The sequence below is a fragment of the Haemorhous mexicanus genome, chromosome 28 (genome assembly GCF_027477595.1).
Source record: "Haemorhous mexicanus isolate bHaeMex1 chromosome 28, bHaeMex1.pri, whole genome shotgun sequence".
Taxonomy (NCBI): Eukaryota; Metazoa; Chordata; class Aves; order Passeriformes; family Fringillidae; genus Haemorhous; species Haemorhous mexicanus.
In genome coordinates, this window is record NC_082368.1 from 4,018,725 (window position 1) to 4,133,501 (window position 114,777).

Consider the following 114,777-nt stretch of genomic DNA (forward strand, 5'->3'; position numbering starts at 1 on the left):
GGGAAGCACTCCCCAGTCTTATTCATCACCAGTATTTGTTCCTCTGAAAATGTTCTCTCACTTTGGGTCCCTTGTTGGGGACTGGGGGTTTACTTTGCTCAAATCCCAGAAACAAGGAACCACACATTTGCAGCCCTGCAGGAGGGAACTCTGTGGCTCTCTGCCTCTCTTGTTCTTCCCCCAGCCTGTCCTGTGGCTTCTCCAGTTTTCCTTGGCCATGTCCACTGTGAGCAGAGTGCTGTCCCCCTGTCAGTCTCTCACTCCTCCCCATTTCCCTCTGCTTCCTCCTGGGAACAGGAAAGTGGCATTAACTTGCTGCTGACCACCCTATCCCATCCATGCTCTTGCCCATTTTCACACCTATATCACATTAATAAATGTGTCAATAATGTTTAGGGCCGTCAGGGTGGGAAAATCCAGGATGAGGCAGAGGCTTGTTCCTGTGGGATTTTCACTGCAGGGTAAGTTCACCTGCACAGGTGAACTGACTGGCATTGCTGCTTCAATCCAAAACCTCTGCAGTAAATTCAGTCTAACCTGGGCTCTAATTGGGGTAACAGAGCCTTGTGTAATATTTTTACACCTGTGTGACACAGATTCAGGGCAGGACACCCTGCTGTGTGGACAACCCTCCCTGAACCCCATTAATTTTTCCCCCTGTGGATACAGAGAGCACAAAGAGAATGTAACAGCTTGGCCAAAGAGCCACTGAACTCCTTGGCCTCACTGCAGAACCAGCAATGTCAAAGCCAAGAGGTAAATGATGGTTTTTTCTGAGGGGTCTTGTGATATCTCTGCATTTGCTTCACACTGGGGAGCAGTTTGACAGCCCTGCTACAAACAAACCTTTTTCTACAGCAGCTGCTCCCCCAGGCCATCTCCTCATGCCTTGCACAACACAGAAAAGCAGAGAGAAAAACAGAAAAACGACGTTAGGGCAGAACAAGAATTGCAATTTGGCTTCCTAAGTGCCAATGGCAGCAACATCCCACTGCCTGACAGAGAATTGCATCACTCCAGGACACAGAGACCTCCTCAGCCTGGGCCAGCACTGGATGTGACACACAGCAAACAGCTTTGCACTGATTTCTGGGTTGCTGAGCATGTTGATGTCTGCAGGAGATGTCAGTGGAGGGTGACAGTGGAAGGTGGCAGTGGAGGTGTCAGTGCCTTCCTTGGGGAGGCCCCAGGTGAGTCCCACCCCACCTAGGAGAGCCAAGTGCTGGCTGGAGCTGGGCACTGGCACAGCTCAGGGTCACTTTGGGGTGATTTTTCCAGAGAAGGTGCCTAGCCCTGAACACATTTTATCCTTCTGAGCTTCCCAGGGCTGTGAACAGAGCCAAAGCCTGTGTGTGCTCAGAGCTGGCTGCAAATGGGACCAGAGCATGGAGTCACCTTGTTCTACAGCCAAAACCTTCCTCTTTCCCAGCCTTGGTGCTTCCCTGTCCTTTAAAACCACCCAAGCACCCCAGGACAGAGAAGATGCTCAGCTTGAGGGACCCAACCCAGCATTTTTCCCCTTTGGCCCCCTCCAGCTGGAGTCAGGCTGATGTGTGTGTGATACTGAATGTCCTCAGGTTAGAAATTCCACCTGGCAAGGATGTCCTCCAGGTGAATTTTACCAGCCAGGAAAAGGAAGGCTGCCAGGAAATCTCTCCCACTGCAATCCCACAGCAATCACAGATGGGAAGGGGCTGTGCTGGCCATGTCAAACTGTTTGCCCAGGGATGTAAGGACAGGAAAAAACAATGGCTGGTAATAAATGAAAGGTTGGAAAGATTGTAAAGTGAGATGAAGGAATTTAAGGCAGGGAGTTTATATGGCCTATTTCCTGATAAAATCAGACCTTTCAAAGTGTCCCTTCACAGTGTGGCAACACTGCAGCAAGCCCAAGGCATTTATGGGCAGCAGAATAGGCAGTTTCCTTGAAAAAGGATATTGCAGAGATGTGGTTTTAAAGGTTGCTCCACGGCTCTGTGCCCACTGACACTGGAAGAAACCCTTGAGCCAAAATGTACAGCAATCCAGAAGGATGCTGGGGAGTTATTTATCATCCCCTGCTCCCAGTGTGGGAATGCTGAGTGCAGCAGTCAGGCCTGTCTGCTCTGGGCTGGACACTGCAAACACATGTTTGAGACTGGGTTACCTTCCACTAATGTTTTTCAATCTTCTCCCTGTCATTAGCAGGGATAACAGTGCAGTGATGACGGCGTGGCAGACCCTTGGATGGCGACAGATGCCCTTTAACCAGACTGATAATGCCTTTCCCTTTGAACCAATCTCCCTCCTCAAGGCAGCACCTTTGCCACGAGGCAGTAACCCAGGACAGGCTGTCCCCAAGTCTGCTGCTCCTCCCAGAAATGTGTCTGTGCTGCTTGGTACCCCTGGAAAGAAGCAGGAGGAACTCAGCTCCAATGCTCCAGCTGGAAAGGAGCACAAACTTGTCTCTCCCTCTTCATTTATTGTCACAGCTGACAGCCGAGGGGGGGACAGGCTGAAGCACCGTCCCCCCCATGGCTGAGGGCTGGGCTGGGGCTGCTGCTGCTGCCCGGGGGATGCAGGGGCAGGCACAGTCCTCGCCAGCTGTAGCACCGACTCCTCACCTGCCCCAGGGTTACCTTGCTCTGCTCCAGCTGCCAGCAGCTGGCCGGCAGCTCCCTGCCCGTGCCGGGTGCCCCGGGGGCAGCCTGGCCCCTCTCCAGCCCCGCTCTGCCCCGGCTCCCACCCCAAACCCCGCGTCTGGGTCTTCCCTCTTGCACCACACCTGCGGGCCACGGAGGGGAGGCGAAGCTCGGCCCAGGTGGGAGGGACCGGGCTCCCGTTAAATCCGGTCCTTGCCCAGACCCACCCTCGTGCTGTACGAGCTCCAGGTGCTGGAGGTGCTGCAGCGGAGCCGCGCAGGAGTGGGGACGAGCCCAGGTACCTCCGAGTGCTGATTCCCAGGGCCAGCTCTGCCTTTGCCATGCCTCTTCCAAGTCCTTTTTTTTTTTTTTTTTTTTTTTTTCCTTTCCGTTCTCACGCTAATGTTGCGTGCAGCTCCTATCAGTTCTTCCCTTCCATCGCTCTTCTTGCTGCTGCTTTGCATTTAGCTGGGGGTAATTCTCCTGCCTCGGGAGGAGTCTGCCTCAGGGGTCTTACATAAGACACGATGTGGTTGTTCCTGCCCCAGCAGTGCTGCCAGGGGGTAGAAACTGAGCCGTGGTGATCCAGGGTGGGGAAGGCTGCTGGATAGTGCTAGGAGCAGTGGTGTGGAATTATGCATGTTTCTCTAGCTGAGGTTCTGAGGTTTTCTCAGTAGTCCATGGGGTTTATGACATGAGCAATTACCTTTCTTACCCTTTTGAAGCCTATTTAAGATTTCCAGTGGTGTTTGTTGTCTGTGCATGTGTCCAAGTGCATGTTTCCTCCTCTGCCTCAAGTGAGCTCAGCTGAGGTGAAGTGGCTGGGATTGTGTGCTCCAGTGTCTCCTTCCTCCCCGTGGGAGGCTGTGGTGTGGGAATTGTGGAGAGTTCAAGGCAATAAAAGTGCCATGTGGGGGCAGAGGTTAGTGTGGGGCTCTGAGTTACTCAGGGCGTTGTGGTACCATTGAACCACAGCCAGCCAGGAAGGTCAAAGCACAGGGAATGGGGTCAGTAACCCCGTGCTGTGAAACCAAAAATGCTGTGAAACCAAAACCAGGTTCTGGGCCTCCATGCTTGTGTCAGAGGAGAGGGGATTATCTGCAGGATGGCATAGAAACTGTGCAGCCAGGGCTGCAGGTGGGAGTGCTTGGATCTGCTGCTGGTGTAGGTGGGTGTATTGGGAGGAAAATGGAGTCTGGGGAGGGGAGGAAATTAATCTAGTCCCACCTCTACTGCTTGGACCCAAGGGAAGAGCCTGAAGCATGTTCTGGTGCTTCATGAGGTTTCCAGGCCTGGCTGCAGCTCTGTGCACTGCAGGGGATGTGCCCAGGCCAGCACAGATGTTCAGGGCCCTTCTGAAACACCTGCAGTGTGCAGAGCCCCCCCGTCCAGGAGCTGCCACCCTCTCCCTCCCCCCTGACCCCTGAAATGCAGGGAAAGAGCCTCTTGCACTGCAGATTGCTCTGATGCTGCCCACTGAGTCCCACAAGGGCTGGAGGGAGATGTTCCCATGGTCTCAGAGAAGAAACATCCTGGCTTGGGCTCCGAGGAGCTCGTTAGAATCTGTTCCTGTAACTCATCTCAAACATTCTTAGGATTTGCTAATTTAGCCTATTTTTAGACAGACACCCTGCTCTAAAGACGCTGCTGTCCCTGAGCCTCCCATGTCAACTGCTCACCCACAAAGAGGGGAGGGGAAGCTTCTGCTGCTGTGCTGGGACCTCTCTTGGAAAGGAGAACCAGGCTCTGTGCTGCTCTTGTACCCGGAGCAGCTCTGCCAGAGGGGAAAGAGCTGTCCCGGGAGAGGAAAAGGCTGTAATGCAGTGGGAGGGGGAGCTGCTGGAGCAACGATTTCAACATTCCTAACAACCCGCCTCCTCCAAAAGCCTGGAGACCCTCCCAGAAGTCTCAAGTGTTGCTAAACAAGCAGCACTCTGGGAGGGGGGCAGGGGGGTCACTGGGGGTGGGTGGCTCCTGCTGGGGATGCTCTCGGGTTGCACTGGAGGGTTTCTCACTGCCCCACCAAACATCCTGCTCTGGCGCTGCTCATGCCCCATCGTGCAGCTCCGGGGGCTGGGCAGATCCCAAGATGCTGTCTGGGATTTCACAAACGCTCCTTTTTCTTGCTGCTGAGGCTCCTGAGCGAGGGAGGAGGCTCCGACAAGACTCCCCCTCGGGCAGCCCCTCCTCGGGCACCAGGTGCTGGAACCCCCCGGAGCTGGGCTGTATTAATATCTGCCATGTGATACCGTGGCTCTCCCTGCTCTGCAGGGAAAACACAGCATAACCATGGGAACTTTCTTCCTCAGCCCCCTCAGCACGCCCCTCTAATCCAGGCAAGTCGCCCGCAGCCCTCGCAGAGATTAAACCGCGTGTAATGAGCTCTGGAAATCCTGGGTGTCCCAGCAGTTCCCTCTGCCCTTCCTGGCCAGGGGATGTGTAACAGCCTTGTCATCGGGAGGCTCCCAGGGCTCACGTTGCAAGGAAAAACAACCAGCCTTGGCAGCTGGCTGAGCTGTTTTGGGGTCTGCACAGGCAGGGAGCGAGGCTGTGTCCCGGCTCGTATGTCTGAGCTCCAAATAACCGCGCTGGGACACCCAGCCCGCAGCTGCCAGCGATGCTGCCGGGCAGCGCTGCCAGCTCTGCCCTTTCTCTGGTGCCAGAGCGGGGCCGGGGGGGTCCCACCGAGCTCCTGCGGAGGAAACAGGAGGGACTTTGCTCTGTGTGCATCCCCGGGCTCGGCCCGTGCGGCGTGGCGGGGCTGAGCCGTGCCCGGCGGCTTTGGGAAGGGCGGGCGGTTATCGGGGTGTGCCCGCCCAGCCCTGGCCCCGGGGCACCCGGCTCCTGGCAGCCGCACCCAGCAGCGCCCTGCAGCCCTCCAAACACAGCACCCCACCTCCTGCCCCACGGGGGTGATCCAGTCCCCGTCTGACACCCCCAGTCCGGCTCGTTTTCCTACCTCAGGGGTGGCTGCCAAGAGCTGGGGTTACCGGGCTGAGGACATTTCTAAGATTGTCCATCTGCATGTGAAACCTGTGACTTGTCCCCTTCAGCTCAGAGAGAGTTGTGTTCCACAGTCTGCTTCCAGTAGCAGAAACTCTGCCATTTCCAGTCTGGTTGTGCTTGTGCCAGCTTATTTCCATCTTTCTGTGCTAGCCTTGAGTTAGCTGAGACAACAGAGCTCCTTCCCTGGAATTTCCATACAGCCAGTGGATCTCCCAGGCCTGGCTGAACCAGCCTGTCTGGGCATGGCTGCAGTGCTGGGGTTCCCTCTGCCAGGGCTGCTCTGATTCTGTCCCAGAATCAGGGCACAGAGCCCCGGGCATGGCTCACGGCACAGGCTCCTACCTGTGCCCATGCCTGGCCTCTCTTCCCTGCCCAGGGGGCACAGCCAGACCCTGCCCAGCCCTTGCCATGGGTGTGCCATTCCCTGTGCCTCCCCTGTGGGGGGGTCCTGATATCTGTAGGTGGCATTTGCCCACAGCTGGTGGCCAGCAGCCACCCTGTGATTCCTCCTTTACCTCAGCCCCTCTTCTTTGCTCCTCCAAGCACAAGAGCCGAGGCTCCAAATTCCTCTGAGCAGCTTGGGAGAGCTCTCACTTCAACCCAGAGAAGGGAAGGGAGGAGAAATGAGGTTTGGAGGCTAATTCTGGCAGCATCACACTTGAGAAAGATCAAAAACTCAGGGCAGGAGTACAAGAAAGGAGGGAAGCTGTTGCGTGCATGCTCCTGGAGGCCCCGACAGCCCTGGTTCATGCATCCTGCACGTTATTTCTGTACCTACTTAAATTAAAACCAGCCTTGTCTTGTGGATGCTGACTGGAGCCAGGCAGTTCTTCTCCCCAGGGGAGAATCCAATTTTCACTCCATCTCGCTTGTGTTTTTGACCTGGAATGACTCTGCTTTTTATATTTAACAAAGGCTCCCTCCGAGCCTGGTACCACGCTGCACTTCTCACGCAGAGCTGGCACTGCTGTGCCACACGGTGCCCCATGGGCGGCTTCCCAAGGTGGGCATCTGCTTACCTGGGCTCTGACCTGCATCCCCTGGCAGAGCTGTGCTGCCACTCCTGAGGTGGCAAAAACTTTGTGGGCAGAGCCCTGGCATGGCCAGCCAGGAAAGGGAGAAGGGGGTCTGGGTGCCAGCCTGCTCCTGCATCCACTGTGCCCTGGGGCTGGGCTCTGGAAATGCCAAGGATGAGGCAGGTGCTGGTGCTGGCCATGGCACAGCCAGCAGGGAGGGCACTGTGGGCTGTGGCACTGCTGCAGTCAGAGGAGGGACCCCACTACCTGCAGCCCCCCACCCAGCTGCCCCCCAGTTTCTCACAGATCCCTTCCCAGCTGGTTCTCCACGGGGATAACCAGCTCCAGACTCAGTCCATCCCCTCTGGGAACTGGGGCAGACCTGGCTCCAACAGCACAGCCCCAAATTCCCAGAGGTTCCCACCTCTAGCAATAATTAACAACAATTCAGAGCTGCCTAATTCAGACTGCAGAGCTGCTTCCCTTCCTGCAGCACAGCCCTGCTCCCACTCCTGGAACTGAAAGCTCTCAGAGGCTCAGGAGACACGGCGGGGGCCGGGCTGACAGCAAGGTGAATGGGTTGAGGTATTTATTCACTCCCGCAGCTCTCGGAAGCCCTGGAGAGGGCTTTGCGTGCCCTGACCGGCCCGGGGCCGGGGGCTGACAGCGGCAGCAGACAGCAGCGATGTTTGGCTTCCAATTCCCTACGCCTGATGAGCTCGGGGTGTCCCGAGTGTCTCTCTAGCAAGAGCTGGGGCTTCTCCAGGGTTATATAGCTCACCCAGGGCAGAGCTGCCCCGCTTGGAGCCACCCTCCGCTCCTGCTCTCGACACCTGGCAGGGTAATTAGTCACTGATTACGGGCGGTGACACTGGGCACCGGCCCAGCTCCTGCCCGCGCCCACGGCGCTGAGGGACTGCCTCGGAGCAACGTGTCTGCTTCCTAATCCTGTGACTCCATCGTTAATCAGCCCGGATAAGAGAGTAAATAAGTCTGTCATTGGAGGCTGGTGCAGGACAGGACAAATATTTTACTAAGTGTAGCCCTCTGTGATCCGCACAGGATGTGGAGAGGGAGCCCTGAGCTGGGGCAGTAACTCCTGCCAGCAGAGCTTGGGCTCTGATAGCCCGTGGTCCCCAGCAGTGCTGCCCTCCCCAGGGGGCAGAGAGGACAGTGGGGTGCTGGCACAGGGACTCTGCTGGGCCTGGATGTCCCCAACATGGAGATGCTGGGCTGCCACCGTGGGTACAGAGGGGTGCAGGGTTATTGTCCTCATCCCAAGGCAAGGGGGTGAAGGTGGCAGCGTGTTGCTGAGGGACAGCTCCTGCCCAGCAGCAGGGGAGCAGCAGCTGGGGGAACCCCATTTGATTGTTGATGTAGCAGGACAACTTCCCCACCTCCAAACAGCATCCCAAGACCCTTTTTCCCAGACCTCTGAGGAAAGCCAATCTCATTCCATAGGGGTTTATAATGGGGAATAAAAAAACCATTTTCTGCCTAAAGCAAAGTATTCAAAGCCTATCTGCAGTCAGATTCCTCGAGCAGCAGCACCACTGAGGCAGCAGCCACGTCCACAGGCTTCCAGACTTGTGTTGTACCAGGAAAATAAAATCCTGGATTAGCTGTACACCCCCTTGCAGGACACTGCCCTGGCAGGCAGCTCCAGCTCTGCCCCACGGGGCTCCAGCCTTGCTGGCTGTCCTTGGCTGCCTCCCGGGGGTCAGGGTCCCATGGGGAGGCTGCTAGAACCTTCATTTCATTCTTAATCCAGAAAAATAAGCAAATAAAAGCAGGATTCCATTTTAGGCCTTTGAATCTTGAAAAGCTGTTGCCAACGAGCCTTTCATGTGCTTGCCTGGCTACGCTGTGGCACTGGGAGCAGAGGCTGGAGGGGCTGGAAAAGCAGGACAGGGGGACTTGATTTCATATGAGCTGAATTCCAGCTTTCACTCCAGTGGAAAAGTCCATAAAAAGGGGATTTGGAGTCTGCTCCTGCCCGGGGCATGCCTGTGTAACCACTCCTCTCTGCATTCCTCAGATTCTTATTCCACTGGAGACTGGATTGAAGACGGGGTCTGAGCTCCCTGCTGGAGGAAGGAGGCAAGGAGGTGGAGAAGGAGGAGGTTTCCTTTGGCCTCTAAGCTGTGAAACCGGAAAACCAAAGCATGTCACAGGTCATAGAATCCCACGTGCTGCGTGTTGGGCAGACTGTGTGCATTTCCTCACCCGAGGAAAGCAAGAGCCTGCACCCAGCAGGGTACCCCAGGCTGCCGGGCAAGTACGTCTACTACTCCACAGAGAGCTGGACTGACCCCCCCTCCATGGTGCACCCCAAAGCTCACCTGCTCCCCAGGTATGGAGCCCAGCCCGTGCAGCAGCATGTGGCTGCTCACACGCAGGGGAAGGACCAGCAGAATTCCTCCTTGGAGAGACCTCCTGCCCCGTGCCAGCTAAAGGAGGAGGAGAGCACCAGCACGGACCCTGAGGATCAGCCAGTGTCTCCCTCCCTGGATATAACCATAGAGACTCTCAACCAGATGATCCTAGAGATTGATCCCTCCTTCCAGCCCCTGCCGTGCAGGCCAGTGAGGGCTGCAGGCCAGCCTGCTGCTCAGGGTGACACTGCGGCCACCAAGAAGCAGGAGCAGGAGGCAATAGGTGAGGCAAAGAGGATCAGAGTGGGGGACTGTGTCCTGACATCAGGGTCTCATAATGAGCCAGAGTTGTGTATCCAAGCTCTGCCTGACTCCAGGGCTTCCACAGTGAGGGCTGCAGGCCAGCCTGCTGCTCAGGGTGACACTGCAGCCACCAAGGAGCAGGAGCAGGAGGCAATAGGTGAGGCAAAGGCAGCACTGAGGCCACCAAAGCTCCCACCTGGTGAAAATCAGAGCCTGGTTGGGCACACACCGGTCCCCTGGACCCACACAAGGTCCTGTGCTCCTGGGGAGGCTGGAAATGGGCACCAGGGACATTCCCTGCTGTCCCCAGGGAGATCAGTGAGGGGGACTGTGTCCTGACATCAGGGTTCCATACTGAGGAGCAGGAGTTGTGTGTCTGCCTGACTCCAGTGCTTCCACAGCCCTGCTCTGGTCACTGTTGGCATGTCTCATGTCCAGGCAGCTCAAAGGGGTCCAGAAAGGAGCAGGGAAAACAGCTTTTAGTTCTACCTGATGTTCATTTCCCTGCGCTTGAAGAAAACAATTCTCATTACAAATGGGACTTGCAGCTGTTGGAAAACTTCTGATCCCAGTTGTCACCACCAGTGACAGGCTCTGGGTGCCCAGTGAGGACCCTGCTCCCCTCAAGGGCAGCAGAACCTTTCCCAGGGTCACACTTGACCTGTGGGAGCACACAGATTTGCAGCCAGATTTCCAGGGCCCTGGGCTAAGGTATCGAGTGTTGCACAACCATCCCATTTAAGTGTTCCCAACCCTTTTGCCAGGGAAATTCTTTTTCCAGAGCTTGTGCACTCCCTGGGCAGCATACCTGGCATAGGCAAGGCACCAGCAGCACATACCAGCCCTGTCTCTGCTCACAGTGCCTTATGTGACCCCTTGTGCAACTCTTCCCTGTCACCCCTGCAGCCCAAACTCGGATTTGTGATCCAACTGTTCCTGCCTGGCCTCTCCTGCTCATTTGGGGTGTTCAACACCCTGTGCATGGGACAGCCCCAGCACATGGGGAGCTGACACTGCTGACAGGACAGGTCTAGGGCGGTTCAGGGGCCTCAAGCCTCACTGCTTCCCAAAAGATTTATTGCCCATCCTTGTCTTTACACATGGAAATACCTCAGTCCCCTGTCTTCTTTCAGTCCCCAGGCTTCTTTCCACAGTAAGGTCAAATGTGAGGATGTTAAAGACAAGAAAAAAATATTAAATTCTCCCTGAGCCCTCATGCAAACACAGGGAGAAGGATGAGGTGGGTGTGAGGCTCCTGGGCACTGCAGGAGCCAGGCAATTCCAGAGCAGACAGTGTCCCTGCTTCCTGCTGGGATGGACAGGGTGGCCTTGCAGATAAAATACTGTGACAGAGTGCAGATCCAGCTCTGGCTGCTCAGTGCCTGACCCATTCCACTGCCCCCTCCATGCTCTGCTCGGGGGCTGGAGCCCCAAGCAGCTCCTCAGGTAACGTGCTAGTGGTCTGGAGAATCTGGCTGCAAGCGTGGAACTGAACATCTGGAAAGCTGGCCACAAATTCAGTGGGGAAAGCCTCACTCCAGCTTTCATTTTCTTTGAACAGCTCTTGGTTTTTTACCCAAACTTCCTCCCATAGTGCAGCATTCACTCACCTGCTCCTGCTCCAGCCCTGCAGCCTGTGCCCAGGTGTGAGGGTGGCAGGGACAGATGCCCAAGACAGGTGAGAGGGGCTCGTTCTTGTCTCGTCTAGTGGAGACCAGGAGGAAGCCTTAAACATGGTACTCCATCCTGATGGGTCCCTTCCAGCTCAGCACAGTCTGTGAAATGCTGCAGCAACAGGAGGCACCTTCATGAGAGGCACAATTCCTTCTGGATCCTTCTAGTTCCTAGAGGAGAAAGGAGATCTCAGATCTCGGCTTGCGTGATCTGGGCTCTGTGCTTGTGGCACTTTTGCCACTCCTTGATGCTGAAAAACTTGCCAAGGTCTTGTGCAAATATTTGAGGTTTAACCACAGGTGATAAGAGGAGCAAAGGCAGAGAAGTAGGAGGTAAAAGGCCTCACGAGCCTGGTGCACAGACACTTGTCAGTTCTTTGAACAATTAAAATCCCCATTTCCTTCTCCTTTGGGGGAGATATTGACAAAAAGCATCTGGCCAGCTCGCTGCAAGGGTTTGTGCACTGGTGCCAGGACATGTGGCCACAGAGCTGCCCCCAGGCTGGGCACTGGAGGAGCTGCTGCTGGCAACAGGGCTGTGGAGGGGCTGGCTCTGGCTCTGTCCTGCTGTGATCCAGCTGTGTCCCCACTGGGGACCAGCCCTCCTGGCACACCCAGCGCCTCCTTGGCTGTGTTTATCCAATCTCCTGCTGGGATTGGCACAAAGGGGCTCAGGGAGTCACTTCTGTACAGCCCTGTGCTTTTCCTGCTCATCCAGCTCCCTGCCCCGGAGCTCAGGTTGCTGCTGGAGCCAGCAGCTCCCACCAGCAGGTCCATCAGGACCTGTCACACCGTGGGCAGGGAGCTCAGGGCTGTCAGAGCACTTTGTCTTTGCTGCAGCAAAAAGGATTTTCCCTTTCTGAGGAACACCTTTGAGAAGGGGAACTTTCCTGAACTCCATGGCAGGGCAAGAACCAGGAGCTGAAAGCAAAGCTGGGCACGTCTAGACTGGAAGGGAGGTGCACACCTCTGGCTCTGGAGTGATTAAGTGATTAACCACAGGAGCAGCTTCCCTGGGATGTGATGAATCTGCCACGGCTGCAAGCACTCAGATCAAGTCAGAGTTGCTCAAAGGCCTCTTCCAGCTCAGCCAGAAATGCTGGCTTTGTCCAAGGAAGCCTGGACCTGAGGTGCACCAGGCACCCCTGGTGCTGGCTGTGAGGTCCCACTGAGGGTGTTGGACAGGAGATGCTGTGAGCTGTGTTCCCTTGTCACTCAGGGCAAGAGGAGGGGCTGGCTCTGAGCACAAAGAGAAGGAAGAATCCCACAGCAGGACACAGGCACAGAGACTGCCTGGGAAGTTACTGCTCCAGAGAGATCTGTGCAGGGTGGGAGAAAGGAGGGAGCAGCCAGCTCCTGCCTGGGTCTGTGCTTGCTGCCAGCATGGCTGGTCCTGTACACCAAGAATGTTCTATCTGCCCCTGTCCCACGTGGATTTTCCACTGCCTCACTGCCCCAGCTGTACCTGGGGCCAGGTGACATCCCCTGCTCCTCTGCCCGGGGTGTGCAGGGCCACCCTCCGAACCTGACGTCACCCCGGGGGGAGCAGCCAGGTGTTTTTCTCTTGAGTCAGGTACAAACAGAGCAGCTGCTGGAGGGAACACCCTCCTCTGGCTGCAGGTCTCAGCAGGTCCTGGCTGGGTAATGCTGGCGAGGGGGGTCTGAGCAGCCAGACGTGACCGCACGTAACCCCTTCCCTGGGAGCCTGCCAGCACGGGGGGGTCACTTCACCTTGGGGTCTGTGAGGAATCTGCCCTCACAGGGTCTCAACAAAGGGCACTGCTGGGCCCCCAGCCCTGCAGAGGGGGAGCCAAAATTCCCAGCAGGAAGAACAGACACATGTTCCTCACAGAGCTTTGCTAAGGAACCCAACTTGCACACCAGATCCTTCATGACCTCCTCTCTCTCTCTCTCTCTCTCTGCAGACATCAAGTACATAGAGCTGACACCAGGCAGAGCCACGGGGCCTGACCTGCCACAGGGCTCCCCCAGCCCTTCGGGCACCCCCTTCTCCAGGTCCCCTCAGACCAACAGCTTCCTGCCCCAAAAAGGGGCACTGGGAGGCAAATACAGCTCCAGTGACAGCGTGGTTTTCTCCAGCCCACCCGGACCCCCGAGCCCCCAGCCGGCCGCCCTGAGCTGCAGCAAAGCATCCGAGAGCACCAGCGCTCCCTGGCAGTGCCTGGCAGGACACACGGACACGGTGTCCTGCAGCCCAGGGGCCCTCAGCACCTCCCCAGGTGTTGACAACCTGCTGAAGCCCGTGCAGGTGCTGAGGGCCCGGCAGAGGGGGAGCTGGGTGTCCCAGCTCTCCACCAGCCCTGGCTCTGACACCAGCTACATCCTGGGCAGGTAAATGTCACCTGTGCCTGCTGGAGGGGGCACAGGGCAGTCCCTCATTCCTCGGGCTGGCAGATGATGCCCTGCAGGGTTGGTGCAGTGGCTGGCATGATCTCTGTGTGGGAATAACCCCCTGATCTCTGCTCTGTCTCCCTCCTGCAGCAGCACCCACTCGCTCCACAACGACGACTCGGATCCTTCGGCCGCTGCCTCCCTGTCCCCTGCCAGCTCCCTGAGCAGCCCCTGCTCCCCTTCCTCTGCCGTCGTGCCTCAGCCCAGGGAGGCTTTTGGCCAGAGCTCCCCCCAGCCCCGGGCAGGGAGCTCCCCCAGCACCTCCCTGGCCCAGAAGGGCCAGGCCAGCAGCTGCCCCCCCTCCATCCTCACCTCGGCTGCCGACATCCCGGTGCTGCTGGTGAACGGGTGCCTGGAACAAGGAGATGGACCCCCCCAGCTGGCCAGAGCCCCCCCCAGCTGTGCCACACAGCCCCCCCTGGCCGGCTGCAGCCTGGCCTCGAGGCCTGGGGGCCTGAACAACGCTCAGTCAGCACCCACCCTCAGCTGCCTCTCAGACAGTGAGTCACGGGCAGGGTGGGGAGCAGTGCACAGCCCAAAACTGCTGGGAAACGGGGGGCAAACCCCATTTTCCCTCTGCTTTAGCTGCTTATATTCCCTCTGCTGATAGACACAAAGGATGAGAGGTGCTTGCTGTGTTTCCCCATGGTCCAGGTGGTCTCCAGCCTGAGGGTGGTGACCCAGGATTAGGCACGGCTTTCTGCCCACCACTGTCCTGGGACATGGGCTCAGCAGCCAGGAATGCTCTGCTCCCTCCAGGAGATGCAGATGCACCTATTTATAGTACCTGAGAATGAGAAGCATCATTCTTTGCTGTCCTGTCCTGTTTGCAAACCCAGAGCGGGCTGGGAGGAGGGGTTGGGGTTCCCGTTTGCTCTGAGGACACCAAAAGGTACCAGGGTTCACAAGGTCCCTCATTCAAGGGCAGACACTGGGGCTATTGTTCTCTGGAGGAGATGAGCAGAGGCAGCTCTTGGGGCAGAGGGTTTTAATTGGGATCCTTGTGGGAATAGCAAGAGGGTGTGTGGGTCAGATCCTGGTGTAAATCCCATGGGCCAGTGGAATGTGCAGGGCTGGGCAGGCTGGCACTGCCAGGGGATTCCATGTGACCCTCTCTGCACTACATCACAGCCTGCCAAGAGAGATAATTACATGGAGAATGAGCTATTCTGAGGAGTGGGGGGAGAAAGGATTCAAAAGGATTGAAAAACCTTCAGCCCTGGCCACCCTGAGAGAGAAAGGTCTTTGCTGGGCTCTGCCATCTGTGCAGGTCCTTCAGGTTCCTGCAGGCCTTGACATCCTGTGGTCTCTTGCAGGTCCCCTGAAGGCTGGGCAGCCCACCATGAAGTTTGTGATGGACACATCAAAATTCTGGTTCAAGCCAAGCATCAGCAGGGACCGAGGTGAGGCAGGGAAGGCTCTATGGGTGTGACCCCACCTCGGGCTCTGGCCTGTCCCCAGAGCTCTCTGGTGTCCCTGTGGGGACTCAGTGGGGGCAAATCACTGGGGGCTGATGGGTGTGGAGGAACCCTCTCAAGGGTCGTGTCATGGCCCCTCTGTGTCCTCCAAGCCCAGCAAAGCTTCTCCTGCCCGTCACACAGCATGGCCTGGGCAGGAGCTGAGTGTCCTGGGGACTGCAGGGACCTGTGGGACCAAGCCAGGGCCCTGCAGGGACGCTGCAGTTGGTGCCACACCAGGGATGTGCGAGTCCTTGGCACATGCTCCAGAGCTTTTGCTGCTGCTGCCAAGGAGGGACTCCCTGCAGAGCAGCAGGGCACAGGGCAGGGAGTTTCCACCTGTTGTGTTTGGCTGAGCCCCTGCCTGTGCTCTTACAGCAATCCAGCTGCTGAGGGACAAGGAGCCGGGCACGTTCCTGGTGAGGGACAGCACCTCCTTCCGGGGCTCCTTCGGGCTGGCCATGAAGGTTCCTGGCTCTCCCTCTGGCAGCCAGACAGGTATGGGGGTGCACAGGGGGGTTGCTTCAAGGGTTTAAGTGAAACTACTCAAAATAAAGCCACAGAGAAGCCACAGCACTCTGCTGTGTGGGACGTGCTGGTGGAGAGTCTCTGGGTGCCCTCTTCTCACAGGGGCTGGCACCATGATGGTGGCACAAAGCAGCTCCAGTGATGCCCTGGGACAGGACTCTGGGGTGGCCAGGGGTGACACAGTGGCACTGGGGCTGGTGCTGACGCTGATTGTGGTTCCTCTTGCAGGTGAGGAGAGCAGTGACCTCGTCCGGCACTTCCTCATCGAGTCCTCCACCAAAGGGGTTCACCTGAAGGGTGCCAGCGAGGAGCTGTATTTTGGTAAGGACAGTGCTGTGCCCACAGCAGCCCTGGCAGCCCCAGGAGCTGTTCCCAAAGCCCCTGGAAGCACCAGCCAGGACCAGGTGAATGTGCTGCACAGCTGCCAGCACAGGAACCCCCCAGGTCCCGCCTGCTCCTCCCTGACAGTGAGACCGTGGCTCCAAAGCAGGAACGTGAGCTCGCTGTTGGGACACTGCTGCAGGGTGCAGGTGTGTGGGTGGGGGGTTCCAGGCAGCAGCCCCCCCAGACTCACAATTCTGGTTGCAGGGAGCCTCTCTGCCTTCGTCTACCAGCACTCCATCACCCCTCTGGCGCTGCCCTGCAAGCTCAGCATCCCCACCCGAGGTAGGAGATGCAGCAGGAGGGAGGATCCAGGCGGCCCCTCCCGCTGCTCCGGGGAGGTGGGCGAGGTCCTGCTGTGGGGAGGGGTCTGAGCCCCCCTCCAGGTGCCTGCCAGGGGCTGCTCCCCTGGCTGCAGGTGGAGCAGGGACCTGCAGAGCTGACCTGGGGACGGGAGGGTGGTGACTCCTTTCCGCTGGGGGCAAGGGAAGTAGGAGTGGGAGATCAGAGGTGAATGGAGAGGGAAATGAAGGACAATTAAGTTAATTGCTGCTCTAAACCCCTGCAATTAGAGTGGTCCTGGGCCTTTGAGCCTCTTGTGAGATAAGGAACGGCCAAAGAGGTGAGCAGCTCAGCCTGGCCTGTGGCATCACTGCTCCTGCTTGTCCCTTGTGCAGATCTCGCTGATGGAGGGGACAGCCCTGACTGCAGCCCTGAACCTGCCCTGTCCCTGGCCAGGAAAACTGCAGGTGAGGACAGGAGCCAGCTGCTGGCCCTGGGGACAGCCTTGGGCACTCTGTGACAGCAGCAGGTCACCCCTGTGCAGGGGTGGGCACTGGTGTGACATTCCCCTCAGCTTCCCCCATGGGGCTGGAGATAGCTGCAGGATTTCTGTAGATTTTTCCCTGGGCTGAAAGGGAGCCTGATATTTTTAAGGAAAGGAGACTTTGGGTCCTCAGGTTGCTTGAAAATGCAGTTCTTGAGGTCATGAGGCTGAGAAAAGACCCCCAGGTTCCACAGTTTTAAAGAGTTCCTGATTTTTAAACCTCTCTCCTGAGGGCTTCAATGGGGGCGGAACAGCTGGAGCTTTAGGAGAGGGATGGGCAGTCAGGGGCTGGTGAAATTCCCTTATAGGGCACATGTGGGAATGACAGAGCAGGATGGGGAAGGGTCTGTGCACCTCAGCCTGGGTGGGCTCCAGGTGAGAGCAAAGAATGAAGGGCAGGAGACCACATGGATGGGTCACAGTGCAGGCTGGGGAGCTGGGGACTGCTTTGTTTTGCTGGAAATTCTGAAAAATCAGTTGGCAGGCTGGAAAGTTTAGTTTGACCCAGAACAGCCCTTTAAACAGCTCAATCAGCCTGAAATGTCATGTTTTAGGTTGGCCGTCAGCCCTTCGTTAGCTTGGGGTATTTCTGCTTTTCATTAAAGGAAATATGTAATAAACAGAAAAAAGAAAAACCCAGCAAATGTGACATTTAGAAACGGGAAATTAAATACTTTGACTTTTACAACAATTAGTGCAAAGAATTAAAGCAAACCAAACTAAATTAGTGAAGAATTTCTGAGTCACCAAATCTTTTAATTTTCGTCAAAACAAACCTGACCCGGGCCCATGTGAGGGATCTGCAGGATGACCCCGGGGACCCAGCCCTGGCTCTGGCCCGGGTCACGTCCGTGCTGAGCTGTGCTGTCCTTGCAGTGTGCAACGTCCTGTACCTCAGCTCGGTGAATGTGGAGACGCTGACAGGAGCCCCAGCCATCCTGAAGGGCATCTCCTGCACCTTGGAGCTGGAGACGCTGCCCACCCCTACCCTGGTGCACTTCAGGGTGATGGAGCAGGGCGTCACGCTGACCGACGTCCAGAGGAAGTAAGAGCTTGGATGGCCCAAGGGGGGTTCATGGAGAGGCAGCTCCCTCCTCACCTCCCAGCCTCAGGAAAACCTGTCCTGGTTGGACAAACTCACTTCACCATCCAGGGATGGATTTGACACCTTAGCAAGGGGTGCTGTGGTTGGAACCAGCTGCACTCAGGGCTGGGGTTTTGGGATGAGACCCTCAGTCTCCCACAAGCACAACAGGATTTGCAAATTCCTGTCCTTTCCCAGGCCCTTCCCTTTCCTAATGATTCCCTCTCCTCTTCCAGGGTGTTTTTCAGGCGACACTACCCCTTGGCTGCCATCAGGTTCTGTGGGATGGACCCTGAGAACAGAAAGTGAGTTTTGGGCAGCTGTGCCCGTCGGGGCCACCCGCTGTGCTCCCTTCCCTGTGGTTCCCAGTGCCTCTGCACCACTTCAAATCCCAAATCCCATAAAACTGCCCTGGGCACACCGTGTTGGGGTGGATCTAAACATAACCCTTGGCTTTGCAGCTGATGGAATGAGTTAAACATCAGCCTCTGAGCAACTCCAATTCTGTTCTTCCCCCAGGTGGCAGAAGTACTGCAAGTCCTCCAGGTAAGAGCAGGGACCTCCCTCATGGAGTGGGGGCCTGGAATCCAGGGGAATGCTGCTGCTTTGGGAAGTGGCTGCATTGCAGAGCAGCAAAGAATGAGCTCAAAAATGAGGAGGGGATGTGATAGAAGTTACCATGGTGGCAGGATGAGGCGTGGGACTGATGGGTGAAGCTTTTGGGAAGGGTTGCTCTGTAAGTTTGGATGAGAGGCTTGGCTGAGCCCAGTTCTCCACATCCCTTCATGCAGAACCCCCCTTCCAAATCCCACAGCCTTCCCAGGGACTTGTGCTGGGTTCAGGAAGTGAGTTTATATCTGGCTCTACCTTGTGATCAAGAATCTTTTCACAGCTGGGGAAGCCTTGCCAAAAATGCTCCTCCCGGCTGCTTGGCTTCCAAGGAAACGTGATTGGGGAGCGGGCCAAGGTGGAATTGCTGGAACTGGGATTTGGCTTTGTGGCTGGGCTGGTTTCAGCCTATTTCCTTCAGATTCCTGGATGCAAACTGAATAAGCCTCTTTTCCTTCTCAAAGAATCTTTGGGTTCGTGGCCAAAAGCCAGACAGACTCGGAGAACCTCTGTCACCTGTTTGCAGAGTACGACACCGTGCAGCCAGTGTCCCTTGTCATCGACCTGCTCCGCCAGCTCCTGCCCAGCCCATAGGGACACAACCCTGGGACACTCAGGGCCAGCAGCTGCCCACACACTGCTGAGCTTCTGCTCCCCTTCTCCTGCTTCTGAGTTGCATTTTGGCAACAGCACATATTTCAAATTTTTTGTTATGCACCGTCACATCAGGAGCCTCAGCTAAAGACTTTCAGCTCTGGTGGGATGAGATGCTCCTGCGAGCCTCTCCATAGGGCACTGGCTGCCCCAGGGAAGGGATGGGAGCTGTGCTCTCTATGGAACCACTATCCCTCAACTGGACTATCTGCTTTGAAGGACCACAGTGCTCTGGCTGGGGTTTCCACCAGCCAAGAGGTCCCCTGTTCGTGGGGTGTCTGGGCTGGGGGAGGTCACGGAGCTGAACTGAGCTGAGCTCCCACCATTGGGGACTCAGCCCTGACACCCCAGTGCTGCAGGAGGGAAAGCCTGGGGGAGGAATCACCCCCTGAGCAGCACAAAGAGGCAGCTTTGCAAATCAAAGTGAATAAAATGACTAAGTCCTGCTGGAAACCTGCTTCCCTCAAGGAGCAAGCAGCATCCCCAGGCAGGAATGACAGAGCAGCTCATTTTTCCTGGTGCTGGGAAATTCTCCTGCCCTTTTACGCAGTGCGGGGTTGCGGGCGGGGCTCGACCTCCCAGCATTGCAGAGAGCTGGGAAATAAATGGTGACATTTCCATGACAGTGAAACATCATCGGGTTTTTGGAAATGACTTGCCAAAATTTGGGCTGGATTCTCAGATGACGTAAATTGGCAGGGCCTCGAGGAAGACACTGCTGCCACGATCTGCAGCAGCTGAAGGGTCAGCTCGTGCTGTAGCTCGGAGCAGAAAGCAGCTCTGAGGCCACCATGGTCTTCTCTACCTTATTTCTCATTTGGTGCCTCTGCTTTGGTTTAACTTTGGCCCCCATGTTAACAAACCCTCGCAGGGGTATTTTCAATAAAGCAGTAGAATATTTTTCAACCACACCACGAGGATGGCAGCAATGGAGACACTTGTTCTGCTCCAGAGCAGCTGAACAAATGCATCCAGGGCAGAGTCCCTGTGCTCCAGCCAGGCTGTAGAAGGGGTCCAGCTGTGGCCATTCTTGGCAATGACCAGAACAGATATTGGGGTCACTGCAGGGGGAGCATGTGGGGCACCAGGAGACAGCAGCAGCTTTGTCCCCTCAGTCCCTCTGCCCTGAGCTCTGCTCAGCCAAAATCCAGCACTGCACACTGCAGGGTAGGCTCAGGAGCTGATGCCCAAGGGACCCAGGTGCCTCTGCTGTCACCATCATGCTGCAGTGACCAGGGGGCTGCAGCTCCCCAAGGTCACAGGCAGCTTGGGCTGTGGGACCTCAGCCCTGAGACCCTGGGGCAGCCCTGGGACCCCCAGAGCTGGACTCTGTTGTTATCATGTTGCTGGTCAGGATCAGCAGCTGCGAATGGGGACAGGCAAAGGTTTTGGCTCCACACGGTGCTTTGGGGGTTGTGCTGCCCCCTGAGCCTGGCCAGCCCTGGTAGCCATCAGCACAGGGCCAGGGCACAGGGCTGGGCTCCAGGAGGCCCGTCTGTCGTGCCAGCAGATTTCTGGGCTGTCTGTATTGGCTGCAGCCCCATCCTGGTGCTGTTTGCACAACGCCAGCACCGCCCACGGCCCGGCTCCGGTAACCGGAGCATCAGGGTGGCGCCAGCCCGGATGGCACTGCCGGCCCCGGGAGCCACCAAACACAGACTCAGCGACCTCCTGGGCCATGACCCCGGGCAGAACTGGCTGTAGACACTGGGACAGAGCCGAGCTGTGACCGGGAAGTGTGCGCCTGTCGCAATTCCCGTGCCTGGGCATCTCCTGTCTGCATCCTGACACCCTCCCCAAACACCGAGCGGGGCTGGAGATGCCCGGTGCGCCCTGGCACCAGCAGGCACCTGCACATGTGCCTGGGGCTGCGGCTCGCCAAGGCCAGCAGCGCTGCCTGGCCACGAGCCCGCATCCCTGGAGCAGCTGGTGCCTGTCCCAGTGTGCCCCTGAACTTTGAAGCCAGTCCAGGGTCCCCTCCCCAGGCTGGCGCCGTCGCCGCTGCTCGGTGGCGCTGTGTAGGGCGACAGTGACAACCCTCCCGGTGGCACCGGTGGAGACGCTGAGCCGGGAGTCATGAGGAAGCAAGAAATAGTTTCCCACCCCATCCCTGCTTAGGGAAGTTCTTCCAGAGGCTTGTAGGCTCCTGGTTTTCCAGGGCTGCTGAAGCCCAAACCCAGAGCAGGTCCTTGGGCAGAGGTGGTGACCAGAGCCTGTCTCCACACCAGTGGGACCCCACAGCCCCCTCGTTCCTGCTCTGCCTCCCTCCCCTCCCATAATTTAAAGCCATAAAAGATAAAACACACTCGATAGAAACACATCAAATAACGGGAAATTAAATACAGTAATTACCTTTTTTGAGGATACAAAGGTTCAAGTGTACTGTAAAAGGTCGGTGCTACACGGGAATCTGATGGGACGGGCTTGGCCCGGGAGGGACGGACAGGGACCCCTTGGGCTCCAGGGGACACGCTGTGGGTGGGGGACACTGGTACATGGTGGTGTGTAAATACAGCCCTAAACTACAGGAGAGACGCTACGAGTCGCTGGAGCCCTCGGAGCGGGACACAGAATGTGCCCTGGGGCATCGGCATTGTCAGGAGCCCCCAGACCAGGAAAGGCCCTGCTGGACACGCCCTGCTGTAGACGGGGAGCGGCCGAGGCCGCCAGGCTGGCGCTGCCGCCGCTCTGTGTCCTGCTGTGGTGCTGCCCCAGGGGACTGGCACCGGGACTGGCACCGGGACTGGCACCGGGAATCCCTTCCTTGGTGCAGGGGCTCTGAGGGGTGGCAGGGACAGGGACCCCCCTCCCCCCCGAGGACTGTCCTGGTAAATGGACTCAGTTTAGAATTTGTGTGTGAGCAGGGCCACGGGCAGCCAGGGCAGGCAGGGATCTGGCAGGGCCCAGGGCAGGCAGGGATCAGGAGGGCAGAGGGTGTTTCACTAAAACTGAAATGCTTCGTTCCCATTGGGGGGCCTTGGAAAGGACAAATCCACATGGAAAACCAAAACCTACCACTGAGGCCATGGAGCCAGAGGGTGGGTCAGGAGGGGATTGGGGAAGTCCCCTCTGTCTTTGGCACACTTTCCATGGCATTTTTATGTGAAAAATTTCCATCCTAGCTTGAAGAAAAACCAGGTACAAAACCAGTGACAATTTCTCAGCTGAGAACATTGTGCTGGTGAAATCTGCAGATCCCATCATGGAGACATTCCAGAATCCATCCCAGTTTTGTCACATTGGCCAAGAAGAGAAGACAGGAGCCATCACCACAGGGGATGAAGAATTCCAGCCTTGGGGCCACACAGTCACTTATTAGATCCCACCAACAACATTTTTTAAATACTAAATTTTGGGTAAGGAAGAAAAAACTCAAACCAAAAGAAGCTCTTCCCCCTGGGATGCATTTCCTGGGCATCCCTCACCCCTCCTCCTTCCCCTAATGCTGCTTGCCTGGGGATCCTGACCCCCTCACCCCAGGAGGGAGGAAGGGGAGACAGGATGGGTGGGAGGCTTTGCCCCTGCACAGGGAGTGGGATGGGGCTGGGCCGTGGGGAGAAGGTCCTGGGCTGTGGGGCTGGGGGGCTGCAGCAGGGAGAGGGAAGGTCTCTTATTGCTCTGAGCAGCCACACTGCCCTTCACACACACACACTCAGGGTGGGATGCAGGCAGGGGGGTCTCTCCAGGTCCCCCAGTCCTTGCCTGGGCAGCCTCCCGCCACCAGGGAGGGCAGGACGAGGCACTTCTGCTGCTGCCCGTGCAGAGGTATGGCATGGAGGGCACTGAGCTGCAAATGCGATGCTGCCACCGCACCCCGCGAGCTGCCAGGTGTCCAAGGTTACCTGCGGGGCCAGGCTGAAAACCGGGGGTACCACGGGGCAGCAGCAGCAGCAGCAGCATCAAGGGTGCCCCCCACCCACTCCACCCAGGCAGCCCGACCCCATGCCCGGGGCAGCATCATCCAAGCCGTGTCCGTGCGGGGTGGAGGCGCGGCCGGTGCTCGCCGCGGTCCCTGGCGGTGGCTGATAGTGGTCATGGCGGTGCCGCGGGCACGGAGCGCGGCGCGATCCCAGGCGCATCCCGGGCTCCCCCGGCACTGCTCAGCAGTCACGTCCCCTCTCCTTCTCTCCCAGGCAGCCCCGGCGGGGGTCCTGGCCCTGCATGGCGCGGGGCCACCGCGGTCACGCTCACATGCTGTCGGCCAGCTGGTGACAGTCCAAGTCCCCCTTCAGCTCCAGGAAGCCCGGCAGCTTCACCCCCGTCTTGCGGTCCACACACCAGCACTTGCCCCGCTGCCCGTCCAGCGCCGGGTGACACTGTGGGGATGGCTTCGGTCAAGGACACCCAGCTTGGACCCCAGGAGCTCTCTTTGGGGCTTTACCATCCCACCTGGGGTTTTTTAAAGGGCCCCCAGCACCCGAAGGGCGATTCCCACCAAAGCCGGGAGCCAGGCAGGCTCTGCCATGCCTTGTCACTGTCCCCTCCATCCACGCCTCCCTCCCAGTCTCACCTTGGCTCTACAGAATGCCCCTCCCAGTCCCCTGTGACAGGTCAGAGCCCATCCTACCTGCTTGGGGTGGAAGTTGCCGTTGCGGTCGCAGTTGGGGATGGGGATGACATAGAGGTCCTCGTGCGTCCGGGTCTGCGAGGCCGCCAGCCTCTCCAGCGCCCGGTGCAGCTCGCTCTGGCACGAGCCCTGTGCCTGGGGAAAGGGAAGGCTGAGCTGCTCGCAGGGCTGGCACATGCTCCTGGCCCTCAGCCCCAGGAGCCCGACCCTGGAGCACCCTCCCTGCCCTGCCCAGCCCTCCTGGTGCTCACCATGACGCGCGTGTCCTCGCGGTGGTGAGGGCTCCCGCTGCTGCGCATCTTGTTGCCGTTGTTGACCCTCTTGGCCTGCTGCTTCTGCAGGCACTTGCGGTCATGGATGCTGCAGGGGCTGAAGCTGTTGTTGGGGTGGTCAATCTCCTCCTTCTCTGCAGAGACACAGACCAAGGGGGCTCAGTGCCACAGGGCACAGGGCAACCCTGGGGGTGGCAGAGCGCCCACGGTGCCCCAGTGTCCACAGTGCCACTTGCAACCCAAGGAACAACATGCAGTTGTTTCTGGAAGGTGCCACGTCACCGTCTCTGGTGACAAGTGTCACTCTGGGTCCATCCTGCCGCTGCACTGGGCAGAGCTCCCTGCAGCGCTGGAAATGACTCCTGGGAGTTTTTCCTACTCATTAGCCACAACTAACAGCTTGTTGCCATGTGTCTGTTATTGTAGGGTCACAAATGCCTGCTGCGAGTGCTGGGCAGGGGCTCCAGTGTGCTGGGTCTGGCTGTGCCCTTGCCAGCCACATGTCACCAGGTGCTCACCCACAGCACTGGAGCTACAGGCCTGGAAGGTGACACACTGACAGCAAGCTCCAGGACGCCCCCGGTGCCTCCCAAAATCTGCCTCTAGGAGCTGCAGTGGCAGTGCAGGCACCGGGGCGGAGCTGAGCCCCCGCCAGGCCCGGGGCAGCACCGGGCGCCACGGCCGGGAGTGGAGCCGCGCTCTGCTGCGGGGAACGGCCCTCGCCAAGACATGAAAGAAGAAATTCCTGGAATAAGAAAGTTAATCTCCCGCGGGGCCGATCCCAAAAGACGGCACTTGGCATCCCTGCCTGTGCCAGGAGCGCAGCCAAGCTGCCGGCCCAGATGTTGGCAGCTGGACAGAGTGTCATGAGACGAGTGCTCGGCGTGACTTTAACTTTTTAAAAAGCTGCCGGTTCCTCTGGTTTGGGGCCTGTGAAGACTCTGTGGAGGGGGGACACCCCAGGAGCCAGGGTCCCTCCTGTGCTCAGAGCTGCATCAGGCACAGCCCAAGCATTCTTTTGCCCCCCAGTTCACCTGGGCTGTGCAGGGAAGTGGCTGTGCAGGGAGATTATCGTGGGGTTGGGTTTAAATGAATCAATATTGGAGCTGGCAACAGGGAAAACTTTCCCAAACCAGGCAGGGGGTGGTCACTGTAGAGGGTCACACCCAGGGGCTCACAGTGCCAGTACAGGGACTGTTGGGGGACACCTGGCACTGGTCTTTCCCACAGGCAGGCAGAGGGATTAAAGCCACAACTTCCTGCCCACTGTATCCTCACGGCATCCTGGTCCTGATCTCCCACCAGCACCTTTTGCCACGGTCCCTGCAGTGCAGGGCTCCTGGCCCAGCTCCTGGGGGCCCGGTTAAAGTCCAGAGCGAAGCCCCAATCAAAGCCCCCTCCCTCGTGGGTGTTATTTGCTTTTTGCTTAATCTGTCCATTTTTTTCCAGGAAATAGCTCATGCCCTTGAAATTTGAAACACGAACCCAAAGTCTCCAGGACCCTGCACAGAGCGGTGCCAGCGCCAGCCCCCGGCAGCACCAGCCACGAGGCTGTGGCGCAATGGGGGCGCTGGTGGCAGAGCCCCGCCGGGGTCTCGGGGGTTCTGGCAAGGATGCTCCTTCCCTCTCCTGTATCCCTGTGGGGAGACACACAGGAAGAGCTGAGCAGATTTGGCACCCGTGAGGACCACCGTGCCAAAGTTCCTGCACCTCCATGCGCTGCTCCCACGCCGTGGAAAGGCAGGACCGGGAGGCAGCGGCGCTGCCCCCGCAGGGGAAGCCCTCACCGATCGCCGGCACGGCCAAACCCCTCTCCTCCCCCCGCCAGCCGCCTCCAGAGCATCAAATCTCCCGGCTTAAATAAAACCAGATGCCAATAACATTTTCATAAGGTCACATGAAACGCCGGTGCCTCCGGGCAGCGAGGCGGCTCCTGACAGCGCTCGGGACCCGCGGTCCCCGGCTCTCACGGCAGCTCCAGCATCCCTCCCTCCCTGCCGCGCGGGTCGCCGCTGCCCTCGGGGTTACTGTCCCCCTGCTAAGTGACACACAGCAGCTCAGGGAGCCTCTCGCCACCCTGGAAATCCGACTGGACCAGAAAACTCGGGACCCTCAGCACAAAGCCTCGGGAAAAGCAACGTGTGCAGAGCCCAGAGCTGCCACGCCCCACACTGCCCTGATGCCACCCAGTTTGCCACTTATGCATGGGCACCAGCACCCTGGAGAGATGGAGGGAAGGGGGGGTCCCGATTTGGCCAAGGAAAGCCTCTCTGCTCGGTTTGGAAAGGAAGTGAGTGCCAAGGGGATGGGAGGGGGGGGCTGACCTCGCTGGACACAAAAAACAGCCGCCTGTCCCGGGAGGAGGAGGAGGATTCCTGCCGGCCTGTGGACAGGGCACACAAACGAGTCATTCAGCATCGCCTTCAATTAACGGGAGCTGCAAATGAGGTTGGTCACGTGCCGAATCTGTGATTCACAGCGCTGAGCCCGAGGGAGCGGGGAAGGGCTCCGGCTCCACCGCGCGGATCCCGTGGGAGCAGAGCCGGCGGCAGCCAGCAAAGCCCTGCGACCTCGTGTGTGTGCCCATGGGGACAGACAAGTGCCACTGACCCCCACAGCTCCAGGCCGGCTCCCCCCTGTGCCACCAGCCCCAGCATCAAGGACCTCAAATGCCTCAAAGGGCAGAAGGGACATCCACTCCACATGTGTGTGGCTAGCATGGCACAAGCCACAGCGAGCCCCAGCACTCTCCATGTCCCTTTCCAGAGCTCCCAGTGTCACCTGTGGGTGGTCCTGGCAGGACCGTGGCAGTGCTGGCTCTTGGTTTCCTGGGCTCTCAACTTGGCAGGCGCCAGCACTGGGAGGGCCGTGCTCTTTGTGCCAAGTGCTGGCAGAACGTGGGGAGCCAGGGATGGGGGTGGCAGGGGTGCAGGCCCAGGCACCTACTGCCCCTTGGCCTGGGATGCCAGCTGGGAGCTTGGCCCGTCCCCATGCCGTGCTCAAACACGGCTGAGCACCTCCCACCTCAGTGCCCAATGTGGGACCGAGGGAGGGGAGGTCAGGATGCAGCAGAGAGAGTAAGGAATGCAGGTGCAGGTGATTCCCCAGAAGGACCAGAACCTTGCCAGGAGCAGCACCCAGCCTGGAGAAACCCAAGTGTTGGTGAGCCCCCACCCTAGGGGACAGATGGGACATGGCTGAGCCTTGCCTGGCAGAACGCAGCCTTTCCTCTCTGCCTGTGCACTGTCCAGCCACGGCTCAGCCACCACCATTCCTCCCAGTCACTGCACACAGAAAGGAAACAGGATCTGTCCCAGCTTACAGAGACCACACGGGATGAATGCAGCTCCCATGGGTCAGGTTTTCCCAGACATAATCATTTACCCAACACTAAATCACTCATCATGTGTGCTGGGGAATATGTCCTCACCTCCTCCTGGCTGCCACACATGGGCTCAGCCACCACCACCCACCGGCTGTGATGGAAAGCCATGGCTGGGACCTTCTAGAGCCGGCCCCTGCAGAGGGTTCTGGCTGAGGAGTGGGATCCCACAGCCAGCCAGGAGCTGGCAGGGCCAGGAGTGGGTGGCAGGAACAGGGTCCAGCACAAGGTGCCCAGACCCGCTCGAGTAAGGTGAGCAGTCACTGCTCCCTCACCTCCTAAGAGTCACATCCCGTGGGTGCCACAGATCCCGGGTGAGCAGAGAGGCTCTTCCTGGCTCTGGAGCCGGGAACCATGTCCGACTGCTCACAAAGCCCAGCCCCCTGATCCCAGCCTCTTCCCTGGAATGCGGAGCCCCCCGGCCAGAGCCCCCAGACAAAATGTTTACTGTGCGAGCTGCGCGTTAACCGCTTCCCAGCCGCCGGCACCGCTCGGCCCCGGGGCCGCGGGCGCAGCCAGGGGCACCTGCTCCTTACGGCCCTGCCCCTCAACAGGCATTTAATTCCCTTCTGCTGGATCCGAGGGGACACATCAGAGGCACTGCCCACACCAGGATGCCCTCATTGTGCCAGGCAGGGCTGTGTGGGGGCGAGGGAGCCTGCAGCCCCCAGCCCCACACTCCCACCGGGGGGATGTACCACTGGGACGGCATCCAGCAGTTTGCTGTGTCCGGGACACAGGGGCTCCTGCTGCCCTCTCGCCCATCCTGCTGCCGGTGAAGCTGCTGGCTAGCACAGTGCCCGGCGGGCGACCCGGCTCCCATAGCCACCCACCCATCCCCAGCCAAGCCAAAACACCGCGGGAAGGAAGGGAAAAAATGCAAGTCTGTTTCCTAAAGGCTCTGGGAAAAAATGTTGCATTACACAGGGCACGGCCAAAACCAACAGGGCTTGGCAGCACGGAGCAGCCCCGGGCCAGGGAGCCCAGACAGCTCCTGCAGGATGTGGGATGAGGACAGACAGGCAGGACAGGGGGGCTCCAAGCATTCCCAGCCAGCTCCTGTCCCGGCAGGGGGATGGCTAGAGGGGCCACGAATGGCACTCATCACAGCAGGGATGCCAGAGGAGCTGCCATGGATCAGACATGCAAGGAGGGAGTGGAAGTGGGATCTAGCCCCCCGGATGGGCAGGGACAAGCATTGCTCCAGTGCCTTCTGCCCCTCGGGGAGCTCCAAGTGACCCCAAGTGGGGACCCAGGGTCAGGTCAGATGTAGATTGTTCTGGGCTGATGCTCCCCAGCTTCAGGGGACACAGTCCTGGTCACAGCCTGCAGGATGGGAAAGGGGGACCACCAATGGACCAGGTCCCCACACTCATTCCCTGGGAGCAGCTTCATCGCCATGGTGTGACCTGCACAGCTCTGGGGTGGGTTCCCACTGCTGGCTCCACTCTCAGACCCCAAATCCTGCCTGAGCACCAGGGGCGTGGCAGAGGGGCACCACCACCACCTGCAAGGCAGACAGAGCACATGGGCAGCAGCTCCTCCAGCCTGGCCCTGTCTGGCAGGGCAGACACAGCTCCCACACAGCTCCCAGCTGGACCTGCCTGGAGGGAAGCAGGCACCCCATGCCCTCTTTCCTGTTTCCCCCCAGGAAACAGGGGGGAAACAGATCTGGTGCAGCCAGACCCGCCAGCAGCATCCCAGGGGTCACTGGGCAATGGGAGCTGCCCTGGCAGCTGGGATGTGTCCCCAAGGGCTGCAGGTGCTCACGGGACACTGTCCCGCTGTCCCACGGTCCAGGGCCATTGCAGCCAGGGCACGGCAGGTGAAGGTTCACCTCTCCAGCACATGTGGTGCCAGTGGCTGTGACACCGCTGTGCCCACGGTGGGTAAGGATGGCACAAATGTGAGCCACTTGTGCCAGGTCTCCTGCAGCCTGTCTCTGCTCCTTCCCTGGAACATTCTTCCTGCATTCCCATCCTGTGCTGTCCCATCCCATCCTGCCTCTCAGAGTCATGGAATTGTTTGGGCTGGAAGGGACCTTAAAGACCACCCAGTTCCACCCTCCTGCCATGGGCAGGGACACCTTCCACCAGATGAAGTTGATCCAAACCTCATCCCATCTGGCCTTGAACACTTCCAGGGATGGGGCATCCAGAAATATTCTGGGCAACCTGTGCCAGAGCCTCACCGCCCTCACAGGGAGGAATCTCCTCCTAACAACTAATCTAAATCTTCCCTTTTTAGTTTAAAATCCTTCCCCTTGCCCTGCCACAATCTATCCGTGTAAAAGTCACTCTTCATCATTTTTATCAGCTCCTTCTAAGTAAGGGAAGGTCCCTGATGAGTCCAATCCTGTGGCCACAGCTCTTGCCGAGTGAGCAGGGAGTGGGTTGATGCCAACAGGGGTCATGCCACTGCCCCTGTGAGGGACAAGGACCTCCAGGCACCCACCCAGGGTACCCACCCTGGGCACCCACCCTCTGCCGCCCCTCCGCCGCCTCACCTGGGGGCTGGAGGCTCTCCTGGATGGCCTCGACGTCGGCCAGGTCTGTGCAGATGCCCTGGCCGTGCATGAGGGTGCGGAGGGGCCGGGGCTCGCCGCGGGGGGGGTAGCAGCGCAGCCCCGCACCGCAGCGCGCGGTGTAGACGCCGCAGGCGGTGCCGCGGGGCAGCGCGCAGGTCGCGCAGCACCCGCAGCCCGGCTCCCGCACCAGCTCCGCGCAGCCCTGCGGAGCCTTGCACCGCGCCAGCCGCTCCTCCGAGCACGGCGGGCACTGGATCGCCTCCTCGCAGCTGCCCGGCCGCGCCGCCGCCGCCAGAAGCGCCAGCACCACCGGCAGCACCGGCAGCCCCGGCAGCCCCGGCCCCGGGCGCATGGCGGCCCCGCTCCGGCCCCGCTCCGCGGCGCTCGGCTGGCGGCGGGCGCGGGGCGGCGGCGGCGGCTTTATGCGGCTTTATGCGGCCCCTGGCCACACCTCCCGCCGCCGCCACCGGGGCCACCGGCGGGGCCGCCCCCGTCGCCACCGGGAACCCACCGGGCAGCGACGCTCCCCCCGGCGGCGGCCACACCGGCACCGGCACCGCCGGTGGCTTCAGCGGCGAGGCCACCGGCGGGGCAGCCCCGGCGCCGGGCAGCGCGGAGAGCCGGCCGGGAGCCCCCGGCCCCGCGGCACCCACCCGAATCACCCGCCTCCTCCACCCCTGCTCAGTCCCGAGAGCAACCGGGACGAACGGGGGTCACACCGTGCGGGGCTGCAGAGCCGGGAACGCGGCCAAGACCCCTGGGGTGGGCTCCGGGCTCCGGGTGTGGGGGGTCCCGGCGGGAGGAAATGTGCTGCTGACATGGGAGCACCCCGCACGGCTCGGCCCCGGTGTGTCCGGGACGGCCCAGGGCGGCCCCCCGGCCCCCCGAGCCCACCTGCCCCCGGTTCCGCAGCCCCCCGCGCCCCCCGCCCCGCACAGCCCGGGATAGGTTGAAGGCTGCCGGCACCTAGTGGCTACTCGGGAAAAGCGGGAGCGGGCGGAAGCCCCGGCTGCCTCCTGGGACCCCGGCCCCGCCAGTCCCCCTTCCCGCCAGTCCCGGCGGGAGCCCGGAGACGGCGGGGAGCAGCCCGTATGCCCGGGGGACAGTGCCCGAGCATCGCCCGGGGCTAGTGACCCCCGAGCTGCGCCCTGGGGCATCGCAGTCAACATCGGGCTTGGGGCAACTGGAGGGACCTGTCTGGATGTGGCGAGGGGGGCGTGGGCACAGCACGGGGGTCTTGGATGTGGCAGGGGGTCCCTGGTGGGGGGGTCAGTGCAGTGGGTGGGACAAGAGGAGCAGAGCTGCCTGTCATGCAGGCTGAGAAGCCCAAACTCATCTCATGGGTGAGTACATCAAGTGCTCAAACTGGCATTTTGAGGCTTGAGTGACAGCGCTGGTGGCACTGCCACCAGGGCTCTCAAGACCATCTTCTCTCTCCCGTGCAGGTGAGTTGGGCATCAGCAAGTGCAGGCAAGACAGGGGCAAACAGGGTCTGTGTCCCCCACACCTCCCAGCCCCAGGCCCCACAAGGTATCCTCACACAGCACCACTCTGAGCCCCTGCCCTGCCTGGCACTGCTGCACAGTGGCCCTGACTCGGGGCAGAGGCACCAGCCTTGACTCAGTGTCCCAGCAGAGACCAAACCCAAACAGGTGCCCAGTCCTGCTCAGGCTGTGGCACCTTATCAGGCCCTGGCAGCACTGAGTGCCCGCCAGGGAGATTGTTGTGTCTGCAGGCAGTGGGGGCACGCAGGGGAGGACAGTGTTCCCTCACCTCTGCCCAGACACTGCTCCTCCAGGTCCCTGCCCCAGCACCATCCTGTAAAACTGAGTGGGGCTGGGCTGCTGCCCCCCACAGTTGTGCTGCTCCCACCCCAACACAGCTCTGAGGATGGGCAGGGGCTCAGTGCTGGTGTTTGGTGCTCAGGTCCTTGCCTGGGACAGCCCCATGCCCCCAGTCCTTGATGGGATCCTTTGGGATTTCTGAGGCTGTGGGGGCCCAAACTGGCTGCTGCTCCTCAGTCACACACCCAGCAGGGTCTGGAGCTGCCACAGCCCTGGGGAGAGGTTGCAGGCCAGCAGGAGCAGGAGGGGGCTGGGGGTCAGAGAGGGCTGTAGCCCCCACCTGAGGGTGGCTCTGATGAAACCAGTGAGACTCCAGGCCCTTTGAATGTACTTTGGGACACCGTGCCTGCACAGCTACTGCAGGACTCCAACACCCCCTGCCTCCAGACACCAGCAGCAGGACAGACCTCAGGGAGGACCTGCAGCCAATGCCCTCTGTTCTCAGCCAGCCCCCTCCTCCACTGCATTTACTCCCCATTTCCAGGCATCTTCTCCTCCCCAGCCCTCCCTCGCATCCATTCTGGCATCTCCTCCTCACCCTGGCTCCCTTCCTGTGGCTCCTACTGCCCCCTCTCCCCGGGCTGGCGGGACAGACGGTGTCCCGGCTGCGTGGGTGCTCAGCACCCGCCGGATGCGGTCCGTGGGTGCGGGTGCGGGTGCGGGGCGGGCCGGGGGCGTGTCGGGGCCGCCGATAACAGCGGGCGCCGAGCCGGGGCCGCGGGACCAGACGGCGCAGGGAGTGGGACGAGCCAAGGACCCCCATCCTGGGCACCCGGGCCCCAGGGCAGCGGAATGGGGTCCAGCAGCCTCCTGAGACTCCTCTGCATCATCTCGGTGCTGGCCTGGTGCCTGCACCCTGCCACGGCCCAGTGGTTTTCTCTGGGCTCAGAGGACACCACCCCGGACCCAGGCACCAGCCCTGTGCCCCCCAGCCTGGGTGGGGAGGAAGGTAAGAATGGTGGGATGGGGACGTGGCTCTCCCAGCACCCCAAATTCCTGCTCCTCAGCATGGAGGGGGCATGTGGAGGGTGGTGTGTGGGGTGCCAGGGTCTAGGGCTGCTGGTGGCACTGCTGTGGCCATGCCAGGCGCTGAGAACTGGGAGTGCTGTGCCACCCTGGTCCCCCTCCAGCCCTGCCACCTCCCATCCCAGGGCTCCTTTGCTCCTGCAGACACAGACGCCAGTGTGGAGCCCGTGGGGAAGGTGCTGCTGAGCAAACCTCCTCTGGCAACAGCCCCTAAACGCCGGGACCAACTCTCCAGGGGGGCAGTGAAGGGGTCAGGCCGTGCCCCGCCACGCACACGAGGCCAGGTGCTTTTTCACTGGGCAGCGACTCCCTCCGGCTCCTCCAGCCTTCCCGAAACTCCCCAGCTGCTGCCAGGCTCCTTGCTATGTCCTTCCCCTTATCCATGCCCTGCTTGCACCACGTCCTGCTCCAACCCCCTACTCAGCTCCCTCTGCCCCCTTGGAAAGAAGTCACGGCAGCTCCCAGTGTTCCCTCACATGGGGCAGACCCACAGCAGCGCTGGGGTTGGGTCCCCACGCCGAGCTGAGGGCAGCCCCGACTGGGGGAAGGTCACACCTGCCCCCAGGATCCCCCCGCGCCCTGCACTGAGTAGTGCCTGTCTGTCCCAAGCAGCACCGACCCACGGCCGCCCCGGAGATCTTGGAGGGGAGCGCAGTGGAGGAGGAGTTCCTGCAGATCCAGGTGCTGGAGGGGTCCTGGTCCCCGGGGAGGTCCCCTGGGATGCACGGCGGGACAAGGGGCTCTGGAAGACACGGGCTGGCAGGGGCAGGGCGGGACGGTGGGAGCAGGGAATGGGGATGGTACTCAGGGATCTCGCACTCAGCCCCTCCTCTACCCCGCACAGACCACGGCCAAGGGGCTGCCCCGGCGGCTCCCGTCGGCCCCGGAGACGGACCCTGCCCTCCAGGTGAGAGGTGGGCTCGGGGCACCTGTGTCGGACCCGTCAGTCGGGGCTCCGGTCCCGCGGCTCACGGCTGCTCTTTCCCTCCCCAGATGCACAACATCTCCGGCTGTGTCTGCCCCGTGCGCCCCGGCCCTCCCGGCCCTCCCGGCCCTCCCGGCCCAAAGGTGCGCTGGTCCTCCCGCTGGGACCCAGAGGGACTCACCGTGATCGTCTTTTGTCTGAGCTAAACCCTTTTTGCTCAGGATTTGGACTCTAACTTTGGGGTTCGGGTTGAGAAGTGACTCGGGTGGTCCCAGGGGGGGAGTCAGCGAGTGGCCCCAGGGGGAGAGTCAGCAGGTGCCCGTGGTGGGCTCCAGTGGAGAAAAGTGCCAGAAGGCGGAGCCAGGCTCTGAATTTCCCCGACAGGGAGAGAAAGGTGACCGAGGGTTCCCCGGAGAGAGAGGCCAGCCTGGATTCTTAGGGGAGAGAGGGAAGTCCGGAAGCCCGGGACAGCCAGGTCACCAGGGTCCCCGGGGCCCTCCGGGTCCTCCGGGACCCCCGGGGCCCCCGGGACCCCCGGGCGCCTGGGGAGCCCGGGGCTCACCCGCGCCTGCTGCACTCCCTGAGAGGTCAGAGAACGAGGTGAGCACCGGAGCAGGAACACGGGCAGGTGATGCCGGTGCTGGCCACAGGGTCCGTCCCCGGCGGGACTGGCGGGGGTGGGGAGGACTGGGACATGTGGCTGTGCGGGGTGGGGAGGGGGACCACGGGATGCGACACGGCAGTTCATTGACCCTGTTCCCTCTCCTCCCTCCCTCCAACCTGACAGCAGCTGGGAGTCTCCAGCCCTGCAGGAAACCCAGGACCCCCAGGTCCCCCCGGGTTGCCCGGCATGCCCGGACCCCCCGGCTACCCAGGCCACGATGGCCCCCAGGGGGCCCCTGGGAGGGAGGGAAAGCCAGGACCCCCAGGCCCTCCAGGAGCCGTGGGGCCACCTGGTTTCCCTGGGGCTGAAGGACTTCCAGGGTCTCCAGGCTCAGCTGGGCCAGATGGGCCCCCAGGGGCACCCGGACTCCCAGGGCCTCAGGGTCCCCCCGGGGTGCCGGGGCACGAAGGACCCCCTGGTCCCCCAGGATCTGCATCACACCCGGGCAAACCAGGGCTCCGAGGGGAGCCAGGATTCCCAGGACCAAAGGTAAGGGGGTCCCATGGCCCTGGGGTGGGATGGGGTTCCTGGGCTCATCAACCCCTTGCCCTGCCCTGGGGGAGCAGCCCCATTACCAAGCCCTCAGAGCGCTCCAGGGCTGCCCCAATTCTGCCACAGTGGTGCCCAGGGGAGCTCAGGGGCTCCCTGGGGCACCACTCACCACCCTGTGCCATCTGCCCTCAGGGTGAGAAGGGCGAGTATGGGCTGCCAGGAATGCCAGGGAGCCCTGGCCGGACTGGAGAACCAGGGTCCCCAGGCATGCCTGGTCCGATGGGGCCACCAGGACCACCAGGGGACTACAGGGTGAGTAGGGGGTCCCAAGCTGTGGGTCCTGGGTGGGGGGAACCCCAGCGTCACCCCACACATCCTCTCTTTGCAGTGTGACTCCCGCCATGCTGGACACCGTGGGTTGGCTGGGCTGCCAGGCCCCAAGGTGAGCTGGGCACCATGGGCAGGGGTCCTGGCACTCTGACCAAACATCTCCCTGGCAGGTGGTACCCTGGTTGTGAGGCACAGCACTGCCGGGAGGGTTGGGGGGCCTGGGGACCCCCAAAGCTGGGCACTGACAGCATCTCTCACTTCCCTTCCAGGGAGAAAAGGGCGACCCTGGAGAGCCGGTTTGTAGCCACCAGCAGCAGTGTGGGGGGAGAGCAGCAGGCTGGGGGGTCCCATCTCCATACCTGAGTGTGCACCCCTGAGCCCTCTGTGCTGCCTTTGCTCCCCCAAAACCCTGCACCTCCCCTCGGAGCACAGGGCACAGGGTGGGGGAGGAGGGACATCATGGCACAAGCAGAGGCACACGTGTGCACACCTGTGCCAGCCATAAACATCCCCAGCAAACCCCAGAGCCACCCCCCAGCCTCAGCACAGGCTCTAACCTTGCCTCTCTCTGTGGCTCACCCAGGGGTGCTGCTATGGGGAGCACGGGTGCAAACCAGGGCACCTCCCCTTCCCCAGCACTGGCAGCCAGCCCGGCTCCTGGGGGTCCATCAGCAGGTACCAGACGGTGAGTGGCCAGGGGAAGGGGTGCCCAGGGACCCCAGCCCAGCCTTGGGGACAGGGTTCACCCCACTGGCAACCCCACAGGACCCAGATGGGGTGGAGAAAGGAGAAGGGGAGAATGGAAAATGGAGAGAGGGAGGATGGAGATCAGTCTCAGTCTTCTCCCTCTTCCTTTACAGGACGGCAAAGAGGAACCAGAGATTTTCGGAGCGATCATCCCCCATGTGAGAGTCCCTGCCTGGCCCATGGCTGTGCTGTGTCCCCAGCCAGGGACATTCAGCCCTGGGAGGGGACAGGAGTGGGAACATGGGGGACATCAACTGGGTGTCACAGCTGCCCCCCTAAAAGGCAGCACCAAACCAGCCCAGTCCAATCTCCACACTGCTCTACTGCAGGGTCTTCGAGGTCCCCCTGGGAACCCCGGCCCCCCTGGGCCCCCCGGCCCCCCTGGCCCACCAGGTCTCCTCTACCTCAACGTAAGGCCCAGCACTGGTGTGCACACATCTGTGCCAGAGCACACACACACATGTGAGTGTGCACAGCACCAGGGCCCCCCCACACCTGCCTGTCTTTGGTTGCAGAGGGTGCACCCCATGCATGCCCAGCCGCCCTGCAAGCAGCCGGTAAGGCACAGCCTCGCTGTCCCCAAGAGTGTCCCTGTCCCCTCCCTGTGTCCAGCAGCAGACACAGGCTCTGTTTGCCCTCACAGGCATCCACAGACCGCAGCTGGCCATCAGGTGAGGGTGTTTCCCAGGTGTTCTGGGGGCTCCAGCCTCCTTGGAGACACCTTTCCTGAAGTCTTCTTCCCTTCCTTGGGTGGTGGGACCGTGCCAGCATGGGTCCCTGGCACCACTGCTGGCTTTCCCACCCACTCCCACCACATCCCATGGGGCCAGTTCCCATGGGAGCATCCAGGCCCTATTCTGGGACACCTTGTGACCCTCCACCATCTCTGGGCTCTCCAGATGCTGGTGTCCCTCAGGCAGAGCCATCGGACTCCCGCGCTGATCTCCAGGTGCGTCCAGGCTGCAGCCCCAGGCAACCCCCCCAGCTGCCCCCGGCAAACCCCCCCAGCAGGATCCTCACCCTCTGTCTCCCCCCAGCGCCAGACGTGGGTTTTCAAGTCCAAGGAGCTGATGGTGAAGGCAAGCAGTGCTGTGCCCGAGGGGAGCCTGGTCTATGTGCGGGAAGGGAGCAACGCCTTCCTCCGGACCCCCACTGGCTGGAGCCGCCTCCTGGTACTGTGTGGGGTCTCTGGCAGGGCTGGGGGGGGCAGCATCCAGGGCTGGATGTGGCACTAGGGCAGCAGATCCCCAGGAAGGAGAGGATTCCCCCCTAACCTGTCCCTCTGTTTGTGTCATTGAGCAGCTGGAGGATCCCAAGTCATTCTTGGCTGGTGATGACCCCTCTGCCTCCACCCCACAGTACCAGGTGAGGGGTGCACGAGCTGCAGGGCCCACTCAAGTCCCTGTAAGGAGACAGAGCTCTCCTCTGCATGATGGAGTGGACAGACCTCACAGGACTGTTCTCTCCTTCTTCTTCCACCTCTCCATCCAGGAGGTGAAGAGGGTGCAGCCAAGAGGTCCCAACACACTCTCACCCATGCAGTCTCCAACAGACTCACTGGTGAGCCCTGCTGAGGGTCTGGCCATGCTGGGAGGGATGTGCCCTAGCAATGGGCTGGATGTCAGCAGGGCATGAGCAGAGCCTGGGGTCATGTTGGTCTGGGGAGGGCACACATAGGGGTGTCCCCAGACTGACATGAGCTGTGTTTTTGCAGGTCCAGAAGGAGGAGGAACAAGGGCTGCCCCAGGTTCTGCCAACCACCACGGCCCCACGGATCCCATCTGTAAGGAATGCCTGGCCCCAGGATGGGGATAAGCAGCCAGTCATGGGGAGGGGTGCCCAGGGGACACACCCCAGTCCTGGCCAGCACTGCCAGGGGCTCTGCCCCTGGGAAGTGGAGAGCAGAGACCTCAATTCCTCCCTGCTACCCCCAGCTCCGCCTGGCTGCCCTCAACGTGCCCCTCTGGGGTGACATGAGCGGGATCCGGGGCGCTGACCTGCAGTGCTACCGGCAGTCCCAGGAGGCCGGGCTCTACGGAACCTTCCGGGCCTTCCTGTCAGCCCCCAGCCAGCAGCTGGTGTCCATCGTCAAGAGGACAGACAGGACCCTCCCCATCGTCAACCTGAAGGCAGGTACCCCTTCCCCAGGGGGCTGGGGGAGGCAAAGCCTCATGGCCCCCATGAGCTGCAGTGGGTGGGGGACCCCCACCCAGCCCTGGGGCTGTGCTCAGGGATTTGGGGAGCTGCCAGAACCCAGAGGATGGGGATTAGGGCTGGGGATTAGGGCATTCCCCTGGCCCCTGGCTCAGCAGTGTGCTCGTGCCCACAGGGGCAGCTGCTGGCCAAGTCCTGGAGCTCCCTCTTTGGGGGTGCTGCCCTGCGGGGTCCCATCTACTCCTTCAACGGGCGCAACGTCCTGGCAGATCCCCTCTGGTGAGTGTGGACAGGGTCCTGGAAGGATGCCCCTGTGTGGGGGGCTCTCTGCTGGCTCCCTCCCTGCAGAAATGCAGGAGCAAAGAGCAGGGGTGCCCCTCTCACCCCATCCCCACCCACAGGCCCCACCGGCTCGCCTGGCACGGCTCCACGCCACGGGGTGGCCATGCCCACCGGTGGGACTGCCAGGGCTGGCGCAGCTCTGGCACAGCCCAGGGCATGGCCAGTGCCCTGGGGGAGGGCAGGCTGCTGGCTGGGCAGAGGCACAACTGCTCTGCACCGCTGGCCGTGCTCTGCATCGAGGTGGCTTTTCCTTACCGGCACATGTGGTGACAGCGGTGACACCCGAGCAGCAGCTCCAGGCATTCCTCTGTGGCTGGGGAATGTCCCTGGGAGCACTGAGGGGACACCGAGACCACAGGCAGGCTCTGCCATCCCATGGCTCCCTGTGCCATGGGGCAATGCTGGGCTGTGCCTGCAGCCTCCTACCCCCACTCGAGCCATCACCACCCAGAAATAAAGATACAAAAATGTTGTTTTTTATGACACCATGCTTTGTTCTGGGGGGACATGGCCAGCTGCAGCAAGGGGCTGAGGGGACACACCCAGGAATGGGAGCAGGGTCTGGGAGCAGGCTCCAGTCCCCTTGGGGTTGGCAGTAACTGGGAGGGGGCACCCTGGCACAGGTTTCCACGTCAGTGTGGTCCCAGAACACAGCGTGTTCCAGTATATCCCAGTGCCAGGTCTTGCTCAGTGCATTCCTGTGGGCTCCCGAGGCCTTCCCAGTGCATCCCAGTGGGTGTCCAGGCTCTGTCCAGTGTATCCCAGTGCGTGTCCAAGCTCTGCCCAGTGTCCCAGTCCAACGGGTCCCAGTGAATCCCTGGGGCTTGCACAGTGTATAGCAGTACTTCAGTGGGTTCACAGGGTCTATCCAGTGTATTCCAGTGGGTGTCGGAGTTTCCCAGTGTATCCCAGTATGTCCCAGTGTGTCCCATTATGTCCCATCGCCAACGGCAACCGGGCAGCCTCGGCGCCCTCCCTGTCGCTTCTCTATTGGTCAATCCAGCGGCCAATCTCACCACTCTCCCTCCCGACTGGCCGGTTTGAACGCGCGGTGCAGCCTCTGATTGGTCAGAGGGCGGGCAGAGCGCCAGCCGTGTGCCCGCCCCGCGCTGCGATTGGCAGAGCGCAGAGGGCCGCGGGCGCGGATTGGCTGCGCATTTCGGCGGGACGAGCGGAGGTTTGAAGGGGACGTTGGCGCCGCCATCACCTCCTCAGCCGCTATCGCCACCGCCGCCGCCACCGCCGCCACTGCCATGGAGCTCTCGCAGCCCCAGTCGCCCCTCCGGGTACGTCCTGCGACCGCTGCCCCCAACCCTGCCGGTTTTCGTGATTCCCCCCCCACACCGTCCCCTCGGGGTCTCGGGCACCGACAAGTTTTCCCCGGCCCCCCTCAGCGTCTCCCCGGGTCCTTCGCAGCCCCCAGTGGGTCTCCTTCAGGGTCTCCCCGGGCCCCTCTCTCGGCCCTTTCCCCAGCCCTCACTCTCCTCAGATTCCCCGCTCCTCTGGGATTGCGGTCCTCTTCCCCTGCCCGACCTGTTCCCCTCGTGTTCCCCTTGTGCTCCCCCTCACCGCCGCTGCCTGGCCCCCCACAGCCCGCCAACGAGAACATCGTCGTGGGCAAGCCCGATGGCCCCAAGAAGCTTTCGGTGGAGCACATCTACCAGAAGAAGACGCAGCTGGAGCACATCCTGCTCCGGCCAGACACCTACATCGGCTCCGTGGAGCTCGTCACCCAGGTGGGAGCAGGGGGTAGCGGGGCTGAGCCCCCCGAGCACCTCGGGGCAGGCGCGGAGTCTTTAGCAGCTGTTTACAAAGCGCAAAACATCCGCTTATCAATCACAAATGGCACAGAGGAGGGGTTGTACCTGGACACTTACAAATTCCTTCTTTTTTTTTTCAGCAAATGTGGGTTTATGATGAAGGCATTGGCCTCAACTGCAGAGATGTGACCTTTGTGCCTGGCTTGTACAAAATCTTTGATGAGATTCTGGGTAAGCTGACATCCATTGAGTCAGTGAGTGACAGGTTATTAATGTGGGTTAAATGGAAGAATCTGGAGCTAAACATAAATTATCAAGAACTTATTAGCACTGCTTAATAGCAAGCCATTCATGGGAAACAAACAAAACGAAAAAATTCATAAATCCAATTACAAACCTGATTTTGTTCTGCCCAAAATTCTCCCTTTTATGTCAGTGGTTGCACTGGAGGAATTCAGAGATCATTTCTGACCTTCATAATTCCATGATACCTTGTACTCCTCTTTGTAATTTACAAAGTATTTTCATGCTGAGGTGATTGTTAGTAACACTGTAGTGAGTTTCCGTGTTCATTCTATTGGAACACTTCAGAGTTCATAGTTTTCCCTTGATTGAGAATGTAATGAAAAACCAATATTCTCTTTCCTTTCTAGTCAATGCCGCAGACAACAAGCAGAGGGATAAAAACATGTCGTGCATTAAAGTCACAATTGATGTGTAAGTTTGGTTTCATTGTTGGTTGCCTTCAGCTGTTCTGCAAAGCTGAGGTGGCCCTGCAGGGTATGGGGCTGATCTGAGATAGCCCAAATTTAATTCACTAGCTCTGAAAGCCTTTCTCTCTGCTTAGTCCCCTGGTCTTTCACAGAGGGCTGACTGGGGAAACAGCTGCTCTTTTGTTGCTGTGGTTTTTCACCTCTTCCTCTCCCTGTTTATCTTGATTGAGCACAGACAGGGGTTGGGTGTGTGGGTCCATTTCAGAGCCAGCATGTGCAGATCTGGGCATTTCTGTGTTGCCTGTCCCCCCTCTGCTGGCAGCTGCTGCACTTGCTGAGCACCGATTTGTTCCTGGTGAAATGGTGCCTTTCCCCAGAGCCTTTTGGTGACTTCTTTCACAGCTCAGCCATTTGCAGTCTTAAAAACAGACTTTTCTTTCCCTCCCCAGAGAGAATAACACCATCAGTGTGTGGAACAATGGGAAAGGTATCCCAGTGGTTGAACACAAAGTGGAGAAGGTCTATGTGCCTGCTCTGATCTTTGGACAGCTGCTGACATCCAGCAACTACGATGACAATGAGAAGAAAGTCACAGGTGAGGAAGGCTCAGATATGCACTAATATCTCTGAGCAGCTCTAAGTGTGTGACCTGAACTAGAAAGGGCAGGAAGGGGGTCCTTGCTGCAGTGTGAAAACTGAAAGAGGGGAAATTTAGGTGAGATATATGGAAGAAATTCCTCTCTGTGAGGGTGGTGAGGCCCTGGCACAGTTTGCCCAGAGAAGCTGTGGCTGCCCCATCCCTGGAAGTGTCCAAAGCCAGGTTGGACAGGGCTTGAAGCAACCTGGGCTTTAAGGTCCCTTCCAACCCAAACCATTCTGTGATTCTATGAAAATGACATTTTGAATCTATCAGAGAAGTCTCTGTGCTCTCTTTAATCATAACAACAGTGCAAACATGGGAACAGGGAAAACTGTCTTTGAATATTCTCTTAAACCCTAATTAAAACAAAGTTTGTAGTTGCATACTGAGCTTGCTGAATATTGTTGCTTGTTGACAGTTGTCTTTGGATTGGGCAGACATTGACAAACTCCAGTTAGTCTTGGATTCTTTTAGGTGGTTTTGGACAAAGAGAATAACACAAGTCTGTATTCCTTCTAATTCTAGGGGGGAGAAATGGTTATGGAGCCAAACTGTGCAACATATTCAGCACAAAATTTACTGTGGAAACTGGATGTCGTGAATACAAAAAGTTATTCAAGCAGGTAGGAGCACTTTTCTTTCCAAGGAGTTTATACCTGAGGTTTTCAAATGAGACCCTCAGGTTTTGTTTCAAAACTCTAGTTCAGTGTGATTAGAGTAAATTTGACCCACAAAATGTAATTCAAAGGAATAATGAAATTAGCAGACAGCATCAGAATCTGGTTTTTAACCAGAGTTTTTGTTTAATTTAAAGACATCTAAAACACAAAAACCATCTTAATTCTTTTAAAAACCAAGGTAGTTATATGTGTGTGTTTGACTTGCAACTCACCAAAGCTCCTTTCCTCAGACCTGGACAGACAACATGGGAAAGGCTGGAGAAATGAAGCTGAAATACTTTGATGGAGATGATTACACCTGTGTCACTTTCCAACCTGATCTGTCCAAATTCAAAATGACTGTTCTGGATAAGGACATTGTAGCACTGATGTCTCGAAGAGCTTATGATATTGCTGGATCCACAAAGGATGTCAAAGTTTTCCTGAATGGACAGAGGCTTCCTGTAAGTGAGCATTGAAAAGAAACACAAACATCTGCCTTTATTTTTGTGCCATTTAACCAGTGAGATTCTTTTGAGGCCATTCCTGTCATCACACAGAGCAAAGGAACACACACAGGAGGGATTTTTTTGCAGGAGGATGTGAATTAAGTATTTATAGGAGCTATTACCAACCAGTTGTCTGCTCTCATCTGCGTGCAGGTGAAAGGATTCCGCAGCTATGTGGACCTCTATCTGAAGGATAAGGTCGATGAAACTGGGAATGCACTTAAAGTTATCCACGAGGAAGTCAATTCCCGATGGGAAGTGTGCTTGACTTTGAGTGAAAAAGGCTTCCAGCAAGTCAGCTTTGTTAACAGCATTGCCACCACAAAGGTAACTCCTCAGTGTGTTTCATCAAGCTAGTCCCATATTCTTCAACATTCGTATTTTTGGTTATTTGTAAGTGTACACATGTTAGTGAAAAATAATGTTGCAAAGAATGCACTTAAGGTTTTAAATAGGTATTTATAGTTTTGTGGGTTTTAGTGGCCTCAGTCTCAGGTCCTTGTCCCGTTCTCCTCAGGGTGGCAGGCACGTTGATTATGTGGCTGACCAGCTCGTGACAAAAATCATTGATGTTGTGAAAAAGAAGAACAAAAACGGAGTTGGAGTGAAGCCTTTCCAGGTACAGTGTCAGAATTTTCCAGGTGGGAAGCACAACTTGAGCATTACTGCAGATTGTAACTTCAGCTTAAATGTGTTATTAATTAATGCATAACTGCATTAATTATTAACACATTGGCAGATAATATGTAGAAGATTGCTAATTATAGAAGTCTCATATTGTCCAGTTTAAGCCATTAACTTCCCTTTGCAAGTCAGTGTAGGTGCAATAAACCTCACTATCTGTTAGATTACAGATGGAGAGATGCCAATTCCTTGACATCCCAAATAATCTAACCCTTCATGAATGTTCATTAGCTGTTCAAAATTAACAAAATATCTACAAAAACTCCAAGCCCTACAGTGCTGAGTGTTCCCTCACTGTACAGTGTGTGATCCTTGTTGTATTTAACTACAGGTGAAGAACCACATGTGGATTTTTGTGAATGCCTTAATTGAAAATCCAACCTTTGACTCTCAGACTAAGGAGAACATGACTCTGCAGGCAAAGAACTTCGGCTCTACCTGTAAACTGAGTGAAAAATTCATTAAGGGTGTAAGTCCTGATGTACATGGACAGTCAAGATGTCTGTAAAAAATACATAACAAAAGTTTCTGTCATTGCTGAGGCTTTTCCCACAACTTTGGATTGCGTTTTATATTGCAGGCAGTTGGCTGTGGCATTGTTGAAAGTATCCTAAATTGGGTAAAATTTAAAGCTCAGAACCAGCTGAATAAGAAATGTTCAGCTGTGAAACACTCCAAGATTAAGGGTGTTCCTAAACTGGATGATGCCAACGATGCTGGTAAGTGTTTGACATCCTTTGTAACCAGTTCATTGAAAAACAGTTAAAACTTGTTCCTTGAACAAAAGATTTGTCTCCTAAGGAGAAGTGAAAAGAGAAAACCTGTCATTATAGTTTTACTCCCATTTTGCAGTCCCATTTACTACTATTATCCCCATTTACTGTGTGCAGTGCCAAAAAAACTGCCTTAAAAGATTATTTATACTTGTTCAGTCGTGAATGTGCAGCCTTGGATTTCATTTCTCAAGCAGAAAACTGACTCGATTTTCTTCTTTTCTAGGCAGCAAGAATTCTTTAGATTGTACACTGATCCTGACTGAGGGAGACTCAGCCAAAACTCTGGCTGTCTCTGGTCTGGGAGTGGTTGGTAGAGACAAATATGGAGTATTTCCTCTTCGTGGGAAAATCCTCAATGTCAGGGAAGCTTCTCATAAGCAGGTTGGTTGGAAAATGGTTACAGTTACGTGGTGGAAGGTGTGGTGTGATTTGTGCAATGAGTTGGTGCAGCTGCACCTGGAGCACTGGAACTCCAAAGAGCAGTGCCTTAAACACCTGAGTCTTCCCTCACCTTGAGCCTGCCTCACTGGTTAAGTAAGAATATTGATTAAGTCCTGTTCAGTGATTTGCCTGTGGGGATAATATTCATGTTGTGGATTGGGAAATGTTTTGAATTATCTAGAGTAATTTAACCATTAGAAATTAAAAGTTTCTAAACAGCAAAAAAAACCCAGCAGGACAGAACTCAGCCGATGATTCATTTATGGATAACTTTATACTTTCTTGAGCTACATTTTGAGTCTGAAAGACAAGTTTTTATTCTGTGTGATCTCTTTCAGATTATGGAAAATGCTGAAATCAACAACATCATCAAGATTGTGGGTTTGCAATATAAAAAGAACTATGAAGATCAAGAATCTTTAAAAAGTCTTCGCTATGGAAAGATTATGATCATGACAGATCAGGTTAGTTCATTAAAATTGAAAGTTGGGAGAGGATAACAATTAGCACTTAAATAAAGAGATAGGAAGAAAATATTTCTCTAACTCCTGATATTGTTGCACCCAATTCTCTGTGTTCTTTTTTTCCCATTTTACATTTTTGTGGGTCAAAATGTCTTTTCAGTCCCAAAAAAAGTAAAATGGTGAGTTACATCAAACAGCCAAACACTGTCTCTCCATTCTGCTGATTCAAAGCCCTTGACCAGTCCTTGACACCTTTTTTCACCAAGAATACCTTTTCTGTTTCTCTTAATTTTCAGCAATTAACACATGGCCACCTTTTTAGAGGTGAAAGTTAATAGGGTCAGTTAGCTGGAATTACAGAGTCATTCACTATTGAGCCAACAATTGTCATTTCCATCATTCCATGATAAAATATGGTTTGGTTTTTTCTTCTATAATTCAGGATCAGGATGGATCACACATCAAAGGTTTGCTGATTAACTTCATCCATCACAATTGGCCATCTCTTCTAAGACACAATTTTTTGGAGGAATTCATTACTCCCATCATAAAGGTGAGGGCTGGGGAAGGATGAGGTGAATGACTGAGGATCCATTGCCCAAAAATGCCTTTCATTTCACAGTTAAAATGTTTGTCCATTGTAGGCCTTTAAAAACAAAGAAGAAATTGCATTCTACAGCATTCCTGAGTTTGAAGAATGGAAAGCCAATACACAGAACTACAACTCATGGAAAATCAAGTACTACAAAGGTTTGTAAAAAATTAATGTGGTGAAACTGATCCAAGTGAGAGCATTGGTGATTTGATGCAGTCAGTCCTGCTTTGCAGGAAGGATTTGGACTGGGTGTCCTCCAAGTCTCTTCCCTCCTATGATATTCCAATTAGATTTCAGATGTCTACGGGAATTACAGACAAAATCCAAAACCACTACATGCCACTGCTCACTTAATTGTAATTTTTATGACTTTTGTGATACATCTTGTTTTGAAGTAACTTAAGTTTTCAGCAAGTCATCTTCACATTGTATGTTCATATGCTGCATCACAAAAACTGGGCATAGCAAAATATTTCTTTGAATTGGAACTTAATTTAGGCAAAAAGTCATTAGGATTACCTCTCCTGTCCCTGCAGGTTTGGGTACCAGCACGTCAAAGGAGGCCAAAGAATACTTTGCAGATATGGCAAAACACCGAATTGGCTTCAAATATTCTGGGCCTGAAGATGATGCTGCGATCACCCTGGTAACTAACACTTGATTTAATTGCTGACTTACTACCTTTGGTATTTCACCTTGTAGAGTGCTCTGTATTTTCTCTTAAAATGCTCTTGGAGGCCTTTGGGCTGGAGACAATCTCTGTGTTACCAAGGCTACAGCTTTAGTAGAACCAGGAGCAGCGAATCTGCCCCTCAACCTCAGGGCAAGAGTACCCTTTTAGTGATGGGCTTTAAATATAGCTTGGAACAAACTGATGACTACAAACCAATTGACATTTTCAGACACAATAGTAAATATTCCTTCAGCATTTTTTCTGTGTATTCTGCTGCAGTTTTCTCCAATTTAGATCTCCTCTTCCTCCCCCAGTGCAAAGCGGTGGATTAAAATAGTTCTTGTTTCTGTGAACTTCACCTTAGCTGGTCTTTTATTCTTAAATATTCAGAGTTGTTAGTCAATGTCAAAAAATTAAGTTCTTCCCCAAAATATTAATTTCCCCTCAAATCTGCTTTAGTCTTCTGTTATTACATTAAAAATCTATAAATTTAAACCTAACTACTCTGTCTTCTACAGAGTGGTGGAAATTATGCTCTTAATATGTTTGGCTACAGAACCCTTTTATTGCATTTCTTGGGCTCTTAAATCAGCCTGTTTAGCATGTTGTTCTCTTGGGTAAGCTCTTCCTTTTTCTCAAGTGATCCAATAGTGCACAATCACAGAATGTTCTGGAATTGAGTTACTTTTCATTTTGTAACATGCAGGCCTTTAGCAAGAAGAAGATAGAAGAGCGAAAGGAGTGGCTGACTAATTTCATGGAGGATAGAAGACAACGGAAGCTGCACGGTCTACCAGAGGTAAAAGGTTTATGTTTATAAGGAAACTGGTTTCCAGTCTCTGCCTGGGGCTGTTCTCAGCTTCATCCCAGCACACCAGAGCTGCACACAGCTCAGTCAGTGAGTCAGGTCCGGATTATAGGATGTTGAAAATGTGTCAGGATTTTGCAGAGCTGCCTCTTCTCTCATCTTATCAGTGTAGCCTCATTGTCAATTATCCAACTGTCAACTTCATTTTTAACTCTCATCTTTCAAGTTACTGCATCAATAGGAAAATGATAACACAAGCAGAAGCAAATTAAGTCTTTATTTTCCCCATAATGGGGGAAATAATGCATCCTGGGAAGTGTTTCCCTTTGCCATGCAAAGGGTGTCAACACTTGAGCTGTGTTTAGCTGGTCTTACAAGGAGTTCCCATTTCAGTGAAACTAACCAAGAAACTGATTAGGCCCTGTTAAAATTAAGGCAATCTTCTCTTTGTTTTTTTTTTGTTAGGAATACCTGTATGGGAAAAACACTGATTACCTGACATACAATGACTTCATCAACAAGGAGTTAGTGCTCTTCTCAAACTCAGATAATGAGAGATCAATCCCATCACTGGTTGATGGTAAGTGATTCCCAAGTCATGATTCTGCCTGGTGTATCCCCAGAACTGAGGAAATGGGTGTTTGGTGTCACATCAGAGCCAGGGAACCTGCTGAGGTTTCAGGGTCAGTATCCTGAAGTCTGTTTTCTGCTAAGGTTTTTTCATCATTGAATGAAATGTCTTGTCCATTTTGTAGTATATTATTGCCAGTACCTTACTCAGCTGGTACAGAATCTTTAAGTAGTTCTTGCATCTCTAGAGAGCCAAGTGCATCACATCACATGTTCTAACCACGAGGTCTTTTCTTTTTTCACGCAGGTTTGAAGCCAGGCCAGAGGAAGGTTTTGTTCACCTGTTTCAAAAGGAACGATAAGCGGGAGGTGAAGGTTGCTCAGCTGGCTGGTTCTGTCGCTGAGATGTCCTCATACCATCATGGTGAGGTAAGAACCTGCCTGGGTGTGCAAAGCACTTTAAAGGAAAGGCAGAAAGCTCTTCTGTTGGTGTGAGTTACGATGCCTCTGAAGCAGAATTAGATGTTGGAGTGTGAACACCAAAGGAAAGTTGCTGTTTAGCTGTTTCCACAATTAATTCTTCAGTATTCATTTAATCTGACATTGGTCACTCTGCCTCTCCTGTCTGGACTTTGTGGGAGCATAGTTCATTCAAAAAGTAGAACAAGAAAACCCTACTTAATTTGTGATGGACTTAGGCAGATGTTAATAACCTTTCTGCTTGGGTCAGGAAATGTTAAGCACTACCACAAGGTTCTCTGTGGAGACTGACAGAATCTTTCACTGGAGGTTTCAGAGCAGGTAGACAGCAATAGAGACATAGGTCATTAGAACATTTCAGATGGTCTTGGGATGCATTTTTCTTGAGTTTCCTCCAGTTTTTCATCAACTGAGTTTTTCTTCTGTATCAGTTAAGTTTGTGGTGTGAATGTTGCCTTACTTTGTCCATCCCCTGAACCATTCTGCATATTGCAGGCTGCACTGATGATGACCATCATTAACTTGGCTCAAAACTTCGTGGGCAGCAACAACCTCAACTTGCTCCAGCCCATTGGTCAGTTTGGCACAAGGCTGCACGGAGGCAAAGACTCTGCCAGCCCTCGATATATCTTCACCATGCTCAGGTCAGCATTCTAAAGTTCTTACTGTCCTAAAGGACTCCATTTTACAGCAATTAGATTTAAAACTTTGGGCTATACTTGCATGCTCAGAGTAGCAACAATTGAAATGAGATGCAGGTGCTAGATTTCATTATAGAAATGTGGCTACCATCCCAGAGAATATGGAAATGGAAGCAGAACCAAAGGGAGAAGTTTGGGTGGGAAAATAAAAATTAAGGAGGTTTCTTTTTGCATGGAGGTCATGTTCTGTAACAAGAATTTGGGCTTAAATTCCCTTCTCTGTTCCAGTCCCCTGGCACGCCTGGTGTTCCCACCAATGGATGACAACATCCTGAGGTTCCTCTATGATGACAACCAGCGTGTGGAGCCAGAGTGGTACATGCCCATCATTCCAATGGTGCTGGTCAATGGGGCTGAAGGGATTGGCACTGGCTGGGCCTGTAAAATCCCCAACTTTGATATCAGAGAAGTTGTTAACAATATCCGTCGGCTGATGGATGGAGAAGAGCCACTGCCAATGGTAAATAATATCATTAAAAAACAAATGTCTTGCTTCTTAGTTTATTGAGCTCATACTGAGCATTTTATGGGCATGCTTAAAAAAAGAGGCATCCACACAAAGCTGAATCCAATGTTTTTTCTCCTCAGCTTCCCAGTTACAAGAATTTCAAAGGCACCATAGATGAGCTGGGGCCTAATCAGTATGTGATAAGTGGTGAAGTGTCCATCCTTGATTCTACAACCATCGAGATCACTGAGCTGCCTGTCAGGACATGGACACAGGTAATAAACAGGGAATCTGCTCTGGGAATGTAGTTTGCTCTTTAAAGCAAAAAGTGAGTAGTGATTTTTGGATCTGACTTTGTTTTTTTCCTCAGACATACAAAGAGCAGGTTCTGGAGCCAATGTTGAATGGGACTGAGAAGACCCCCCCTCTGATCACAGACTACAAAGAATATCATACAGACACCACGGTGAGGTTTGTGGTGAAGATGACTGAAGATAAACTAGCAGAAGCCGAAGCTGTGGGGCTGCATAAGGTCTTCAAACTCCAAACAAGTTTAACATGCAACTCCATGGTATGTGACAGATTTTGCTGAAGGAATTTCTTGGTTTAACTCAGACTCTGTGGACAGCTGCAGTCGTTGCGTGAAACAAAAATCCTCTTTGGCAGTAACCTATTCACTTTGATTTTTCTGCTGTTACTGGTTTTAAATCAGCTTTCAAAGGTCAAGAGCCTGGCTTAGGAGGGGGTCCAGAGTGGATGGTTTGCCTGAAGGAGGCAAAATGATCTGAAATCACAGTTTGCAGAGCTCTGTGAGCCAGCAGCAGGGGCACTGAACGTCTGGTTCCTGACAATGTGTGAAGCTTTGATGCGAGATGTTTGTCCTGCACAGAGCTCTAAGATTGAAGTAACCTTAACTACTGCTTGTATTCAAGAACACTAAAATTCTAAAATTTTTTAGAAAATTCTGTGTCTGCTGTGCTCACAAACTGAAGTAGTTTCTAGAACAACACTGAGATTTGATCATTTGTTGGTTAATAATTCGGTGGTGCCATCACACCTGTGTTACAGGTAACTTTCAGTGGGTTTGGAATCAGTTTTATCATCATAACACCCGTGTTCTTTCATTTTCCTCCAGGTTCTTTTTGACCATGTTGGCTTTCTCAAGAAATACGACTCTCCCCAGGACATTCTTAAGGAGTTCTTTGAACTCCGGCTCCGATATTACAGTCTGAGGAAGGAATGGCTCATTGGGATGCTGGGTGCTGAGTCTGCAAAGCTGAGCAACCAGGCTCGCTTCATCCTGGAGAAAATAGATGGCAAAATTGTCATTGGTATGTTGTTCTTGGGGACTGGGATTGGAACTGGGAGAAATGGGTGATCTCTTGAGCTCTGTCAGCACCCCCTCAGCCCCAGGCTGGTTTTTACAAACCACACCAGGGCTTATCTCTGTTCTTATGACATCTAAGAGGAAAATGCTTCACAGAGTATCCTTGGTCTGTGTATTGTACACATAATAATGACAATGGGATACTTATGCAGCTTTCCTGCTCTGTGTTTGAGAATTTTTGAGAGTATATTTTTATAGTTTAGCAATGATTCCCATTTATTTTGACTTGGTAGGAGTAAGAGTTAATTATTGTGGATTTAGAAAGGGGCAGTGTTTGCTGTTAAATGCATTTTTAAGAATCTGTATCTCTCTCCATTATCTTTGTGAACCTCTGCAAAAATACTCCAAATCACGTTCTCAGTGGACTGGGGGTTTCAACTTAGATGATACTCAAGCAGCAGCATCTGAGAATCATGAGCTAGAAAAAAGAAGCAGATCTTTGTTCCCAACATTCACATTTTTCAATCAACTTTTCCCCCTCGGTGTAAAAGCCGGGCTGTGTTCCGCTGCCTTCACGGCCAGACAACGTGTCATAAGATGCTTTGTGGTTTGTGTCTGAAGGCAGCCCAGTAATCCCAGCAGCTCGAGTCTGTCTGACTGAACTCAGGAAGAGAAATAATTCCCCTGAAATGCATTTTCTTGGGTTTTTTTGTAATAAGTAGTTCCAAGGCTGCCAGAGCTGGTTTCATTTGTATTTGTGTCTCATGGTTGATGGTTTCTGATACCTTAAAAAGGAGCAAATTCCAGCTGAAACATTTCCAGTGGTTGAGCACTTAGAGCATAAATTTCCCGGGTGATGTCTAATGAGGTGCAAGCTATACCAAGCTATCAAGGGTTTCTTTTTCCACCTGATGTTTATACCACCATACCTTTTTTTCCCCAAGTTCAAAAACTACTTAAAACAGGGGAAATGCATGTATCAAAACAAAGAAAAATATTAACACTGTTTTGGCTGGTACAGGAGCAATGCTTCCCTGACAAATCTCCTGCTAAATAGGAGTTTTTCAGGTGTTGTTCAGGCTCTTCCACATGTCCCAGCTGTGATGTGGAAAGGCTGGTTTGGAGCTCTGTAGGATGCTGAGCAGCTACAACCACAGGCTCCAAACTGTAAAGCTCATCTGTTGCTCCTAACAGCGACTGGTAGTGGGCACTGAGTGACAATCCTGAAATGTCTGTTTGCAGAAAACAAACCCAAGAAAGAGCTGATTCAAGTTCTCATCCAGAGAGGGTACGAGTCTGATCCAGTGAAGGCTTGGAAGGAGGCTCAAAACAAGGTAATGCCTCAGTCATCCTCTGAATATGCCCAAACTGGCCCAGAGCTCTGAGGTTTTGTAATCCTTAGAGAGGCCCACGTTGCTTCTCAATTAGCAGGATTCAAGAGCTTCCGTGTTTGATCAGTAGCCCTACCCATGTGTGTCAGGATTTTTGTTAACTATGTTTGTTTCAAATCCACATTTAGGATGAAGAGGAGGGGGAGGAAGAAGAGAGTGACAAAGAATCAGCTGCAGCCTCTGGCCCAGACTTCAACTACCTGCTGAACATGCCCCTGTGGTATCTGACCAAGGAGAAGAAAGATGAGCTCTGCAAGCAGAGGGATAACAAAGTAGGTGCCTTCCTTTCCTCATAAAAGCACTATATTTACAATATATTATGTGTTACACAGGTTATTGTTGGCTGGTGGGTTGCAAAGTGTTACTAATGATTATCTCTGATTTCCTTTAGGAAAAGGAGCTGGAAAACCTTAAGAGGAAGAGTCCCTCTGACCTGTGGAAGGAAGACCTTGCTGCCTTCATTGAAGAACTTGATGTATGTCAATGCTCAGTGCAGAAAATCAACTCCCTCATCTTATCCACCAGCCTTTTATTGACTTTTGTATTTTTTTGTGTTATTTACGCTCCCCTCTGCAGGTAGTGGAGGCCAAGCAAGCACAGGATGAGAGTGCAGGGATTGTTGGCAAACCTTTGAAGGTGAAAGGAGGGAAGGCAAAGGTGAAGAAGGCCCAGCTGGCAGAAGTAATGCCATCCCCTCATGGCATCAGGGTTGTTCCTCGGATCACTGCTGAGATGAAGGCAGAGGCAGAGAAGAAAATTAAAAAGAAAGTAAAGGTAAAAAGAAACATTCCAAATGCTCCATCTTCCTTTACATCCTCTTCAATACAGTCCTAAAAAATGTGAGTCCTTGTTAGCTGGACTTGTCCAGTTGAAGCAGTTGTTCAGGGAGAGGGACAAAACCTCAGGGTTTGGAAACATTGGGAATAGGGGTGTCTCAGTCTGAAGGAGAACAGACTCACATATCAGGAGGTGGCTTAGAGGGAAATTTTTGGCACATTGCACTGCCAGGGACAGGCTGGTAGCTCAGAAAGGGGGGCAGATGCAAGAAAGGTTGTTCCCAGGTGTCTTGGAAATTTGATAAACCCTCTAGCAGGCAGGAAGCACAGCCAGTACATTCCCTTCTCCAGAACAGCCTTTGCATATCCAGCAATGCTTTCACCCACTTAATGCCATCATTGTTCTCTGTATCAAGGAGATAAAAAAGATTGAACTCTTTTTATAGGACTAGTTGAAATTGTGTCATTCAGCCATTTCCAACAGAGATATATAACCCATCCCTTCACCTGTTTGACCCTGGAAGCCACACAGGTCACTCTTTTCCTCCACATGATTCCACCCAACAGTTTTTTCCAAATAACTCTCACTTTTGTTTTGATCCCACCCTGTCCTGTCCTGCATCCCCATCCCAACAGAGCCAGCACACAGCAGCAGGACCAGAGTGCTCAGGAGTGGGGGCACAGTTCCTGTTTTTGTTCAGGTTGGATTTTGCCTTTTAAGTCACCTGATTTGGGGGCAGATCCTATCCAATTTACAGATCTATCTGTAATCAGTTCTACACACAGTTTATTTTACAGACTTAGGTTTCTTGTACCACTACTTTTACATGGCTAAAATAAGCAGCTCCTTCCTCCATTACCCCATGTGCCTCTTCTCTGTGAGCTGACTCACTGTTTGGTATCTGCTTGCATCTGCAGAGTGAAAAAACTGAATTTGATGAGAATCAGGATGAAAACACATCCGGAGAGAAGGAGACTGCAGACCTGAAGAAGAGATTAGCACGGAAGCTGAAGACTGAGCAAGGTAAATGCTTTGATGTTACTCCCTCCAAGGAAAAGAGGGGAAGGGTTGTCAGTTTGGTTATCTGACCTCTTCCTGAGGGTGATGAGCAACCTAGGATCAGTAGTTTTGGAAAAAGTAGGTGAGAAAGGGATCCTGGATAACAATCAAGCAGGATAGATTCCTATTTCTCTTTGTTTAAACCAGAATCCTCTGAATTCAGTGTATTTCTAAGCTGAGCTTGATTGCTGAGCCTGAACTATACCTGGAAGTTTGCTGGTTCATCCTGCCTCCCAATATTTTTCAGGAGCTAAGAGACAGGCCACTCTGCCTTTCAAGCCATTAAAGAAAACCAAGAAACGAAACCCTTGGTCTGACTCAGGGTCTGATTCAGAGTCTGACTTTGAAGCACCTCCTCAAAGAGAGCGAGTGGTTCGCCAGGCAGCAGGTGAGTGAGGACATGGATGCAGAAGAAGGATGGTCCTCCTTGTGGAGAAGTAAATGGAACAGACCATCTAGGGACTTCCCAGAGCCTTCAGATCACATTTAGAAATCATCTTTAAAAGGCTTCTTTATTTTACTGTCTGAAACTATTAAATATTTCTACCGTTTGTGCACATTTTCAAGGAAAAGCAGAAATGGGCAACTAGAGAAATATGGCTATTTGGTTTAATTACACAACTGTCTTGGCACATTAAATGTGTTGTGGGTGAGGTTGGAAGACTCCAAATGACAGAACACACTTGTCATCTGGAGTCTTCTCCCTGGCAGACTCAGCATCTGCTTGTTTTTATTCAGATCTTTATTTTTTAATAACTGTAGCTAAAATATTGAAAAATAAACAGAGCTGCATATTGCCAAATGTATAAAATAACACATCTGTGTTCTTCCATCAGCCAAAGTCAAGCCCATGGTCATTTCGGACTCGAATCACTCCAGCTCAGATGAGGACTCTGAATTCCATGGTGACAGTGAAGGCAACTCTGAATTGGACACAAACTCTAAGAAAAAGGCTCCTCCCAAGCCCAAACCTGCTCCCAAGTGAGTATTTTTCCATAATCACTGGAAATTAGTTGGGCTTAATGCTACACAGAAGTTAAAAGCTATTTTTTTTTTATTCCCCTATTTAGTGCCTCATAAACTGAATTAAAAACTTGGGGGTTTGTTTTCCAGGGAAACCACTGAAAAAGCAGCAAAAGCTCCCAAGCAAAAGGCAGTGCCAAGTGCTGTTCCTGGTGAGTGTGAGACCTCTAAACTACATGGACTGCTCCATAATCCCTCAGTAGTGCACAGGGAAGAGCAGAGGGGATAATTTGGCTGTTTCAGGCTGACTTTCTGCTTTCCTTATCCCGTTCCAGTCCAAGATGTCCCTGAGGACAAGGTGAGCGAGGCTCCTGCAGCTCCATCCGTCCCAGTGCCGAGCACCAAGGCCGTGCCCAAAAAAACTACTGCAGCCAAGAAGGCTGGAGCCACCAAGGGTAAGGGCAGCTCAGCAACATCAGTTTTAGAGAACAATTATAATTCCTGTGGGAAACAGTCCGAGTGATTTCGCTCGGCGTTCCAGGGCCTGGGCAACTGGAGTTTGCATTTCAGCAAAGATCTGAGGTTTGTGGCAGAGGTTCTCTGGTTGTCATGTTTGAGGTCTGTTTCCAAACATATCGTGTTCTAGTTCATGTTGGACATGCTAGGAGGGAGGGAATTTTAGTTTGGGAACAGGAAAAGTGAATGCTTCCTACAGTGCTATGTAATACTTGGCAGGGATAATCCGAGTGGAATTTGTGTCTTGCAGTCAATGTCCTACTTCGTGTCTTTTTGGGAAGAAAGCAGGCAAGCTTTTGGGGGTAGTTTGATCTATTCAATGCTGGATCCATCTCATCCATCTCCAGCATTTGACTCAGGGATTTTTAAACCCCTGACTTTGACACTGGTTTGTATATTCCAAATTGAATCAACTCGGTGTTGATCCCAGCAGGAAAATAGTGTTACTTCCACTCCTAAAGTGAGAAAGCATGTTATCACTCAGAAATGGCCTGAAATGAGCTGAACTGGAAGTTGTGCTTCAAGATGCTCTTTTAAAAAGTGAAAATATAGGTAAGGAGGAATGAGTTGAGCGTTTGGGAAATTCCTTCCTTGCTGTGCAGGATTTTGAAGGTCTGAGATGGGTTATGGAGCCTTGAGAGATCAGGACTTTTCAATCTGAAATAGTCTGTAAATTGCTTTGGGGACGCTTTAATTTGATCCTCTAAATGTAGTGGAACTGAGCAGATAAACAACCTCATTTCTCACCATCTGTGGAAGAGAGATCTTTCTAGAAAACCCAGCTTCAAACGGAGCCGACCTGTGCGCTGACCCCGCGGCAGCACGGAGCCTGTTTCTGTTGGAAGAAATTCCCAAGCTGGGAAGGAGAGAGCGGCGAAACAGGGGTTTAACACCACGTTCTGTTCCAGACAACCAGCCCTCCATCATGGATATCCTGGCCAAGAAAAAGGCTGCACCCAAAGCCAAGCCAGCAGCCAAGGAGGGACCCCTGCGGGCTGAGGGTGACAACGCCAAGGGGAGGAAGGCTGTGAAGAGGCAGCCAAGCTCTTTGGATTCGGATTCTGATTCGGATTTTGGCTCCAAGCCTGCCAAATCTGTTGTATCAAAGGTTTGTGCAGCCAGGGAACCTCAGAGTGTGGGGTGGGTTCTTCTGTCAGGAAAAACTGGTGGAGGTCAGACCTCTACCTGGGTGTGGGGAATGGGGAAGAGGAGGATCACAGAATCATGGAATATTCAGAGCTGGAAGTGACCCACAAGGATCAGGGTCCAACTCCCAGCCCTGCACAGGACACCCCAACAATCCCACCCTGTGCTGAGAGTGTTGTCCAAACACTCTTGGAGCTGTGTCAGCCTTGGGGCTGTGACCATGCCCTGGGCAGTGCCTGAGCACCCTCTGGGATAAGAACCTTTTCCCTATAAGGGTCAGACACCCCAGATCCTCAGTCTGCTCCCACCATCCCCATAGCACAGCAGGCGTGTGGTGCACATTGTGTTTCCTGTGGGTGCTCAGATCCATTATTCCTTTCCTGCTTTCCCTCCAGAAATCCAAGGTAGAGGAAGACACCTACACCATTGACTCTGGTGATGAAAGCCCTGCGCCTCAGCCCCGTGCCAGGCCTGGCCGTGCCAAAAAACCCGTCCAGTACCTGGAGGAGTCCTCTGAGGATGATCTATTTTGAGTTCTTAGGAAAATTTTAAACTCCAGATCCACAACAAACCTTCAGCAGTGCTCCAGAGCTCCCACCAAAGACCATCTCAGCCTAGGAAATCTTTACCAAATGTGAGCCACTCCAAAACTGTTCATTACTGGTGAACACAGCTCGTTTTTTCTTTGGTTTTAAATAAGTTAGATTTGTTTAAACAGGAACATCCCCTTTTTGGTGAACACTGGAGCCACGTGCCCAGCAAGTGCTGCCACACTTCCTTCTTCCCCATTATTTGACACTTTGTGGTCATTTTAGTGTTAAAGTTGACTTTAGAACATGCCGAATCCTTTAAAATTTATACCTTGCTCTTGAAATATCTTATAGTACTAAAATACATTAATTTTGAATTCTACCACCCAACACAGGTGAGCTGGAGTCATTTTTCCAGCACTATTCCTTCGCTATGTAAATATTTCTGTGTTTGTTCTTGTCCCGAGTTTGTTTAAGTATTTGTCTAATAAAAGTGTTTTTACTTATTTTTTTTATTTCACCATGCGTTTTTTGGGAAACAACAACTGCAGAGCTTGTGCTAAGCCCTCCCTCTGTCAGAGCAAAGGGCTTGGCACAAGCTCTGGGGGTGCTGGGCTGCTTGGCCACTTCCCCACTGGCTGTGGCCACTGTGGCTCCACAGCCGAATTCTTGTGAACACCCCTGTGGTCCCCAGCACGGGGGGAGCTGCTTGCCCAGAGCAGCTGTGGTTGCCCCATCCCTGGATGTGTCCAAGGCCAGGCTGGAGCATCCTGGTCTAGTGGAAGGTGTCCCTGCCTATGGAAGGGGATGGGACTGGATGAGCTCGAAGCTCCCTTCCCATCCAAACCATTCCATGATTCCATGAAAGCCCAGGGCCCCCTGTGCTATCGGTGCTTTGCTGGAACCCAGTCAAGTGTGGAAAGCTCTGTCAGATTTTCCACTGGCTCTGGAGAGCGTCTCCAGCGCGTCCCCTGCGCGGGCCGGGCTATTTACAGCTCCTCTTGCTGCACAACACCCGTGAGAGCCACGGGTGGGCTGTGGGGCTGCTCTCCGAACTCTGGCATCATCCTCATGTGGATGGAGAGCTCTGGGAACACAGAGTGGGCCACTGAGGCCATATCAGGAGTTTCCCATCCCAAAATCTTGGATGGGGTGCTGGGGATGTTGTTGGATGGGAGCTGAGCTCTGGGGCATCAGGCACGTACCCACCCTGGGCATTGCATGAGGGGGGTCTGAGGGTGACCTGTGCTGCCCTGGGCTCTGCTCCCATTACTGGAAAGGGGATTTGAGGGCTCACCAAATGCTGTCAGCACTGGGCAGGGGCTGGCAGGAGCCCTGGCCATACCACACAGGATTTTGTAGGGATTAGTCTACATGTGCCAGAGCTGGGGACAATCTGGGAAGATCCATGGGACCCCCAACAGCCCTGGCACAGCGTCCTGGGGCAGAGGGGGCTGGTGCCAGCCATGAGCATCCCCCAGGCACTACAGCGCTGGGTGTACCCAGGCTCTGATGTGTCAGGGGGTGATGCCAGCAAGGTGGGGGGGGGTCTTTTGGGGGCCAAGTGCTGTGGCCTGGGGACCCTGAGGCCCTCTGGATTTGGGAAGGACAAAAGTTTGGGGGCATTTCTGCACTGGGGGGCCACCACCCCTGTCTCAGCCTGGGAGCTGCTGGCCCTGGGCAGGGCACCTTTTGTCCTTGAGCCCCACCGGCAGTGCTGAGCCCTTCCCTCCCTCCAGGCGCCCCTGCGGGTGCTCTGTCCCTTTAAAAGGACTCCAGGCGTGGCTGCGGGACCATTATCCCGTCCCAGCTGGACAAAGAGACCGGACAGTCCTGGACGGCCCTGGACAGCCGGCGCCAGCAGCGCTGGCACACCGTGGACCGCAGCCCAGGCAGGTACGGGGCTGTTGTGGGTGGGCCACAGCTCAGCCAGGCCGAGCTGTGCAGGGGACTGGGGATGGGGAATCTGCTGGTCCTGCCCCTGTTGGTGTCCTTGGACCCATCCCTGGGAGAGCGAGTCCTGGGCACAGCGGGTGCCTGGGGACACGCCTGGCAGTGCCTGGGCACCCTCCCGTGAGCGGGCACGCCGTGGTGCGTTTGGGAATGGTGGGATGATGGAGAGCTGGAGGGGCCGTGCTGCCACCAGGGTCCGACCCGGCGGTCACTGCGTCCCCCCAGCGCTGACCCCGCTCCCGCAGCGCGGCCATGGGCGAGTGGGGCTTCCTGAGCTCGCTGCTGGACGCCGTGCAGGAGCACTCGCCCATGGTGGGCCGCTTCTGGCTGGTGGTGATGCTCCTCTTCCGCATCCTGGTCCTGGCCACCGTGGGCAGCGACGTCTTCGAGGACGAGCAGGAGGAGTTCGTGTGTAACACGCAGCAGCCGGGCTGCAAACCCGTGTGCTACGACGCCGCCTTCCCCATCTCCCACTATCGCTTCCTCGTCTTCCACGTCGTCGTGCTCTCGGCGCCCGCCGCCCTCTTCGTCATCTTCGCCGTGCACCAGGCGGCCAAGCCGGGGCGCGGGGGGGCTCCCGGCCAGCGCGCCCGCCGCCTCCAGCCCTTCTACGTGGGCAGCGTGGTGGCTCGGATCGCCGCCGAGCTGGGCTTCCTGCTGGGCCAGGCGCTGCTCTACGGCTTCAGGGTGCAGCCGCTCTTCGTGTGCCGCCGCCGGCCCTGCCCGCACCGTGTCGACTGCTTCGTGTCCCGCCCCACCGAGAAAACCGTCTTCATCCACTTCTACTTCGTGGTGGGGCTGGTCTCGGCGCTGCTCAGCCTGGCCGAGCTCGCCCACCTCCTGCGCAAGGGGCCCCCGGCCCGGCCCGGCTGCTGCCACCGGCCGCAGGAGCGGGGCCCGGCGCCCGGGGGGGCTGCGGAGGGACCCTACCCGCGGGGGGACCTCACCGTGTGACCCGGCTGGGACGAGCTGTGGCCGGTGTCAGCCCGGCAGTGACAGCGGATCTCCCGGCCCCAGAGGGGTCTCTGCCCTCGCCGTGACAGGGAATCCGCGCCGGGCCGGGCTGGGCTGTGCCCCGGTGCCCCCGGTGCCCCCCGGTTCCTGTTGTGGGCGGCGGACAGGGCTCACCCGGCAGCTGCTGGAAAAAAAAAAAAAACGGACAAAAAGAAAATAAACAGGTCCCATCCCTGCACAGTGGCAGGAACACCCCTGACCCCCCAGCCCGGCATGGGAGGGCCAGGGCTGCCCCCAAACCCTGTGCTGGGAGTGCCACAAATGCATCAGGGCTGGCCCCTGGCATAGAGGGACATGACTGTGGCCTCAAGGGTGGGAAGATCAGAGCTTTAGGGTCTTGGGCGGGACACCAAAGGGTTCTGTCCCAGTCTTCGGGGATGACCAGACAGGGAGAGCAATATGGGGGGCCCTGGGCTGCCCTCCTTCAGCAAAGAACACCCCCCCCTCAAAGAGGACTTGGGGTGCCACAGCCTGACCATTTCCTCCCCACCCCTGCTCCCCCTCCTCCCCTGGTACCCCCACAAGAATAACGAGCCAGGCACTAGAATAAATAAACTTTATTCTGGAGCCAGCCCCCCCCGTCCCCCCCTCCCTGTCCTCCCCGTGCCGGCAGGGCCGGGCCCCCCATCCCTGCGAGGCTGGGACTGGCACCACCCTGTGCCCCCCACAGTCCCCTCCCCGCCTGGGGGGCCGGGGCAGGGCCCGCCCGGTGCCCCCCGACTCTAAATCCACTAAAATCTCAACAACAACAACAAAAAAAAAAAGGAATTTAATAATAATAAACCGTGTGCCCCCCCCCTCCCCCGGCTGCGCCCGCCGTGCCCCCTCCACCTGCACAGGCCTAAAAACCCCTCCAAACTTTTACAAAGGTTTTAAAACGTATTTATAGATATTTATAGATATTTATATATATATACTTTGCTTTCTTTTCTCTTTTAAATGACTCTGCTTCCTCGGCGTGCGGGGCTGGCCGGGCCCCCCCCCGCGGACGGCCGGGGCGGGGAGGGGGGGGTGGCTCGGTGGTCGCGATCCCGTGGGTGCTGGTGCTGGTGGGGCCGGGGCGTCCCCGAGGTCCCCGCGCCCCTGAAATGTGACACAACCAACGCGCTGGGCCCGGGGCTTGGAGGGGGGGATCCCCTCGGGGGCCGCTCCGGCGGGGGCTGCCGAGGAGTCCGCCCCGGGGGGCTGCAGCCGGGCCGGGCGCGGGGGCTCCCCCCGGTGCCGGGCTCTGTCCTGGTGCGCGCCGGGCGCGGGTCACGGCGAGTGCGTGGCCGGGCTGCTGCGGTTGGAGCTGGGAGAAAGGCTGGGGCTGCAGCTGCCCGGGGGGGGCCCCAGGCTGCCCCCGCGGGGGCCGCCCGCCTGCCCCCCCAGCGTGTCCATGCCCTCCGAGTTCTCCAGCATCTCCTGGATGAGCGGCGGCATCGAGCCCGGGATCTCCATCTTCAGCGTGATCACCCGCTCGGCGCCTGTGGGGGGGGTAAGGGTCAGCAGGGTGCTGCCACAAAGTGGCACTGCCAGAACTGGCAGCCTGAAAGTGGCACCCCCAAACGGTACCCAAAAAAATTCAAATGGCACCACCAAAATGGCACACTGAAACTGGCACTCTCCTCCAATGGGCACCCAAAAATTGGCACCCAAAAAATGGCATGCCCAAAACAGCACCCTGAAAATGGCACTCCCAAATAGTACCTAAAAAAAAACCAAAATGGCACCTCCAAAGCTGGCACACTAAAAAATGGCACACTAAAACTGGCACCCCCCCCAGACAGGCACCCAAAAACTGGCACCCAAAAAATGGCATGCCATTTTTGGTGCTGCCAAAACAGCACCCTGAAAGTGGCAGCCTCAAATGGTAACCAAAGAAACCCCAAAATGGCACCAAAAGGCACCCAAAACCACCCAAAATGGCACATAAAATCTGGCACCCCCAAATGGTACCCCAAAAAACCCAAAATGGCACCACCAAAATGGCACATTAAAACTGGCATCCCCAAATGATACACAAAAAAAAACCAAAATGGCACCACCAAAATGGCACACTAAAACTGGCACCCCCCCCAAATGAGCACCCAAAAACTGGCACCCAAAAAATGGCATACCCAAAACAACAGACTGAAAGTGGCACCCCAAAACCAGTACCCCCAAAATGGCACCCAAAAAGTGACACTGCTAAAACAGCACCCTCAAACTGACACCCCCAGTTTTGTTTCTCCCTGGGCACTGAGGACAAGGGACATGGTCACATCCCCAGCATCCCTGGAAGATGCAGTGCTGGGTCCTCCCCTCTGGAGGACGCTGAGTGACCCGGACCCCCCGTTGTCCCCTGGATGCTCCCTCAGGGCCCAAAGCTGCAGGAGCCTCACCCTTGGCGCTGATGCTGCGCAGGTCTGTGATCTTCATGAGCATCTTGGGGAACATGTGGGGCTTGTTGGGCCTCCTCTTCCTCACGTAGATCTTCAGTGCCTCCAGCAGTGGCTCCTGCAGCTTGTCCACCTTGTCAGGCTGCTCCAGGTCCTGGCGGTCTGGGGAGGGGGCACACACAGCGGTTGGGGGGGGAACAGCACATGCCCCTTGCCATCCTGTGGGCTCCCAGCTCCCACCGCTTGGGCTTCATTTGGGGTCTCCTTGCTCAGCCATTGGGGGGAGGACGGCCGGGCCGCACCGGGGGCCCGCGGGCGCTGGGCAGGTGCCCATCCCTGCACCCACCTCCGCAGATGAGGCAGATGGCACTGAGCAGCCCCGTCTCGGCGTCGTCCATCTCCAGCGGCAGCAGCTGGTTGGCGAAGGCGAAGACCAGGTCGGTGAGGGGCCCGAACCCCGCGTTGTGCATCTGCGTGCGGTTCAGCGTCAGCCCGTCCGAGAAGGTCATGGTGTCCTGCTCCGGCGTGTAGCGCGTGCAGATCCGCAGGATCTGGTGGGGGGAGAGGGCGGGGAGCTCAGCCTGGTGTCCCCTCCCCGTCCCTGTCCCCGTCCCCCTGTCCCGGCGCTCACCAGGATGTCGAGGCAGGCGGCTTTGAGGAGGGTGATCTGGTCGGCGATGGTGAGCGTGGTGAAGCCGGGGAGCTGCTTGGCAAACTCCACCGTCTTGATGATGCACTTGGTGGACAACTCGCTGAACTTGTCCCACAGGTCGATGTCCAGGGACACGCGCTGCTCCGAGCTGTTGTTCTGTGGCGGGAGGTGGGGGATGAGGGCACGGGGGGCCTGCCACCCTCCCCAGCCCCCCAGGACCCCCAGGAGCCCGTGACACTCACCGTAGTGTATTTGCCGAGCTGGCAGAGCGCAGGGAAGGTCTCCTGGTGGGCTTTGCGCACCTTCTCGATGAGCTCCTCCACCTCAGGTGTGATGATGTAGCTCTCCGAGCACTCCGGCTTGGGCACGTCCTTCTTCTTCTTGTTCCGGTCATTGCGGACGGCTGCGGGAATGGCAGGGTCAGTGTCACCTGGCCCCGGTGCCACCCAGCCCCTGCCCCACCCCGCTCTGCCCCTCAGGGCAGGATGGGGACCTGCCACGACTCCCAGCGGAGCCATCAGCCCCACAGATTCCTTTAAACAACCCCAAGTCATTAGGAGTGATTAGGGGTGCAGTTAGACCCTGCACCCTTGGGGGACCCACACCCCTCTCCAAGGGGACAGTGCCCTGCAAAGCCAACACATCAAAGAGGGACCTGGAGGACAGAGAATGGCAGCTGGGCCACCACACTGGGTGAAGGGCACGGGAGAGACCCTGGGGGTGGCAGCTGGGAAGGGGGGAACAGCTGGGAGGAGCCCCAGCCCTGCAGGGATCAGCCTCTGTGGGCTGGGAGGACCAGGACCCCTCTTAGGTACAGGGTGAGCCCCTGGGATGCTGAAACCCCCCCGGCACTTCCTGGCCCCCCAGGCTCTGCCAGCTCCTCCCAGGGGTCCCAGTCCCCCAGGGGTTGGCAGATGGGGCAGGACTCAGCTGTGCCTCAGCAGCCCTATCCCCCCGGGCACCCACCATGGGGGCACAGCCGGGCACCATGACAACTGCCAGCGGAGCAGGGAGGCCTCCTCAGCGTCATTTATCTCTGACATTATCAATCATGTGTTGCCCGGGCAACTGCCAGGCTGTGACACAATCCCAGGGGTCCCCATCCCCCCTGAGCCTTGCTGGGCACACGGTGGGGGCTGCTGGGATGGCCCAGCATGTCCTGCCTGGTCCTGACGAGGACACCAGGCACGCCTCATCCCTGTTCTTCATCCCATCCCATCCCCATCCCCACTCACACTCCTTGGACATTCCGACTTCGAAGCACTTCTGGAGCCGGCAGTACTGGCACCGGTTGCGTGTCACCTTGTTGATGATGCAGTTCTTGTCCCGGTGGCACGTGTACACCATGTTCTTCTGGATGCTGCGGCGGAAGAAGCCCTGGGGACCCCGCACGGCCCCGTCAGCGCCCGGCACGGGGACCCCGAGCACCACAGGGAGCCCGGGGAGCCGTGGTGGCATTCGGGGCTGGTGGCAGCGCTCACCTTGCAGCCCTCGCAGGCGCTGACCCCATAGTGGTACCCCGAGGACTTGTCCTGGCACACGAAGCAGGGCTTGTAGATGCGGGGCAGGGGTGGGGGCGAGGGGGGGCTGGGCACGATCTCCTCCGAGCTGGTGCTCTGCGTCTCCACGGCTGTGGGGAAGGGGAGACACTCAGGGCATGGAGCCCCCCAGGCGGGGAGCCCCCCACCCTGCACCCCATGGTCACCCCCCAGCTCCAGGGGTCCCGGCAGCCCCAGCCCAGCATTGCCCGGCCCGGCCCTGGCGCCAGGTCGAGCGGGGCCAGCGGGGAGAGGACGCGTGCTGGGAAGATGCAACGTGACATTTCCAGGTCACAGAGACGATGTGGAATTCAGGCAGACAAAAAAAAAAGGGAAAAAAAAAAAAAAAAACAAAGAAAAGAAAAGGGCCGGGATCCCAGGAGCCCCCAGCCCAGGCAGCACTGCCAGTGGATGAGGGGACGGAGGGTGCAGGGCCAGCCTGGGGGGGCCAGTGCCACACACTCACTCACACGTTGGGGCACACGTAGTGTGACACCTGCACATACACGGTGACCCCCACAGCCCCAGGGTCACCCACCACCCCCAGCCAAAGGGCCCCCCAGGAGGGGACAGGCACAGTGGCACCCAGCTGGCACCCCGAGGTCCCCCAGTGGAGGACATCCCCAAGGGCAGTGCCACCTTTGTCCCTGTAACAAGCAGACCCTGGCCCTGACAGCACAGGGGACACAGCCGGTATCCCTGCACACCCCAAAACCTCATGGAACATGCCTGTTCCCCTCCTGCACCCCAAAACCTGGAGGGATGTGCCTCTTGTACCCCAGAAGCACCCCCATACCCCGAGGGCCTGCGGGAGGTGCCCAAGTCCCCCAGGTCAAGCCTTAGCCCGGTCCGGGGCAGGGAGGGGTTCAGCGCACTTGGGGTTCACCCCTGGAGCTGGGGGGACTCAGAACAGTTGGGGTGCACCCCTGGCATGGGGGGGTGGCTCAGCACAGTCAGGGTGCACCCCTGGAGTTGGGGAGGGTCTGAGCACAGTTGGGGTGCAGCCCCAGCATGGGGCACAGCCAGGCAGGGGTTAAGCGCTCCCCGGCTGCTCCGGGATGTTTGCGAATGTTTTTCTGCAGCAGAGCCAAGCGAACCAGTCAAACAGGATATTAAAGGCCAGGCCCGGCGGGGGAGCCTGGGCCCCCCCCCGCCCCGCCGGCCCCTGCACCCCAAAAAGGGCCCCACGGCAGCCCGAGACCCCCGGGGCCGGGGAGCCGCGGGGACCCCCGGCCGGGGACACCCGGCCCGGAGAAGGGGCCCCAGCTGAGTGGGGGGCTGGGGAGTGAGGGGTGGGGGTCCCCAGGCTGGCAGTGCCACGGGCCCCTCGCCAAAGGCCACGGGATGGGGCCAGGGAGGGGACGACAGGACAAAGCCACCCCTGACGCTTGTCCCCAGGCGCCAACGGGGACGGGGAAAGTGCGGGGTGTGACAGGAGCGTGCGGGGAAGGGTGGGGAGAACGTGGGGTGGGAGGGGATGTGAATGTATGGGGTGGGATACGAGGGTGTGGGGGGTGGGATATGAATGTGGGGGGTGGGATACGAGTGTGTGGGGTGGGATATGAGTGTGGGGGGTGGGATATGAGTGTGTGGGGTGGGATATGAGTGTGGGGGGTGGGATATGAATGTATGGGGTGGGATATGAATGTGTGGGGTGGGATACGAGGGTGTGGGGTGGGATATGAGTGTATAGGGTGGGATATGAATGTATGGGGTGGGATATGAATGTGTGGGGTGGGATACGAGTGTATGGGGCGGGATATGAGTGTGTGAGGTGGGATATGAATGTGTGGGGCACCGGGGGAATGTGTGGGGTGGGATCTGAGGGCTCGGAGGTGATGGTGCAGGGTGGGATATGGAGTGGGGGAGCGTGCAAGGTAGGATATGAGCGTGCAAGGTGGGATACGAGCGTGGGGGGGGGGCTGGGAGGGTGCAAGGTGGGACACACGGCTGCGAGGTGGGTGTGGGTGTGCGGGGTGGGATACGAGGGTGCGGGTGGGACACGGGCGCGGGGGCGAGCGCCGGGCAGAGCTCCCAGGCTGAATAAATCACCGCTGCCACTCGAGGGAGCGGAGCCATTAAAGTGACTGAGAGAACGTCGTCTATAATTTATCGCCTCTTTTATATAATTTAAGAACTTCCTCGTGGAGAGCTGCACTCACAAAACGCGGATTTGACAAGATTTTGATGTGCTGGATGCGGAGGGGGGGAGGGGACCCGGCTCCCTCCGCGTCCCTGCGCTGGCAGAGCTGCGCAGCACCCCGGGAATCCCCTGCCACCGCCGTCACCAGCCCGCTGCCACCGTGGAGGGGACACGGACACAGCCACCAGCCTGGCCAGCTCCCCAGGAGCCCCCCTCACGGCAGCATCAGGCCTGGGTGCCCCTCGCACCCCTGGGGGGCACAAAGCAGCACCCAAAGGCGCTGAGCAGGGCAGGATGGGTGCCAACCTGCCCTGCTGGAACACGGCTGGGTGACGGGGTGCAGCTGGGGACACGGTGGACCCCAGTGCCCAGGCTCAGCCCGCCCACCCCCCCGCAGCAGGAGGGACCCCGCTGTCCCCCCCGGCCGAGGCAGCGCAGGCCGGCTCCAGCTGCAGACCAGATGCTGCGGCTCCGCCAGATCCCGGGTGAACGCTGAACGCGCCGCCCCCGCCCGCGGCCCCGCCGGCTGCTTCCTGCCCGCGCCGGGGGACCCCGGGGCACCCCGACACCCGCACCCCCGCCCTGGCGTGGGAAAGCGCCGGCGGGGACACCCCGTGTGCCAGTGCCCGGGGGGGACACCGGCCTCCGCGCCGCCACCACCCCGCCGTGGCTCCGGGACAGAGCCCGGCCAGCGGAGAGGGGAGGATGAGGATGGGGGGATTAGAGGGGGAAGCCCACCCGGGGGTTGCAGAGGGGGTCACCGGGGATCCCCGCAGGCTGGTGCGGTGGCAGTGCCGTGCCAGGGGTCACAAACACCGCACAGTAGGGTGGAGGCCCACCCAGGGCTTCCCTGCAGATGAGAATCCCACGTGCCCCGAATTCCTGCGCCTCTGCAGGAGAAGGGGGAGGGAGGGAGGGATGGAAGGAGGGAAGAGGGTGCCGGGAGCCCAGAGCCGTGGGGTGCCCGGTCCTGCTCACGGCCACCGGCCACGGGCACCTCCTGATCCCCACGGACATCCTACCCAGGACCCGGTGTCTGCCCCTGCCAGCACCAGGCGTCCCCAAAACCCCGACACACCCATCTGTGACCCAGAGTTTTCGCAAGGCCATGCGAGGCCACCCCGTGCCCAGCGGGGGGGTGCCACGCACAATCCAACCCCACGTAGCCCTCTCACACCCCCACAGCACTCCAAAAACCCCCAGCAGCAGATGGCTCCACACGGGCAGGGGGCTCCCACTGTCTCGGTGGGCTCCTACAAGATTTTTCACCACCCTCAGCAGCTGCCTCGTGCCTCTATTTCCCCATGGTGACCGCCCCAGTCCTCTCTGGGGGTGTGGGTGGGCTCCCCGTGCCCCCTGAGCAGCTCTGGCTCCTGTGCCAGCGCAACACGCCCCGCCGGGCAGGGCAGTGCCACGCTGGGCCAGCTGCCAGCACCGCGGGGCCAGCGGGCACAGCCGCAGCTGGCTCTGAGGAAACTGAGGCACGGCACGGCACCGCTGAGCCCTGCCCGGGCTGGCACCCCCGGGCTGGGGAGACACGGCACCTCGAGTGACGTCGGGAGAGGGGCACAGAGCCAGGGAGTCCCGCCAGCGCCCGCCGCCCACGCGCTTGCCAGGTCATGGTCACCGTGACCAGAGCCCCGAGGTGCCCCAGCCAGGGCAGGAGACCCGCGTCCAGCAGCGCTGCTGCCCACGGGGAGCCCCCGCAGGACTGGGCGGCACAGAGAAGGGACAATGGCCCCCAGCGACCCTGCTCGGGACAGTCAGAGCCGAGAGGCTCCGCGCTAAGGGTGGCACTGGAGCCCGGGACCCCCGTGCCCACCCTGCCCCAGCGAGGCCTCGGGGGCAGCCCCCACCCCTCGCAGAGGCAGAGGGAGCCCCCGCATGTCCCCAACGCAGACAAAGGCCCCGCGGCCGCGCTCGGTGCCAGCGCAAAGGTCGAGCGGCCCCGAGACAATGAGGGGAGCGAGAGCGGGGGTCCGCGGCCGCACAGCCTTTGCACAGCGGGCACCCCGCCATGGGCCTCCGCCAGGGATCCCCGCCCTTACCGGGGTGAAAGTCCCACGGAACCCGGCAGGACTCTCCCTGGGCCGTTGCGGTGGCCCGTGGGTGCCAGGACACCGGCTGGTCCCACGGCCGGGACACGGGACTCCTCCAGCCCCCCCAAACCTCACTCGCCCCCCACCCCGTGGGCACAAACCACAGCAGGGCTCCATCCCCGTGGGGGAACAGCTCCCAGGCTGGCCGGCACTCGGACTGCGCTGCCCGTGCCCCCCGCTGCCCATCCCGGTACGGCGGCGTCCTCACGCCCTCCGTGCCCCCCTGCACAGGGCACCGGGCCGTGACCCCTCCAGGGACACGGGGCAGGGTCCCGCCAGCGGGAACAGGACTGGCGCGGCCCCACATCCACAGCCGGGACCCCCCCGCCCAGGAGGACCCCCCCGATCCGCGGCAGGGTGGGGGCCCAGGCTGGGGCTCCCCCGCGCCTGGGCAGCAGCGGCGGCTCCGTCTGTAGTTAATTGGATTTTCCCGGAGCCTTTATCAGGAGAGAGCGAAATTCCCGGCGGAGTCGGCACTGCTCGGACCCCGCTGCGGGAAGGGGGGGGGCGAGAGGCGACCCACCCTGCTCCCCTTCACCGAGCTCGGTCCCGACTGCCCCCGAAATAGGGCAGGGGGTGTTTAAAGAGCCGGCGGCTTCTGCGCATGGAGCGAGTGGGGAGGAGGCTGAGGGGGCTGAGCCCCGCACTCTTCCAGGACCAGCACTCAGCTCAGCCCCCCGCCCACGGCCACGGCCCCCGCACCCAGCACCGCACCCCGCAGCCATGCCCGCAGCCCCCCCCCACACCCGCCCGGGTTTCGGGGCCGCTCTCCCCGGCCCGATGCGACGGACGGGGGGCCCCGTCCGCCCCCGATGCGCAGGTACCTACAGCGGCCGGAGCTGCTCCACGGCGGGGGGCGGCGGGGGGGGCAGCCCCGGGGGCCCGGCCCGTAGAAATCCATGCGGAGGAAGGGGCCGGGGGGCAGCCCCGCCACCGCCGCGCCCTCGTACATGGCCCCGGGGCGGCGGGGGCGGCTCCCCCGGCCGGGGCGGCCCCGGGCGGTCAGTGCCCCCCCCCGCGCCCCCGGGGCGCCCCGCGCCGCGCTGCCATCGCCCCGCGGAGCGGCCCCGCCGCTCGCTCCGCGCCCGAGCGGCGGGAGGAGGAGGAGAAGGAGGAGGAGGAAGAGGAGGAGGAGGAGGAGGAGGCGGGGGGAGGGGAGGAAGGCGCAGCCCCGCCGGCTCTGCGGCTTCGCCAGCCCCGGTCCCTCCCGGCACCCGCCGCCTCCCCGCGCTTAACCCGCTCCGCGCCGAGGGGCCGCACCGGTACTCGCAGGAGAGGGGACACGGACACGGGGCACGGACAGGCGGGGGGCGCACGGACATGCCGGGGACGGGCACGGACACGCAGGAGAGAAATGGACACACCGGGGGGGGCACGGACACAGGACACGGACAAGAACATGCGGGAGGGGGGGCACGGACACCGAGAGGGACACAGACATGCAGGGGGATAACAGACGTGGTGGGGGTACGGACACATGAGGTGACACAGACACGCAGGAGGACACGGCGGAGAAATGGACACACGGGGGCAAGGGGACATGCAGGGGAACACGGACATGCAGAGGGACATGGACACGCGGGGGCAGTGCCACTCGGGAGCGAAATGGGGAGGGGCTCAAGGCGGGGCTGGGGGGCCCGGGGGTTGCCCGGCGGAGATGACGGGTCCTGGGGGTCCCGGGGGGGTCCCGGGGACTGCCCGGCGGCCGCAGCTCATTTGCCTAATGGGATGCGGGTGAACTGCGGGTGAACCCGCGGGAAGGGCTCACCTCGGCCTGACCCTCGGCCTCCCCCCCCCGGGGGGGTGGGTGGATCTGTGTACATGCATGTGCACGTGTGTTCATGCATGTTCCCTGTGTGTGGCGCGTCTGCATCTCCGCTGCAGCTGGGCCACGTGTGCTCCTGCTGCACAGACACACGGGGAGGTGTGTGTGCCTGCACAGGGCAGCCTGTGTGTGCACACGTGTGTGCATTCGTCCTGCACACACACACACACACACACACACACACACACGTGTGTGACACCATGTCCCACCTAGCACAGCTGAGAACATGAACACAGGGGTGTGTGCACAGCCCACTGTATCCATCTGTGTGTGCATGCACACGTGTGTGCTGGCGTGTCACCCGTGCAGGGCACAGAACTGTGTGCCACCACTCCTCTTCACACAAGGCCCTGCTGAAGCTGACACCACAAACCCGGGGAGCTCGAGCGGTGACAGTGGTGACAGTCACACGCCAAGGACAGGCCCTGGGGGTGCCACTTCCCTCTGCAGAGGTGATCTCTGCTGCACAGCGGGCACGGCACGGCACCCGCACTGCTGCCCAGCCCAGGGCTGCCCTGGAGGGAGAGGAGCCCCACTGAGCCCCCAGCTGGGCCCTGCCATGGGCAGGAGGAGCACAGGCTGGGAGGGTGCAGGCACTGCCTCACACATCTGTGTGTGTGTGTGTGTGTGTGTGTGTGTGTGTGTGTGTGTGTGCGCGGCTGTGTGCATGCATGTGGCTCTGTGACTGTCCTTTGTGCATGTGTGGCTGTATGTGTGTGGCTGTCTCTGTGTGTGCAGTTGTATGTGTGTGTGGCTGTACACACGTGTGGCTGTCTCTGTGTGTGCAGTTGTATGTGTGTGTGGCTGTACACACGTGTGTCTGTCTCTGTGTGTGTGGCTGTACACATGTGGCTGTCTCTGTGTTTGTGGCTGTGCAGATGTATGGCTGTACATGAGTGTGTGGCTGTACATGTGTGTGTGGTTGTGCACATTGTGGCTGTACATGTGTGCCGGTACATGCGTGGCTGTCCCTGTGTGTGTGGCTGTACATGTGTGTGTGGTTGTGCACATATGTGGCTGTACAAGTGTGGCTGTACACATGTGGTTGTCTCTGTGTGACTGTGCAGATGTATGGCTGTACATGAGTGTGTGGCTGTACGTGTGTGTGTGGTTGTGCACATTGTGGCTGTACATGTGTGCCTGTACAAGTGTGGCTGTGCACGTGTGTGGCTGTCCCTGTGTGTGTGGCTGTCCCCATCAGTGTGGCTGTACATGTATGACTGTCCCCGTGTGTGTGGCTCTACATGTGTGTGTGGCTGTACATGTGTGGCTGTCCCCGCTGGTGTGTCTGTACATGTGTGTTTGTCTGTACAAGTGTGGCTGTGCACGTGTGCCTGTCCCCGTGTGTGTGGCTGTGCACGTGTGCCTGTCCCCGTGTGTGTGGCTGTACATGTATGACTGTCCCCGTGTGTGTGGCTGTGCACGCGTGTCCGTGTGCTCCGTGTGTTCGTGCGGGGCTGCGCAGCGCGGCAGCGCCTGTTTAAATAATAATGGCAAGTCGGGGCTTTGCTTAGCCAGCAGGTTTCGAACAAAAGCCCAGCGCTGCTCCAACTTCCTGCAGCGAACATGACAAATGTCTGCTCTGACTCATTTACCAGCGCTGGAAAGAATGTGGCTGCGATGGAGGGGACGGAGGGGACGGCGCAGGGGACGCGGGCGGTGGCACCGTGCGGCCGGGCCGTGCCGGAGGCCGCCCCGACGGGCAGCGCTTCCCATCCCGCATCGCTTCCTGCACCGCTTCCCACATCCCTTCCCGTCCCGCATCCCCTCCCGTCCCGCGTCGGCGGCAACAGGAAGAAACAGAGATTATAAAAAAAAAAAAAAAACAAAAAACAAAGCCTTAATTCCAGAGCCAAGAGGAACTGGGCGAGGGGACACCCCGCACGTAAATCCCGCAGTGGGAGGGGGACAGGCACACCCCGCCCTGAGCCACATCCCACCAGCAGCCTGGGGACACGAAAACGGGGCCCTTCCAGCAACATCCCCGGCCCCGCATCCTCCTGGCCCCGCTCCCTGAGCGATGCTCCGGGGGGACAGAGCTGCCTCCAAAAGGCAGATGAAAACCCAACCCACCCAACAGCCCGTGGGGACCCCATGGAGGACCCCCCCCGTGCCCGGAGGGATGGCTTTGGGATCACAGGGTCACAGTCCCCACGGACAGGGATGCCCGGGGCCCCCACAGGAACCCCCCCAGCCCCTCCCCCACCGCCGCGCCGGCACCTCGGGGCCCCGCAGCCCCCCCCCCCCGGCCCCGCAGCCCCCCTCTCGCCCGCCCACTTCAAAAGACCCCATTTATCCCCTTCAGCCGCTTTTGAGCCCGGCGAATTCCCGGCTGGAGCAGGCGGCTCCCCCCGGCCCCTGACAGTGATAGAGAACCTCCGCCTAATGGGCTTTCCCAGGCTGGGGGCCCAGCGCCTCATCAATCTTCCCCGGGCAGGGATGGGGGGGCCGGGGGGGTCCCCAGCACCGCACCCCGCGGGGCTCCCCCGGCCACTGCCCTGAGCGGGGCCCCCCGGCCCCGCGCCCCCCCCCGGCCCCCGGCCTGCAGGGAGCACGTTTTGCTCATTAATTTTTAAAAATTAATTAATTACGGGGCGCTGCGGGGGAGCGGCTGCGGCGCGAGGAAACCGGAGCCAGCGGGTAGGGTGACAGGCCAGCCCGGGCGCGGGGCCCCCTGTCCCGGCAGCCCGGAGCGGGGCCGGGGGGGCGCGGCTGCCGCGGGGGCTGGGCGGGGGTCCCGCGTCCCGCAGCCAGGCCTGGGAATCAGGGCGAGGGCTGCACAGGGAGCCCCTCGGGGACCCCTGAGACACGCCACGGGCCAGCACTGGGCAAGGAGAGGGGACCTCCAGGGACAGGAAGGCGCCACAGAGCCCCCGGGGATGGGGATGAGGGCACAGGCACAACCCAGCGGTGCCACACATGCCAACACGGGTGTACACACCTGGCACGGGGACACGGGGCACACAGGCTCACCAACACACAGGCACAGAGGGCACTGACACACACACACACACACACACGTGACACACGTGTGTGCACACACAGGCACAGAGGGCACTGACACACACACATGTGACACACGTGTGTGCACACACAGGTACAGAGGGCACTGACACACACACACATGTGACACACGTGTGTGCACACACAGGCACAGAGGGCACTGACACACACACACATGTGACACACGTGTGTGCACACACAGGTACAGAGGGCACTGACACACACACATGTGACACACGTGTGCACACACAGGTACAGAGGGCACTGGCACACACACACGTGTGACACATGTGTATCCACACAGAGGCACAGCAGGCACTGGCACACACACAAACACGTGACACGTGTGTGCACACAGGCACAGCAGGCACTGGCACACATACACAGAGGTGTGACACACACATGCACACCCTGCACAGCCCCAAGTGTGCACACACAGGCACAGAGGGCACTGACACACACACACACGTGTGTGACACACGTGTGCACACCCTGCACAGCCCCAGCTGTGCACACACAGGCACAGAGGGCACTGACACACACACACATGTGTGACACACGTGTGCACACTCTGCACAGCCCCAAGTGTGCACACACAGGCACAGAGGGCACAGACACACACACACACGTGTGACACACGTGTGCACACCCTGCACAGCCCCAGCTGTGCACACACAGCACCGGCACTGCCAGCAGCACACACGCAGCTCCACGCTGCCCGCAGAGGGCACACAGAGGGTGTGCACACCCCTCGTGGGAGCACACACGTGCCCACACGCAGCTCCCAGCCCACCAGATCTCCATCCCAGCACCCACGGACCCGCTGGGCTGCCCAGTCCAGCCCCGAATCCAGGAGGGGCAGCTGCACCCCCAGGAGGGCCCAGCCCGGGGCCGCGCAGCTGCAGCACATCTGGTGAGGGCGGGACACATGTGAGGAGGGGGTGGCGGCACCGGCCCCCGGCAGGCGGGACACAGACACGGGCACCTCCCTGCACCAGCAGCGACAGCAGTGGCACCACAGGACACCCCAATATTGCAGGACCGACCCAAACAGGGCACCCACAATATGTGCGGATGCTACAGGCAGGGGGCAACACATGGTGCCCCCACCCCCTGCATCACTCGGGCACCCAGCAGGGAAAGCCAAGGGGAAACTGAGGCACGATTCACCACCTGCCTCAGGACACCCTCCAGCCGTGCCCGCGGCCCTGTCCTCAGTGTCAGGGAAGGGGGGGACACAGGCGGCCCCCCCAGCCTGTTCCCACACGCCCGGAATGGCCCCAGAGCCAGCGCGGGGGAGTGGCCCCACCCGCCGACACCCAGTCGCTGAACTGGTCCCACTGGGTCCCACCGCCGCCGGGGCGGCTCCAGCGGGGGACAGCACCCAGGGCTGGCCCTGCCCGGACCTGCACCGGCCCCCGGGGCCAAGGACGGGCCGGGGGGAACCCGCCACACCCCGAGCCACGGGGTTCTCCCCGGCAGCGGGCGCCGCAGGGCACTCATGCTGCAGGGAGCAGGCACGGGCACCCAGCACCGTGGGGCCGGGGTGAGAAGAGGTCCAGCAGCCACCCCACGGCGTCCAGGGAAACTGAGGCACGCTGAGGGGTGCTGGTTTGGGGGAGTCCCGGGTGGGAGCCCACCCTCAGCGGCTCCCAGCTGCCGTCATGGCAAGCAGTGATTACCAGGGCCGTGATGGACGACGCTGTCATGGGGAAATGGAACCGGGAGCAGCAGTGATGATGATTGTCTTCATCGCCTTCATCACCTCCCCCATGGCAGCCCTGCCACCGATGAACAAAGAGCCACCGTGGGGACACAGCACCCACCATGCCCGCTGGCACCCAGGCTGGTCACAGAGAGGGACAAGCACACCCTGACCAGGGCCTGCAGGCCATTAATAACCAGCCACTAATGAAGGTGGCCGCAATTAATGACACAACCCCACAATGGCCACTGACCACTCCGTGCCTCAGTTTCCCCAGGTGCAGCACTCACAGGGACACACAGGGAAAAAGCACCATGGAGCCCTCAAAATCAGCTCCCCATGGGTGTGGCTGGGAGCAGGGAGACCCTCCCTCACCAGTGCCACTGCCCCAGGGACACATTATGGATCCCACACCCCATACTGGGGACAGAACCGGGCCCAGAGAGGTCCCCACATGTCCCCCCAGCACTGGGGGTGCCACCAGCCCCCTCAGGGCTCTGGTACTCACTGGCAGGTGACGGGGTGCTGTATCCACTGACGGGAAGCTGGTGCTGGATGCCAGCCAGGGTGCTGGGCGGCGAGAGCCCCCCCAGCATGTGTGGGAAGAAGAAGGCGTAGGGGGGCACAGGGTAGCCATTGAGGTGCCCCCCACCCGGCGTGGGGCAGGAGCTGCTGTTGCTGGCCATGGCGGGCTCTCCGCTGCGGGGGGCTCTCAGGTGCGGGGTGCCGGGGGCGAGCAGAGCATGGGGCCCGCGGGTGCCCTGCTGCCGGGCTGTCCTCACGGCTGGCGCTGCTCTGCGGCGCTGCGGGGGAAGCAGAGAGGGGCATTAGCACAGGGGCTGCGACCACTGACCCCCCCCACCCCACTCCGTGGGGTCACCCACCAGCCGTGCCTCAGTTTCCCCGGCCCCCCCCCAGAGCCACATCCCCTCCCGGCCCCAGGAGGGCGCAGCCGGCCGGGCCTGGGGCTCCGTGCGGGATTAACGCCGATCCCCCCGATTAACGACACCGGGACGGCGGCACCGGCAGGCGCAGCTCACTAATCCCAGCTTAGCTGGGTGGAGGGGACGGGGGGGACGGCGTGGGGACGGCATGGGGACACTGTGGCCCCACAGGGCACCCCCTCCAGCCAAAGGCCACACCATGATCCCAAACCTGCTCTGCCAGGCCAGGCATGGGACATGGGGCACACAGCAGAACCTGGGGGCAGCAGCCCCTGCCCCAGCCTGGTGGGGGCTGCAGGGCAGCTGGGGACAGGGGGGGGGGACACACGGGCACACTGGGGTCCCCTGAGGACAGCGGCTCTGCTCCAGGCTGGCTCTGCCGTCACGGCCACGCTCCCACTCCGGCTGCGCTCCCACCCATCCCTGCGCGGATCCCGAGGGGGCTCAGCCCCCCGGCCTCATGGGGAGGGGGCTCAGCCCCCCGGGACCAGCACCGGGGGGCTCTGCCGGCCGCAGGGCTGGGCTGTGCCCGTCGTGACACAACCCTGTGCCATGCGCCATGCCATGTGCCCACCGGCACGGACCCCTGGCCCCGGCTGGTCGGGGGGCGGTGGGAAGGGGGGCGCGGGGCTTTCACAATCCCGGGCTGGCTGTTTATTTAAGAGCTGGCGCGGGGCCCGGCGGGGGCTGTTTATTTGCCGAGAGTGCTGGCTCCCGGCCCCGCGGAGGCGGAAAAGGATCCAGAGGAACAAGGCTGGGCCGCCCGGCAAGGCGCTGGGGAGGGGCCGGGATGGGCATGGCCCTGCCCGCCCCCCCAGAACCCGGCTGGGTGCACCCACTACAGGCAGGACCCCCGTTCTTCCAACTCACCCCTGCACCCACTGACCCAGTAGGGAGCACCCATGAGGACGCCTATGGTCCTGTCACCCTGGGGTGGGCACCCATCAGTGGCTGGGTGAGGGTCACAGCCCCCCCAGCACCCCAGTGAGTGTGTGATTCCCACAGGCACTGCCAGGGCACGGTGCCGGACGCCAGCTCAGCATCGTTCTGGGGACAGCCCTCGCCTGGGCTCCACACATGGCACTGCAGGGAGCCTGGCCTGCGCTGTGGGGCACTGCCCATGGCCCCCCCGGCCAGGCTGTGGCCCCCGAGTTGTGCTGGCCGGGGGGAGCCAGGGGAGGGAGGCGCGGGAAGAACTGTTTATGTTTGCCGGTGCCAAGTGCTCGCCGGGCACCGCGCCAGCCGTGCCGGGGCCCAATTACTCAACCCGCTCAGGCCCCCCCACACACCACTGGCCGGCCAGGGACCGAGCCAGGCCAACACTGCTGGCCTGGTCACCGTGCACCCCAGCGACCCCCCTTCCCCGTGCTCCACATGACCAGCAGTGGCCAGGAGAGTCCAGGGATCATGGCCAGCCTTGCTCCCATGGGTGCTGGTGAGCAGGAGGAGCTGCTGCCCAGAGGAGCTCCCCTGGGACCATGTGCTGCCACAGCCCCCAGCACACAGTTGCTCCCCAATTGGGGGATTGTGGGCATCCCAAATGGGGGTCCTGACTGTCCCAAATGGAGTTCTGACCAAGCTGCATTCCCAGAGCCTCCAGGGTCAGCAGTGTGGGGCCAGGGGCCGTGCAGCCCCCTCAGCTGGGCCTGTGCTCACCCGCCCCAACGCCTTTTCCTCCAGTCCCCGCAGGAGCTGGACGAGGCCCGGAGCTTCCTGGAATCCAGCGCCTCGTTCCAGCCCCGTGGAAAACGTTGATGCGGGGCCCGGGCCAAATGCAGCCACAAGGAACCTCCCACCCGGGCCAGGGGTGGCCCCCGGGAGCGGATGGACAGACGCACAGACATGCAGATCAGACCATTCCCAAGGCCAGCAGCAGTGGGGCTGGTGGGGGACATAATTTGGGGGGCCATGGCTGGAAATGGGGGACACAGCTGAGGTGGGACACGGCTGCCCAAGCCACCATCCCACTGTGACCTCAAAGAGAGCACAAAGCCCTCTGCAAAAACGTGTGCACACCCAGACAGGGCAGGCAGCACTGGCACAGTCCCACAAGAGACCCCTTCCAAAAAGGCAGCCCCCCACTGTGACCCCCCAGGCTGGGTTCAGCGCCCCCATCCACATCCAGCACAGCCAGCATCAACTACAGAGCAACCAGGGTCCCACCAGAATGGCCACACCACAACACCCCATCCCCAGTGCCCATCCCAGTCAGCTACACCTCCAGCCCACCCTGACGACCCCAAAACCCCCGGAGCAGGCAGCACCCCAACCCCAGCCCATGTGACACCCCCAAACCCAGCTGTGCTTCCTGTCGGGGCACACGGCGATGGCAGCAGCAGAGCCCGGATGTGACACGCCGTGAGCGGGGGCACCGCCCTGGCACCCCCGGCAGCAGGGGGCCAGCAGGCCCGGGGGTGCTGGGGGGTGCCTGGCAGGGCAGCGGGCAGCGACCCAGCCCTTCCTGTCACGCCGGCGGGCACCGTGCTCCCGGCCGCAGCTTCCCCTTGCCACTCTCGATTCCCAGGCGGACAAGTTTCAGTTCAGTCCCGGCCCAGTTGCCACAGCCCGTCGCCCCAGACTCTCTCACCCTGCTCCCCTGCCACCCCAGAGTCTGTCACCCCACTGACGTATCACTCCACTGCCTAATGACCCCACTGACCTGCCACCCCAGCCCCTTGTCCCTGCTGCCATCGCAGGGTTCACCACCGCAGCATCCCGCACTCCCCAAACCTGGCAGCGGCTGCCGTGTGCGACCCCCACCCTGACCAGAACAGGCAGTGGGACCCTCCCTGTGCCAGGCTGTCCCCGTGGTGTGTGGGCAGAGCGGGGTTGCCGTGCTGAGGCACGGGGGCACAGGATGGTAGCCTCCGGGCAGGGCAGGAAGCGCCTGCGGAGCCACTGCGGTTGCAGCCTGCGGTTTCCTCGCTGGCATCAGAGCCAGCCCGGGGTGGCCTCGCACGCGAGGCCAAGGGCCTGGCTGCCCCCATTGCCCCCCGCCACCACCGGCCCCTCCAGGCTCCACCCCGGGCAAGCCAGCGCTGTGTGGGGGTGGTGAGGTGATCCCCTGACAGGGCTGCTGAGAGAGACCCTCTCCCATATGCCCAAAGCTCTCCACGGTGAGTCACCGTCACGTTTCTCACGTCCCCGGGCAGGCGTGAATCATGCCCAGCCCGCGGCACGGCCGGAGCCAGCGGCACACACTCGGCCAGCGTGCGCCGGAGTTGAGGCTGCTGGGAACAGGAATCTGAGGATGCTGAGGCCAGTGCAGACCCCAGAACCTACAACCTCCTCCCCGGGGCCAGCAGCCGACCCAAGGGTTTGCTCAGCCCCACCGCAGGTCCCTGGGCAGAACTGGTGTTCCAGCATCCCAACACTGACTGCAAGATATACCGAGCCACCACGGCTCCCCCAGCACAGACACAGTGCCTGGGACAAGGGACACTACACTGGCCCATGCTGGCCTCCTCAGTCCATGGATGCAGACCACAGGGAGTCACCACTGGCCCTGTAGTGAGGGTCCTCACCCCAGCACCCCACATCTTGCTGCTGCCAGGAGCCACAAACTGAAATTCCACCTGTTGCGGCCGGGCCGACTCCGGTTACGCCGGGAACGCGCCGCTCCGGTTACACCTCCCGCACCCACCACCAGACGCGCCATTCTTCTGTGGGAACAGGTGCCCCTGCCCCCGCCACGGCCCCTGGCATGGCCACAGCTGTGCCACGCCACCACCGGCACAGCTCCGGCCTGGCTGCACTGTGGGTGCCTTGAGAGGAGCTGGGCCAGTCCCAAAGGTCCAGTGGTGTCCCAGCCAGCATGACCCACCAGCCCCTCACACCGTGGGGACAGCACCCTGGGGAAACACACCCACCCCTGCCTGCCCATGCAGGGGACAACCCCAGGTACAGCCCAATCCCCACCCTGCATCCCAACCCTCAGGATGAAAGCAAGAACCCACAGGCCCAGGGCTCACAGTCCTGGAGTGCCCCATCCCAGGGCTCCCAGAGCACCCCCTCCCTGGAACCTGGAGCGCCCCATCCCTCGGGTCCCGGAGTGCCCCATCCCCGTTCCCCAGGGGCTCCCGGGAAGCAGGGGGATGGTGCCCCAGCAGCCACTCGCGGCAGTCCCGGTTGTTTTTAGCCGAGGCTGCGGCGGCAGCCGGCGCCCTGGGAATGGCGTGCCGGGAACAGCGCGGCCCCAGACAGCCCTCGCTGGCTCGGCGACAGCCGGCAGACAAGTGCAGCTGGCACGGGGCCGCTCGGGACACGGCGCGGGGGGACCCGGCGGGCAGGCGGCTGCGCGACACCCCCGGACACCGGGATTTGGTGGCACCGTGCCCCCAGCCTGGGCAGGCTCCCGGGAGCGAAGCCCTGCTGTACCTGGGGGGGCCAAACCGCTCCATGCCACGGCCACCGCGACCCACCGCGTCGTGCCCGGGCTGGCTGCGGCCGTGCGCCGCTGCCACGTCCCCTTGCCATGTCCCTTGTCACTGCCTGGCGGCCGGGGCTCAGTGGGGACAGCGGAGGCCACGGCGGGCGCACGCGGCCCCTCGCCAGGCCCTGCCACGAGCCACCCCCCGCTAAGCCGCCTCCAGCCGCAGGGAGATTAACCCATTTTCCGTAATCAGCACATGTGTCACCGCAGATATGATCGCACACGCCCCCCCCGGCACTGGCTGCGCCCCCCCGGGGCGGGCACTGCCAGGGGTGCCCCACGGCATGGGGCACCTTGAGGCTCCAGGCACGCACTGCAGGGCACTCACAGATCCTCCAACCTTGAGGTGCTGCAGCAGCGCCCCAAAAAGGGCTGGGGGACCCCAGAACCCAGCCACCCTCTTTGTGGCAGCACCGGCATCGGCGCTGGACGTTGCCAGGACAGTGGCTCAGGGCACGGCGGCTCAGGGCACGCGCGGCCAAATGTGGCACGTTGTCACACCAGAACCTCCTGGATATAAATAGATCCAGAGCGGCGGGATGGTGAATCCTAGCGCCGCAGGGCAGGCGGTGGCGGTGGCACAGCCGTCCCCAGGCTCTGTGGCCGCGACGCTGCTCCAGCCACAGGGACCGCGTGCGGGGACACGGAGGATGTATGAGGACAGCTGAGCGAAGCCAGGTGTCCCTGTGGGATGGAGCAGCCGCAGACACCAGGCAGCTCCGGATGAGGCGCGGGGCAGTGCCCTGCTCCTGTCGTCCCACTGTCGGTGGCCGTGTCACCGTGTCACCTGGGGGGGCTGCGAGCAATGGGCAAAGGGGCCAGGCACCCACCAGGACACCCACGGCATCCCTGGTGCGAGCACCCGCAGGAGCAGGCGCATCCTCGAGCCGCAGCAAGGTCACCCCCAAGGGCAGGGTGGGGGCCCACGGGTGACATATGGCCCGGGAGCAGTGGCCGCGGGGCTGCTAAGCCACCGAGCCGTCACCCGCTAATCCCGGCGCGGGGACGCAGCGGGTGCTGCACCCGCAGCCACCAGCCGGTGCCTGCCCGGCTCCCCGGAGCGGGGGCACCACCTTGGGGAACCCCCGTGTCCCCTCCAGCACCCGCCTCGCTGCAGGGTGGCCCTGCCACCAACGAGGTCAAAGGTCAGAGGCACAGATTTGGGGGACAGACGCACAGATTTGTCCCCGCACCGGCCCGCCCCAACCTGGGGCGCTGCTCCCCGTTACCGGGGGGGGTCCCCTCTCCGTCGGGGTCGAACACCCGGGGGACTGCACCCCCAAGCCCCCCACCCCGCCCAGAGCCCGCGGGGGCTCCGCCGCCCCCGGCCCGGCCCCGAGCAGCTGCTGCGGGAGGGAGGCAGCGGCCGACGGTCCCTTCCCCGGCCCCGCCGCCCCCCGCCCCGCTCCCCCGGGCCCCCCCGCCCGCCGCCGCCCTGTCAGCCGCGCAGAGCGATGGCTTCCTCCGCCCGCCGGCCAGGAAACGGCGCAGACGCCGCTCCCGCCCCCCGGCCCCCGGCGCCCCCCGCGCTCCCGGCCCCGCTCCCCCGCCGGGCCCCGGCCCCGCCGCACCCCGAAAAGGGGAAGCGGCCCCGGCCCCCCCCGCCGCGGGAAGGTGGGGGCAATGTGGCTGCGCGCACCGGCGGCCCAGGGGAGCCCGGTAATCCCGGAGTGGTCTCCCCAGCACCGCGCTCTGTGGCGGTCGGCCGGTGCCCGGTGGGGTGTAGAGGCTAGCGGAGCGTCCCCGGAGCCCGCCCCGGGGTGGGGGGGCAGCGCTGCCGCCCGGGAGCGCCCAGGCAGTCGGTACCGGGAGAGGGAACTCCGGCAGCCCTAAGCCCAGGAGGCAGAGGCCGAAGCCGCGATCCCGAACCCGCTGCGGCTCCGGTGCTCCCGGCAGCCGCAGCCCGGCGGAGTCCCTCCCCCGCTGCGGGAACCCCGGGATCACCCGTTACCGGAGGGGGATCCCCAGAGGCGGTACCGGAGCCGCACCGAGACCCTCCTTCCCAACCCCGCTCCCACGGGCAGATCCAGAGCCCCCTCATTACCTGCTCACGGGGACTCCAACACCGAAATCCTTAAACCCGGGGACTTCCCGGTGGTGGCTGCATGGCGGCGGCACCGGGAAGGAGCGGGGGGGAAGGGGGGGTTCGCACCGGCTTAGAGGGGTAAGGGAGGGGTAGGGTGGGGGTTCCCGGGGGGGTTCACCGAGCGGCGGCCGCGGCCATTGCGAGTCATGTGCTCGCGGGGAAACTTTACCCGGGGCTGGGCCGGGCGGGGCAGCGGCGGCAGCGGCGGCGGCGGCGGCGGAGGGCGGGGGGAGAGCGGGAGGAGGACACGCCCCTCCCGGTGGCCCCCGCCCCCGCCCCGCCCCGCCGACCAATGGGGAGCTGGCGGGGGCGGGGCGGGGGCGGGGCCAGCGCGGCTTTGCAACTCTTTGAAGTCTCCAGAAAGCGGAAGGGGAGAAAGTGGGTGCGCGCGCCGCGCTTGGGGGGGGCTCTTAAAGGGGCCGCGCACCGCAATTTCGATGCCCCCCCCTTACCCTTCTTCCCCCCCACACTCACAGGAGGAGGTGCTCCAACGCCTCCCCAACCCCCCAACCCGCTTCCCTCTTCTCTGACTCTGGATACTCACCCCCACCCAGGTGGGGGATTGGGGCACCCACAGGAGGGAAAACACAGGGGGTGGGCGCTGCAGGGCTGTAGGCAAGAGAGGGGAACAGACTGGGGGAAAGAGGGGACAGGGATGGGGAGTCCCATGGCTGCCCCCCAGGCTCAGAGGGGAAGGGCTGGGGGCACCTGTGGCACCCCGGGGGTACAGAGTGCCCGTAGCCAGAGGAATTCCCTGCTCTGTGTGTCCCCGGAGAGATGCTGATCCTAGGAAGGGGATGGCGATGGAGACACGGACATGGACTTGGACACAGGCTACCCAGCCACATTCGGGGAGGCCAGAAAAGGCTGCACCCACCAGCACAGCCCAGACCCTGCAGCACAAGGGCTGGGAGGGCAGTGGGGCAGGAGCTCCCCTGGGAGGACACACATGTGAGGGAGTGTAGGCAGCCTCAGCACATGCCCCGGGGGGAGTCGCACCTACCCCCTGCTGCCCAGGACCTTTGGATGCCTGTCAGGATCCCACTGTGCCCACACAGGAGGGTGATGCCCACCAGGCCACTCAGCACATTCCCGTGCCTCAGTTTCCCCCGTGCGCTCACCAGAAGGAGGTTGGACACCGCGGCCGGGCCAGCCTCTGGCCCCCTCCCCGCACACCGGGGCCGCGGCGGCGAGGCCCAGGCGCCGGCATGTGCTCAGCCCAGTGGAATGTGCCAAATCACTCCCAGATGTGCACGCCGGCCAGCCCGACCCCCCTGCGCTCCCACCGGGGCACCGCCGGCCACCGGGGACCCCCCGAGCCCAGCCCGGCCCCGCGGCACCGAGCCCATCACTGGCCGCATCCCGCCCGCTACCGGTCCCGAGGCGTCGCCGCACCGAGGGCGGGCAGCGGGTGCCAGGGCGCGGCAGGAGGTGCCACCAGCACCGGGCGCCCGTGTCCCCGTGTCCCCGTGCCACCGAGGCCTCGCCCGGCGCGGGGTCGTGCGGGGTCCCGCCCCGCACCCGCGGCCCCGGTGCCAGGCGGGAGCAGCCGAGCGGAACGGGGCTGTCAGATGGAATCTGGGTGCCGGCGGTGACGGCGCGGCGGGAGGCGGCCGTGCCCGCCACGTGGCCGCTTATGTAAGGAGAGTGCAAGGGAGGACAGCGAGGCAGCCGGGGCACCGGGGACACCGCCGAGGGGACACCGAGCCCCCGCCCCGCCGCGCGCTCGGGCACGGCACGGCCCTGCCCGGCCCCGTGGGCACGGCACGTGTGCGCGGGGACCGGCGACACGGGTGCTGGAGCCGGGGGACAGGAGCCCGGCGGCCCCTCGGGCTCCGCACATCGCTGCTGGGTGTCGCGGGGTGTCCCCTCGCCACGCTGCTGCCACCGCAGCGCCGGCAGCTCGCGGTGACGAACGGCTCCGGCACCCACGCTCCCGGATCCAGCTGCGCCATCGATTTTTCATCCACTGCGGCAGAGCGGGGCTGGGGCTGGCACTGGCATGGCCAGGGGGGCCTGTCCCCATCGCCACGCACACAGCCAGGACACCCCAGGGACACTGCCAGGGCTGGCAACACCCCGGGGTGCCACCACAGCCGTGTGGCCCAGATGTGGGAGTGTCCCTGTGCCACCATCACCTCTGCCATCACCACGGGGGGGACACAGGGGCATGCAGGAACCGAGGGGACAGAGGGAGGAACCGAGGTGACAGAGGGAGAAGGATGCCTGCCAGCATCACCACCGCGTCACCGCGGACCCGCACGCTGCCAGGCGCTTCCTTCCTGACACTGCCACCGTGTGCCCTGTCACCGTGTGCCGGGGGGCTGCGTCACTGCCTGGGGCAGGACGTGGGGAGCTGGGGACCCCCAGGCAGCCCACGGGCAGGACGATGCAGGTACCGGCTCAGTCCCAGAGCCTGGTGACAGCGGCTGGGTGACGGTGCGGGGAGGGGCAGGGACAGGCTCCTGACGTGGTGAGGGCACCGGGACACAGCCCAGAGCGGGCACAGCCCGGGCTGACCCCGGCGCCCGCCCGTGCCGCCGCACACGTCCGACACATGGCAGGGCCGGCTATAAATAGCGCCGGCAGCCCGGACTGAGCCTGCTCGGGGCCCCCACATTCCCCCGTGCCCCCCCTGCCTCGGTTTCCTCGCCGCTCCCCAGGGCCAGCAGGGACACACGTGTCCCCAAGGTGCCCCCTGGCCCTGCACCCCGTTTGTGGTGGCACCCAGGGGCCTCAGCGGGCTCCCCTTTGTGTCTTTGTCCTGGGCAGCCGCTGGGAATGTCCCCGTGTCCTGTGAGCTGCAGGGATGCCACAGGGGCAGAGCTGGGGTGGAGCTGGGACATAGCAGGGCCACCCCCTGGGCCCACAGGATGGGAAACTGAGGCACAGTGGGGACACCACATCCTCCCCCACCAGTAGCACCCCATCCCTGGCCAGGAGCTGCTGAGGGGCAGCCAGGGGTCCTGGGGGACAGGGTGGGATGGCAGAGGTAGGGTGGGATGGAGGGACAGGGGGCACAAGCAGAGCCTCATCCCCTCCCACTCTCCCCCACCCCCATTTGGAACCCCCAACACAGCCCCCCCTGCCATGAGGAAGCTGCAAAATTAGGTCAAAGCGTCCATTATTTAACAGAAACAGAGGAGCTGGGGCCAGGAGCTGAGGTTGGGGCTGGAGCCCAGGAGAGGGGATGGGGAGGACAGGGCTGGGTCCCCACAGCCATGGGGCAGGCAGGGATTGGGGGAACAGGGGTGAAACACGGGGGGCAAGAGACAAAGGTGAACTGAAATGACTTTATTTCATGGCAAGAGATAAAAGGATCCCCCCTGTTCTCTGCCCACCAGGGGTCCCTGCCCCTCCTGTGCCACTGCCAGCACTGAGACCCAGAGCAGGGCTGGCACTGGGAAGATTCTCCCTGCAGCCAGAGTGGTCAAGAAGGTTCCAGAGAGCCCCAGAAGGCTCTGAAAGAGTTGGGAGCAAACGTGGTCTGGGATTCATGGCAGGAGCAACACCAGACCTCAGGATCACACACCAGGGTGGCAAGGGGGACCAGGAGCACCCCACTCCCTGCAAAAGGGCTGGGGGTGCCACAGAGGGGCTGGGGGTGTCCCAGCCTCCCACCTAAGCTCCCATCATGCAGCAATTACAATATAACATTAATAATATTATTACATTAAAATATTAATAAAAATATCCCGGACTGACAGCCCCAGGGCAGAACTTGACAAATGTCCAAAACCTTGGGAGCCACTTGCCACAGCAGCAAAATCCTCCTTGGGGCCACGGGGAGGGGGTTGGTGGGAGGTGGGGAGGTTAGTGCAGCCCCTGGGTGAGGATGCTGCCCACCAGCGCCGTGTCCTGCAGCCTGTGCTCCAGGGCTGCCTCCTCCAGCATCAGGGAAACCTGGGAGGGAGAACAGGGGTGTGCTCAGCACCCAGCTGACAGATCCTGCCCCACTCCCACCACTCCATCGTGTCCCAGCACTGTCACCAGACCCTGCCAGGGAAATCTGGGAGGGAGGACAGGGGTGTGCTCAGCACCCAGCTGACAGATCCTGCCCCACTCTCACCACTGGATTGTGTCCCAGCACTGAGCTGACAGATCCTGCCCTGCCCCACCACTGGATTGTGTCCCAGCACTGTCCCTGCCCCAGAACCCCACGGTACCTTGGCCAGCCGGGCCTCCTTGGCCCTCTTGAGCTCGAGGACACCGCGGGACTCCAGGAGGGTGACAAGGGACAGACACTCGGCCTGGTCGACGGCGGGGAGCTGCTGCCGCCGGCACACCTGGCTGTAGGTGTCATGGAGCTGGGGAGGGCAGGGGGGGGTTACACCATGGCCAAGCACCCAAGGGACACCCACCCACTGCCAGGTGCAGCCCTGAGAGGGTCCCACATCCACTCACCTTCCCCAGGGTCACCTCGCGGGCGTGCGAGTGCCGGGCAAGCAGGAGCAGGGAGCAGAGCAGCACCTTCTGCTGCAGGGGGAAGGTGTCCTGGGCACCCCGGGGCCCCCCTGCCAGCCGGTCCCCAAACACCTCCGAGAGCACCCGGGAGATGTGCAGGAGCCCCACGCGCTTGGGGACAGGGGACACCGGGGAGTCACCTGTGGGACAGAGAGAGGATCCCAGGGAGGTGAGAACAGGGAGAGAGGTGTCCCACAAAGGGAGCCCAGACTCCCACTGAGGAGCTGTCACAGGGTTTTGGCTCCGGCAGCAGTGACTCACCCCTGGGCAGTGGCTTGAGCAGGGTCTGGCCTCGCACCTCCAGCTCCACCACCTCCACAGCACGCCTGGGGAGGGACAGCCCTGAGTGCCAGGCAGAGCAGGCACCCCTGGCACGAGCACCATGGTGCAGGGAAGCCATGGAGACTCCCAGGGACCAGTCTGGGTTTGGGGGCACACACTGACCTACAGACATCCAGGGCCTTGCGAGCATCACCGGAGACTGCAGAGACCTTGCGGGCACAGAACTGGAGTGCAGCAGAGTCCAGGATGGGGTCACCTGCCACCTGTGGGGCACCAGGGCTGTCAGTGCTGCCACCCGTGTGGGCAGAGGACCCCATGGCCCCCCACTCTGTCCTCCCTGTGTCCCCACCTGTCCCAGCCTCTCCTGCAGGATGAGGGTGAGCTGCTCCTTGGTGTAGGGTGGGAAGTGCAGCAGCCGGGGCTTGCCAGCCAGGTGGGCTCCCAGCCTGGCCAGGCTCCTGTCTGTCAGGTCCAGGGCATTGGCCAACCCTGCAGGGCGAGAGGAAGAGGAGGATGAGGGCTGTTCTCCAAGGAGGGAGCAGGAGGGGGCTGCAAAGGGAAGTCTCCATCAACCCCCCCCAAAGAGGAGAGCAGTGCAACCTCTTACATCCTGCACACTCACCCACGAGGACAAGCCTGGAGCTGGGAAGCTGGGGCCACTCAAAGAGGGTGTAGAGCACGTCCTGGCCTTTGCTCTCCAGCTGGTCCAGCTCATCCAGCACCAGGAGGCTGTGGGAGAGCCCAGATCAACCCCTGCTCTGTCCCCTCACAGCACTCCAAGCAGGGAGAGCAGAGCTGCTGCATCCAGGGGAATCCCACCCCACCCACCAGAGACAGGGAACTCACACCATGGGCCCCCGGGCCGTCAGATGCTTCTCCAGGCTCCTGATACGCTCCCGTCCAGTGGCCACAGGCAGCCCCAGCTGCTGTGCCAGGGCAGGGAAGATGCTGTGGGGGCTGCCCAGTGCCATGCAGTTCAGCACCACAGTCCTGCTGCCAGCCAGCTTGTCCTGTGAGGAATAGGAATGTTACACTGGCCCCATCCCACTGCCCCCCAGCCCCCACAGCGCGGCCATGGCACACACCTTGCAGTCGAGCAGGACACGGCTCAGACAGGCTGTTTTCCCAGTCCCAGGGGCTCCGGACACGTAGAGGCTGCCAGGCTGGCGCCCCAGGACGTGTTCCAGCAGGAACTGCCGCAGCATCCCCGTCTCCCGCTCCCTGCCCTGCAGCCGCTCGGGCACAGCGGCGTGCAGCACCTGCTTGGCCTGCTGGTAACAGGTACCTGCACGGGGAGCAAGAGGACTCAGGGCTGATCATCATCCCCATCCCTGCCTTCATATCTATCCCTAGCTCCATATACCCATCCCTATCCCCATATCCCCAACCCCATCCTTTCCTCCACACCCTCAACTCAACCCCCATCACCATCCCTTATCCATATTCCCAATCCCATCCATCCATGCATCCCCATCCCATCCATCACCCCACAGCCAGCCCTGCCCACCCTCACAATCCCATCCATCACCCCCTACCCACCTTCCTGCATCCTCATCCCACCCACAACCCCATCCCCATCCCTGCATCCCCATCCCATCCATAACCCCATACCCATCCCTGCACCCCCATCCCATCCATAACCCCATCCCCATCCCTGCACCCCCATCCCACCCATAACCCCATCCCCATCCCTGCATCCCCATCCCACCCATAACCCCATACCCATCCCTGCACCCCATCCCACCTACAACCCCATCCCCATCCCTGCATCCCCATCCCACCCACAACCCCATCCCCATCCCTGCACCCCCATCCCACCCACAACCCCATACCCATCCCTGCACCCCATCCCACCCACAACCCCATCCCCATCCCTGCACCCCCATCCCATCCAGAACCCCATCCCCATCCCATCCATCACCCCCTACCCACCTTCCTGCCTGAAGAGCTGAGTGCGTGGGTGCTGCCTGCTGAGCCCCGAGCTCCGGGGGGTCCCTGGCCCCCCGCTCCGTGGGGATGGCCCTGAGCCCTTGGGCCGCTCCGGGGAGGCTGAGGGGTCCCCAAAGAGCAGGCGACGGCCCCGGTTCTCCTTGCTGCGTTTGGCCGGGGAGCAAGGTAAGGCATGGGGGACGTTGCACAGGTTGTCATCACCTGCGGGGACAACAAGCTGGCGGTGACACAGGGCCACTCTCCCTGGGGGAGTTTATGCTTCAGCCCCTCCCAGAAACCCCACGGGAGCAGCTCTTCCTCCTGAAATGGGGGTGAAGCTGCAAATGCAGCTGGACCGGAGGGGGCTGGGCCCATCTGTCTGCCCCAGCCCTCGGGATGAGAAGGGGGATGTGCCCCCCGCCACTCCCAGGGGGTCCCGGCGGAGGGACTCACCCAGGCGTTTGCGGGGGCTCAGGGGCTGCGCTTTGGGTGTCAGCGGCTGCGCTGTGGCCCGGCCTGAGCGTGTGTCCGGGGTGGCCGGGCCGGAGCCCGAGGCCTTGGAACGCGGCGAGGGGCGCAGAGCAGGGGCGTCGGGGTCACTCTTGGCCGAGGGGGTAGCGAGGCGTCGGGCGCTCCTCGTGCGGGGGAAGCCGATGGTGGGCTGGCTCTGCGGGCTGCTGCTGGCCATGGCGGGGGCTACGGCTGGAGGAGAACAGCGGTCAGGTGAGAAAGACCGCCAGCCCCGCGGGTCTCGGCCATCCCCTGCCCCCCTAGTCCCAGTCCCCACCGCGCGGCCCCCCACCTCTGGCCCCCATGTCCCCCCAAGCCCCCTCGGGTCCCCCCATGTCCCCCCAAGCCCCCTCGGGTCCCCTCCGGGTCGGCCCCGCTGCCCCCACCGACCTTCTCGCGCCAAATCAGCCCCAGCTCCGCACTTCCCGCCACCAGACCAAGATGGCCCCGCCCCCTTCGCCCCATTGGCCGGGCCGCTGCTGCCGCCGCCAATCGCCGCGGCCGGAGGAAGGGCCGCAACAGAGCAGCCAATCAGCGAGCGCAGCCGAGGCAGGGCGGAAACTGCTGAGCACGGCGCGCGGGGCACGCTGGGAGCTGTGGTCCGCCTGCCGGTACTCAGCGCTCCCCGTTCCCCCCGTGCTCCCACGGCCCGCACCCCCCGACCCAGCCTTCCTCGTCCTCCCAGTGCCACCAGTTCCTCCTACATTGCTTTTCTACTGCCGCCCAGTCTTGTCTCCCCACGCTCGCAGTACTCCCCACCCTTCCTCCCAGTATTCCCCACGGCGTTTCCCCCATGCTCCCAGGGCCTACACCCAAACAATCCCCCCTCCCCCTGCTCCCAGTACCCACAATCCTCCTTCCCAGTGGTCCCAGTGCCACCAGCAACCCCGATCCTGCCTTCTTACTGCGCTCCCAGTACTCTCCACCCTGTCTGCCAAAGTGCCCTGCTCCCAGCCCTCGGGGCATCACCTCAAGAAAGAAAAGGGGTTCCTGGGAACCTCCCCCTTACACAGTGTCCTTGACATCATTAATCACTTTATTACTTTTATTTAAATGTAATTTCCAGCTCCTCCAAATTCCTCTGTTCCCTTTTAAAAGGGCCCCTCACTCCAGGAGGGGCAGAACCGTATTGAACCTTTATTTAACCCAAAGGGCAGCGCTGGGGGGGGCTCATTCTCCAGAGAAACCCCCCACTCACCCCTCACCCACTTCACTCCAGCCTCAACAGGGGAAGGTCCATCATCATAGAAAAAAAAAAAAAAATAAATCCCCTGAATGAGCCCAAAACCCACCTGGCAGGGGTGGCCCCCCTGCACCCCGTGCCCTTCCTGCTATGGTACAGAGATCAGTAACTACGTTAGTGTGACCCCCCCCGTCAGACAGGGAGTGTAAGGCAAAACATCACCGGCCCCCAGGGCCCCCCGACGTGCCCCCTGGTGTGCCAGACCCAGCACAAACGCCCTCCCCGCACATGTAATTAGTGTTTTCTTGTTAAAATGCTCAGGTCTGGGGGGAGGCAGCAGTGAGAGTCAGGGGAACCCCAGGGGGAAGTGCCAGGGGAGCAGTGGTTTTGAGGGGGGCACATGCAGATGCCCCCCCTGTGGGGTCAGAGAAAGGGGGTCCCCATCAGCTGTTGGGGTGTCCCTGCATGGTCCCACTCATGTTCCCCCCTGCCTCCACTGGCTCCTGTGCAAAAAAGCAATGGGCTGTGCTGGGATAACAAGGTTCCACCAGGATCACGAGGCTCTGCCGGCCCGTCCCTGCTTCCCCTCGCTCTGGGGGGTCTCACAGCGTGTCCATTCCCTGCCTGACCCCAGCCCCCCCTCCATGAGCCCCCCTGGTCCCAACAGCCAGCACACGGCTTGGCCTCAAGTCCCGTGCCCGGCTCCCAGGCAGATCCCGACCCAGGATCCATGAGGAGGAATGAGGGATGGACCCATCCAGGCTTGCCACGAGGTCACTGACTCCTGGGGGGTGCATAGATGAGGTGGGGCTGGCAGAGCACGCTGCACTGGGGGGGATCCACTTGTCCTGGGAAAACCGGAGAGGCTGGGAGTGCGTCATGCAGGATCCGGGGCGCTGGGAGCTGGGGGGGTCCGGCTGAGGAAGGGGAAGGAGCTCCATGTCTCTGCTCTGGAACAATCCACCCGCACAGCCCGCTTTCACCTGGGGATGGGGGGCAGAGGGGGAGCCCCACGCGTAGCTGGAAGACAAGGAAGCCTGTTGGAGCTCTGCAGAGCCGGATCCAGCACGTCTGCTTTCCCTCCTCCACACCCCCGCGCCAGCTGCCGGCCCCCCCCCCTCCCCGACCTCCCTGCGGAGATCTGGAGCCTGGGATTTGCGCCTGGCAGCAGCCGCTGCAGCCGCACCGAGCTCGGGGCTTTTCAAACCCGCATTAAACATTCATGGCTCTAAAAATAAACGAGCATCCCATTCTCCCCGGAGTCTCCGCCGGGATCCGCAGCGCTGACGTGCAGCACCAAGGGCACTTTGAGCTCTGCCGGGTCCGAGTGCCGGTGCTCGGGGTTTATCCTGAGGGTCTGCATCCCCCCAGCCCCTGCCCTGGCTGAGGGGTCCTTTGAGATTCCCTCCAGTGCCAAAGGTGCTCAGCAAAGGCAGGAATGAGCTCTGCAGGCAAACCAAGAGCAGGTGGGATAGGGCATCCACACAGCCCAAATTTCTGCCCCACCCCACGGCACAGAGAGCTGCCTTCAGGGCTTGGGACCCCTGGGAATGGGGCTCAGCACCCCCAGAACACCAGCAGGGCCCAGGGCACGGCCACTGCACCACCCACCCTGTGCAGGGACAAACAGGACAGTGCCAGCCATGAGGGCACAACAGAGGAGAGGGAATTTGGGACACCTCCTCCTCCTCACCTCTGTTTGTTTTGCTGGGGTAGATTCTCTGGAAGTATTTATATTCCTCTGGGGCTGGGAAGTCTTCAACGGGATGAAAGGAGTATTTGGATTCAAAGTCATCTGCGAAGAAATGGCAAAAGGGGCAGGTGAGGGAGGGGGGCTCTGGCAGAGCCTGGCCAAAGCCACAGGGCTCGGCTGTGAGGGGGATCCGTGCGGGGGTCCCACTCACCCAGGAATGCTCTGACGGTGGAGATGGAGTCCCGGTGCCCGTTCCGCACGGGCGGCGGCGGCGGCGGGGGCCCAGCCGGGGTCCGGGTGGGTGGCGGTGGGGGCTTCCCCCGGCTGGGGGGCTCGGCGGGGCCGTGCAGTCTGTAGGGGGGTGGGGGCGGGGGGGCGTCGCGCCCTCCGTTCCGCAGCATCGGCGGCGGGGGCGGCGGAGCTGCGGGGACAGCGGGGTCAGCGCCGAGCGCGGCATTCCCGGGGCAAAGCCAGGGACATCCCCCGGAGCGTTCCAGGCCAGCTGCTGCGCCAGACCGCGGCCCAGGGATGCTCCTACGCGTGCCCGGAGATTTCCCGCTCGCTCCTGGCATCTGCATTCCTCATCCCTCCACCAGCTGCACTGCAGGGACCAGTCAGCCCTGCTGCCCCACGGCTCACCGTCCACCCCGGGGGCTGCTCCAGCCCCACGTGCTCCCAGCCCACAGTGAGCATAGATCCCTCTGCACCAGAGGGATCCCAGGAGCAGCTACAATCCAGAGAGTCCAAGGGCAGCAGCTCCACATGGAGCCAAGATGCTGCCTGCCAGGACTGGAAGCCACATCCGCAGTGTCACCGAGGTAGTGACAGGATCCACAGCCCCTCTGACCCACCTCTCGCTCCTGCCTAGCCTCCCGTAGAGGCTCCGTGGCAGTTCGTGCTCCTCATTAGCCTAATTACACTCCGGCTGACAGCGCAGATCCCCAGCTGTAGCTCTGAGGAGGGATTCTGGCAGGGCCAGAAGGACGGAGCGGCTTGGCAGGGGCCCAGGCAGGAGCTGCGGTCTGGACCGGGAGCCCAGGAGTGCACGGGGGGGCACCGGGGCACAGGCAACAGCAGTCCCAGCCACGGGGACACACTCCTGAGGGCTGCACGCCCAGGGAAAGGCTTCTCCCTGCTCTGCCATAGCTTTTTGCACCCTACCAGTGACATTTAGGAAGCTGAGGGGAGCTATGCTCTCCCACACTCTCATCTCCCACCCCAGGAGAGCATGGGCAGGAGCTACCCAGCCACAACCCACCGCCAGCACCAAGCTTGGAAGGAGATGGATGGTCATGGGATATGACCAAGGACATGTGTTAAACATGGCACTGCAACTCCTGCCCCAGCTCGGCCCCATCACCACATGCAGAAGGTTCACCGTACCCTGAAGCCAACTCTTGCCCGTCACCTCCCACCCTGATCACCCCAGCTGTCCCCAGGCACCGTGGTGCGAGTGGCTCTTACCTGCTCCACGGCTCGGGGGGTCTCTGGCCGGCGGCGGGGGGCGGCTGCTCTGCAGGGACGGGGAGGCAGCAGTGGGCGGCGGCGGCGCCAGACCCCGCAAAGGGCCCGGTGCCTTCCTGTGCAAGGAGTTGTGTCTCTGCGGCAGCTCCGGGGCCGACTCGCTGCTGGGGCTGGAGGGGCCGTTGGGGACACCGGGGGGCTGCCGGTAAGGGGGAGGCGGGGGGGCGAGAGACTGGCCCTGAGCGCCCGAGCGGAGGCTGACAGGGGAAGGAGGGGGTTTGATGGGCGGAGGGGCGGGGGGTCCGTCCCTGCTGCCGGGCGGGCGCTGTCCCGGGGTGGGCGGCAGCGGCTTCTCCCGGTTGTAGGGCGAGGCCTTGGCGTGCGCTGGAGGGGGGGCCGGGGGGGCGGCGGCGCGGCGTCCTGGCGGCGGGGGCGGCGGGGCCGAGGAGCTGTGCTTCATGCCGGTGCCACCGGCGGTGCCGGGCCGGGACAGGTCAGGCAGGGAGGGCCTCTGCGTGCGCGGCAGTTCCGGTGGGGAGCCCCGGCTGCTGTCGGCATCGTCCTGAGGGCGGCTGTTGTTGGCCGGCACGGGGGGCCTGGGAGCAGCTGCTCGGGAGCCAGGGACTTGTAGTGTTTGTTTAGTGGAGCTGTCTGCGGGGAAGGAGAGCACAGTGAGGGGTTGGGGACAGCACGGGAGCAGTGCCCTGTCCATCCACAGAGCCACGGCCAAGGAGGGCCAGGCCACAGGGATGGCTAGGGACGGCTGTTTGGCACACACAGGGAGCTGGCACTGAGCACAGCCACACACGGCTCCTCTCTCACCACTCTACTCTGTGGCCACCACAGTGAACACACAGAGTCCAGCAACACACGAAACCCCTGCGCCCTCCAAGAAGTCTGTGTGTGGGGCTGAGGTTCAGGGAGGGCACAGCTGGCCTGTGCCATGCATGGGATGAGATTTGGGGTCCTGCCTCTTAGCAGCTGAAATCCCCAGGGATACACAGTGAGATCCTCAAACCCCTTCCTGCTCAGGGCCCTCCCCAAGGACCCCCACGCAGACCACGGGCCAGTGGCCATTACCTGAGCTGTCCTTGGCTCCCACAGGTCTGAGCTTGGGAACGCCGCCTTGGAAGAGGCCGCCCTTGGGCTGGATGGCAGCTGAGCCGGAGCCGTAGCTGCTGCCGCCGCTGCCCTTGGGCTCTGAAAGGAGGGAGGCAAAGAGGTTAAGCCTGGAATTATCTGCTCCTCCAATGAGGAGCTGCTGGGAACCAGATGGGCAAGCGCCCTGCAGGGTCTGGCGGCGCCCAGCGTGCGGCCAGGAGCCTCCTGGGGACTCACTTTCCAGGATGGGTGCACTCCGGTCATTGATTTGGGTCACTTTCCTGAGCTTGGTCCCTTTACAGATGTCCTGCAGGAGGGCCCCGCGGCCCCGCTGCTCCTCTCGGCTCAGCTTCGGCGGTTCCGTGTTCGCCTGGAGAGGAGCAGCAGCTCAGCACCTCCCACGACCCTCCAGGAACAGCCCAGCTCCACATTCCCACCTCCCAGAGCACCCCACCCCTGCCACAGCCAGCCTTCTCCAAGTGGCCCCATGTGGGGACAGGCCAGCTCCCAGCCCAGCGAGATGACCCCTACCTGACTGAGGCTGGGGGGTGGCGGGGGGCCGGGGGGCGGTGGCGGGGGAGGAGGGATCGGCATCCTGGAGGCTCCGGGGTCTCAGTGCTGGGGGCAGGCCTGGGCACTCATGCCTGCAGGAAGGGAGGAAGTGGGGAAAGCTGGAGGTGAAACACAGCCCCGGGGAATTGTGCTGGTGCCCTGTGCCCGTGCAGAGCAGCAGCTGAAGCTGCTCTCCCAGGCTGTCCCAATACCCTGGAGCAGTAGATCCCAGAGGTGGGAGCCAGCACATCCCCACCCCAAATCCCCAGAGGTCCCTGCAGTCAAAACCCAAGACATGTCTCACACAATCACCTCACCTGGCAGACAAAACCTGGCCAAGCTGATCCTGCACCATCCATCCAGCTCCTCCAGCTGCAGCCGGGGGCTGCTCACTTGGGAGAGTGACAGTAACCCCCCAGCACTGGCACATGACCCCATGGCCTCTTCAGCCATGGCCAGGGCAAATCTGCCAGATGGCTCTGGCTCCAGAGCAGCCAGAGTAGCACAGGACTGTTCTGTGTCTCCCATCCCTGAATTCCCAACCTCTTGTCTCCTACATCAATAACCCTCGAGCACTGAAGTCTCTCTGCACCCCACGACCCCAAAGCCCCCTCAAAGCTGTCCAAGCAGTCAGGGAAACCAGCTTTCCCAGCACAGATCTGGCAATGCTCCAACTCCTCAGAAGCCCAGAATAAACCTGTCTGGCACCACGGCTCACCTGGAACAGCTCCCGGGGCTCCACAGGGCCCGGTAACTGGTCGGCACTGGAGACAGAACACAGAGGGACTGGGGACAGGAAGGGGAACCTGAATCACTGGGAAGTCACAGGCCCTCGTGCCACTGACAGCAGAGCTCAGGTAGGGCCTCCCATAGCACCGGCTCAGGGAATAGGAATGTGATGACTGGAGGCCTTGCTCACCACATGGAGAGTCCCAGGAGCTCAGGGCAGACCCTGAGGCAGGGGACAAATGTCTCTCTCTGGGCCACAGATGTCCTTCCCACAGGAAAACGTATTCCACAGTCACTAACGGGAACCACACCATCAACAGGAGGAAAGGACAAGGCAGTTTCACACCTGAAACTTCCCATTTCCGGGCCCTGACCTCCAGGGCAGGTGGCAGAGGGCACGGGAACAGCCCTCACTGCAGGGAAAGTTCCTTTATGACTCAGGTTTGTACCAGGCATTAACAACAGATCCCTTCTCCCACTCATCTCCTGCTAGATAAACTACAACTTCCTAATCCCACAGGACACAGGTCCATCCTCTGTCAGACATTCCCAGGGTGTGAGAATGGGAAGCAGGGAGCAACAGCACGACTGCCACAGCAGCAGCTCCCCTGCCCTCAGGCAAACCACTGGCTCTGGGGTTCAGGGAAAGAAATAAATACCTAAACTGCCTTTCTATTAAAATCATCTCTTCTGTCTACCCTGTGAGAAGTCCTCAGCTACAGCTTCATTAGGAAGACATTCCTCCCTTTATCTCATGGCATTTTCCAAGTCCCTGAGACTCCCAGTTGCCCATGGTGCTCCTTTGCCCCAGCCCAAGCTCAAGGCCTCCCACCCAAGATCCGACATCCATCAATCCCTCTGGACACTCCAGTCAGGAACAACACCCAGCAAACCCATCCAGCCTCAGCCTTTCCCACTGGAGCAGGATCACAGACGGCTCTGAACGTGCTCGTCTGGGACGTGTTGGAACAGGAGCACTTTTCCCTGTGCTCCTTCCCACCTGCAGTGGGATCACAGGGCCAGGGTGGCACGAGTGGCTCCGGGCAGAGCCCCAGTCATGCTGGATCAGCTGCCGGAGGGAATTAGCAGGGATCCAGCTGAGGAACACGCCAGGTAACGAGACTCCTGACTCGGGCTCGTGTGTCACAGCCCTGAGCCAGCACAGGAGTGATGCCAGGGCCACCACCTTCCGACCCATGGGAATGTCACGTGTTGTGTCCCTGATCTGCTGCTGTGCCAGCTGGTTACTCCCAGGGTGACACTTCCCTCACTGGCCCCTGTGACAGCAACACATCTCACAGACAGACAAACAGGGATTTGTCGGCTGGCACAAACCAGCCAGTGCCACCCGTGCCAGGCCAGCACTGCTGGGGTCTCTCTGTGACTGCTGACACCCTGTGACAAGCTCCAGACAGTCCACAGGGACAATCCACAGGGACCTACAGGACAAGGGGGGTATTTCTACAAACAGATCATGAGTCACTGTCTCCCCTCTAAGGTGCCCTTAGAGCAAAACCTGTGCTCAGATCCAGGCTCTGACCTAGAAGAGGGAGAGGAAAGACGAGTTTAAGCTAAAGCAGCTTGAGGATAAACTGGAGCTGAATTCCCAAGAAACAGGTCATTCCATTTCGGTGCACGGCCCCGTTCGGGCTGAGGATTAACAGCAAAGGTCACATTGAAAAACCAAAATCGAGAGGCCCCGAACTCAGCACACAGCTGGGAAAAGCTGAGAGCTCCGGGTGGGAACGGTGCCTTTGAAATACAGCCTGCATCTTTCATGTGCAAGAAGACAGACCCAGCTGATACAGATTAGGGAGACAGGAGCTAAATCCTCCAGGAAAAGAAAAAAGGGGGGAGTTTTCCTCCCAGCACCCCTTCATGCCTGGCAGAAGCTATGCCTGTGAACAACGCTCCGACTTCTCTGCACCCCTTCTCCTTTGTTCTTCTCTACCAGGACCTTTTCACCAAGACACATCAGAGCTTCTGAGGGCTCCATAAGCTGTAGTGGCAGCTGCCTGCGCTCGCAGGGGAAGTGCCTGGGAAGAGCTGAATCCAGAGACATCAGTGGATAAAAGCTGGGCTGAGGCAGGAGGGGCAGGTTTACACAGTGCCTTTGCTTTTCCAATCCAAACCAAACCTCAGGAAAGCTCTGAGCAAAGCACGAGGAAAACAAGGTGTGAAAAGCTGTCCCTTGGGAGGAGGGAGAGATCAGCAGATCGAGGTCACCCTGTGGAAAGCTGCTTCACAGCTGCTGTTCCACACGCTGGAACCCACCACGGCCACAGATGCCTCGGCAGTGATTTGGACCAGCACTTCCCTGTCAACCCAGGGATCAAAACATTACTAAATCCCAAGAACTTGACATTCAGCTGCCTCTTGTCCCCTAAAAGCAGCAGGATTGGGCAGATCCGGCCCAGCCTGAGAGACATGCCACGTTTTCCAGGCATTTTTCAAGTCCCTGTTTGTTGTGGAGGGAATTGAAACGCCCTCCCCAGCAGCAGCCCCCATCCCGCTCATCCCGGGGGGATTGCTGCTGGAGCAGGACAGGCAGCAGCAGTGACCTTCAGCCGCCTATTTCCTCACTTTTCAGGGGGATTTGGGCTCCGGGCGGATTTGTATTTCACATTTGCAAGCCCGAGCTGCAGCGCCTCATCCTCAGGGAGGCTTTGAACTGCAGATCAAGAGGAATTTCCACCCTCTGATGTCGGCGCAGAAATGCGGCCGCACCGGTTTGGGAACGACTTCCAAGGCTGGACCTCTCCAACACCCGCCCCCGCGCCTTTATCTTCCCTCTCTTCCCATCCTAACCCGCAGATCCTCGTTACCCCCTCCCAAATTCCAACCCTGTCCTCCCTCCACAGCCTGACATTCCTGCCCGCTCCCGAGGAGCTGAGGATGCTACATAAATAATTTATCCTGAGCGACAGCCATCGCAGGATTTAAGGTCATTCAAGCTTTTAAAATCCTATCAGCATGCTTCCCGAGCCGAGCTGCCAGCTCCATTTGGAGCATCCCGCGGAGCCGGCGCATCCCTGCGTGCAGACAGACAGACACGCTCCGGCCCCGCGGGATCCAGACGCTCCCTGTGAATTATTAACGACCCGCGGGCTCTGACGAGGCGTTTTTAACAAAAACCCCGATCTCCGGAGTTTCTAATTCCTCAGGGATGAGCTCCACAGCCTCAGTTTCCCCATCCACCCACAGCATCCACAACTTCAGTTTCCCTATCCATCTACAACTTCCACATCCTCCGTTTTCCTCTCCAGTGTCCTTGGCCTCAGTTTCCCATCTCCGACCACAGAACCCCCGGCTCAGTCTGTGCCCTGCTCCCATCTCAGGTCACTCAGCAGAGGAAACCTTTAATCAGGAGCAAGGCACCCTGTCCCGAAATTCCGCTGCAGCAAAAGGAAAAGCAGGAAAAGCCCGTCCTGCCAGCCTCCCCTGCCGCTCCCCCTCTGCCGAAGAGGCAAAAGGAAGCCGGGAAGGGAGAGGTGGCACACGAGGGGCTGGGCAGGAACCGAGGGGCTGGGCAGGAAGCGCTCAATTATTCCAGCGGGAGGAAGCGGCAGGAGACGCGGGGACTTCCCGGTTCATTCGAGCCGGAGCTGGGAATTCCGGGTGCAGCGATCCCGACAGAGTGGCATCCCTCCCGGTGCACCGGCCCTCCCACCCCTTGCACCGGGAGCAGGGACTCCAGGATGTGTCTCCCTGGAGCGCCAGGGACAACTCAGCTCCAGCACTGCCCAGAAAAAGCTGTGGCTGCCCCATCCCTAGAAGTGTTTCAGCTAGGATGGGGCTTGGAACAACCCCCTTCCAGTGGAAGATGGGATTTAAGGTCATTTCCAACTCGAGTCATTCCGGGATTCCATGGAACTCTGTGTCCATGGTCATCCCTAAGCCACCACAGACTCCAAAAGGTCCGTCTGTCCTTCTGTACCCCAAAAAGGCTCCCCCCTCTCACTGGCTGTCCCCCAGCCCTTTCTGGTTCTGGGCACCTACAGGGTGGGGGTCCAGGGAATCACGTGAGGGTCCCAGGGGTCACAGAGGGGGTCTAGGGGGGTCCTGGGAAGGGTGGAGGGGTCCCAGGTAGACACAGAGGTCATACTGGAGGTCTCTGGCCCCTGGTCCTGTTCTGGACAGCTCCAAAGGGGTCTTGGGGAGGGGACCCTGAGGTGACCCAGGAGTCAGGAGGAAGGGGTCAATGGGGTCATGGTGGGGGTCTCAGAGACCACAGGGGGAGTCCCAGGGGACACTCTGGGGTCAGAGTCTCCATGCTGGGGGTCTAGGGGGGATCCTGGGAGGGGTGGAAGGGTCCAGGGCATCAATATGGGGCATCTCAGAGGGGTGGCAGGAGTCACAGCGAGGGTCCCAGGCCCCCAGCCCTGCCAGCTCTGGAGACCCTCAGGTTGGGGGTCCTGGGGAAGGGTCCCTGAAGTAACCTAAAGGTCAGGGTGAAGGGGTCCAAGGGTAAGTGCAGGATCTCAGGACAGTCCCAAAGGATGTCCAGGGTCAGGGTGGCGGTCCAAGACCCCTGGTTCCAGCCAACCCAAAGACAGGAGTCCAAGGAGGGGTAGAGAAGTCCAGGAGGTCAGTGTGGGGATCCCAGGGGTCCCAGGCCACGGTCCCACCAGATCCAGGCACACACAGGGTAAGGGTACAAGGAGGGTCCTGGGGAGGGATCTCACACCTAACTCAAGGGTCAGGGTGGAGGGGTCAAGGACAGTACGGGGGTCTCAGCAGAGATCCACGGGGGTCCTGGGGATGGCTCTCGGAGGAGACCTTGAGGTCAGAGTGGGGGTCCCTATGGTGGTGGGCTCACAAGCCCCCAAACCAGCAGGTTCCGGGCACACCCAAGCTGGGGGTCCAGGTCAGTTCTGGGGAAGGGTCCCTGACGTGACCCAGGAGTCAGGGAAGTGGGAGATCTCACAGGCGGCCCAGGGGGCAGGGTGGGAGGATCCAGGGGGTCCATGTGAGAGCTCCAGCCCCCCCGGCCTCGCCGGTTCCTGTCACTTCACAGCCGGCCCCGCGGACCCCTCAGCCGGGCCCGGGCACCCCCGAGGTCCGCGCAGGCCTCAGCGCGCCCCCAGCCCCGCCGGTCCCGGGCTCCGCACAGGCCCCACGCGCCCACCCCACGCCACCACACCCCACACAAGCGTCCCGCGGGCGCAGTCCCGGCCTCCCGGCCCCCCGAGCCCCGGCCCGGCCCCGCCGATCCCCCCCGGCCCTCCCCCGCTCACCCGCGGCTCCTCCCGCCGCTCCCGGCCCCGGCCCCAGCCCCGCCGAACGAAATGGCGGTCCTGGCCCTTCTGCGCCTGCGCGGCCCAACCGGATGTGGGCGGGGCACGGCGGGGCAGCGGCGCCATGATGAAGAGGTCGGGCGCCCATGAGGGAAGGGCCCGTCATCGTCGTATTGGGAAGGTCACGGCAGCTCCGTGAGCACCCAGCTCCGCGGTGTCCCGGTGACAGAAGACGGAGCGGCACCACCGGGAAGAAATTCCCCACTCTGTGCCGAAACGCTGCTGAAAGCTCGGGGCGCCGCGACATAGCACGGCTATGCTGCCTGTTCCCCCCGCCCCTTCCGCCATATTGAGGAGGTCAGCTGACTCCGGCCGTCGCCATATTGGGAAGGTTGGCGGAAACCTTGGCGGCCGCCATGTTTGAAAGGTCAAAGACTGGATCCACGCTGCCGCCATCTTGGGAAGGTCGGCTCCACCCTGTCTGTGACGTGGAAATGACGTCACCGACAGCGAGGCTGTGACGTCACTCCTACCATGACCTCAATCCCTAGCATGACATCACAGACAAGTGCCGGGACAGACTTTTATTGGGGCTCACTGCCCCACCCCCAGCTTCATTTTGGTTTTTTTTTTTGCCTTTTTTTCCTCCTTTTTCTTAAAAAATAAATGTACAATTCCGGACAGCGGCGGTACAAAATATACACGTCTGGGGGGGGGAGGGAGGGCGGGCCACACATACAAAAATAGAGGGGATGGGGGGGAGGAACATGGCCCCCCCCAGGGACCCCTGTGCCCCAGCCAGGGGAGGGGGCGGGGGGAGAGGAGGATGCTCCAGGGGGGTCCCCAAACCCACCCCCCCACCCCCCCCCAGGGTGGGGGCAGCACCCAAGGGCCGGGGCTGGGCAAAGTGCGTCAGTGCTGGGGGGCTCCGGGCCCCCCGGGGGGGTGCCGGGGTTTGGGGTCCCGGGTGGGCCCCCCCTCACTGGCTGCCAGGCTCCAGCTTGTAGGAGAGCTCGAAGAGCAGGTTCTGGTTGTCGATGACGCGCAGCTGCCGCACGTAGGCCTTGGTCTGCAGCTGGGCCGGGGACGCCTCCAGCTCCAGGCCTGGGAACGGCCCCGGAACGGGGACCAGGGATGGAGGGATGGGGATGGGAGATGGGAGTGTGGGAATGGGGATGGAGGGATGGGGATGGGAGGGGGCAGTGTGGGAAGGGGGGGATGGGGATGGAGGGGAGGCAGGACGGAGGGATGGAAGATGGCAGCGTGGGAACGGTGATGGAGGAAGAGGGATGGAAGCAGGCAGGCGTGGCAAGGCAGTGGTGGGAATGCAGGGGATGGAGGGAATGCAGGGGATATGGGGATGGAGGGGATGCAGGGGATATGGGGATGGAGGGGATGCAGGAAGGAAATGGAGATGGAAACATGAAAGTGGGAATTGAAAGATGGAAGAGACACAGGGGATGGGGATGGAATGGCCACGCGGGAATGGGGATGTGGGGACAGGGATGAAGGGATGAGGATTCAGACATGCAGAGTGAAGGGACAAGGGATGAGGATGTGGGGATTTAGGGATGCAGGGACATAGACAAAGAGGTGTGAGGATGTTCTGCCCACAGCCCCAACCCTCAGGGCCAGCACCACAGGTCCAGGGCCATGTGAGCCACCCCAGCAGTGCCCCCCCTGCCCCAGCAGTGCCCCCCTCACCCCAGCAGTGCCCCCCTCACCCCAGCAGCGCCCCCCCTGCCCCAGCAGTGCCCCCCCTGCCCCAGCAGTGCCCCCCCTGCCCCGGCAGTGCTCCCCTCACCCCGGCAGTGCCCCCCCTGCCCCGGCAGTGCCCCCCCTGCCCCGGCAGTGCTCCCCTCACCCCAGCAGTGCCCCCCTCACCCCAGCAGTGCCCCCCCAGCCCCAGCAGGGCCCCCCTCACCCCAGCAGGGCACCCCCAGCCCCGGCAGTGCCCCCCCAGCCCCGGCAGTGCCCTCCCAGCCCCAGCAGTGCCCCCCTCACCCCAGCAGTGCCCCCCCAGCCCCGGCAGTGCTCCCTCACCCCAGCAGGGCCCCCCCAGCCCCAGCAGGGCCCCCTCCCCATCCCCCCACTCACAGAGGGGGCGGCTCCGGTACTTCCTCACGGTTCTCACTTTCTCAGCAATGCAGTGCTGGGACACAGAGAGACCCCAGAGTCAGCCCCAGGCCCCGAGACCCCACTTCACCCCCCCAGGGACCACTGACCCCTTCTGCACACCCCCCACTCACAGGGACCCCCCTGGATCCTGTTCTGCACCCAGGACGCCCTGAACCCTCCCACCCCCCAGACAGGGGAACCCCAAACCCTCGGGGAAGGGGGGGTCCTCCAGCCCCTCAGGGGGGTCCTCCAGCCCCTCGGGGGGTCCTCTCCCCCTGCCCTCATCCTGGGGGTCCCTCTGCCCCATTCCCCCCTGGAACTCACCAGTTTCTCCACGTTGACCAGCCCGTCCAGGAGGGTTTTGCTGCCTTCATGCAGGAAGGTCAGGTCTGGGGGAGAGAGGGGGTGATGGGGGGGTCCCGTGGGGTGTCAGAGGGACCCCAACCCTTCCAGGGGAACCCTTGAGACCCCCCCCTCACCTTTGAGGATGAGAGGCACGAAGGGGATGAGCGGGGGCTTCATCTTGGCCAGCACCTCCCGGTAGGTCTTGTGGTTCCTGCAGGGGTCCTGGGGGGAAATGGGGGGGGTCAGGCTTTGGGGGGGCTCCCCAGGCATGCCCTGGATCCCCCCCCATGCTGGTGGCCATGGGTATGGGGCTGGTGGCCTGGGGGAGAGGGGCAAGGACACCCCAGGACACCCCGGGACACCTCGGGAATGTCACCTGCTCACTAGCACCCCAAAACCCCCAGGGAGGGGGACCTGAGGACCCCCCCCAACACCCACAACAGCCCCCACACCTCTCACCCACCGTCAGGTTCTCAAACTTCCGAAAGAGATTCTTGAATTTCCCTGGGAGCTTCTGGAAGACAGAAAAGGGGAGAGGGTGGGAAGCATCCAGCAGGGCCAGGGAGCACCAAAGGGGAGGGCAGGAGCATCCAGAAGGTTCTGAGAGAGCCCAGGAAAGGGTCAGGGAGCATCTGAGGGTGGCCAGAAAGGTCTGGAAGCATCCAGGGGTGATCTGGGAGCACCCAGAGGAGTCCTGGCAGCGCTGAGGTGGGGGTGAGAGGTCCTGGAGGGTTCCAAGAGCACTCAAAGTGGGGTCTGGAAGAACCCAGGAGAGGTCTGGGAGCAGCCAGGTGTGGGCATGAGCATCCCAGGGGTCCTGGGAGCACCTGGGCAGTGTCAGGGAGCTCCCAAGGGTGGTCTGGGAGCATCCAGGAGCACCCAGAGCAGTTCCAGGAGTACTGAGGGGAAAGGGAGCTCCTGGGGGGTTCTGAGAACACACAAGGAGGGTCTGAAAGAACCCAGGAGGGGTCTGGGAGCAGCCAGGTGTGGGCACAGGCACCCCAAGGGTCCTGGGAGCACCCAGGGATGGTCTGGGATCACCCAGGAAAGGGTGAGGGCATGAGGGGGGCACAGAGTTGGATGTGAAGGTCCAACCAGGAGGGCACCAGGGTGGGCTGCTACTGACCCCTCCAGCCCCTGGGCACCCCCCAAGGGCCACAACTCCTTGTCCTTCTTGGGAACTGACCCACAGGGACCCCCAAGGACCTCCTGACCCAGAGGGACCCTCAGGACTGAGGGAACCTTGTCCCACAGAGACCCCAGACCCTACAGGACTCCCTTCCCTCTCCAGCAACCCCTGGGTGGGTGGGCGGCCCCTGGTCCCCCCAGGGAAGGTCAAGGACCCCAGGGAAGGGTCAGAGACCCCCGGGAAGGGTCAGGGAGCACCTGGGGGTGTTCAGAAGGGCGCAGGAAGACGTGGGAGCAGGCTGGGGGTGGGGGACAGCCCGTTGCTCACCTCCCAGGTGAGGCGCAGGCGGCTGACGGCGGCGTTGTTGAGGCCGATGACGATGGCGTAGAAGGAGAGCATGTCCTGGTTCTGCTTGCAGCTGGTGGGGGACAGCGTGAGGGACACAGCAGGGACCCCCTGGCAGCCCCCCCCTGTGCCCACCCACTGGAACCCAGGACATTCCTCTGCCTGCCCTGGATGGCTCGTGCCAGGAGACCTTGGCATGGAGTCAGACACCTTCTGTGCCCTCGATTTTAACCCCTGGAAAAAACTCCCAGCTTGGTGTGAGGATGTGCAAGCCACAAGAGCTGGAGTAGAATGACAGTGAATTTGTCACAGGGTGAAAAAGTAGAATTTTGGGGTTTTTACAATGGGGGTTCAAGAGGCAAGATGGAGGAATCTGGGCGTGTCCTGTCCTTCTTCTTGTCCTCCATCTTCTGCTGTGATGGTGGCACTTCTGGATTGGTTTAGAGTAGAAGCTCACTGTCTAACACAGGTGATAGGTATTGAAAAATTATTGTAAATAAATATATGTAGTTCTTAGTACACAGGACATTCCTCTGACTGTCCTGGGTGACTCGAGACCCTTGCAGGGGCTCAGAGACCTTGGCATGGAGTCAGACACCTTCTGTGCCCTCGATTTTAACCCCTGGAAAAAACTCCCAGCTTGGTGTGAGGATGAGCAAGCCACAAGAGCTGGAGTAGAATGACAGTGAATTTGTCACAGGGTGAAAAAGTAGAATTTTGGGGTTATTACAATGGGGGTTCAAGAGGCAAGATGGAGGAATCTGGGCGTGTCCTGTCATTCTTCTTGTCCTCCATCTTCTGCTGTGATGGTGGCACTTCTGGGTTGGTTTAGAGTGGAGACAAATTGTCTAACAGAGGTGACAGGTATTGGAAAATTATTGTAAATAAAGTACACATAGTTCTTAGTATACTAAGAACTACGTATACTTTTTTTCATACTAAATTTTAATACTATTTTTAATATTAATTTTTTAATACTAATTTTAGTATAAAAAATTAGTATAAAAATTTTAATTTTAGTATAAAAAATTTTAATTTTTCAGTTCTTAGTATACTAAGAACTACGTATACTTTATTTTTTATTTTATATTACTTTTTTAATACTAATTTTTAATACTAATTTTTTAGTATTAAAAAATTAGTATAAAAATTTTAATTTTAGTATAAACATTTTTAATTTTTTAGCTCTTCGTATACTAGGAACTAGGTATACTTTATTTTTTTTATTTTATATTAAACTTTTTTAATACTAATTTTTTACACTAATTTTTTAGTATAAAAAATTAGTATAAAAATTTTAATTTTAGTATAAAAATTTTAATTTTTTTAGTTCTTAGTATACTAAGAACTATGTCTACTTTTTTATTTTATACTAAATTTTTATACTAATTTTTATACTAAATTTTTATACCAATTTTTTGTACTAAATTTTTTATACTAAATTTTTATACTAATTTTTATACTAATTTTTTTATACTAATTTTTTTTTTTTAACTTTTTATTTAATACTAAAACCTAACACAGCCTCAAAGGTGGTGAGTGTGCCACGAACTGACCTGCCAGACAGACCTCAGCAGGCCAGAGACAGAATGCCATAGATAAGAGAAAACAAACAACCTTGGGAACCAGAAGAGAAGAGTCTTGGCTTCTCCTTCGGCCTCGGGACTGGGAGAAAAGGATTTCCTAACAGCCTGGGGTCAGCTCAGAGCCCCCGTGCCCCCCGACTCACATGGCAGCGACCTTGATGAGCTTCTTGAGCAGGTGGGCGCGCTTGCCCAGCGCCTCGCAGAGCAGCAGCTCCGTGCCCACCCAGTGCTGCACCTCGCTGCAGCGCTGCAGCAGCAGCTCCAGGTTCGCCGTCTCCCGCCGGCCCCGCTCCCCGTGGAACACGTAATCCACAAACTCCACCTGGGACACACACAGACGAGTAGCAAACCAATTACTTTCATTCTTTAAAATTATTTTTAAATTTTTAATTTTTAAATTTTAATTCTTAAATTTTCATTTTCACCTTTATTTTAAATCTAATTTTTTTATCTCATCGTTTTTTAATATAATCTTTTTTATCTAATCTTTTTTTATCTAATCTTTTTTTAATCTAATCTTTATTTTACCTTAATTTTTTAAATCTAATCCTTTTTTTTTAATCTAATTTTTAATTCTTTTTAAAATTATTCTCTGATGGTGAATAATTGGTGTTGACTCTGTGATTGCAGAAGGCTGAACAAATGTTTTGGTAAGCTATGCTATACTGTACTACACTAATACTGATACTATTAAAAGCTGTACTAAGGAAAAATATATATAAAAATTATATCTAAACAAATAAATATCTATATATAAAACTACACTAATGAAAAATATATATAAAACTATAAATAAACAAACAAACAAATAATTATATAGAGAGCTATAAAAGGTATATCAAACTATATTAAAGAAAAATAAAACGATATATAAATAATTAATTATATATAAGACTATAATATATAAAACTATACTAAAGAAAAAATATAAAAAACTATATATAAATAAATAATTATATATAAAACTATAATATATATAAAACTATACAAAATAAATATATATAAAAACTATCTATAAATAAATATCTTTATGTAAAACTATAATATATCTAAAACTACACTAAAGAAAAAATATATATAACTATATATAATTAAATAATTCTATATAAAGCTATAATATAACTAAAACTATACTAAAGAAATATATATAAAACTATATATAAATAAATAATTATATATAAAATGATAATACATACATAAAATATACTAAAGAAAAAAATATAAAAGTATGTAAAAGAAAGAAATAAATATAAAACTATAATATATCTGAAACTATACTAAAGAAAAATATATAAAACCATATGAAAATAAATTTAAAAATAAATATTATATATATGTATAAAACTATACTAAAGAAAAAGCTAACATCTTTGCCCAATACACACATGGCTCCACTTGGTCAAATGAAATAAAACCACTACCACTAGAATCTAACCAACAAATCCTTTTTAGCAAACAATCTCCGTAACACATTCCCCACGTGCCAAATGACAAGCACAGAAATTAAGATAAGAATTGTTTTCCTTCTCTCTGTGAGCTTTCTCACAGCTTCCCAGGAAGATCCTGGGAGGGAGAATTATTATTTTATTATTCTCTGTGTGGAGAGGACACGTGCATCCCACACACACATCCCCGCGGGACCCCCCGCACCTCGTGGATGCAGCGGAAGAGCTCCCAGTGGAAGGCTGTCAGGTGGTTGGCCACATCCTCGGGCTCGGCTCGGTGGATCTCGGTGTCCCCCGGCACCACCTGGATCTCCTCGGGCAGCGGCACCTGCCAGGGGACACCGGACGGGGCACTCAGGGCTGGGAGGGTCCCCCCGGGTCCCCCTGCTCTGCGCAGGGGGTGGTGGCAGCGGTGTCGGGGTGTCCCCACTCACCAGGGAGTCGAAAGTGTCCCTGGTGCAGGCGAAGAGGTGGCTGTTGATGCCCAGGGTGGTGAACACGCACTCCTCGCTGGGCTGCAGCACCGCTTTCTCTGCCGCGGGGCACAGAGCGGGGGTCAGCACCGGGCGGACCCCCAGCCCCGCCCGCAGCCCCCCCGGCCCCGCGGGCACCTCCGGACGAGGCCATGGTGACGAGGATGAGGGCGTCCCCGCGGGCGCTCTGCTCCTCCGAGTACTGGAGCTTCTCGGTGACCGAGGCCAGGATGTCCTGCACCGAGGCCGAGAGGCGGCTGCGGATGGTGACGTACGAGTGGTCGGGCATGTACACGCGGCAGAAAACTGGGGAGAGGGCGGGGGGTCAGCGCCGGGCTCCCCCACACCGCCCCAGCACTGCCCGCCGGGGAAACTGAGGCACGGAGCGGGCACGGAGCAGACCCGGAGAGGGCTCGGTCCCGCGGTGGCTCACGGAGGGGACCCCGGTCCCCCTCAGGTCCCCCCAGGGTCACTCACTCTCGTCAGATCCCCGGAATGCCACCCGGGTCTGCAGGCAGGAGTCGATGCGGCGGAAATGCCGGAACAGCGGCTTCACCTGCTTGTTCGGGGGGGGGGTCTCGTCGGCCACCCTGGGGGGCACAGGCAGGGCTCAGGCAGGGCCCTGGACCCCGGGGCTGCACCCCGAGACCCGAGGGTGGGCACAGGAGGGTGGGCACAGGAGGAGGGGTCTGAGGCTGCGCGCAGCGAGTGCATGAGGGAGGCACGAAGTTGGATGTGAAGCTGCAACCAGGAGGGCACCAGGGTGGGTGAACCCTCCAGCCCCTGGGCACCTCCCAAGCGCCACAACTCCTTGTCCTTCTTGGGGACTCCCTGACCCACAAGGACCCCCAGGACCCTCTGCCCTCCCCAGGGACCTCTTGACCCAGAGGGAACCTTGTTCCACAGAGACCCCAGACCCCATAGGAACCCCTGATCGATGGTGACCCTGTTCCCCCCAGGGACCCCTGACCCCAGACACCCCCAGGACCCCCTGACCCTCTTCTCACTTGAGCTCCACAGTCTCCACGAGCTGGTGCAGCTTGATGATCTCGTCCTCCAGCTCGTGGTACAGGGACGTGTCCTTCATGATGAGCAGGTAAAGCTCCTGTGGGGCGAGAGGGGTCAGGGCCGGGACTCCTGAGACTGAGGGGGGGAACACGGGAAGGGGACACCCACCTTGATGACCTTCCCGGCGCTCTCCTCCTCCTGCAGCAGCCCCTTGTAGGTCTCGAGGAAGTGCAGCAGCACGGCCAGCACCGCCCGCTTGCGCCGCAGCCCCGACCCCTCCTCCCAGCGCGCCGGGGGGCTGCCCGCCGCCAGCACAAAGGTGCCACTGTCAAGGAGGTGTCACGGCAAGGAGGGACCCTTGGCCAACCCCCAGCACCCGCTGTACCGAGGGACTTCACTTAGAGTCGTTGTACCCTCCCTGGTAGCACCACACCGCCCACCTTGCCCCCAAACCTGTAGCCCACCCTCATGGCACCCCAATCCCCTTCTTGCTGTTCCTGTGAGCCCCCCTATAGCACCCCGCTGCCCTGCCCACCTCCCCCTTCTCCTTGCAACCCCCACGCCCACCGTTTTGCCACCCTTGTGCCAGCTCCGTGGCACCCTGGTGCCCATGCTGGTGCCCTCCTAGCTGCACCTTGATGCCAACTTTTGTGCCACCTCCATGTCTCCTTCACGGCCCCCTTATGCCCACCCTCACTGCACCCCAATACCCTCCTCATGGCCAGCCCCGGACCCCTCCTCACCCACCCCCGTGGCCCCCCAGGATATTGCTGATGCAGCTGCTGCAGGAAGCGCTCGGTGGGCAGGAACAGCGAGTGGGTGAGCACGATGTCATCCAGCAGCGACTCTGGGGGGACAGGGGGGACAGTCGTGGGCACACCCCCCTCTCCCCAAAGAGCCCCCCGACACCCCCAATGCCCGGCGGGGTTGATGGGTGAGGGGAGCCGTGGTAATTCGCAGGGTGACACCGGGAGAGGCAGAACCCCACGCGAACCCCCCCGCGCCGGCGCTGACTCAGGGCCCGCTCCCAGCCCCGGGGCAACCGGGCCCGGCCGAGCCGGTGTGGGGGCAGAGGCGCCGGCAGGGCGGCACCGGGGCCGCGACGCCCCGGCACACCCGCAGCCCCGTGAGAGCCCGGCCGCGGGCACAGCAGGACACGGCAAAGGGAAACTGAGGCAGGCAGCTTGGGGCACACCGGGCGGGTGCCACAGCCGGGCTCTCTGGGGCAGCGCGGGTGGCACCGCCCTGGGAAGGTGTTTTGGCGAGGCCAGGTGAGCCGAGGGCCGCCCGGTACCGGCGCCTGTGCCCGCCAGAGCCGGCATCAGTCACCGCCTCGACCTTTGGACGAGGCACCGCTCCCTCAACTGGCACCAGCACAGCCCTGGTGCCCCGGGGATCCTGTGGTGGGACCCCAGAGCCCATCCAAGGCCCAAGGATCTGACCCACGGAGGGGCCATGCAGAGCCAGTCCCCGGTGGCCCCCAGAGCGTTAACCCGGTCACGGAGCAGTGCCAAGCCAGGGCAGAGGATCCCCTGACGCTCCCGCGCCGGGCACAGCACCCAGGGGGCATCAGCTGCTGCCGAAAGCGGGACACGCAGTCTGGGGCACAGGGACAGGCAGGGGCACCAGCAGCACGGGGGGTGCAGCTGCACAGCTCCCAGCTCTCCCAGCCCCCTGCCCTGGGTGCAGCCCCCTCCCAGGTTCTGCCTGTGGGGCAGGAGTTGAACACTCCCCCCATCCCTGCCTCAGTTTCCCCATCCCTCTGAAGCACTCACGCTGTAACCCAGACTCACAGGGATGTTTCCCCGTGTCGGGACCCCCGTGCTGGTTCCTGCCCCCCTGCTCTCTGCCAGCCCAGGCACCACCAGGCCTGGCAGCGTGCTTGTGCAGGCAGGACCTGGCGCTGCCAGTCCCAGCTCGCCCCTACCCGAGGGCTCCTCTTGGTGATTGCACACAATCCCGGCCCTGGCATCACTGGAGCAGGGGGCTGGCAGTGGCCTGGGGTCCCCGACGGCCTCTGTTCCCGGTAGCCGAGGGAGATTGGCCGGGACAGGGATCCCCGCGGTGTGGGAAGGCTCCCACACCCACCTGCAGCCAGCCTGGCTCCCGCCCAGCCCTGACACCGAAACCACCCGGACACCTGGGCACGGGCAGCCACGGTGGGACAGCACCGGGAGGCCTGTGCCAGAGGAAAGGGGCATCCAACCGGCCCCCCCTCCACTGCAGCTCCTGTCGGGGCTAATTTTAGCACCAGGAGCATGTTAAGGACCATCCAACCGGGAGGTGGATGCTGCAGTGACTGCCGGTGCCCGGCCACCCCCGGCCCCCACCGAGCTGGCACTGCCACATCCCCTTGCCAGCCCCTCTGCCGTGCTGTCTTGCCCACCCCACAGACTCCTGCCCACCCCGCTGCCACCGATGCCCTGCCCCGGCGGGGACCCAGCTTTGACCTTGTCAACCCAACCGGGCACCGCTGTGCCCTGTGCAGGGCCACCCGCCACACCGGGCGCGAGTGCCCCCCACCCCGCTGTCCCCCACCCCAGCATCCACCGGCGCATCCCCCCCGCAAGCAGCGGCCGCCCCCGGGCTCTCCCCGCGCCGCCGCATCCCCCGCGATCCACGCGCTCCCCACGCCGGGCACCTCCGCAGCCCGTCCCGGCGGTCCCGCAGCCCAGTACCTGCCCCGCAGCCCCTCCCGTGTGCAGCGGCCGGCAGCCGGTCCAGGAGCGCGGCCAGGAGCCGCTCGGGGGGCGCGGGCGCGGCGGGGGCGCAGCCGCAGCCGCAGCAGCACCGGGCGGCGGGCGGCGGCTCCGGGCTCGGCGGCTCCCGTTCCCGGTCCCGGTCCCGATCGCGGTCGCAGCCCGGTGACGGGTCCTCAGGGGAGCGGAGCGGAGCCTCGGGCGGCCGTAGCTCCAGCCAGCGGCCCTCGCCCCCCGGTACCGGCCCCGCGGGCCCCGCCGGCTCCTCGGGGGAGGCGGGCGGGCGCGACAGGCTCTGCCGCCGCGGCGCCGGCACCGACCCCGGCCCCGGTACCTGCCCCGGGGGGGCGGCGGGGCGGACGGGCAGGTGCGAGCCCGGCTTCTTCAGCAACTTCTCCAGCGGCTTCATGGCCGCCCGGGCTCGGCGGCGGCGGCGGCTCAGGGGCCCATCGGCGGCGGTGGCGGCTCCGTTCGGCTCCGCTCGGGCTCGGGCCGCGGCACCGCTCCCCGCCCGCCCCGCACCGGCTGCGCGCTGCGCCCGCCCCACACCGGCCCCGCCGCCAGCACCGCCCCGCCCCGTTACGGCCCCGCCGCCGCCAACCCCGGCACCTGCCCGCCCCTTTCCCCGCACCGCCGCCGCCCCCGGGCCCGCCAACGGCACCTGGCCGCCCCCTCCCCGCACCACCGCACTCGGTACCGAACCCGCCCCGGGGCTGCGGTGACACCGGCTCGCGCCAGGACACGGTGCCCCCCCCGCGCTTCCCCGCAGCTCCGCACAGGTGATGCATTACGCACCCCCGCACCCACCTCTCCGCATTCCCCTGTCGCACCCCCGGGGTACCACCACGCTCCCTCCCACACACACATCGTACAGCCTGGGGGACACAGCTCGGAGCCTGTCGCCCCCCACTGTCACACACCGGGGGGCACAGCCCCACAGCTCCCTGCTGCCTCACAACCCCGGCACACCCCCGGCACACCCCCTGCCCGGTTCCCACCCGCACACCCACACAGTTCCCCCATGCCAGGCCAGGGGCACATGGCACCGCCCCTCCCCAGTGTTCCCTGCACGGGGGGCACATCCCCAGCTGCGGGGTGAGCCACCCCCCGACCCCCGGCCCAGCTCTCTGCTCCCGCCGCAGCGTGGGAAAAGGCCGGGGGTGGGTGCGAGATCCCCCACCCTGGCACCCCTGGGGCTGGGTTCCCCCGCGGGCAGGGTGGGCAGGTCGGGGTGGCTGCCAGACCCCCCCATTTCCGCCGCCTGCCAGGCTGGAACGGGCCCCGGCGTGCCGGGGCAGGTGCCGGGGCAGGTTCCGGGGCAGGTTCTGGGGCAGGGCAGGGCCAGATGTGGCGCTTGCCTAGGGCTGATCCTCCTGCCCCGCTCCCGCGGGGTGCTGAGCACCCATCCTGCCCATGCCCACTGCCCCCAGCCCCACCTTGCACCCTCTGGGCAGGCCAGCAGGTGCCAGCCCCCTTCTCCTGGGTCCATCCCCCTGCAAAACCACGGCCCTGCGGCAGCTCCGGGCTGGCGTGGTGGCAACGGCCGGGGGGGACACAGCAAGTGACCCCGTGGCCTTTGCTGGGCCCCACTGCCCAGGGAGTTCGGGTGGAGATGGAGGAACGAGGGTCCCGGCAGTTCCCGCTTTGTTCCCGCTTCGCCTCCACCCGGCAGTTGCCTGGCAACTCCATCCATGCGGCTGCCAGAGAGCAGCAAAACACGTCCCCACATCCCCATCCCCGGCTGGATGAGGTCCTGTCGGGATGGCACAGCACGGCATGGCCCGGCACGTCCTTCCTCTGTTCCTCCAGCCTCCAGGTCCCCCACAGCCCATCCAACATCCCCAAAAAATCCCACTCTGCTGAGCTCCTCCATCCCCTTTCCCC

General features: G+C 59.8%; 9 protein-coding genes and 1 long non-coding RNA gene across 13 annotated transcripts; 4 read left to right on the top strand and 6 right to left on the bottom strand.

The window, feature by feature from the left end:
* Positions 1-7,993: 7,993 nt before the first annotated feature.
* Positions 7,994-11,237, bottom strand: LOC132339046 (uncharacterized). The gene is made up of 2 exons (XR_009489598.1): positions 10,932-11,237; positions 7,994-8,785 (listed from the first exon to the last, which is right to left on the bottom strand). It is a non-coding gene; the product is annotated as an uncharacterized LOC132339046 (long non-coding RNA).
* On the top strand, positions 8,779-19,576 carry TNS4 (tensin 4). 2 transcript variants are annotated; one of them, XM_059869090.1, is made up of 12 exons: positions 8,779-9,301; positions 12,920-13,346; positions 13,497-13,906; positions 14,723-14,809; positions 15,242-15,361; positions 15,620-15,712; positions 15,980-16,057; positions 16,450-16,521; positions 17,475-17,643; positions 17,919-17,987; positions 18,202-18,228; positions 18,756-19,576. In XM_059869090.1, exons 1-12 carry the CDS (start codon positions 8,809-8,811, stop codon positions 18,883-18,885), a joined length of 2,175 nt encoding a protein of 724 aa, XP_059725073.1. In that variant the 5' UTR covers positions 8,779-8,808; the 3' UTR covers positions 18,886-19,576. The 2 variants fall into 2 exon arrangements, with proteins under 2 accessions (XP_059725073.1, XP_059725074.1); XM_059869091.1 differs by lacking the exon at positions 18,756-19,576 and having other exon boundaries at positions 18,144-18,228.
* A 1,694-nt stretch (positions 19,577-21,270) lies between these two features.
* IGFBP4 (insulin like growth factor binding protein 4) lies at positions 21,271-30,060 on the bottom strand. The gene is made up of 4 exons (XM_059869092.1): positions 29,673-30,060; positions 23,764-23,918; positions 23,513-23,647; positions 21,271-23,261 (listed from the first exon to the last, which is right to left on the bottom strand). Exons 1-4 carry the CDS (start codon positions 30,043-30,045, stop codon positions 23,133-23,135), a joined length of 792 nt encoding a protein of 263 aa, XP_059725075.1. The 5' UTR covers positions 30,046-30,060; the 3' UTR covers positions 21,271-23,132.
* Positions 30,061-32,275: 2,215 nt separating this feature from the next.
* LOC132339080 (collagen alpha-1(XVIII) chain-like) lies at positions 32,276-38,665 on the top strand. The gene is made up of 23 exons (XM_059869120.1): positions 32,276-32,486; positions 32,708-32,847; positions 33,176-33,244; positions 33,408-33,470; positions 33,557-33,676; positions 33,873-34,088; positions 34,276-34,641; positions 34,837-34,956; positions 35,033-35,086; positions 35,244-35,270; positions 35,558-35,659; positions 35,835-35,879; positions 36,051-36,131; positions 36,237-36,278; positions 36,365-36,392; positions 36,621-36,670; positions 36,759-36,893; positions 37,024-37,086; positions 37,213-37,281; positions 37,436-37,504; positions 37,656-37,850; positions 38,051-38,154; positions 38,277-38,665. The coding sequence occupies exons 1-23, from the start codon at positions 32,330-32,332 to the stop codon at positions 38,485-38,487; spliced, it is 2,526 nt and encodes an 841-aa protein (XP_059725103.1). The 5' UTR covers positions 32,276-32,329; the 3' UTR covers positions 38,488-38,665.
* A 712-nt stretch (positions 38,666-39,377) lies between these two features.
* Positions 39,378-57,353, top strand: TOP2A (DNA topoisomerase II alpha). The gene is made up of 35 exons (XM_059869626.1): positions 39,378-39,503; positions 39,810-39,953; positions 40,118-40,208; positions 40,631-40,694; positions 41,140-41,285; positions 41,856-41,953; positions 42,241-42,453; positions 42,652-42,825; positions 43,016-43,117; positions 43,514-43,651; positions 43,763-43,901; positions 44,182-44,339; positions 44,738-44,863; positions 45,306-45,416; positions 45,508-45,613; positions 45,995-46,104; positions 46,838-46,930; positions 47,405-47,519; positions 47,817-47,938; positions 48,485-48,633; positions 48,919-49,150; positions 49,279-49,413; positions 49,509-49,709; positions 50,274-50,469; positions 51,708-51,799; positions 51,985-52,128; positions 52,248-52,331; positions 52,433-52,630; positions 53,551-53,656; positions 53,940-54,080; positions 54,529-54,673; positions 54,806-54,867; positions 54,991-55,110; positions 56,080-56,279; positions 56,713-57,353. Exons 1-35 carry the CDS (start codon positions 39,471-39,473, stop codon positions 56,848-56,850), a joined length of 4,626 nt encoding a protein of 1,541 aa, XP_059725609.1. The 5' UTR covers positions 39,378-39,470; the 3' UTR covers positions 56,851-57,353.
* A 1,302-nt stretch (positions 57,354-58,655) lies between these two features.
* On the top strand, positions 58,656-60,726 carry GJD3 (gap junction protein delta 3). The gene is made up of 2 exons (XM_059869628.1): positions 58,656-58,743; positions 59,046-60,726. Exon 2 carries the CDS (start codon positions 59,053-59,055, stop codon positions 59,752-59,754), a length of 702 nt encoding a protein of 233 aa, XP_059725611.1. The 5' UTR covers positions 58,656-58,743; positions 59,046-59,052; the 3' UTR covers positions 59,755-60,726.
* On the bottom strand, positions 60,685-82,711 carry RARA (retinoic acid receptor alpha). The gene is given in 12 exon segments (XM_059869627.1): positions 60,685-61,001; positions 61,004-61,033; positions 61,036-61,131; positions 61,134-61,280; positions 62,178-62,336; positions 62,521-62,725; positions 62,806-62,982; positions 63,069-63,229; positions 64,062-64,203; positions 64,308-64,456; positions 75,648-75,942; positions 82,560-82,711. Coding segments are annotated over 11 exon segments (1,728 nt in total). The 5' UTR covers positions 75,826-75,942; positions 82,560-82,711; the 3' UTR covers positions 60,685-60,717.
* A 3,169-nt stretch (positions 82,712-85,880) lies between these two features.
* On the bottom strand, positions 85,881-90,245 carry CDC6 (cell division cycle 6). The gene is made up of 12 exons (XM_059869503.1): positions 90,177-90,245; positions 89,730-89,978; positions 89,280-89,498; positions 88,433-88,632; positions 88,194-88,357; positions 87,970-88,076; positions 87,697-87,836; positions 87,510-87,610; positions 87,327-87,391; positions 87,006-87,205; positions 86,768-86,908; positions 85,881-86,504 (listed from the first exon to the last, which is right to left on the bottom strand). The coding sequence occupies exons 2-12, from the start codon at positions 89,962-89,964 to the stop codon at positions 86,415-86,417; spliced, it is 1,662 nt and encodes a 553-aa protein (XP_059725486.1). The 5' UTR covers positions 89,965-89,978; positions 90,177-90,245; the 3' UTR covers positions 85,881-86,414.
* Positions 90,246-90,801: 556 nt separating this feature from the next.
* WIPF2 (WAS/WASL interacting protein family member 2) lies at positions 90,802-101,886 on the bottom strand. 3 transcript variants are annotated; one of them, XM_059869206.1, is made up of 9 exons: positions 101,746-101,818; positions 96,498-96,565; positions 95,759-95,871; positions 95,465-95,597; positions 95,207-95,326; positions 94,127-94,777; positions 92,874-93,083; positions 92,663-92,764; positions 90,802-91,989 (listed from the first exon to the last, which is right to left on the bottom strand). In XM_059869206.1, the coding sequence occupies exons 3-9, from the start codon at positions 95,819-95,821 to the stop codon at positions 91,949-91,951; spliced, it is 1,320 nt and encodes a 439-aa protein (XP_059725189.1). In that variant the 5' UTR covers positions 95,822-95,871; positions 96,498-96,565; positions 101,746-101,818; the 3' UTR covers positions 90,802-91,948. The 3 variants fall into 3 exon arrangements, with proteins under 3 accessions (XP_059725189.1, XP_059725190.1, XP_059725188.1); XM_059869207.1 differs by lacking the exon at positions 96,498-96,565 and having other exon boundaries at positions 101,746-101,819; XM_059869205.1 differs by lacking the exons at positions 95,759-95,871; positions 96,498-96,565 and having other exon boundaries at positions 101,746-101,886.
* Positions 101,887-102,621: 735 nt separating this feature from the next.
* On the bottom strand, positions 102,622-113,379 carry RAPGEFL1 (Rap guanine nucleotide exchange factor like 1). Its single transcript, XM_059869500.1, has 15 exons — positions 112,873-113,379; positions 110,963-111,041; positions 110,363-110,513; positions 110,194-110,291; positions 109,664-109,776; positions 109,325-109,492; positions 109,148-109,245; positions 108,919-109,041; positions 107,412-107,590; positions 105,665-105,755; positions 104,672-104,722; positions 104,343-104,430; positions 104,188-104,252; positions 103,843-103,897; positions 102,622-102,849 (listed from the first exon to the last, which is right to left on the bottom strand). The coding sequence occupies exons 1-15, from the start codon at positions 113,300-113,302 to the stop codon at positions 102,725-102,727; spliced, it is 1,914 nt and encodes a 637-aa protein (XP_059725483.1). The 5' UTR covers positions 113,303-113,379; the 3' UTR covers positions 102,622-102,724.
* Between the last annotated feature and the right edge of the window lie 1,398 nt (positions 113,380-114,777).

Coding starts and splice junctions, on each gene's coding strand:
- TNS4 (XM_059869090.1), top strand. CDS start 8,809: ATGTCACAGGTCATAGAATCCCACGTGCTGCGTGTTGGGCAGACTGTG. Junction 15,713..15,979: donor CAGCGAGGAGCTGTATTTTG/GTAAGGACAGTG, acceptor TTCTGGTTGCAG/GGAGCCTCTCTGCCTTCGTC. Junction 17,988..18,201: donor ATGGACCCTGAGAACAGAAA/GTGAGTTTTGGG, acceptor TTCTTCCCCCAG/GTGGCAGAAGTACTGCAAGT.
- IGFBP4 (XM_059869092.1), bottom strand. CDS start 30,045: ATGCGCCCGGGGCCGGGGCTGCCGGGGCTGCCGGTGCTGCCGGTGGTG. Junction 23,919..29,672: donor GGAGAGCCTCCAGCCCCCAG/GTGAGGCGGCGG, acceptor GTGTCTCTGCAG/AGAAGGAGGAGATTGACCAC. Junction 23,262..23,512: donor GCAACTTCCACCCCAAGCAG/GTAGGATGGGCT, acceptor CCATCCCCACAG/TGTCACCCGGCGCTGGACGG.
- LOC132339080 (XM_059869120.1), top strand. CDS start 32,330: ATGGGGTCCAGCAGCCTCCTGAGACTCCTCTGCATCATCTCGGTGCTG. Junction 33,471..33,556: donor AGACGGACCCTGCCCTCCAG/GTGAGAGGTGGG, acceptor TTCCCTCCCCAG/ATGCACAACATCTCCGGCTG. Junction 33,677..33,872: donor CAGAGGGACTCACCGTGATC/GTCTTTTGTCTG, acceptor TTTCCCCGACAG/GGAGAGAAAGGTGACCGAGG.
- TOP2A (XM_059869626.1), top strand. CDS start 39,471: ATGGAGCTCTCGCAGCCCCAGTCGCCCCTCCGG. Junction 40,695..41,139: donor ATTAAAGTCACAATTGATGT/GTAAGTTTGGTT, acceptor TTCCCTCCCCAG/AGAGAATAACACCATCAGTG. Junction 43,652..43,762: donor GTGAAAAATTCATTAAGGGT/GTAAGTCCTGAT, acceptor TTTATATTGCAG/GCAGTTGGCTGTGGCATTGT.
- GJD3 (XM_059869628.1), top strand. CDS start 59,053: ATGGGCGAGTGGGGCTTCCTGAGCTCGCTGCTGGACGCCGTGCAGGAG.
- CDC6 (XM_059869503.1), bottom strand. CDS start 89,964: ATGGCCAGCAGCAGCCCGCAGAGCCAGCCCACCATCGGCTTCCCCCGC. Junction 89,499..89,729: donor GAGCCCCCGCAAACGCCTGG/GTGAGTCCCTCC, acceptor TTGTCCCCGCAG/GTGATGACAACCTGTGCAAC. Junction 87,611..87,696: donor TGCAGGAGAGGCTGGGACAG/GTGGGGACACAG, acceptor GGTGCCCCACAG/GTGGCAGGTGACCCCATCCT.
- WIPF2 (XM_059869205.1), bottom strand. CDS start 101,871: ATGGCGCCGCTGCCCCGCCGTGCCCCGCCCACATCCGGTTGGGCCGCG. Junction 95,598..101,745: donor AGCGGCGGGAGGAGCCGCGG/GTGAGCGGGGGA, acceptor GCTCCTCTCCAG/GCGAACACGGAACCGCCGAA. Junction 94,778..95,206: donor GGGAGCCAAGGACAGCTCAG/GTAATGGCCACT, acceptor CCTTCCCCGCAG/ACAGCTCCACTAAACAAACA.
- RAPGEFL1 (XM_059869500.1), bottom strand. CDS start 113,302: ATGAAGCCGCTGGAGAAGTTGCTGAAGAAGCCGGGCTCGCACCTGCCC. Junction 109,042..109,147: donor GGGACACTTTCGACTCCCTG/GTGAGTGGGGAC, acceptor GTCCCCTGGCAG/GTGCCGCTGCCCGAGGAGAT. Junction 104,723..105,664: donor GCCTGCGCCTCACCTGGGAG/GTGAGCAACGGG, acceptor TCTGTCTTCCAG/AAGCTCCCAGGGAAATTCAA.